The sequence below is a fragment of the Anabrus simplex genome, chromosome 12 (genome assembly GCF_040414725.1).
Source record: "Anabrus simplex isolate iqAnaSimp1 chromosome 12, ASM4041472v1, whole genome shotgun sequence".
NCBI classification, from domain to species: Eukaryota; Metazoa; Arthropoda; class Insecta; order Orthoptera; family Tettigoniidae; genus Anabrus; species Anabrus simplex.
In genome coordinates, this window is record NC_090276.1 from 13,420,199 (window position 1) to 13,531,666 (window position 111,468).

A 111,468-nucleotide genomic window follows, 5' to 3' on the forward strand; every position below is an offset into this window, starting at 1 on the left:
AAACAGCATCATGCAGGTGTACATTCATCACAATATTCAGCCATTCTGATTCTTACAGCTATGTTCCAGATAGGAACAGAGTGCCAGATAAGTGGTTGCGCTGCAGCTAAACCAGAGAATATTCCTCCAGACTGCATATAAACAAAATTCGTAGTACACGTTTTCAATCTAATTTCTGGACAAATGTGCAATTTGCCGCATAAATTTAAACCTCATATTTATCTGGCTGCCGTAGTACATACCCTCAATATATTGTAAGGGATGGCAAGTTGATCATATTTCATTCATGACCCATGTCCACACGGCACTATTTAGGTGCTTTGTTGACTTAGAAAAGAAATTTTAAAATGTTCGCTGGGGTAAACTGTTCTGTATCCTGATTAAAGATCAGAATTAGTGCCAGACAAAGAGTTCTGATACATAAATTGTGTAAGAACCAGCAGGCCATTATTAAAAGTCATTGGAACATGAGAGGTAAAGATCAGGAAAGGTGTTAGATGTCTCCAGAAATATTCAATGCATTCATACAAGCAGCACTGAATCAACTGCGACAAAAAGTCAGTGTAAGGGTGAAGATCCTCCTCCTTTCCTGGCTGTACATGCACCCATAAAAGGGGCACTCCCAAGCTAGCTCAGGGTTGGTTCGTCTGACTCAGAGACAGTATGTCCAACATTCTTGTACTGTACTAGATCTAATGGCACTTAAACAGGCTTCAGGGGCTCTGAACTTGGGAGCATGGTTTAGTGATCACGTGGCCTGTAACTGAGTCCCGGCATTGCTTCCACTTACTTGTGCCAGGCTCCTCACTTTCACCTATCCTATCTGATTTTCCTTTGTCAACTCTTGTTCAGTTCCAACCCCAACTCGAGGCCTAGGGAGTCTCATTTTCATGCCCTTTGTGGCTCTTCTCTTTCTTTGGATGATACCTTCATTTTTCAAAGTGTTGGATCCCTTCCATTTTCTCTCTAATTAGTGTTGTATATAAAAGAAGAGACAAATATCACATCCTACAAATTCCAAAGATGTTTACTGCATGAAGTATCAAAAAATGAAACAATTTGCTCAAGACAAAAATGCATTGGGGATAAGTTGTTAAGAACACTGCATCAAACTAACAACATCCTGTACGAACAGGGATCAAATTGTCAATGTACTTCAGTTGTGAAGAGATTGAGGCACGTGGTCAAAGACATGTGTCTGTGCACTCAGTATTTCTGTTACTGTGTGAATTCGTAGGATAAGGTTCTCCTGTGACGAAATAGGAGCCTCGTACAACCATACCCTTGAGAGTAGGTCCCCCCAAAACAAAAGAAACATTTTTGACCTTGAATGCCAATCACCAACAAAAACTCTGTAATTAGTTTACCATGTCACACAACACACTATGCGTTACTACAAGTGACGAATTTCATAATCAGTTCCATATTGAAATTTTTTTTTTACATTAAAATCTTTCTTTAAAAGAAATTATTTTCATTGGTCCACCTTTTCAATACATCTACACTATCCACTTAATTATAAATGGAAAATATAGTAATATTTTATATGTAGTACATGTTTCGACCCACTTTGGATCAGACTTAGCTACTGTACATTGTAGTAGACATCTTAAAAATAAAATCCTATAAACAGATGGTCACATTAGACATGATAAAATGAGATGAGAAAAATAATAAACACACTTAAAAACTTACAACAACATGCAGTATCTTTCCTTCATCTAAAATATTTCTTATTAATTGCAAAAAAACAGCAGCAAGCGGTGTAGATCTGGAAGTAGTCTTAAATGTTGTAAATAAATACAACTGCTGTTTTAAATATGGACAAACAGGCTGGGTGAATACCTCCTAAACATTGCTGTAATAGGACCTTCTTAATAACAGTGTACTTATTTGTTTTAAAGGTACTTCAAAGCAGAAATTTGAAAACTGAACACATAACTTATTTCCTTTTTTTTTTGTGCTTCAATTTCTTCAACATACTCAATTTGCTTTTGTTTTTTTAGACATCTTTATCTTATCACAGAAGCAATTAACATTCATTTTGCTACTGCCTAATACGAGTTCCAACATTTCTGATTTTAGAAAAGAAGTACTCTTTTATTAAATAAGGTCCAATTACAACATTGTTTAAAGGATGTTCCCCAGTCCATTTGACCACATGCTACTGTTTTTATTTATTTATTTTATGCCTTTGTATGTGGCGAAGTTAGGGCCCATGGCCCTCTCTTACACTTAGACACAACATGCAGTACATAGTCGCATAACTTGGAAAAATAACATTAACAGACTCTAGGAACTACCTAAATTAATGGAGTAATATTATAACAGATTATAGTTATTTTTAATGATTAATATTATCTAGCCTATCTGCATCACCTAACAATAGCTGTAAATCATACTTGCACTCATACACACTAACATTCATACAAGCTGATTACGTATTTAAGAGGAAATCTCAAGAAGACCGTTTAAATGAGACTATTGAAGTGCTATTACATATACTAACAGGGAGTGTGTTCCATAGCCTTGCCCCAGACACTAGGAATGAGTGGCTGTATACAGTTGAGTGATTAACCGGTATCATAAGGGTAGAAGTCAATCTGGTACTATGTCCATGGATAGATGAGAGGAAGTTAAAATGTGAGGATAAATATTCAGGTGTAGATTCGTTCAGAAGTCGAAAAATTAGTGTCGCAGTATGCAAATTTCTTAGTCAATCGATTTTCAGCCAGCATAGCTTCTCATAATAAGGGGAAATGTGTGTCCTAAAGTTCAAAGAAAATATAAATCGTATGCAAGAGTTTTGAAGTTTCATAGTTTGTTCTGCAGTTGCATCGGTTAATACACCACAGTAATAAATTATTGGAAAAATGAGGGTTTGAATAAGTTTTATTTTCATGCTGTGTGGAAGAATGGATTGTTTCATTTTTAGCACGTGAAGAGATGCATAAACCTTTCTGCAGACATTTGTTATATGGTCATTCCAGTTTAATGTGTCATTCATGACAACACCTAGGTTTTTTACAGACTTCTGAAAAGGTATAGCTTCACCACAGAGCATAAGATTAGACTATTGTGTGATGTTTGGCGTGTTTAAAAGCCTAGATTGTCCTATTATGATTGCATTTTCTTCGGGTTAATTAATAGGCAGTTTTCTTTAGCATACGAGCTAATTGAATTTAAATTCGAGTTCATAGGGTGGATTGCTTTGTCAATGTTGGGGACTTTAAAGTGTGAGTATATCTGAAGATCATCAGCATAAAGATGATAGTTGTAGTCATTCAGGTGAGAAGAAATGTCATTAATATAGATTAAGAATAAAAGAGGTCCAAGAATGGACCCTTGGGGAACTCCAGATAGCCTAGTCCTCCAATCTGTAGTCTTCATGTTTAATACAACTCGCTGTATGTTCGGAAGTCAGCTTGAAGCACAGTCAGAAAATTGCTGGGGTTGGTAGCACTGCCAGTGGGAACAGATATGGCTTCCAATTAAGAAGAAACATTTTAGACAAAAGAAAGACAATGCATGTTGTTTTAAATTTTTAAGCTGTTGACAACAACAATCAGTAGTTGATGATGATATAAAGTGGGTCACATGTACTACATATAAAATGACAATAACTTCCATTTATAAATAAGTGGATAATGCAGATTTATTTAAAAGATGGACCATTTAAAGTAACTTCTTTTAAGGAAACATTTGAATGTTAAACAGTAAGCATTGCCTGTATTGTTTTGAATCATTCCATATAAATGTTCATGCTATTAACACAAAAAAACCTTTTCTTAGCACAAATGAGGAAACTGCCATCTACTCATAAGGGAAAATTTATATTGTTCCACCTTTCAATACACTTTAAAAAAAAAATTCCATTACTGATACATAATGGAAATACATTTATTTCACCAGAACATGTTTTGGTTCTCTTGAACCATCAATAGCTGGCTGATAGTTAAATTGACAAGAACATTCTAAAAAATTAGAAGAAAAATGATACACTGCACAAAGGACAGAGCCCGCTCAGAGGGACAGAAAAACGTGGGAACTCGTACAGAATACAAATACAACGATTCAAACTCGATTTGTTCTGGGTGATTTCCGACAAAAGAGTAGCGTTACAAAAATGTTGCAATGTTTGGGTTGGGAAGAATTGAGAGAAAGAAGAAGAGCTGCTCGACTAAGTGGTATGTTCCGAGCTGTCAGCGGAGAGATGGCGTGGAATGACATTAGTAGATGAATAGGTTTGAATGGCGTCTATAAAAGTAGGAAAGATCACAATATGAAGATAAAGTTGGAATTCAAGAGGACAAACTGGGGCAAATATTCATTTATAGGAAGGGGAGTTAGGGATTGGAATAACTTACCAAGGGAGATGTTCAATAAATTTCCAATTTCTTTGAAATCATTTCGGAAAAGGCTAGGAAAGCAACAGATAGGGAATCTGCCACCTGGGCGACTGCCCTAAATGCAGATCAGTATTGATTGATTGATCAGTATTGATTGATCATGATTATACCGTATTTGGCATTCCATATAAAGTCTGTCCTATGTTAAATACCAGTAATAACACAAGGAATTCTCACAGCATAAACTGCATGCTGGTCCACTTTAAGAACAGGGAACCAACAATCTCTCTCTAAAATAATATGACTGCAACAAGACAACTCCAATTTCCTCACATAACAACAGTATGTATTAAAAATAACAATCACAACAAGTCTATTTTTAAATCATCATGTTGCATTTTAATGTACTCTATTTTTCACAACACATCACCCACTTATATAAGATTTTCCTAGTAACTTTTTAGACTGTCTTTTGTTAATTTATCAGCCAAATGATGATGGTTCAAAAGGACCAAAAAATGGTCTGGTGAAATAAATGCCTTTCCATTATATATCAATAATGGAATGATGCTTTTAAAAGTGTACTGAAAGGTGGAACAATAAAAAATTTTATCTTATGAGTATTTTAAGTTAATACAGAAAAATTATGAGGTTTATTATTTGAAATGTGATAATGTCATATTTCTGATCAGAGCCTCTCTTTTTGTAATGCAATAGAAGCCTATGTAAGGGCAGGCATGCAGTGATGTTAAGTTATGTGTCTTAAATGATCATCCAACTGATCACTATATTTGAGTATTGGAACATAATGTTGCAGGAGAATGACTATTACCATTATGGCACCTTGATCCTACTACGTTTCAAGGCAATTTGGTTTAGTCCAGCCAAAATAGTTCTTCTGTCAGTTAAAATTATTTTGGACATGTTAAATCTTTGGAAGGAGAGTATTAATATTTCAAATGAACGTTTCTCTATTTTGGTTGATGGCTGTCACGCAGTCTTGAAATACTGCTTTATGATTTTTCATAATGGATTTACAGGTTCAGACAGAATGCAGATTTACTTATCTAACATAATGTTGTGGTTGAACTGAGACAGGTGAATTCGGAATAGAATCCACAACAAAACCAAGTCGATTGGATTTAATGAATCTCAGAAGCTACCAAAATATATTGAAGCTAATGGGTGCTCCATACATTGATACCATCTTCTCTAGTAAGGACTCTGGAATCGTCTTGTGTATGCTTGTGCTCGACGTCAGAAAGGGGATCTCCACCACGTGCACTTTCTTCTAAATATATAGATTCTACCCTAAACTTCTCCTCTACATCTGAACAATCAGCAACACTCTCATCACTAACTGTGTCTGCTGCTAATGGTTTCTGCTCCTGCTCGCATGCAGATTCTAACGCTATCATAGAACTTGCATGAGAATCGGAACTGTATTCCATATTCACACGAATATGATGTTCACCATACACGTGTGGTTCAGAATTCTTCTGTTCTAGTTCACTAACAACATCTGGAACCACTAGAATATCTGGGCGAGAGTCTGAATCATAATCAGTGCTCTGGCCAGCATAGTGCTCGCCATTGACACATAATGGCATAATATGCTTCTCCACATTTGGCTTGTGAGGACCAAGAACGTTCTCATCAAAAAATCCTGGTTGACCTATCACAATTTCTTCTGTTGCACGAGCGATGATTGGTGGACCAACAAAGTCATCATCCACATTTGTTAGCCAGTCAGGACGGGAATTAATACCTTTACCAGATTTCTTCTCGTGAGTAAGGTAATGTGCATTCAGATTGCAGCGTTGAGCAAATTTCCTGTGACATATATGACACTCGAAATTTCTCTCTCCGGTATGAACCATGAGATGGCGCTTCAAATCACCTGCTCTGAAAAATGTCTTAGAACACGTTGGACATTCATAATTTTTCTCCCCGGAATGAGCCAGTATGTGAGTTTTGAGATTGAAGTTCTGAGTGAAAAACTTATGACAAATAGGACATTCAAATTTTTTCTCTGTTACAGTGTGGGTTCGTAGATGACGTTTGTAATCTCCTTGCCTGGAAAATTTATTGGAGCACACCGGGCACGTATAATTCTTTTCACCTGTATGTACAACTAAGTGGGTATCGAGAGTACTACGCCGCACAAATTTCTTCCCACAGATGTAACATTCGAATTTCTTCTCGCCTGTATGTATAACAAGGTGCGACTTTAAGCTACTTCTCTCTGTGAATTGCTTCGAACAAATCTGACAAGTAAATCGTCTTACTCCTGAGTGAGTGGATTGGTGCCTTCTCAGCGCTCTCTTCCGTCCAAATTCCTTGTTACAGATGGAGCACCTAAACTTTTGTTCTGTATCAACACAGAGGGAAAGAAAGGTACCAGGGTTCAAAACTCCTCGCAGGTCTACTTCACCAACAGGAGGCTCATCTGGAGATTCAGGTTCTCTAGGTAGGCACACGGAATTTGACACTGGAATTATTTGTGCCTGCTGGCTGAAAAAGAAGGAACCACCACTGTGAATATGTTGCCAAGTGCTTTCATAGTTGACATATAAAGAATAAATTCTACTGGTTAAATACCATTCTAGATAAGGCTTCAAAGTCTAGAAAATAATTTTGTATTGACAGGAATTCCCAATACAGCTGAACTTCGACTTAAACTACATCTGGAGTGCCACCTTAAATCTCGGCAACCCCGTAAACTATGGATTCTACTTTAACACTGGTCATTTTCTATTACTTTTACATCAGTAACTTTTTCACATGTTCTCACCCCACCATGCTGATTGGGGTGAACTTGGAACTGAATGTCATGTGGAGTGTCACTGTTCACCAACTCCGAAATCTATGGATTTGACACTTTTTGATTATTTTTATGTGTCAAATCCACTCCACCTCCACCTGTAGGGGTGGCTTACACCTACATTGCTATTTGTTTCCAGAGTTATGTGTGTAGCAGAATCTCTCCTTCGCCTAGCCCACATTTACGCACATGACTACTTTGATAACCAGGCCTACATTCTACTGTAAAATATTTGAGCTGACGTTGCCATGCTTATGGTCGGTTATTTCTTCATGCCATTCCTAGAGCAGGGTGGTGTGATGCCAATGTCTCCATAACGGTTAGTTCTTGGCCCTTCAAACATGGTTTTTGGGGCTCTTAGGGCCTCATCAAATTTTGTTCTTCACATCGTGAGGCTTAAGATGAGCTTTATCTCGTCCTTCTACAACAAATGTGATATTTCACCTATACTGGGCTATGTAAATATGCGAAAAGGCCTAAATCTGGGTAATAAAGAGGGCTGATAAAATTTCTTCTAGATGGTGTTACCCACAGGGTCCTAAAAGGTAGGTATAAAACTTTGAGATTGGTGGAACGGTATGGATTTCTATAAGGAACAGATGACAAACAGACATTCTGTTTTATATAGATAGATGTATTAGTTCAACTTACATACAAATCATGATAAACAATAAATCACCAAGGATAACAAGTCATGTTAAAATGTAGGATATGGTTTTTTCCCTTTTTTGGGACAACTTCAGCTCCATATACTTCAAAAATAAAAAATGTACACACATAAATTAAAAAGTGCACTTTTTGCATTAAAAGTGAAATGGAAAAATTTGTTAAAAATCCATCCATTGTCTCTAAGGTGCACTAAATAAATGCATGTGAATGAAAGTGTCATTGTGAAATAGAACACTGTCACAAGGCACAAAAAATAATGCAAAATGCCTCAATGTTCAACTGTTATCTTGTGGAAATACATGTGTGTATTTCCTCAAGATATCAGTTGAGCATTTACGCCATTAATGCATTTCTGATTATTTTTTTGAGTGTCTTGTGACAGTGTTGTATTTTACAGTGACATCTTTGTTCATGGATATTTATTTAGTGCACCCAAGACAACTGATGAATTTTTTGTCAAATTTTCAACGTCAATGGTACACAGTACACTTTTTAAAATTCATATGTATATATTTTTATTATTGAAGTATATCAACATGGAGATAACCCAAAAGAGGGACAAAACATGTCCTACATTTTAACACAACTTCTTATCTTTGGTGATTTAATGTCTATCACAATTTGTATTGAAGGGTGGAACAAATACATCTCTTATAAAGTTGTCAGTCAATAGCAATACAGAATTTAATATGGAGTTTATTACATGCAATGTGGTATTGATTGATTGGTATCGAAGATGTTCTCCAAACAGGAACAGCACTTCCAGATTAAAATTGGAAGTGGTCAAGGCCATACATCACAAGGGTGTAATGAAGGTCTTCATGAGGCATACAGGGATTTGGTGGCACTTTACAGTGGAGCAAAACCTTCAACGTCGGATAAACAGCATGTGGCCGACAAGCCTCGGCGTTACCTTAACGTGCACCGTACCCCAATGACAGTGAATATGCAGTTTTACGGTTCACTTTTGGAACATCACCTGCGAGCGTCATTGCAAGATGCAACGACTCTTTCCGTAGATGCTCCCATCATTTTGCTGGACAACGCTCAGATGCATGTTGCGCAACTGGTGGCAGCTTCATACGCACGATGCGGCTTGGAAATACTCTATCATCCCCCCCTACTCTCTGGTCTTAAGCCGCTGTGATTTTAATTTGAGACCGAAGATGAAGGAACCGCTTTGCGACATATGCTTCCGAAGAACTGTTCCCAAAAACCTACAGGCAACAGACCGCTCGATTCCACCACCCAGAGAACATATACTGTGACAGGGATATTACACCTTCCATATCACTGGCAAATCGTTTCTACATCTGTTATATATTGCTTGTAATTATCAGTTACTGCTAATAAAGAAACAGCTTTTGTACATCTTACAATAATATATATATTTATTTACCCTCCTGTCCAATACATTATCTCATCTTTTAAGATGAAGTAATAAGTTTATTCAGACATGTTTCGCCTACTTATGAGTAATCTTCAGTAACCTATATTAAATAAAAACATTATTCGATTAAAATGTATGTATACACTGTAAAGTGTACTTGGGATATTTACAGTCCCTTAAGAAAATATAATAGTGTTAATAATACATAACACTGTAAGGCATAGCCTTTTCTGGTAAATCTTGGCTTTACATATATATTGGAGTATGTATAGGGCAATTTTATTTTGTAATCCTTCTAGTGAGTGCAACTGTCAAATAGGTATAATTTGTAACAGAAATAAAAAAAGAAATTACACATGTCAGAAATGAAAGCTAAGGTTTAAGCAATACAGATTGTATTAAGTTACATTTTTGCCCACTTAACTGTCCTGGATCAGTTGTTTTTGGTGTCTGCTTCTCAATTACCATGCTCCTATCGGTGTAATATAGCTACTGCTGTTACAGGGGAAGGGAGATCTTTCGGGAAGGGGTGGAGTGAGTTGCTTGAGCATAGGGGAGGGTGTGTTTCTTGTATGTTGTGCGCAGAACATATCTTTGTTGTAGCACCGTTCACAAATGGCTAGCGTGAAAGTTTCCATTAGTATATTTCTCTTTTCATTTATTTCATTTAAATTATATGAGGCATTCCTCTACTGATCAATTATAATATAGATGCTCTCTAAAATGTTGAGTAAAGGGCCCTTTTGTTTATTATATAGGATTTTTAAGTCTTGATATATTGAGCTGTATTTATGATCGGAATCCTTATGATGGTTACTCATGGCAGAGAAATGATAATACATAATGGCATTATGATTTTCTGTATCTCTTGATATAAATTTTTTACCTGTTTGTCTCCAATGTACATGGATTCACATTCCTGACATGCCAATTTATATATTCCAGATTTAGTGTGTTTATTATTGTTATTAATGGCATGGGTTTAAAGAATAGTTTTGTATTAGATGATTGGTCCTATATGCTATTTATATATATATTTTTTTTTAAACATTAGTGACCTGATAAATATTGCTGTTATTAAATACGGAGGTTCTCCTTTAATATTAACATTATTATGAATATCCAATGGAAATGAACTCTATTTTACAAAGTATTTTAAGGTTACAGTTGAAACATGTAAGTTAAACAAAATGATGGTGATTTACATAACAAGTTTACGAAAGATGCAATGAATGAAAATTAGGATGTTTGTAACAGCATTTCTGTATGAAAATATGGTATAGTGGTTGACAATCAAATATTAAATTATCGAATGTTTGAGGACACCCACAAAAGCAAGAATAGTCACCTATCAAAATAATTTTAAAATGTTCAAAATATGATTTGAAATTTCTATGGCCTGACATAAATTGTGTTAACTCAAAATTTGGCAACAAAAGTTTGCACAGAAGTTAGTTGTAAACTGTGGGGAATATATATTCTTCTAGTAACGGATCCATTTGAAGCAGAAGTCCAAAGGAGGTTCCATGGATTCAAGGTATGTTCTTTGATTTGTCTTCTTGCATAGCATAAGGGAGAACTGTTATATACGACTTCCAGACTTGATTAAGCAGCAGCGTTTTCTAGTTGATCAGCTCTCACATTTCCGATGGATCCAGAATGTCCACGAGTCCAGGAAATGCAGATATGGTGGTTTTGATGAGCTATTGTTCTTATAGCAACTGCCAATGGGTTCATATCACATGTTGTCTATAGACTTCAACGCAGCTTGTGAGTCACTGAGTATTTGGATCCTTTTGTTGTTGTCGTCGACACCACAGCTTTGCACATTTAATAGCTAGTAGTTCTGTCTGAAAGACCGAACAGCAGGAGGATAGTTTATACTGTGCTGTAAAAACTTCGACTACAAAAGCACACCTAACAAGGTCCTTATCGTCGTTGCTTGATGTACGAAAGCCATCAGTATAAATGATGCAGTCATGAGTGTCTATGCATTTGTTATGGAGAATCTTCTTGAACAATCTTGGATGACCAGACTGTAAAAAGTGGCATGGTTGTTCTATAACAGTATTGATGATAGGCTGAGGTGGTGGCCTATTTTTCTAAAGTAATGTCAGTTCAGTTAGTCCAATTCAGTCAAAAAGAAGTGTTCAGTTAAGTGCTGCATTGGTAGAAGTTGTCTGGTAACCTCGGGAGATCCGGAGCGCAAAGCCTCTTTGAATTTGCAATAATTTATTCCAGGTTCATTACTTTCCCAGTGTGTTTCAGAAAGAAGAGGCACAGTACAGAATCAGTGGCACAAATACAATGCAATAAATTATTTTAAGTACTTCTGAATTGAGTCCCCATGATTGTCTGCATGTAACAGTTATTCTCTGTAAAAATTTACTGGCTTTAATTTTTAAGTTGTTGAAGTGAGTTCTGAATGTGAGTTGTTTGTCAAGGGTAATGCCCTAAAATAACTGATCTTCAATTTTTATCTGATGTCCATTCATAATTATTCTTCATTTCCTCAGTTTTCTTCTCCTTGTTAGAAACATCGCTTTGGTCTCCATTGCATTAAATTGCAGTTCATTAGTTTCAACCCAATTAAAAATGCTACACAAGGCAGAATTTGTTCGAACAGTGACATATATCTCATTTTCACCTTCAATTAGAATAGCATCATCAGCGTAGCCAATGATTCAACATCCTGTTGGAAGTATTAGTTGTAAGAAGTTGCCATAAAGGATATTCCAGAAACCAGGTCAACATGTTCATCCTTGCAGACAGCATTTGGAAACATACTGTATTTTGTGGAGAGTGCTGTTCCAATCTGAAGCTTCACTTTTCATTTGCAAAAGTAAGACTGAATTAGTTTATAGAGATTTTTTGGGCATCGTTTCTCCTTTAACTGGGACAAATTTTGGACCTCCAAGCATTCTCAAAAGCACCACTTCTGTCCAAAGAAATTAACACAGCAACTTTCTTCCTTGAAAATATGCCTTGGATCCATTCTACCACATCAAGAACAACATCTTCGGTTGATTTCTGAGAGGTAAAGCCATACTGACTGAAACTTAGAAAACCATAGAAATACATGTGATACATAACTTGATGAATGAATAATTTCTCTAAGATCTTTCCAAGCACAGGTAGAAGACAAATTGGTCTAAATGATTTGTGAGTAAAATTAACTAGAGAACTTCCCTTCAGGATTATTTTAACAATTGCCAATTTCCAAGAAGTTGGAAAATGGTTTAGAGACAGACATTTATTTAATAGAATGACAAATAAGGACAGAAAGCAGTATTGAATGTTTTTGATTATATTAGCAGACAATCCATGCCAGCCAGGAGCTTTTTTGTCATTCTGCAAAAGGATGATACGTTCAACTTCCTGTGGGGAAAATGGTGCACCATCTTCCGCATCAGGAGGAATTCCTGAAAACTTTTTAATTGATGCTTGTTGTTCCGAGTTACCTTTTCCATCTGAAAAGAATGTAGTTATCAGAACTTTGCCAGTATCAGAGAAATTTTTTTGTGTAGCTGTTTTCAGTTTCGATTGAGGTGAGGTTGGTATTTAAATTTTCTGGTTTCCTAGATAATTTCTAAATACACCCCAGGGGTTGTTTTTCATTGAAGCAGAGCAAAATTTCTTCCAACATACTGATTTCTGTTTTAGTATTACTTTTCTGAAGTCTTCCTTATTTTTCAAGTATACTTCAAATTTCTAACGTAAAAGAGGGCAGCGACTGGCCTTATGTGACAAGCCAGTACTTGCTTTCAAAACATAGAAAGTTCTTCATTCCAACAGAATTGTTTACATGGCTTTTGAGAGATCATAGGTAAGTTAACCTCTGAAAGCTTTATTATGGTTTCATTTAAGCAGTTTATTATTTCTTCCAACTTGTTCATGGACTTGCAGGACTCTAATCTTATTTGCCATTTTCCCAAGATTTCTTCTGGCTGCCAAATGAAAGTGGTCCCACTTCCCATTTTTGTTCTATATAATCTTGTCAGTTAATCTGAAGCATTAATAGTAGGCCTAGTTGGCATAGAGGTTAGAGCAGGGTCTGAAAGTGTTGGAAGATCACTTACTTTCCAGTCTAAAATGAAAGGAAAAAATAAAGGATACACAAACTTACTAGTAACAAGCTCTGGGAATTACTTTGGAAGTATGTTGGTTTGTCGCCGTTATTGAGGATAGTTAGGTTATTGGCACTACAAAAGTTGTAAAAGTGTTTTCCCTCGAGAGTCTTCGATAGGGCTGTCCCATAATCCATGTTTGACTGGGCGAGTTGGCCGTGTGCGTAGAGGCGCACGGCTGTGAGCTTGCATCCGGGAGATAGTAGGTTCGAATCCCACTATCGGCAGCCCTGAAGATGGTTTTCCGTGGTTTCCCATTTTCACACCAGGCAAATGCTGGGGCTGTACCTTAATTAGGGCCACAGCCGCTTCCTTCCAACTCCTAGGCCTTTCCTATCCCATAGTCGCCATAAGACCTATCTGTGTCGGTGCGACGTAAAGCCCCTAGTAAAAAAAAAATCCATGTTTGACTTTTATGTCTCCACTGAAAAGAATCGGTTTTCTTTCAAATCATCATATATCCGCTGAAGAGCATTTATGTTGATGTTGTCCCCTGTAGAATCAAGATAAGCATTACATATATAAAGTTCATGCTGATTGAATGTTGTGCAAATTACAACTCTGTCAGCAGAGCTGTATTGTGATAACATTAAAATACCTTTCGATTTTTGTTAAAATAGCTGCACGAATCCATTCTTCAGGTGGATTATTTCTGAATACAAGAATCTGAAATTCTTGACCAAATCCAATCATTATATCTTTCCTCACATTGGGTTCTTATAGGCATTAAAATGTTCCTTCGTCACTTTCTATGTTAAGGAGAATCTCCTGCATAGGCACAAGTGATTTACACAAATTTTGTTGATATATTAATACAATGACCATAACTGATTCTCGATTTAAAGATGTTTAATATTTTCTTATAGAAGTAGCAGGATGCTGGGTGTTTAGTGTGCCATGCTGATTTCTTGAAGTAATTTTCTCATTTTCAGATATACAATTTAAACATTTAACCTTCATTCTGGGACGACTATCGATATTATGAACTTCTGAGCAATGGGAGCATGTCTGTTGCTTTCTGCACTCAGTAGAGAAATGTCTGAAACCACGACACATGAAACAATGGATGACTGGAACATATTCACTGAACATACAGCTTGTGTACCCAATATAAAGTTTGTCACAATTCATAAATGTTTTAAAAATGACAGAACTAACTTCAATGACCACATATTGCGTTCTGCCATCTCACGACTTTCTCCTAAAGCAGAGTCGTATGTCATCCTGGCCTTCGGATAACATTTGTTTCACAACTGGATTCTGTTTCATAATGCACTCAATCACTTCATTCTCAGGGAGGTTAACCTCAATTCCGTGAATGATTATTCTGGGAGTCTTTCATGAAATAATGGGATTTTGTCTGGACCATAGTTTTGCACTCATTTTCATTCCTTTATTTTGTATATTTTTTATTTTAACACCAACTTGCAGTGATTTGATTTGTGTTGAAGTTTCATCTTTAGGAGATACTATAACCACATGCTTAGTTGATGTTACTTCATTTTTAGACTGTACAGCATTAGTATAAGTAGCTCGTTACGTACTAGGTTGTGTAATACTTAACACTCCAGTGTCTAGTTAACTCTTCTTTAAAGTCATGCAACCTCAGCTTTATAACATTAATGGACGAAAGCACTTCACGACACCAGTTTCTATTCATTCTCTTGTTTGATTTCAAAGTACTGTACATTAAATTAAACTCATTTTCTGCAGAGCAATACATTTCTCTAACATTCACAGCCACCACCATCTTGTGAATGCTTTACGACAAGTAATACATACAATGTATAACTTTGTCTTTTCGGTGTGTGAATGCCTATCCTCCTTTAGAGCATCAGATAAATGCGTGCATGAGAAACTTTCCTCACCTGCGTAAAAGAGATGAGCAAATACCTCACAACATTTGATGCATATGATAAGCGTATCTCCTCTATATGCAAATCCTGCTGCGTTCTGTTGTAGTGCTGTAGTCAAGATGTTTCAACGTCCAACAGATCGGCTACGTACCTTTTTGAAGTTAGGAGCCTCCATTTTTATTTATTTTTAGTTTAAAAATCTTCCTCCACTTGGAGGCTGCCAAAGACAAAGAATACACAAACAATTCATTCAAAAATAAAATAATTAAATTATGTCTCAATCTTGCGAGTATAAGTGGTGTCTGAGTATCAAAAGAGAACCCCTGAGCGCTTTCACCCCCAGTCTATGAACTCCTTGGTATTGATGTTAAAGGTCTTCATCAGTTCTATCGTCTTCTTAGGGACTGTCCCTCTCGCACCGATCATGAGACCCCTCACTTTTATGTCGTCCAGTTCGTATTTGTTCTTATAATACGGCACTGTAGGCTGGTAGATAGACTTCTTTTCTTGGTCCACTATATCTGGTATATTCTGTGTACCGATCTAATATCTCCCATGTTTTTTGGGTTTTCCGGTTGTTTTATCCATTGCTTTACTTCCTTGTGATTGAACAGATAGTGTACAAGTATGTATACAGTTTTTAAAATTATTATTATTTACTTTATTAATTAATTCCGAGCCAAAGGCTTACATACAGGAATTATACAATACAGTTTGTTTAGTGTCTAAAACTAATATAATGCATTTACATTGGCTGCAATTAAAGAAGTTTGTTATAATGAAAGTTAACTCTAAATATTCCAATATTTCCTTTACGTTACAATTACACAAAGTCTTCTCAAAAAAAATATTGTCTACTTATTTAGGTGCTTATTCCATAGCACTTTCTTTAATCTCATTTTGAATTATGACAGATTGGAAACTGATTAAAATTTTTTTTTTGCTAGTGGCTTTACATCGCAAAAATACATATAGGTCTTATGGCGACGATAGGATAGGAAAGGCCTAGGAGTTGGAAGTGGCTGTGGAAGTGCCTGGTGTGAAAATGGGAAACCACGGGAAACCATCTTCAGGGCTGCCGACAGTGGGATTCGAACCCACTATCTCCCGGATACAAGCTCTCAGCTGCACGCACCTAACCGCACAGCCAACTTGCCTAGTTTAATTCCTTGAAGATGATTATATGATTGAATGGCTGAGAACTTAAAACTACAGTTGCCATACTATATGAATGTACAGTATTTGAAAGAAAGCTATGTCACCTGTTTTTTGTGTGTTATAATTATGAATTTCTGAATTTAGAGTGTAGTTACTATCCGGCAGGACACAGTTTAGTTTAATTTTGTTAATTAATATTAATGATCTAAGAGCAATGCACATATATAACGGCATAATTTTACTATTAGAATATAAAACTCTGGTGGGTGTGTGAAAAGGAAGAATATAGATGTTTTTGATTGCTCCATTTTGTATTACCATAAGTTCACGAAGGACTATCTTTCTGCAACAAGACCAAATTACGTTGAGGTACTATAAGCGACTGTGAATAAGTGAGTAATATACTGTGAATAGAACTTTTCTACGGACTATATATCTTTATCTTCTCAATAGCCCAGATACTGGAGCTATTTTTTTCCCAATATAATCAACATGCTCTAACCAGCTTAAATGTTTATCTATTATTTAGACCCAAATATTTAAAGTGATCCACCTCACCTATTTCTATGTTATTAATATTGTACCGGGAACGCCGCTACGAGAGAAGTCCGAAGTATGTTTATTGAACTTCGCGCGAGGTGGAAGGTATGCAACCCGCCGAACTCAATGACGTATGCAGTGAGTAACGTGACCTCCTTGAACACGCTATACGTGACCGTATATGGTAATGTCCTAGCTTACCCGCAAAAGTCTATTTTGCGCTAAACTATCGCTATTTCGACACTGCCATCATAAAAACCATTACTATGGACGCAATTTGTCAAGATTTCACGGAAATCCTCTGAATACTTTAGGAGACATAAGGGTAGATAATACACGGGTTCTAGACACTTCCACGCAAACGGGTATAAAAGGAGGACCACCCGACCTACGAATTCAGTATCTGTCGCTTCACCATCTCTGCGACACGGGTGACGGGAGGAGCATTGTGTGTGCCGAACTTATAGTTGAAAAGTCTTCGAAATCGAGTGTTGGAACTTCGTTATTTTCTCAAGGTGTCATGTTGGGACTTTGTCATATTCTTTGAGTGTCACATTGGACTTAGTTATTTTCTTAAAATAACATAGGAACTTTGTCATATTCTTCGAGTGTCACATTGGACTTTGCTATTTTCTTAATGTGCCACGTAGGGACTTCGTCATTTTCTTGACGTGCCGCATTGAGACTTGGTTATTCGACGATGATTGAAAGAACTTAGAATTTTCATGAGTGCTGTGTACCATGTTGGAACTTATGTTTCGAACTTATTCGAACTTGTATTTTCGTGAACATAGAAATTTTCCGAACGTGTAGGTTGAACTTGTATCCTACCAACATAAACTTTCGTGTGAACGATATGACTTTTTTTTCCCAAGTGCCCCTCGAATTTACGTTCTGTGAAGAATTTTGAAACTTAGGGACGTTCAAACATCACGTTTAATTGTAAAAATATTCAATACTTTCCAAGTGCTGCATCGGGACTTGTGTTTAGATTCTTATCCTCATTAAAGACTGTGATAACTCAGAATACGCATGTCACGTTCCCAGAAAGCATAGAACTTTCCAGCATTTTGAGTGAATCCATAATTTATGAAATTAGACTTTTTTTCAAATATCATTATTCGCTTCGCCTACTGACGGAACAGTTTCAGAGTGTTATTTCATTTATTCAGTTCATTGCCAATGTGTCAATGTGTTCTAAATCTTCAGACACTATGCGTTAAGAACTGTGGTGACTGTAATCCTACAGAACATTCTGATTTACTGTAAGCTTTTCAAAATCATCCTGTTCTCCGAGTGATTATTGCAGGACGTTTTCGATTCAATGTTAAGAGTGTAGTAACAATCATTGAAAGGTTGCATCTGTTTAAACAGTGCCATGAATGTGTGGAGTGCCGTGCAGAAAACTCACATATGAATCACATCTCAAATCAAACTCTGAACGTGTGCATCCAGAACATCGGGACATTCCAGAACTTAGAGACGTTCCAGAACTTACAGAAATTCTAGAACTTCTCATCCAAGCAGGCGTGGTCCCTGCCCAGGCCATTGGTTTGTTGATGGCGGTTGAGTGAGGACGTGTGTGAATAGTGCTCCAGTGTAAATGTGTTATTTTTGCTGATTATGCTGGTTTCCTGACTTGGAGGCGTGTCTACCGATGTAGTAAGTTTCAACGAACAGTAATAACACTAAGTTTCACTGGTAGACAGCCGTAATACTGGTTTAATTTGTATTCTTTATAAAGGATATTGTATGTAAACATTAGGCGGTCGGTGATGCAAACCCAACTAATTCAAAACACCGGAGTACGTTCTTCACTGTTTGTTCGAGATATCAACTTTGCCTACGCTTGCGATGAGCACCTGTTTGGAGTGTGGAAAATCCGTATCCAGGATACCGCTGCTAAAATACAGTGTTCTAATTGCAGTAAATGGTTTCATTCGAAATGTGTGAATGTCCAAGGCAGAGACTTGAAGTTACTCTCATCCAGTGATCATAAATGGAGGTGCAAAGCTTGTCATAGTAAAAAAAGATCGAGCACTGCGAGTGATGAAATGTCAGTAGCTGAGATGCCATCTGTTGGTGACATCTATGAACTTCTGGTTACTCTGAAGGAGGATATGACAGCTCTAAGGAAATCAACTACTGATATCGAAAGACAGCTAGGTAATTCAATTAATGTCTGCCACGAGAGATTAGATGAGCATCAGAAACTTCTTGATAATCAGCAAGCAATAATAGCAAGACAGCAAACGATAATTGACAATCTGTTATCCGAAAATCAGCGGCTCCAGAAAACAGTAAATGACCTTTCAATCCGATGTGACGACAGTGAACAATAGACTAGGGTAAATACTCTTGAAATATATGGTGTTCCCGAGGTTCCCAATGAAAACGTTGTTCAGACCGTCATAAATGTCGCTAGGGTCTTAAATGTTGAGCTTAAAGAGGACATGATTGATGCTTGCCATAGATTGAAAAAGGTCAACAATCGTCCAACTGCAGGCATTATTGTGAAGTTCGTTTGCAGATGTCATAAGGAACAGCTCCTTGAGAGGCGAAAAATCAAAAGAAACTTATCCACTTCTCACCTGGGCTTTACAGTTGCTAATCCTGTGTACATTAATCAGTCCTTATCCCCAGGGAGGAGAATTCTGTTTGCTAAGGCAAAACAGCTGCAGCACGACAAAGATTATAAATATCTATGGGTTAATAATAGTGGAAAAATAATGATCAGGAAAGAAGATGGTAGTCCTGTTCATGTCCTTCGTAGTGTCGAAGATTTAGGTAAACTGTAATGCGTTTTGGTTTCCTTTACTAGCCTTAACGTTTGAATATTTTCCAATGATCAGTCATTTCTTAACTTCTACATTTTATTTAACATTTTTATTGCCTTTTAAATGTCTGTGAACAATTTGTCAATTTATTATTATTATTATATTATATTTGCCTTTATTTGTAGTGGCGAAGTTAGGACTCATGGTCCTCTCTTACACTTAACCACACTTCATTAACATAGTACATATGAGAGCAATATTCATAATCTTATCTTAAAACTACCATTACAAACTAGAAACAAAATATGAAACATAATAACATAAACTCTATAAATATTCTTAGTCATGTCTTAAACTATCGTTACAAATTAAAAGTTGATTGACACTAAATACCCTAAGCACAGTAAACGTACATTCATACACACATTCACTCTGCCAGATTCATTCAGCCTGGCGGCACATATCGAGGAGATGCTCACGGCAAGACAACTTGAAGGAATTTAAGGATTGTATGGCTCTAATGTTGTGGGGGAGAGAATTCCATATTCTAGCTCCATTTGCAACAAAGGAACGGCTGAATGCTGCTGACCTGCTGAGACCAAAACGTTAGAGGACTTCGAACCAAGTGTGAGTTATTTCTTCAAAATCTCCTTTGCTGTTCATTTGATGTACTAGTGTTAACTGAAACGTTCTTGGCGAATGATGTATTTGATAGTGAATTATTCGATGATCGATATGTAGTATTTAGAAATGATAGGGACACATCACTAATAGGAAAGTCGCGTGGAGGTGGAGTATTAATAGCTATTAAAAAGGGATACCGTGTAAAGCTATCCTCTGTTTACAATAGTCAACAATGTGAATCTCTCACTCTTAAAATTCTCGCTAACAAGCGAAAGCTATTTATAAATGTTGTCTATATAACTCCTCCTTCTGGCTACTCTGTATATCAGGATTACGTTAACTATGTCGAAAACAATGATCACCTTATAATGTCGGATTGCATCATTATGGGTGATTTTAATTCAGCTGAAATTAATGATGTAAATTATAATTTTGCTGAAGGATCAACGGCCAGTCGTAATCTAGCAAATTTCATGTTGTATTTAGGAATGAAATAATATAACAATGTTCTCAATTTTAACTCTAGAACACTAGATTTGGTTTTGGCCAACATACCAATTAATATAAAACATGAAGAATTCGTACTGGTACCAGAAGTTTTGCATCATCCCACACTCTCTTTATTATCGTTACCAACCAGGAAACCTCCCATTTTTAAGAACATATGCCGTGAATATTATGACTTCAAAAATGCAGATTTTATGAAACTTTACTGTGAAGTGCGTGACTTTGACTGGAACCCGTTGTATTCCTTTGATAACGTTGACCTTGCAGTAGATTTCTTTTACACCTCACTCTACAAATGTTTTGATGTATGCATTCCCAAGAGGAATCTCATTCAAAAATCCAAATATCCGTATGGTTTACACATGATATTATCCAAACTCTAAAGTGAAAAAAGAAATGTGCCAGGAAGAAAAAGTTTTCAAAATGTTATGATGATCGATTTAGGCAGCTTAGAACTGAACTAAAATCTAAAATAAACATTGCATATAAAATATATATTCACAACTTAGAAAATGGAATAAAACACAATATTAATAATTTCTGGACGTTTACTAGTAGTAAAAGAGAAACGCAAATAGGTGATAATGCCTACTTCTATAACGACAACAGGTATGAAACTGGAAATACTGCGCAAGGATTTGCGCAATATTTCTCATCGGTGTATACCATCCCGGACTTTAATTATAATATCGATAACATGGACTTGGATGAGATTCCTATATTACCAACTATGGATGTGCTCAATATTACTTCTATATCAGAAGAGGAGGTAAAACGAGTCATTAATGGAAAACTAAAACCTAAAAAGGCAAGAGGTCCAGATAACATCCCACCTTATATAATTAAAGGATGTGCTGAAATACTGGTCCCACAGATAACCTTCATTTTCAACCTTTCATTAAAAAAGTCTTGCTTCCCTGAAAGGTGGAAAATATCAAAAATTACACCAGTTCCGAAGGCAGGCGTTCATGAAAATATATCTTAACTATCGCCCTGTTTCCATTATTGACGCCTTTGCAAAAGTATACGAACATATACTATATTTTAAGATCTATAATCACATTAAGGCAGGTATTTCAGAATTTCAGCATGGATTTTTGCCTAATAGATCTGTTATTACAAATCTTGTAGGATTTACTCAGACACTGTATGATGTATTGGATAACAACGGAAGAACGGATGTTGTCTATACAGACTTCGAAAAAGCATTCGACAAGGTAGATCATAAAATTCTTATCCAAAAAATGCACCAGTTTGGGTTCTCGAAACCACTACTTCGAATGTTATGTACTTACCTGAAAGATCGACGTCAGTTTGTGTCTTTTAAAGGCGAAATCTCAGACAACTTCATTAGTTACTCCGGTGTTCCTCAAGGATCTAATTTGGGTCCCCTTCTATTTTTAATTTTGAATAACGACTTGCCGAATAATCTTCGTCATGCCAGTTGTTTGCTGTTTGCTGACGATGTAAAACTATTTAAAGTTATACGTCACAAGAAGGATGAGGATGAGCTTCAGCAGGACATCGATCGTGTTGTACAATGGTGCGATATGAATCATATGTCTCTTAATGTAAAGAAATGTAAATCAGTAACTTTTACCAGGAAAAAGAAAGGTACGATTGCGTCGTACAATATAAAAGATACCAAACTAGAAACAGTTTTGGCAATAAGAGACTTAAGAGTAATATTTGATGAAAAATTAACATTCAATGCCCATATTACAAAAATAACGAACGAAGCCAACCGTATGCTCGGGTTTATAATAAGGAGTTCTAAATTATTTACTCAATCATCGATTGTTATTCAGTTATTTACTAGCCTTGTTAGGAGTAAATTAGAATACGCATCTGTAATTTGGGACCCGTGTTCTAACGAACAAATACATACCATTGAAGTTGTTCAAAACAAGTTTTTGCGGTATCTGTATTATAAAACAAATAAGACATTTTGCCCTTTTGATACATCAACACAGTATTTAAGAAGTAACTTTAACCTCAAATCGCTGCGCAACAGAAGAATAATTATTTCTTTAAAAACGTTAAACAAAATCGTAAGAAATAAATTTAATTCCATAGGACTGCTCAATTTTATCTCCTGTCATGTTCCACGAGCTGGAGCTCACATGAACGCAGTATTTCAAGTTCCAAGATCTAGAACATCTCATCACTTGAAGTCGCCATTTATTAAAATGCTACGATTTTACAACACATTTGCTGCAGGAATAGATTTATTTTCCGAATCACACACTGTCATTAATACACATTTAAAGGCCTGTGTTTCTAATTTATAAATTCAGACTCCTTTTCTATATAATAGGTGCTATTTAACTTATTTATTAATATAGTCACTTACTACTTTATATTCTTGTTTCAATTCCAGTATTTTTCATATTGTAGAAATAATCATTGTTGTACTCTGGATTGTCATTTTCTCTGTATATGTGTTTTCCATTAATTCTTCTTCCATGTCTTTATTATCTTCAGCATTATTATTATTATGTATTTATTTTTACTTACATGTATGCTTGTAAGTACTGATGTGTTAAGAAGGTACTGTATTGGGCTTACTGCCTGTGTACTTTCAAAAAGACAAATAAATAAATAAATAAATAAATAAATAAATAAATAAATAAATAAATAAATAAATAAATAAATAAATAAATAAATAAATATCCGGCGCCATCTCAGGACTCGGAGTTGCTAACCAGCCAGAACACTTCCATGCTGCTGTACGAAGGTGATATCAACTTGCTTTCAATAATCAATAAATTCAGATTATTAAAAAAAGAAAAAATCTTTAAGATTGATAACTATACCCCTCTCTGTACCAACTCCAATGATAAAGCCACTCCCTAGATAGAATCCATGCTCATTAATTTAATATCAAGTGCCTCAAAGATATAAACACATTTCCGGGTACAATATATAACTTTGAATGATTAATATTTTTTTATACTTGGCTTAGTTATTGTCATATATTTAGTTTTACTGATGTTCATAGATAATTTATTAATACTGAGCCACTTGTTTATTGCAATTATGTCTTCTTGCACATGGATTACTGAGTCCACTTTGTTACCAGTGTATTATAGCATAAAGCACAATTTTACTCGTTTATCACTTTTATTTGCCGTTTTCCAGGACAGACAAACACACAAATGTTGCTACATCTTTCACTCATTCAAACCTTTTTTTAATATTGGGTTCTTTGGTGTATTATTGGGTTTGTTTTTGTGTTTATTGATAATTTTATTTAAAAATGTTCTGCTGAATCCATTATTCTCAGCTGTTGCTTGAAAGGTTTTTTTTCCTTTTTGTGCATCTTAATACCATTATACCCACATTATTTACAAACAGAAAGCTACAGGGGTTATTTTTCTACTTATTCATGCAACAGTTTTCATTATATCCTGTTATAAAATCTACTGATCCTGATATATCTGAAATAACTTGCATATGTCTCTTTATCCACTGAATTACTGGAAATTTCTGAAACTCTTGAGGCAAACTGTTTATTGCCATGATTCTCACTGCTATCATGCAAATCTTTGAAAATTAAGCACACAGTTTCATAGTTGCCAACAAAGTTAACACCCATGTTGCTTCTCAGCTGGCAGAAATTAGTAAAGTACAGTAATCTGACTTCATCAAAAGCCATAAAACTGCTTGCAAGTCACCACTTGTTTTTCAGAAACTTTCAAAACGAAGGCTAAACAGTCTGCTTCCTCAATAATTTGAAAACGGTGCCATGCAATGAACTGTGGTTTAATTTAGTGTCCGCCTCGCACTTGGTGAATTACCGCAATGTCTTCCAGGAAAATTGTTCATGATTTTAGGGTTAACAGGCCTATATTTGTTTCATTTACATGCTTTATTTGTAGCCACTAACCTTCAAAAGTACTTCTGTAAAAGTTGCTTTACGTCGCTCCCACACAGACAGGTCTCATGGCGACGATGGGACAGGAAATGGCTAGGAGTGGGAAGGAAGCAGCCTGGCCTTAATTAAGGTACAACCCCATCATTTTTCTGGGGTGAAAATGGGAATCCATGGAAAACCATCTTTAGGGGTGCTGACAGTGGGGTTCAAATCCATTATCTCCTGACTACTCATACTCGCCGCACTTAAGCGACTGCAGCTACTGATCTCGGTTTCAAATTACTCTCTTCGTTGTTGTCACGAGGAGTGTAATCAACCCTTCCCAGCTGGTTCCAATGAAAAGGAAAAAAGAGAGAAAGCAGCCTTAACAAAAGAATGAGAACTGCCAGCATGTACAGATTGGCTACGGTAACTGTGCAGCTCGTGAGAGTTGTTGTGTGAGGGAGGCAACTGATGAAAGAAAGAGACAGAGAGATTCTGAGAATGGAATACCCAAGCACCTTTACTACAATTTTTCAGCAAGTCTCAGAAAGATTGCTATGCCGTCCTGCGAGATCGTTCTCATCTCACAGCAGAAATCTATCCCAGAATGAGCAGGTGCTCGCTGACACAGAAACGACTTTACCGTGCCTGGTAACTGTAGCGTTGTTGAAGCCGCTTGTTTCCCAAGGAGGTGAGGAAGTGAAATTTGTTCATCCTGCTTTACTAACATTAATAAATGGTTCATCTATAGCCAAAACAAAAAGAGGTAGGCTGAATTTAGTATTTAAATAAGAATGTTAAGTGCACATATTTATAGCCAACCTGGACAAACTATGAAGTTCTTTTATTACATTATGAAAGTGATAGTGTGAGAAGTGTGGGTTCAGTAAACAGATTTAGTGACTGCAATATTAGTTATATTTACGACAAAGCCACCTGTGAACTCAAAATAAAAAAAACAAGAAGCTATAAGCACAAACAAGGGAGATAATTTATAAAGTGACGAAGTTCATGGAAAAAGAAGGCAAAGGACTCACAATACCACTGGAGTCAGTTCTAAGAAGAATATCAGATGTGACAGGATTGTCTAAGTGCTTCACCAGTAAAATTAAGCGTGAAGGCAATGATGGTGAAAATTAACAGGGCTGATTGTATCTGGCAGTCTTGTTGTTTTTATGTATAATCTTTTTAAAAACTTGTTATAGTAGTGTTTTGGTACAACCATTATTTATTCATTAATGTAATACAGTAAGTAACCTCATGTGCAACTGAAACCACATACCAGGCCTCCTGCCAATTCAAAATTTCTGACAGTGCCAGGAATCGAACCCAGCCCTCAGAGGACAGCAACTAATAGTGCTAACCGTTACAGTACGGAGGTGGACATTAATGAAATAATTTTTGTTAGTAAAATATCCAAAATTACGCCCAACAATCTTAACTTAACATTGCGCGTGACTACATTGAAGGAATGTAATGCAATATTGTACTTGTTAGTTCAATAAATACTGCGTTCTATCAATATTGCTATTATCTTATTTACAGTCCTTGTACAATTTACTGGGCAAGCAGGTTTGAAACTAGTTATTCCTGACAATTTTACGGTTATATATTGCTTGTTATTACCAGTTACTTATAATAAACAAACAGCCTTTGTACATCTTGAAATAATATACATTTATCCTCCTGTCCAATAGCCTCCCATAAGTCCAACCCCTCGTCCATGTTGTGGGAGGTGGGCAACGGCATGACGTAGGGGATTGCCTATAGGGGTGATATACAGCGGGGACTGTGTGTGCCCCAGGACCGCTACGGTAGCTGTGAAGGCCCTTCAGGAACCCTGAAAAGTGACGGCTAACCGGGCTCTGGTGTAGTTCTCAATGGTAGATGGGGGCCGAGAAAGGAGACCTTTGGAATGGCAAATCTGGCAGACGAGGCAACGTTTTTCCCTTGGGGTTGAAGAAATGGGGAAACCACTGCCTTGTGGTGAAGAGGGATCTTCAAAGGCTAAGGGAAACAACCCCTACAGAAAATGGCAGGCTTGGAGGCTCAGGTGGCAGCCCCACCACCAAGCTCAGGTGCAGAGGGCTAACAACTCGCACATCTTAAATCCACTTATTAAAGAAACTGAAGTGAAACGAAACTGGATGGATACCTCGATGACGAACTTTGGCCCAAAAGGGAAAATGAGAATTGGTTCTTGAAGCAGGGAAGACTTGGGAGGAAGTTGAAGCATTGGCAAGTCGACGACCACAATGGAGACGTTTCACGGATGCCCTATGTTCCAGTGGGAACGAGAGGAATTAAGCCAAGTCAAGTAAGTAAGTCCTGTCCAATACATTATCTCATCTCTGAAGATTGCCGCCCACCCTCATCGGAGGGTCTGCCTTACAAGGGCTGCACTCGGCTAGAAATAGCCACACGAAATTATATCTCTGAAGATGAAGTATTAAGTTTATTCAGACATGTTTAGACTACTTATGAGTCACCTTCAGTGACCTATATTAAATAAAAACATCAGATTAAAATTATTTTTTTTTTAGAATAACTTCCTGGAACATACGAGGGGGTACCCAAAAAACTAAATTATTTTTTAAAAGCTACATATTTTCAAATTTTTTACAAAACAACCTTATCTCCTTCAAAATACTTTCCATTACAACTAATACAAAACAACCTTTTCCCCATCCAAATACTCTCAATTACAACTAATACATTTGTCCCACCAGTGCTTCCACAGTTTGAAACATTTTTTTGTAGTCATATTTAGAAATGGCTGACAACTCCTCCCTCGTTTTTTCTTGACCTCTTCAATGTTGTCAAATTGGTGAACTTTCATGTCCCTTTTTAGGTGGTGGAAATAAGAAAAAGTCGCACTGAGCCAGGTCACGCATGGGGCAGCGAAACCATGCCAGTTTTAGCCAAAAACCGTCTAACAGATATGGCTGTGTGTGCAGGTGTGTTATCATGGTGGTCAAACCAGTCTATTGTCTGCCACAAATTGGGTCTTTTTTGACAAACACTGTTGCACAATCTTCTTAAAACTTTCCAATTAAAGGTCTGCTCATTGTTCACTTAAATTTGCCATCATAAAAAACAAAACAGGAACAAAACAGCGCTAGCAAAAACAATCACTGCAGATGAACAGACCAAGCCAGGTCGACAACAAAGGTGACACTGAACTGGTAATGAGTTCCGCTATACACGCCTAGTGATAGAATTGTGTACTACATAAGCTTCGCTCACGGCAATGTTATTCCGGTAATTTTTGTTTACCCCTCGTATGATAGCTAAGACCAACAGGTGAGGGTGATGGGACTTTACCCTCATATACTGTAAATCCTCCCAAATTAGTAGATTCTTTTCAAATCTCTGATAAACTACAATTTACTGGGCAAGCAGGTTTGAAAATAGTTATTCCTGACATTTTTACAGAAATGGACTTCAAAAATGACTTCCTAGAATACAAAGTAGCCAAGACCAACAGGTATGCAAACGATTACATTTTGCGTACAGAACTTTCCACCAATTCCACGGTAAAAGAATTGGACCAGATTATCAGTAGGTGAACTCTGTATATTTTTTGCAGACTTATTCTCCATGCTGCATAAATCTTCTACAAACAACCCAGGTGTGGAGGTTAGCTATAGTTTTGATTGAGGGCTTTTCAACTTAGCTAGACTTTGCTCCCAGAGGCTCAACCAGGTTACAAAGATAACCAGAATAAAGTAAACTCGTGTCCTCATCCTGAAGTGGTGCAGCTCTTTTCAGGCACACCCCCAATGGAGGTGAGGTGCGTGCGCCATTTCGACCACATACCAGCCCTCGTGTCATTCTTAAATTTCTGGCAACACCGGGAATAGAACCGGGCCCCCGAGGACAGCCGCTAATAGCACTAACCGTTACACTACAGAGGCGGACATAACCAAAATGCTGTATGCAGATGATGCTGCATCACCTGCACTCAAACCAGAGCAATTGCAACAGTTAGTTAAATGCTACAAGACTGCATGTGATCATTTTGGTCTAACCACTAATGTCCAGAAGACCAAGGTACAAGCACAAACCTTCCACATGTCGACGTCTCCATTTTGGATTCTCAACTGGAGCAGGTAGACCCCATTTCATACTTGGACAGTATGCTATCTGTGCGCTGTAATTGTGAGCAAGATGTGGAGATGAGAATTGGTGCTGCCCATAGAGCATTTGGATGATTATCACACCGGGTGTTCATGACTAAAGACCTGACCGTGAAGACGAAACTCACGGTGTACCACACTGTTGTCATCGCAACATTACCGTACAGTTGTGAAACTAGGACCCTTTACTGACATGACTTGAATAAGCTTCCACCAAGAAAAACTTTGATTCACCCTTAGGATGAAAAGGGAAAACCATGTCACAAACGTTGCTGATCTTGAGATAGAGCATGCCAAATGAATAGAATTGTCCATCGTTGGTCATCAACTTAGATGGGTTGGGCATGTCCGTCGGATGAGTGATACTAGATTTCCAGGCCAAATCCTGTATGGTGAACTTTGTTCCGGCCCCAGACCTTGTGGAGCGCCCATGAGGTGCTACAAGGACCAGCTTAAGCACACTTTGAAGATGATAGTTCTCAATCCACAAACCTGGGACACGCTTGCTCAAGAACGTTCAGTTTGGTGCTGGACCATCGCTGCTGCTGTCAATCTGTTTGAAGAGGAACAACGCAGATGTAAGAGGCCAGGAGACAAGCTCGAAAACTCTGTGCAAAACAACCACTCCAACTTCCTCCAACAATTCTGTGCAATCTGTGTGGATGCTTGTTTCATCTTAGGATTGGTGTGTTCAATGTGTACATCCGTTGCCTACGATACACAAGGCCGGGAAATAGGAAGCAATTTGCCGCTGAAAAAAGCGGCCCGACCGTGTTCACGGCTTGGCCGCTAGATGTCAGGTTTCCGTTCTGTTCTTGGTGGACTTTTAACATTGTGATGTGCGGACTAATAGTGATGTTGTGTTGATTTTGTGCAATTTATTGTCAGTATTTTTTCTGTCTGTGTGTGTATGTGAGGTTGAGAAGATGGTGAACTGTTGTGTACCTTTTTGTACTTCCGATACTGCTAAAAAGCAAGAAAATGTGAAGTTTCATAGTTTCCCTTCGGAGCACGGTTTAAGAGAGAAGTGGAGGCAAGCTATTTCCAGGCAAGGTGATAAAGTAGGATCTCTTTGGGTACCTAACAATTCTTCTCGAGTGTGTAGCTTGCATTTTAATACGTCAGACTTTAGTGTAAGCACATCAATCAAGCAAATTCTTCCCAACAAAGTTCCTTCTGTTTTTAGTGTGTACCCTGTTCATAAACAGAAAAGTAACAAGCGCAGGAAAGATCCACCTCCCAGAAATGACATACCATCAAAATTTAGTAGAATTTCTGATTCAGATAATGATATATCTTGAGAATGAGAGTGGTTGAGGAGCAGACACACTGTGAAACCTGCCTACAAGGACTATCATCAACCACCTGTGATAGTCCTCTAGCACACTTAATAAGAATGAAAGATCGGCGTGCCCTACGGTATCCATCAAGAAAGTTTGTGTATTTCCTAAGAAACATTTTAAAGTTCACATGTTCTGCTTTATGTTATTTGGGAAAAACAAATCTCGTAAAGAAACTAATTGTCTATGTTGTGCCAAAGTTCCTGGAACGCTTTAACTGTACTAGTTGTTGTGATCAGGAAAGACTAGGTAAAATAATACCGACAAAGTTTCTAAAACCAATTCTGGACAATCAGGCGAAGGAAATTTCCGATCAGGATGATGCGTTCAAGAATTTCAGAAGGAAACCCCTGAACCGCAAAGTGCTGAAATTGTGATAACTTCCTGCATCTCAGGTAAGCTAATCTTATGTATCGGTACGTCATACATTGTAGATAATATTCTATGAGATTAAATGAATCATTCCTTGTGATCATTTGAACATTAATGCTGCTGATATGTATTTATCTTAATTGATCACGAAGTTTTCGTGAATTACTTATTTCGTCTTAACATAGTGTGAGACAAAGGCCTACGTTCTAGAAAATAAGTCATACAATTGCTCTTAAGTCTATTTTTTATCTTATAGCTGTTTGGTGTCCTCTGAAATTACTAGTTTTAATTAAATTTTATAGTTTTTCGCAAACCAACGTGTTGCAATGAGCGGGCGAGACAGAATAGTAAAGAGCTAGCGGCGCTTGTCGGAAGTATCTCGAGGACAAGTTTAGAGTGCTGTATTTCCAGGCCTTGTGTATCTCGTAGGCAACGGTACATCAACAGACAGAAGTGAATTTATTGAAAGAAGTTAATTACTTAGAAACAAATTAAAGCCACCGCCAAAATCTCATGAGTTATTCCACGAGATCTACTATTCAAACTTACTGGACATCTGATGAGATTTTTGCTATGCCTGCCAGCTTTCAGCAAAATTATACGTGCGAACTGGTTTCTATTAGATTCCAAATTCCTACTTTTTACGGACAACAGTACTGCAGTACCTGGAAATAAACATACGAAAATATACAGTTTGTTGTTGATTGTCTGAAACCGAAATCCAAACATCCACAGAAACTCTGGTAAGTCTAGCTTTTATAGTTTTTAAGAAAAATAATTTTATATCAATGTCTGTATTTCTTGTTTATGTGTATGAGTTTCTTAGAACACTGTGGAGAAAGCAAGGCAGTCTGAATAAGTGAAAGAGTTAAGACATAAAATTCTGGATAATAAGGAAGTTTGTTAATCCAAGTGGGTTTTTTTGGTTTAAGAACATTAACTCTCAGTGTAACAGAGAGCGCAAAAGCGTTCCTCGGCGAACGAGTGAAAATTGCCAGGAACACAACAGCGGTCCTTACACAAGCGGTTTTGTATGTGCTTGTAGTTCTCAGTTTTCTGAGAGACAGCAGCACAAAGCAGATAGTCTAGAATCAGCGAAGCCTGTATTTTCTTAATCTACCAGAACTATCACACTAATCACTGTATTTACGGAGATAAGATTTTTTCAAAGCGCCCCATATTTTATACACCGTGCAAAGTTGTGAGTATGAAAATGGCCTCTGCTGCGTAGAATGTATTCCAAAACGATGATGATTTAATAATAATGTTATCGGACTAACTACCTTTTATAGATTTCGGAGACGCCATGGTGCCTGAATTTAGTTCCACAGGAGTTATTTTACGTGCCAGTAAATCTACCGACACACCTTCAAATACCACCGGACTGGACCAGGATCGAACCTGCCAAGTTGAGGTCAGAAGGCTAGTGAATCAACGACCCAAGCCACTCAGCCTAGCAAGATGACGATTTAGTCAAATATATTAAGAGTCTGTGCCGATGATGACTACATTGAGTCTGATGAAAATGTTGCTACATCAGAGTCATGTAATAATGACGTTAGTGATGTTATTTCCAAGACAGGAAGTGAGAGTAGTGATGACATTCCACTGTATCATAAACCTTGCGGTTTTGTCATTAGCGAAAGTGACAATTTTAGTGGCTTGGAGAGAGATGGAAATGAAGACGGCGTAGGGCGTGATGTACGCAGTAATGACAACAATGCATAATACAGGGTTTAGTGAAGTTTCAGTTGGAAATGACACCCGGTTTGAGCCCTGGCCACTATCTCGAAACACCAGGTCCTAACGTATAGTGAAATACAATATTTTATAAACTAGAAATCATAGTACCTAAGATATTGACATTTCCCAAATAGTAAACCAAGAACATGTAGCTGCTGACAATAATATTCATTAATGTATAATTTTAATTTTGATTTAGGTTTCTTTCTGTCAATTTTGACTTTTCAATTTTTATCATCATTAAATTAATACTTTTTGCATGTGCAGTGTTAATGCAACATAGTATATTCCTATGCAAACATGTAAACGAACTCCCTTTCTATCAAAAGTAAACATTTTGGAGGCAAATCTTCAATAATAAGAAAATTATAATGATTTTACTAAAACATTGCCATTTCTTAACAAAAAGCCTGGTATTCTACAAATATACCACCTCTAAACGAGTAATACTAAAAGGATTAAGCAAAGCTTACCTAATTTGTCCTCCAGGGCTAGTGTCTGGAAGAATTTCCGAACATCCCGAGCTGACTCGACTTTCGTCCTCATCCTAGGAACAAATAAACAGTCTTCTGAGTAAAAGCACACAGAGTCAAGTCTTTATTATGTGACATCGTGGTTAGCTGTTTCAGGTCCCGATGGTGGGGGGAAGAAAAAGGTCACCATCAAAATGTTGGCCGACAGGTAGAGATGGGTGAAGTGACACTGCTGACAGTTTTAAAACATTCCATACGGCACAACGGATTGCAAGCAGTGTGTCGACACAGGGTACACTTCTGAAGCAGTGTTTTGTGATGGCATATATTTCTCTGGTAAGACCCCAACTAGAGTACAGTTCCAGTGTATGGGACCCTCACCAGGATTATTTGATTCAAGAACTGGAAAAAATCCAAAGAAAACCGCTTGATTTCTTCTGGGTGATTTCCAATTTAAGAAAATGTTTCAAAGTTTGTGCTGGGAAGACTTGGGAGAAAGGAGACGAGCTGCTCAACTAACAAGGGACACCTTTGACCTCGAACACTCGGAACCATGCTTGGAATAACAAGCAATCATAAACAAAACAGTGGTGTGCCACATTTCCATGCAAAACTCCGCACTTGTCTGCTAGCGCATAGTGTAGCTGCACCAACCAGTGCTCTAGTTGCATGAGTGGTATAGCTACAGTACGGATTTGTCTCTTGGAGTGTTCGCAAGCGAGTTACTGTGTAAACTGTGTACAGTGCAGCGATATCACGAAGAGAATTAATCCTACGCATGTGGTCCAAATATTAGGGACCAAGTTGCGACATGCTGAATATGGAAATGACATCGGGGCCGAGGATATGGAGTTCGCGGATATATTATACGGCATAATAATTCAGAAATATAATGGCGATGACACAGAAATACAGACATTATGCTTGTTAGATGTACGGATTCTGAAGGACAGGAGGAACCTGAACATGAAGGTGGCTCTTCAAGCAGTACACAACATTCATCTCCAGAGCAACAGAAACAGTCAAGTCAAAGCGAGTACGAACTCTCTCCACCCAAAAAGACGAGGTCCAGTGTATTAAAAGATCTTGATGACAGCGTACTATAGAACATTTATGAGGACTATTACAATCGTGGCTTCAATTCCTATGGCAAACTAATGAAGTGCTATAAGTGCATCAAAAGTAAATCAAATTGCTCATTAATTCTAAATTATGTTTCTAGGAAATGGGGAGCAGGTACTCGTTTCCAAGGAAACAGACTGTCGCAATTACAAACGATAAAAGAGTATGTAATATCGCAATTTGATGGTGCAAGGAGGTATGGATCTACAGTTCACTATTAGCATCTGCAGATGTGGGCACTAGAAGGTGATAAAATGGTTGGCTTGGTCAATTTCAAAGCTTCCATTTCCTTTATCGAGACCATCTCAAGACTAAATATGGCATTTCATCCAGGCATATTACTACATTTGTCACACGTAAGAACATAGAAGACGATAATATTATACGTCAGAAGGCACAACAGTTTGCGGAAGAAGTGAACACGTTTATAATAGAGCAGGGTGTGGAGAAAGATAATGTTTGGAACAGTGAGCAGAGTCAATTCCAGTATGAAATATCTTCAGCATCAACACTGTCCTACAGAGGAGAGAAAAGTACAGGTAGTGTGTTGCAGTCTGTACATAGCTCAACCCACAGCTACACAATTGATGTGGCTTTATCAACGGCAGGCAGACTAGCAACCAAGTTGTACATCTGTTTTCAAGAGACACAAGGCACTTTCGGTCCAAATATTTTAAAGAAACTTGCAACAACCTGTCCACGAAACATTCATGTGGAGGCAAGCAAAAGTGGAAAATGACTAAACAACACATGAAACGTTTTCTAACTTCAGTCCTTGGCGAACATGTAACAAATGAAAAGAGCCTATTGTTGTGCGATTCCTGGGTAGGTCATACAGATCATACCCTTCTAGATGCAAATCTTCCAAACAAAGATGATACGCAACAAAATATTGCCAACCCCTTGATGTTTACTTCCTTTGGCAATATAAACTCTATATCAGAAGGATTACTGATTTTGTAAGACTACAAGGTGCCAAACCACAAGTGAAGGTACATGATCATTATTTCATCGTGAAACTTCACTCTGTGATTTACAATCAATTTGCTGCACCTACGTATAAGCCTATGTTGCAATATGCTTGGCGAAAGCCAGGTTATGACATTGACATAATAACATCATCATTTGAAAATGTAATTAGTGTGGCTTTTGATACTGGACTGCGTGAATGGGAAAATGATTTAGAATGTGATAACGTGGCTTTAGTGAGGTGTGCACATTGTTCTCCCCCACTTTGTTTTAACCACTTCATTGAAATCCCACATCTGCTCTTTGAGGACTAATATAAGCACTTTCAGGTGTGTGGTACTGCTGTATATGTGTGTTTTGCGCTATTATAAGTACTTTAAGCAGAGAGTTTTTGGCGCTGCTGATTGAAAATGTAATGATATACTGACGCCATTAAATTACATATAATTTCCTTCCTATGGTATTGGATAGCTTGTTACTTTGTTTCTCTCTATTAAAATGTTACTTGAGGTAGAATGCAACGTTTTGCATGGAAATGACGCACACCACTGTTTTGTTTATGATTGCTTGTTATTCTAAGCATGGTTGCGTGTGGTTCCGAGCTTTCGAGGTCAAGGTGTCTCTTGTAAGTGGTGTGTTCCAAGCTGTTAGTGGAGAGACGATGTGGAATGAAATTGCTGTTGTTTGAGTCACCAGTCCATAGACTGGTTTGATGCAGCCCTCCATGCCACCCTATCCCATGCTAACCTTTTCATTTCTACGTAATTATTGCATTGTACATCTTCTCTAATCTGCTTGTCATATTCATACCTTGGTCTACTCCTACCATTCATACCACCTAAACTTCCTTCAAAAACCAAATGAACAAGTCCTGGGTGTCTTAAGATGTGTCCTATTATTCTATCTCTTCTTCTCATCAAATTTAGCCAATCATTCTTTATGGAGCTTCACGTCCGTATTGATAGAGTACACATATATGGAAAAGAAAGGATTCCACCTGATCAATACCAAAGAAAAGCAGCTAGATTTCTTCTGGGTTATTTTCGATTTAAGAAAATATTTCTAAGTTTGTGCTGGGAAGATTGATCAGGTGGAATCCTTTCTTTTCCAAAAATTTAGCCAAATCAATATCCTGTCACCAATTCGATTCAGTATCTCTTCATTCGTGATTTGATCTATCCATCTCACCTTCAGCATTCTTCCGTAACACCACGAATAAGTTTGAGTGGTGTTTTTCAAAGTAGAGAAGTTCACAATATGAAGATAAAGATGCAATTCAAAAGGACAAACTGGGGCAAATATTCATTTGCACATAGACGAATTAGGGATTGGAATAATTTACAACGAGAGATGTGTGATCAATTTCCAATGTCTTTGCTATTATTTAAGAAAAGACCAGGTAAACAACAGATAGGGAATTTGCCACCTGGGCAATTAAGGGAATTTGCCACCTAAGCAATTACACTAAATGCAGATCAATGGTGAGTGATTGATTGACTGACACCACCTCCTCAGATATGTTTTACTTCCCCAAATGTTCGTGATTTTGATAATACCAGTTCTGGAATCACCAGTTTTATATTATATTTCAGTAATAGTATCAGACCGGAATAGCCACGCGTGTTAACATGCTATGGCTAGGGAGCCAAGCTCTGCAATCAGGAGGCAAGTGGATTCGAACTCCACCATCGGCTGTCCTGAGAATGGCTTTTTTGTGGTTTCCCTTTTTTCACTTCCGGGCAAATGCCGAGACAATTCCTATTCATAAGCAACAGCCGATTCCTTCCACTTCCTTACCCAGTTTCATTCACCATCATTCATTTCATATTCATTACCTTCTCAACTGAGGTTGGCATCACAAATTGCATCTGGGCATAAAAGCATGCTGTAAAATACCACATCACCTCATCCCCAATCCCGTATCTGGATCAGTATCAGTGAAAATTTATCTGTAAAAATGCTTCTTCCTTTAACCTTAGAACTGTCAATGTTAAATCTTGTGGTGGCAGCCATATTTGGCAGCTTTTACTTGCCTAAATAAAATACAAAATATCCATGAGGTATGAAATTAATCTACGAAGCTTTATATGTCTCCATAAAACCGATATACTGAGGATTGTCATGTTGACAAGAAATTGCATAAATATTTTGACTAGAAAAATGTACAGTCTGTCCAAAAAGAGGAATTCCCAAATTCAAAATAATAATACAACTTTTGATCATATATACACAAAACTGAACCAGGTCACAAACAAACAGAAATATATGAATTGACAATAACGTATCTGTAATGCATTAGCAAAAGTTACATCACTCTGAGGGGTATATTCTTCAAAATATTAGGGAAAAGTGTATAGGCATGCCTTGCTCAGGAAGTATGACCTTAGAACATTTGTTGCGATAACTTGCTATATTGCAGGCTCGTCATCACTTTCACTCTCTGATATTTGGTAGGAAGAAATAGCTAATACAAATTCCAAATTCGACTCAGAATCTGTTGGTTCATTCTCTATATCCTTAACGTCAAATCAGTCACTTTCATCTTCCAGCAAAGTTTGCCATACTTCATTACTAATTTTACGTAATAAAGATGCCACATTTAGACACACACTGTACTAAAAATTGATATAACAAATCAAATAACATATACAGAAGTAAATAACTCGCACCAAACAGTAAACTACAAAATAAAAAGAAACAGAATAGCAAAGCAGAGCCTGACGGTTTGTTCACAAACACTACAGCAATGGCGCTCAAACAGATGGTCGGAAAGAAAAACTGCACCAATTTATTTCTATGAATTGTGCCCAAAGAGGTCGCAACTATGAATGAAACTGAACTCACGCCTGTTGCGGACATCAAGAATGACAGAAGTAGACTGTCATGACGTCTGTTGAAGAATTGAGGAAATTATATGATGAAGTATGAACATGTTGAATATTTGACAGTGCCATTACAGCGGAGATCAAAGTGTCGAATATTTGACAGTTGCCAGTTCTAGGGTTAAAATAACCTGGCGCAGAGGTTATTTGGTGGAAAAATATGGCAGTGAAAAAGTTTATTACTGATGGACATTAACAGTAGTGATCTTCAAATACATGGAATGACAGTATCCACTGCCAACGAAAGTTTAAAAAATATGCTAAATTAACAGTGTCTATACAAAGCAACCAAAAACATAACCTGATATTTAGAAAATTACCATTAGAGTAAATCATTACCTGTTGTGGGTAATAAGTTTTAGGAGTACTGGTTGGAGTACTTGGTTATTAATAATCCTGAGAAAAACCATTATCTTGCAAAACAAGACAATACTTACGTCTTCAGCTACAAAAGATCCAGGCGAGAGTGGTTCTATTTTTGGGGCTACCAAGATAATCTCTTCTGGCTTATTTATCCGAGTCAGTTGATGCCTTGCATATAGCTCGCTATGAGGATCCTGCAATGAAGAAAAGGCATATTCTGCATATGGGCAAGACAAAAATCAAGGAATGGCTATCCTTGAAATAGTAAACCTGAGGATAACCATTATCTTGCAAATCAAGAAAATACATCTTCAGGTACAAGAGATCTTAACAAGGTACTAACTAAGAACTGATACCATAAATGTATACAAAAAAACAAGGCATATGTCAGAATTGAAGGGGAGTTATTAGAGCCCTTTAAGATCAGAAAAGGCATCAGATGAGATGTGTTTTCATCACCATTCGTATTCGACATCTATGAGGGAATGATTTATCAGAAAAGGCACAGAGGAACGGAAAGGTCATGTACAGACAGGAGGCAAGACAATCTCCAACCTCTGCTACATACACGATACTGCGCTGCAGGGAAGTTTGCAGGAAGAGCCAGCAGAACTTCTGCAACATGCTAAGAGGTTCACTGAGGAGGAGGCATTAAATTAAACAGAACCAAGTGTTACTTGATGGGAGTGGACAGACAGTGTGCATAATCTCATCCCTTCTAACATATACAGGATACAGATCTCAGGCAAAAAATAGTCTACCTAGAAATACGAATTTCCAGTAAAGAATTGAGAAGGCAAAATTAAATGAAGAATAGGTACTGTTAACCCCTTGACGCCGATTACCGTGTCATACAGACCTCCTTTTCTTCACATGCTGTCAACCTCCATGCATCATATAGAACCCTGTAGGCCTAACTTCATTTTGTTCTGGCTTGTAAAGTTTTGAAGTTGTCGAGATTGAAATAGTATATCTTTGAAGATTATCCCTCCTTTCCTTGTATGTATGAACTGACCCAAAGCAGTGCTTCTTTCTAAAAAGTTTGGAGTAGTCTGACCTCTTTCCGCTTAAGAGCACATAAAGTTAAATGTCTGCTGCAATCTAGCTGATGTATGTACTGTATCATTATACATTCCCTTACGTACACTGATGGTATAAATCACCACCTTTTCACTGATATGCACGTTGATGCTATCCGGTGTGGATTCCTATAATTCTTTCAATGCCTTAAAACCTCTTGCAACTCGTAATTACTTGACTCACTATGAGATACGATATTGTGTAATGCAGAAGCATGGTGCGGTGCAATTTGAATGGAAGAGAAGTAATCAAGTTTTAATAAATCAGATGATAACAGCACTAAATCAGACTGAAGTGAGCGACGTGACAGTACACACATAACATCACGAATGGGAGTGCATGGGGTGCGTGATCAAGTAACAGACGACAAAACATGCCGAAGTATATGAATTCTTTCTCATGAATGAATTGTCCTATTAACCTGGGGGTTGTGCTAAATGAATCTTTGAACTATTGTCCCCGGTTCTTCGCCTCAAACTTTCCAAAGTGATGATTATCCTAGTTTTAAACATTGTGAAGCAACCCATGCAAATACAAGAACGTCACTTTCATTCTGCATAAAATGTGCAAGGTCTCTTCTCCATTATTAGACTATAAGGTAAATCTAAAGTCAATCAATGTAAATTCTTTTGAGTCTCTACTGTAAACGTATGAAAGTAATCTGAGCTAAACTGTTGTAGAAATTAATTTTTAAAGAGATCCCTGGGTTTTCTCAGTGCTCGCACCTGAATCACCACCATTCGCTGGGAAAAGCGGCACTCAAATGTTCCCTATCGTTGAAGGGTTAAGAATGCCCAATCTAATCTAATAAAAATATGGATTATTACTGCGGAAACAAAGAAGTGACTGGTTTGAGTTTTGGTATTTCCCATCACCATATAGGGCTCTGAGCCCTGGACTGTAACTGCTGCATGTTGTAGGAGAACTGAGGCCTTCGAGATGATGTGCTGTCGAAGAATGCTACGAATATAATGGGTAGCAAGAACAACTCCATTCGGAGACTAAAACTTCTTGAACTGTTTTTAATTAGAATTTTAATAGAAGAAATTTTAGTCTCCGACAAGATTATAGTTTCATCATAAGACAGTTTTCCATTAACATCTTTATATATTGTATCACTTTTCACATTTTTATGTTCCGAATTTTAATAACTGACTAAACTTTTAACTTCCACTTTTAATTTAGTTGTATTGTTGATGATTGTGTTTAGGCTGAAGATGCCCTTAATTGAGGGCGAAACATGTCCCATGTAACTAAGAATCTGTTTATGTAACCACTATAAGTGAAAATATTAGTATTGAATAGGTGGAACAAATTAAAACACCTTTATTATTGTTGAACTGTAAAATTTTCAATACGGACCTAAAATGAGGTTTATAACATGTAACCGAGGGGGTGTGCCGGCGCGGCGGTTGTAGAATTTGTTTTTTCGAGATTTTTCTAACGTACATATCATTGAAACATCAATGAACACCATACAATTCAACCAGATATTGAAAGACTGGCATATAAAGAGTGTATGATTCTTACCTGCGAAAGTAACAGGTGATCTGCAGTACATATCTGAGTGGACGTTTAAGGATCATTTCTTTTGTTGAGTACTGAAGTTGCTGCCTTTAGCAGCTTGTAGTTGCTGTTTGGTAAACGTAAACTGGTGACATGCTTTTCCATTTGATATCATGTGCATCCTCTGCACAAACAGAGCACTTAACAGTTCGGTGCTCATATTAGCACAGAACTCAGTCTTGTTCTTCATCACCATACGCAACTGAAAAATCGCGGCTACACACACTACAGAACACGCGTGAATGAGATTTTGAGAAACGCAGTAAACAGGGCCATTCTTTCGAGTATTCGTCCCTAAATTTTTGAACTATTATTATTACTAGTGTCACTAATCATGTAACGTCACCATACGTATTTTCCTGCACAAGAAATCGCTTCATTATTTCAAACCTTTCGTATTTTGTAACACACGATTAGCATATATCCTAGAAGGACAATATATGTAAATGTGGCAACTAAAATCGCAATAAATACTTCTTCAACAGTCACGCACGCAGCATCTACAATGAAACGGAGTTTGTCACCACTTTGTAGCCGAAACAAAGACAAAACAACTTGCATATTTGCATGAAAGTCTGGTCATGTGATGAACAAACACAACAGCTCCGCAAGATATACCACTTTACAGGTGCCTATTTCTCCGGTACTGGAAGCACACATGCGTTCGGTGCGTGAAAACTCGAAATATTCTTAAACGAGGGACGGGAAAGGGGTATAAATGATTACTGAGAAATCCGAAAATAATATTCTGAGAACTCAAGCTGTAGAGGCATTCCCTGTGTATCCTTATGAACACTTCATACATTTAGATTTAAAAATCAATAAAAAATCATAATTTGAGGTGTGCGATTCGTAAAGGCGTAATTGTGATGGGTAATTCGTAATTATTACGATTGAATCGTAATAGGTGGCATCTCTGTGAATGACGTTAATGAGAAACGGACCTTAATTTATTTTATAGAGCAGAGGAAAGCTAAATTTCGTGGACATGTCCTACGACATGACACCTTTCTCCAGAATGTCTTCGAAGGAAAGGTCCTAGGGAAGAAGTCGAGAGGAAGACCACATCTCTCATACCTTAGGAACATAATCATTCAGCTGGGTTTTGCTTCCTATGTCACAATGAAAAGGACTGCTGAAGACTATGGGATGTGGCTGCAGCGACAAGGCTTAGCCTTTAGATAATGGATGGATGGAGTACTATCATCCTTTTACCTTTCAAGCTACTATTACTCAAATGGTGTAGATTGTTCTCTAAAATATGGATTACCAGTCATAATTTTCTGCGTTGTTCATCCTACAAAGGGGGAAGACTGAAATTTAACTTACTCATGTTTCAAGTCTATTTTATTATTATTATTATTATTATTATTATTATTATTATTATTATTAAAGGTTTGGAAATTATCATTTAAAGCTTCAAAAGTATGATCTTCTTGTGATATTCAAGAGTTTTAATACTGTATAAATTGAGTAACTATTCCGTGGTAATTGCTATTGTTTTCTTTTATTGGTGGGTGTAACTTTTGTTTTGATGTTTTGCCGATCATGTGCAACATGTGAGTGCCTTCTAATGTTGGTAAAACTAAAACAGATGATAAGCTGATGATTAGGACATTATCTTGTGAGATGATGACCTACATGGTTATCTTATGTAAGCTGGAGTTTAAAGAATTTAATTAATTCTTCATGAATTGATCTAAAAAAAATTTCATGGTGTTACTGGAAGTTTTAGTTGTGAGTTGAGATTAATCTACTCTGTGAAATGTTAATGTAATGTTTGTTATATTTTAAAACCAGTAAGAATCTGACCAAAAATATGGCTTCCGATTGAGATAGCTAAATAATATTCAGGAACTCACGACTGAGCCCGGGAAGGCATATATAGCAAGTGGAGTAGCAATTCTCCCCTAGTACGTCGTCACTGCATTGTGCTTATCACATGTATAGCTTGCAGTGGTGTCGGTACTAGTGTGCTAGCCGGCCAGTGTCTTGGGAAGGTGCGGTATCCTACTGATGAGCCAATGGCACACTGGGGTGAAACACAGGTAATTTTTGATGATTGAGTTTCCTGAATTTTATTAAGCAAGAATCTGTTTTTATTATATTAATCCATATTGTTTTAGTTTACTTCATATTGGGATAATGATTTAATTTCTCGGCATTTTGTCGTAATGAATGCCTGTTGACTCTTGGACTTCATTTCCTGAGTGGGAGATTTACTAATTTATTAGAAAGTTTTCTAAATAATAATTTTTGTACTTTTAATTTGGAAGTGACTGCTCAATGTAGACATTAAAACTCTGGGTAAAAGGGGAAGACAGTTCATTTAACCAAGATTTTGATGTGAAAGATATAACTTAATTGTTAATTCCGCAATTTTAATTTTATGTTGTCAAGGATAATTTGAAACTACACTTCTTGAAAGGTGTAGATAACTTTATCAATTGAGTTTTTAAGAGGTAAAAACCTTATGCTGTTCGTGTTGACTTTTAAAACATGTGGTTTTTCATTTAATTAAAAATAAGAAACTTTTCATTTAAGAATAAACTTCTCCTGGTAATCCCTAAATATGTGTATACATTTACTTTGATTATAAGCACATTTTGGGAATTTGAGGGATTTACTTGAATTTCTACAAGTTTGGAACACCATGCTATCCAATGCATGCGTTTGAAATTTTTCATTCTTTGAAGTTTCCACATTAACTCAATGTAAGTGATTTTCTTATTTTATTTTCTGTGATTCCTTTGGGTTATATTTTTCATGTTTATTTCTCTTGTATTCTGTAACTTGTAATCCTCCCTCTTGCGTTTGTTCCCTTTATTCTTATCTGACTTGGTCTTGATGATTGTCGATTGATGTTTTGAAATGCTCTACTATAAACTATTTTCTGCAGTCCTTGGGATAGGTGGCATATCCTACCATTTTGGGATTAACACTGATATTATGCAAAGGCGGTGGTTGAAGTTTTAGTATCGTGACGTGATTTCTATTCCCTTGTTTGTACTTACATTACGTAAGTAAATTTCAACAGACTCTTACTGACATGCACTCGCAAGCTGTCGGAACTGTTTGAAATAAGAACAGGCTTGAGGCAGGGAGATTATCTTTCCCCACTCCTGTTTGATTGCGTTTTGGAAAAGGTTATCAAAAAGTGGAGGAAAAAGTTGTCTGAATGTGATCTTCAAAATAGAGTGAGAGTAGGAAGCAAAAACACAGGTATCACTTTTTACGGTTTGGCTTTCACTGGTGATAATGATGATTATGATGTGCTCCTAGCAGACAATCTTCAGACAGCAGTATAACAGGTGGAAATTTTTCAAGAAATATCTGCAAAAACAGAATTACGGATCTCCTTTGGATAGGTCGAGTATATGGATTCGGAAAAGAAAGACTCCACTCACAGCATTGAGATGACTTACAGGATTGTCCAGAAGTCCATGAAATTTAAATACCTTGGCGAGATTATTAGCCTGGATGACAATGAAAAGGAAGCATAGGAGAAGAGAGCAAGGTAGATGGGATTGGCATTTAAAATGAGCCATGATACTTACAGATCCAAATCCATCTCCTACCAGGCTAAACTGCATAGTAGACAGACTGGCATGCATTTACTCTACAAAAACACTAGCAAAAATGGTATATATGTTAAAAACAGTACACTCTTTAGGCTTTTCCAATCGTGAAATTACCAGCGTTTCACCCCAGTGCAGCAGTGGGCTCATTAGTTGGATTCCTACACCTTAATGTTTTTAACATTTGCAATCGACTAAATTAAATTATGGTTTCCTTCTAGGAACCTTATTTTTGGTATATATGTTTGATTGAGAAAAAGGAAAGGAAGCTCCTCAGAAGAATTTTGGGTCCTAAGAAAGTTAAACTAATGTATTATTAAGGTCCACCTTTTCAATACAAAATATACAGAGTTTAAATTACATAAATGATTAGGGACTAGTTTCGACCTAGTATTAGGTCATCATCAGCCTAAAGCAAAATAAAACATAAAACATAAATACCAAAGAAATTATACAATGTAAAGACACAAAAGGTCTCGTAAATGTACATACCATGTAAGATATTGAGAAAAGAATTAGAGAGACATGCAGCAGTAAGTTAATAAATAACACCATGAATGAGATTCATAAAAAGTTCAGTGCGCATTAAAAGATGTTAAAATAGGAATCTTTGAGTTGCTGGATAAGGAGATCAGTATATTGATTTCCTTGACCTACAACTGAAAGATTTCCATCCCTAACAACTTTTTAATGTTGTACAGCGCACTGGACTTTAATCGTAAATAAACGACGTGACTGGCTCAGTTGTTCTTCAATTGGATAACATCATCTTAAAGGAGCCAGCATATACTAATTTCCTTATCCAGCAACTCGAGCATTCCTATCTTTAACATCTTTTTAATGCGCACTGGACTTTTTACGTCTATGAATATCTTGAAAAACGACGTAACTTCGTCCCAGATGTTCTTCGAATGTACAACAGCACATTTAAGGAGCAAGCATATATTGAATTCCTTGACCTACAACTGAAAGATTTCCATCCCTAACAACTTTTTAATGCTGTATGGCGCACTGGACTTTAATCGTAAATAAACGACGTGACTTTGGCTCAGTTGTTCTTCAATTGGATAACAGCATCTTAAAGGAGCCAGCATATACTAATCTCCTTATCCAGCAACTCAAGGATTCCTATCTTTAACATCTTTTTAATGCGCACTGTACTTTTTGTGATTCTCTGTCGTGGAGTTCTTTTAACATAGTGCTGCACGTCTCTATAATTCTTTTCTCAATATCTCACATGGTACGAGTCCTAATGTGTCTTTATACTGTTTGATTTTTTCGGTATTTATGTTTTAATTTTGCTTTAGGCTGATGATGACCTAATACTAGGTCGAAACTAGTCCCTAATCATTTATGTAATTTAAACTCTGTATATTTTGTATTGAAAAGGTGGACCTTATTAATACATTAGTTTAACTCTATTGTAATCACAGTTCAATACGGATCTATCATCATAATAAAAATTTAATTTAATCCTAAGAAAGTGTCCGACGGTTTTGTCTTCCACCTGAGATCAAGCAAGGAACTGTATGTGAGAGTCAAAACGTTCACCACCGCTATGAAGAAATGAAGGTTAACATTTTATGGTCACCTGAAGAGAATGAACCCAGAGAGATTGGCACACAAATTGCTCATTTCACAGGAAAAATGGAAATCTCTCCGCAGGCTGAAAGAGGAGCACAAAAACATGCGGGTAAATGATATAAGACGAAAGGAAATAATGGAGAGGACCATCTTTAAGAAGAAAGTTGCAGGCTTGAGGAATGATCCGGAGAAAGAACCTGATAATCCGCGGAACATCTCTGCGGAAGAATGGCTAAAAAGGAGTGTAAGGTTGGAAATCTCTGATTACAAAGTAAACAAAAAATGTAATGTAGGCCTAAGCCTAAAATAAATAAAAATAAATGAATAAATTAATTAATTAATTCACTTACTTTCACTCAATTACTTCTCAACTGAAACTAACACTAGAAACTGTCAGGAAAAAAACAAAAAAAACAAAAAAAACCAATAAAATTGTACAAAATGAGGATGGAGATGGCTCTGTGATGGTGTGGGCCACAGTTTTATGGTGGTTGACTGATCCTATTCTTACTCTCAAAGGATGAATTATGGTTTTAGATGACCCAAGTGCATCCTATGGTACAGATGCTGTTCTCTTACTAAGAGATAATGCCCCAATTCACACCGCTGGCCCTTGACGAACAAGTGGATGAACTTTAACACCTTCTCTGAACTACTCAATCACCCAATTTGAACATTACTGACCATCTGTGGTCTGTTTAAGAGCAGAGAATCTGGTGCAGATTTCTTCCCCATCCCCATCACTGCTGAAGAAACCAAGTGTTGCACTTCATGATGGTTCATAATTCTTCTGGAAACAATTCAAGAGTAGTTTTCATGTATTCTGCGACAAACGGCAGCTGTATGACAGGCTAACGGGGGTCCAACACGGTACTAATAATGTTTGTTTACATGTTTTTATTATTTTGATAACCATCTGCAGTTCATACAAAAGTACACTGATACTCACCTCAGACAGAACTTCAACCTTCAGATCATCTGGAGAAATTGAGACTACTCTTTCTTGAGAAAGTTGCACATTCTCCACATCTCGAAAGGAATCCTATGAAGAAACAGAAGTGTTATATGAAAGCATTATTTTCAAAAATAACTACTGATCCATTATCACAAAATTTACAAAGAATGTATGGTCTGAAAAATATATATTGTAAAACATTCTTTTATTTTGCATACTTTGGACACTACTTCACAGAGGAACTGAACTAGATTAAGACTGAAAATAAAGTATGACTGCTCATAACTTGTGAAGTGTTTCCTGTGACTTCTATGTTCCAAACTACCACAGAGGCCAAATAAATACACTTCTAACAGCCAGTCCACTTAACCTGGCAAACGGGGATTAAGTCAACTTTGGTTTAATATACATTGTGTTGTAAACAAGGTTGAGTTTACAAAAACACAACTTCTTTATTTGCTTCACATGTAAAATTACAATATTTACACTAACAAAACTGAAAGTTATCTCGAAGCAAAATGAACTATGAATTTGGAGAAAGAGTCTGTCTTTTATACAGTATATACACGTTGGAGTATTCCCATTCACTACTATCTCGGAAAGATAGTCCTTGTGACATGAAAAGTTCTTGATAGTCGAAAACTATCAGAAGCACTGACGTAAATATTTGAGAGAGTCCTTCCTTGTTGAAGTGTCTGAGTTCATTAACGTAAGTTCAATGACTGAAGAGTTCCTACTTAGCGAAACTAAGTTGATAATGGGAGCTTGCATTAGCTAGGGAATGATAGTGGCATATAATGGTACGACTGGACATGGACAGCGGAACAGGCAAGAGGAGCGGTGACCCGAGGTGAGACCTCTTACTGCCAGAAATTCAGTCCACCTGGCCGAAGCACATTTTCAAGAGGAGTAGCCTCCGTGCTCGACGTAGGGTGTATTCTGGAGCTGGACACCGGGGTCAGTGGGCGTCTGGACAGGCTAGGAGCTCCTTTTTATAGCACACACGACGTTCCAGGCACGCGCACTGAGGGCTGCGCGTCGAGGCTCGAAGAATAACACACTGGCACACGTGTAGCTGGCTGGCGGATCGAGAAGGGAGCGACGGACATACAACACATTGAAAAGAGGTTTTGGTCATAGACAGCTCAGTCTTGTCTACCTAATTTCATTGTTCATATGAGGGTTGGAACTTGAATGGTGGCAACTATTTAATTATAACTGATACAAATGAGATACACATTACCAAGTTTCGTTGTCCTTCAAAGTAGTCACCAACATTGTGTACAACCTGCTGCCAGTGATGTGGAAGTTGTAGGATACCTTTAGCAGTGCCTGTTGTATTGATAGTTCGAATGGAGTGGTCTACTGGCTGACAAATCTCCGGAACAGTTCTGAAGCAAATGCCACGGAGTGGTTCCTTCATCTTAGGAATCAGGCCAAAGTCACAAAGGCTTAAGTCCGGGGGTTTGGTGTATGGTACAGCAATTCCCAGCCCCATCAACTGAACAAATCAGCCACAACTCGCGCTGTATGCGACCGAGTGTTGTCATGCAAAATGATGGGTAGGTTCTGCAGAAAGTGTCGCCAATTCTTTCTGAAAGCTGGTCCCAGGTTGTGTTCCGAAAATGTACAGTAACACTGTGCACTGATGGTCTGCTATGGAGGAACGTAATGAGTTAGGATAACACCATCACAGTCGAACATGATACTGACCATAACTTTCACACTGCTAGGGTTCTGATGAACTTTCGACCTTCATGGTGACCTGTAATGACGCCACTAGTTCAACTGGTGTTTCAGTCGCAGCTCGTACGATTTGGTCATGTCTCATTCAGCACAATGATATTGCATAATTGGTAATTTGTTATATAATTCCTGACATAAGTTGCAAGGCCGTAATTTTGATGATAGTTAGACGCTATCAATTTAAAGCCTGGAATTTTCCCCCTACTCTGTAACTGTAGTTCGTCTGCTATGTGTGTTTCTTGAAGCACGATGACATCAACTGCATATTTCAGTGCAATCCTGGAAAGATAGTCACATTTTGCTCGACTAATCACTTCAATATTCAATTGACAAAAGCGCAGCAATGGTCCAATTCTACGAAACTGAGGGTCCTGAAAAGGACCACATATCTCCTTCTTGTTCGCTCTTTGACCGAGAGGTCGTTTCCGACAGTTTGGTCTCATCTTACCACTGTTGCTTTCTTAGCACCACCCGGGGGACACGTGTAGGGCAGTGCAGTGGCTAAACCTAAGGACGTGAAGCAACGTGGTTATCTATTGTGCAAATGGGGGTTGGACTAGCTTTGCAGATTGTGATTGTGGTGCCTCTTCTCAGTCAATCCACCGCATTGTTGCTGTCTGCCCAATTCGAGCTTTCGAAGGGACGCTAATGGACATTCACCGCATATCGGATGAAGCAGTTGACTGGGTCAAAATACTAGACCTTGAGTTGTAGTATTGTACGGACTTGTGACTATGCACATTTTCCTTGAAACTATACATATATAGATACATTTGTCATACAATAAATAATAATAATAATAATAATAATAATAATAATAATAATAATAATAATAATAATATGGCATATGAAAGCCTCTCCTTCACGCTCATAGCACGCCACACAGTTATGAGCAGCGTCATATTGTAACAATTTCTGCGTTTCCATCAAATCAGGTGGAACCCCTCTCGATTCAAATTTTTCTCATGCCCAAGCGTTCCTTCAGAATGTAAAGCACAGCTGTATGTGCTAATCTGGTGTCTGAGACCAGCTAACGAACCATATGGTGTTGAGCAATGTCCAGCAACGCGGCACTGACACTAGGATGACCTGGCCGACGCATATCTGCCACACTTTGGCGACCCTCATTCAAGGCTTTTACCCACCATGCCACTGCAATACAGTTGTTTCTGCAAGCCTCTTGAAGACCTTGATCAACTGTTGTGCTGTGCGACCTGCGGCACATTCAATCTTTCTCCAACTCTGTTGTTCCTGTTTCGAAACATCATGACAACACTACCTTAGACCACCAGCTAAAGAGGCTCTGTTCCTCAGTTTGCAAGCTCTAATATAAAGTAGGTACATAACTAACGTGCGCTATCAGCGACATTATTAGGTTCCGTTGCATGACGTCTCTACAGCAGTGTTGCCACTATTAAAGTTTCAACCTGAGCTGTTGACTTCACTATCCTAACAGATCCTGGCATGGTTGGTTTCCAAATTATAGTTTTATTTTTTATATATTTCAAATTGAGTTTGGTAAAGCATTTTTCATCTTGCAAATCATGGTAGATTCCTCGCGTAATTTTCCCTCCCTGATTTTAAGAAAGAAAATTTGGAAAAAAATTCACATATTTTACCCCCTTTGTATTATCTACGGTTTCCATTAGTTGTGAACCTCAAACCTATCTTATCTCGTCTCCGTGATTCATACCAGCATTCTCAGACTGAAAGACCAGCAACACTATCCTCAGAGTTTGCGAAGAAAACAGCTTCACTTTTGATAACTAAACTCTCTGATAACTGGTATAACAACACAGGAATACCTTGCAAGTATTTCACACACACCCTACTGTAGAACTATGAGTGCCTTATTCTGTTAATTAAGCGTTTAAGTGCGCAGTCTAAAACACAGATTTTTAGCAACAACAGAAAAAGACCTGCTTGTGCGACTATTGTCTATAATGACCATTAATTGACAGTCCTTTCGGACCCATTATAACCATTTGAATGTACATTAAAATATTTAAAAACCTGCCTAGCTAATAAAATTTGTCCTGCTTTTAGATGAGCATCCATGCATCAGCCAAGATCTTCTATCTATTAGTAATATGTTAAACCATTTAAAGTCAAGAATTTCATGTTTGGTCTGTATTGAATAGAGATTAAAAATCAATGAATTAATTAATAGAGAAATGTACACTCAAGTTTGAGCATTAAATCAATGAATTAGATTGTATAAGATCCACCTTTTCAATACAAGATGCATTGTAGGTTAAAATTACAACCTCATTTATTTATAGTACCGGTTTCAACATCCATGGATGTCATCATCAGCCAAGTAGCGTCATTATACAAAGATATTTATTTATTTAAATCTAAGAATTTCATTTTTGTCCATATTGAACTGAGAATGGAAGATAGGAAACTTAAAAGGGTCTACCTTTTCAATACAAAAATGTTATAGTTTATTTACGACATATATTTACACTTGGAACTAGTTTCGACGCTGTTTAGCGTCATCTTCAGCCAAAATGTGGGAAATAGGCTAGCATGTAGACATTTATATTACACAAGGCGTTACATTAAACAATACACATCTTACGAGGAGATAAAAACAGGGACGAATATAGAAACAAATGAATCGTTGAGAAAGCAAAAATTATACATATTAAAAATAACCTTAACCACACATCTTGCAGTGCGAAAATATTCGCCTTGAATGATTCCTGAATACAAAACGCACGCACACACATTTCTGATGAGCCAGCAGGCAGGAAAAAGTAAAGTGAAACCTTAAGAGTTCTTCTGAGAAGAGTTCATAATTTTTTCTATGTTCCGACTAACTAATGAAGTCTCCCTTGAGTTCCTGATAAACATACACAACAGGAAATTCTCCTTCACTATCAACAATAGCTATAAAGACCAACGGTAAATTGCATTTTAAATATTGTGCAGAGACGTGAAAGCATGATCTTGAACATGATATAACTTCTTCATTTAACCACCTTTGAAAGTCTCTCTCTATATTACATAGCTTCATTAACACCACCATTCTGTAGATGCACAAAATAATCTTGTAATCTTCACAGGTCCGGTATTCAGCTCGACAAGAATATAAAATTCTATATCATGTTCAAGATCATGCTTTCACGTCTCTGCACAGTATTTAAAATACAATTTACCGTTGGTCTTTATAGCTATTGTTGAGAGTGAAGGAGAATTTCCTGTTGTGTATGTTTATCAGGAACTCAAGGGAGACTTCATTAGTTAGTCGGAACATAGAAAAAATTATGAACTCTTCTCAGAAGAACTCTTAAGGTTTCACTTTACATTTTCCTGCCTGCTGGCTCATCAGAAATGTGTGCGCGTGCGTTTTGTATTCAGGAATCATTCAAGGCGAATATTTTCGCACTGCAAGATGTGTGGTTAAGGTTATTTTTAATATGTATAACTTTTGCTTTCTCAAAGATTCATTTGTTTCTATATTCGTCCCTGTTTTTATCTCCTCGTAAGATGTGTATTGTTTAATGTAACGCCTTGTGTAATATAAATGTCTACATGCTAGCCTATTTCCCACATTTTGGCTGAAGATGACGCCAAACAGCGTCAAAACTAGTTCCAAGTGTAAATATATGTTGTAAATAAACTATAACATTTTTGTATTGAAAAGGTGGACCCTTTTAAGTTTCCTATCTTCCATTATACAAAGATATATAGTAAAGTTAAAACGCACAAGATTGACCCTCATAATTAAAATTGTCTATAACAAGTTAAAATACAAAGCATATTAATGCTAACCATCCAGATTTAAATATACAATTTGTACAAGTTTGACAACTTGTTAGTCACAAATAAAGAGCTAAAGCTGAGGAGCCTCGCAGAAAAACAAGTTCAAAGTTTTTGACACTCTTGAAAATTTATTATAGATTTGAGTCCTTTGTGCGGCATTGGTAGCCACAACACTTGCAGAAAACTGTGTACCGAGTACAATGCGATAATAGGTTAAAAGAGTATGGTGTTCCTCTGTGAGCATTAAAAAACGACACTAAGTCATTTGGTTATATGAAAACTATCTTCATAAAATACGATGTTATGTCGTATTATATTGGAACAAGTGGATCTTGTGGCCGAAGCTATGTGTTGAAGATGTTAAAAGCAAAGATTCTCGATCCAATGCGGGACCTGCAGTATGAAAGATAAACACGAGTTAAACTCGGATAGTGGAAATGGGGCAAGAAAGTAAATCTTTATGAAGAGACTCTGCTCGGTTGGCTGGTTGCGTACGCTGCGGAGTTGAAGAGGAACTGGCTTGGAAGTTGCGTGGATTGGCTAGGGAAGGAAGGGGAGAGGGAAGGAGTGTGTTAGGGGGGAGGGGCGATGAAAGAGCGGGATCAGGGGGTTTTGGAGGTAAGAGGGGATATCGCGTCAAAGTGTTACGTCCTATCTGAAAGACTGAGCTGTTTTCTGGAATTTTGAACATATTAAACACTGCAATGAGAACACCAAACAGGATTTTCTGTTTCTCAGAGATGTAATTTAAATTTAAGTTTGAATTAAAAAATTGGTCTAAGTAAATGTAGCAGTTTTCGGTAGTATCTAAAAGGGGGCCTTTGAAAAGCATGTCAAGGATTTCAATATCCTGGTCTATTCTGCAAAATTTGTGCTTAAAGTCGTGTATATGCTGGTCTACCGTGGAAGATCATTGCATCAAAATCTGAATACACCTGATTTTGAGAAAGGGTTAGATCTACTGATAAGGTTGGAATTGTGTAGAACGTCCGTATTTCTATTGTTAGTTCTGAAAGATATGTTAATATGATGTTTCTTTAATATACTGATGATGTTATATATGGTTTTATCAAAAGTGAAAGTCGAAAACAATTTTGATATTAATTTATCCTTTATTATATTTATTAAAGCAAGCAAGTGGGTGTAAATCATATTCTTTAGTGGCCATATATGTACCCTTAAAACAGGCATTCCGACCTCACTCAGGGTTGACTCGTTTAACTTGGAGAGAGTATCTGACATTCTTGCAACAGATCTACCAGCACTTCAATTTTCCTTGAGGCAGCCTCAGCAACTTGTTTCCATGTTACCTTAGGACATTCTCTTCCTCTCTTCGATGGCAAGAGCTTTCTGTAGTAGACGGTGTTCATCTCTTCTTCTGACGTAGCCACACCAGTGGAGATGTTCTTCCTCCATCTTGTCGCTGATGGGCAGAACTTTGAAAGATCCTCGCACATGCTTTTTGCGCACTTCATCATACAGAGTGACCAGCGCTATTACAAGTAAAGAACACTGACATATGTAACATCCGCATCACTGTGCCATGCCCAACATTTGGAGCTGTACATGAGGGCAGGCCAAACAGTGTTTTTTTTACACTTTGCCCTTTAATTTGAGTGGCATCTGCTTATCACACACAACACCAGTAAGAGACTGCCATTTCATCCAACCAACACTGAGGTATTGCTTGACAACTGCATCAATATTACATCAGTTGTGATGACTGATCCAAGATATTTGAACTTGTCAGTCATCATCAGTGGTTCTCCAGTGTTGTGTGCGCCTGCCTGCCCTGGCTGTGCAAAAGTTGAAGAACATAATTATACTCTCTCTTCTTGTGACGTATTCTTAATCCATTTGCCTCTAGTAATACTTGCTTTTGTTCCAAGGCTACCTCAACCTCCTGACATGACTTACCAACCGAAACAATATCATCTGCGTAAAATTTGGTCCACGGGAGGTTTGTCATCAGCTGCTCCGTCAGGTAGTTGATGACAATGTTGAATAGTGTCGACCCCTGATGTGCATGCACATCGACATCAACATGAAAATTGCCTGAAACACCTGCAGTGGTTTTCACCATAGTACAAGGATGTAGGTACATATCTTTGATCATCTTCACACACACCTCAGGAAATTTTTGATGTTGTAGCGCTGCCCAGACTAGGGACATAATAGAAGTTTGTGTAAATAAATAAAAAAACAACAACCATCACAACAGAGTGCAGAATTTTCAACACAGTCTGCTGTTCAATAAGGTCACCAGTATATGCCACTGTGCACAACACTTCAGTGTAATACTTTTCCAATTGTCTCACGTTGCACTGACTTAGTCGACAGAGCTGGGAAGGAAGCGATCGTGGGTTAATTAACTCTTATAGTGCCAGGCAGCCAATTTATCAGCCATGCAAGCTGCTGTTAAAAATGCCGGGGGCCGATCTGTCAGCCACGTTTTTCTTTCGCCTGTATTTTCAATTCCTGCTGCACGATGGCAGCATAAGTAATACCACTGAAAAGGTTGAAGCTTTTACTCTATGAAAATATGGATAACATGCAATATTGATATCAGTGAAGTTTTTATAAAAGCTTTCTTTTGACGCATTGCAAGTTTCACATGTGGTAGCCCTGCACTCTGCCACTTCGTGTCACTTGCTTGTTATCCCGTTTGTTTATTACCTCCAATAGCGTAAAAGATGGATAAGTATAGGAAAGATAATTAAAATATGCTATGTTTTAATATTAAGTGATTCATTAGACAATAATTTATTAACTGACAAGTGTTCCAAGTAAAGAAGAGGTTATTGTGTACTTAACCTGCGTGTGCGTAATTCTGTAAAAATTCGTAATTCACAAAAAGTACTATCAAGAATTGCACAAAACATCAGGCTTTTATTCAAAATTAGCTTAATATTCTCACAAAGGTATCATTATCATACCCATAATACAAATACATTGAAAATGAAAACCTACAACCTGTTTTCCAGTCTTAGACTGGGTCAGGGATGTAATGAATGAAGCAGATATAAGGCTATTAGTACAATGGGGTCGCCACTCCTAAAGTGATTGGTAATGACTGATAAATGCTATGAAATGATAATGGAGACTGTTGCTGGAATGAATGATGACAGGGAAAACCGGAGTACCCGGAGAAAAACCTGTCCCGCCTCTGCTTTGTCCAGCACAAATCAGGGCCGATGACCTTCGATGTTAGGCCCCTTTAAACAACAAGCATCATTATCATCATCATCATCATCATCAGCACAAATCCCACCATGGAGTGACCGGGATTTGAACCATGGTATCAAGCGGTGAGAGGCCGACGTGCTGCCGTCTGACCCACGGAGGTTCCCAATAAAAATACATTATAAATGTAAAAATTAGGTCAAATTTTGTTTAATTATTTCAAAAAATTAAAAAATTTTACACATTTAAATGAAGAAAACTAAGCTCTATTGCAATTACATGCACACTCACATGTTCTCTATTCCCCTGTGTGAAATAGAAAAAATGTAGGCCTAAGCAGGAGAATATATTTCCTTAGTGTGTGCATTTTCATTAAAATTGTCTTGGCATTCTTAGCGCAACCACTACATTACAGCCTGGCATCAAAAGGGTTCAGATCACGCACCCACATTTTCTTGGTGTGAAAATGAGAAACCATGGAAAACCATCATCAGAGATGCTGACACTGGGACTTGAACTCATCATCACCCAAATGCAAGCTCACAGCCATACAGCCCAAACTGTGCAGCCAACTCGCTTGCTTTCAATACGACTGAACACCACCCTGTCTGTAAATGCTTTTCGGCAAAATGACTAAATACAGGATACAAAAGAACACACAGGAATATAAACAAACACAGTGGACTTTGCAACTCACCTGTAGCGCGACTTGTTTAATATCATCGTCCTGTTCCATAGCTGGCAGCACCCCCAGTCCTTAAAAAAGAATTAAGAAAGAATGTAAACAACTTCACAAAAATGCAATTTAAAATATTCAAGGCATTATTGACTTTTTTATTTATTTTTTTTGAGAGAAAGTTGCAGGGTACTAAAGGAAAAGGTCCTTTTCTAATGTCATTTTAACCTTTTAACTGCAATTCTCAGATGAAGCCATGCAACCCCCCAGTGTGCAATTTTTTGGCTTACCCTCAACTTCCTGCTTATAAAATCTGTTAAGATTTTCATCAACATTTGATAAAACTGTTCACAAGAAGTTCAAAATACTCTAGCTCTAAGAATTATCATCATCTCGAACAGTTTCCAGCCTTTGGCTGAGTTGGCGGTTGGTTCTGGGCCAAAGTTTCAGGACCATATGCCCTTGCTGATGCCAACCCTCCATGGGATATACAAGGCAGCTCCTAACATGGAGAATGGATTCCCCTAACCTGGGATACACATGCTACTGGATGGGTTTCAGAGGCATTTCTTCCTCAAAAGGCCTCCTCTGTCCAAAGCTGTTGGCCCTCTCAGGGTGTCAAGTTATGTTCCGCCGCCTAACACTTGGGGTTGAGTCAATGGCTGTATGGTATACTCCATTATCACGGCAGAATCACCTGGCCAGACAAGTAGTTCTCCAGATACTGGAGTCAGAATAGAATTTGACATACTTGGGTTCGACTTCAAGAATGAATGTATTACAGAACTATGTAAAATAGTTTTACTTCAATCCGCCTTGTCAATACACCTTCATTCCCTTCATCAGTGGATGACTTCCCAAAACATGTATGAATAAATAAATAGTTTTCTATCATTAAAAGGTGTATTGACAAGGCGGATTCAAGTAAAACTATTTTGAATAGTTCTGTAATACATTCAGACTAGTCAATATGGATCAAACCACCATATTAACCTATCATGGTTAAGTTTATCAACATTCAAGAATGAAGTCGCTGTCAGATGATGAGAAAGGGACAAAGACTTCACATATACAGGGTAATTTGGCTGAGTTGTCCACCTCAAATATCTTCTGATTCATTAAAGATAGAGGCATTCCGATTTCAAATTCACCAGGCGAGTTGGCCGTGCGGTTAGGGGTGCGTGGCTGTGAGCTTACATCCAGGAGATAGTGGGTTCGAATCCCACCGTTGGCAGCCCTGAAGGTGGTTTTCCGTAGTTTCCCATTTTCACATCAGGCAAATGCTGGAGCTGTACCTTAATTAAGGTCACGGACACTTCCTTCCAACTCCTAGGCCTTTCCTATCCCATCGTTGCCATAAGACCTATCTGGGTCGGTGCAATGTAAAGCCAATAGCTAGATTTCAAATTCTTAAATTCTATTAAGAGGCTCATAAAACACTGTCCAATTTGTCTCAATCACATGTATAATTACTGAGAAACTGATAGCAACTTTGTTTTTTAAAATGCAAATATACTAATTTCACCCAATAGAACAACTAAGAATCTAGCAATAAGGTCAGTATGATAATTTTGTGTGGCTATTTCTAGCCGAGTGCAGCCCATGGAAGGCAGACCCTCCAATGAGGGTGGACGGCATCTGCCATGTGTAGGTAACTGCGTGTTATTGTGGTGGAGGACAGTGTTATGTGTGGTGTGTGAGTTGCAGGGATGTTGGGGACAGCACAAACACTCAGCCCCCAAGCCATTGGAATTAACAAATGAAGGTTAAAATCCCCAACCCGGCTGGGAATCGAACCCGGGACCCTATGAACCGAAGGCCAGTACGCTGACCATTCAGCCAACGAGTCGGACAATAAAGTCGGTGATGTGCTTATTCTGCAAATCTGACAAGTAATTTCAGAGAGAGCAAAGGGTTTCGTATGTGATATTGTTATTTTATCTCAGACTGCAGAAGATCTGGAGAAATTGCTGAATGGTATAGATGGGAGTCTTAAATAAATAAATAAATAAATAAATAAATAAATAAATAAACAAACAAATAAACAAACAAACAAACAAATAAATCCAAAACAAAAGTAATGGAGTGCAGCCGAATGAAGTCAGGTGATGCAGGAAATATTAGATTAGGAAATGAAGTCTTAAAAGAAGTGGATGAATATTGTTACTTGATAGTAAAATAACTAAAGATTGCAGAATATAAAATGCAGACTAGCAAAAGCAAGGAAGGCCTTCCTCAAGAAAAGAAATTTGCTCACTTCAAACACTGACATAGGAATTAGAAAGACGTTTTTGAAGACTTTCGTCTGGAACGTGGCAATGCATGGAAGCAAAACATGGACAATAACTAGTTCAGAAAGAAAGTGAATAGAATAGAAGCTTTTGAAATGTGGTGTTAGAGAAGAATGCTGAAGGTGAGATGGATAGCTCAAGTCACGAATGAAGAGATACTGAATCGAATTGGTGAGAGGAGATTGATTTGCCTCAATTAGACTAGAAGAAGAGATAGAATGATAGGACACATCTTAAGACACTCAGGGCTTGTTCAGTTGATTTTCGAAGAAAGTCTAGGCGGGAAGGACAGTAGAGGTAGACCAAGGTATGAATATAACTAGCAGAATAGAGCAGATTTAGGATGCAGCAGTTACGTAGAAATTAAAAGGTTAGCACAGGATAGGGTGGCATGTGAAGCGCTGCATCAAGCCAGTCTATGCACTATGACTCCAACAACAACAGCGTGCAGGCATTAGATAGAAAGTGATGTGCCTCTCGCTCTGATGTAGAGGGCATGCTGCGTGACTCACACCTTGCTGATAAACACACGTTCCTCAACAGTTTATGGGCAACTATAATTTCCCTGTGTGACAGAAGTAGTTGAAAAGAGGGAGAATGAAACAATGCTCCTAAAAATAAAACTATCTGAATCATATTATCTAAACAGTGGTGTATGATAGCATACCAGCGCAATTTATTCTCAGCTCGACCACTGCCTGGTGTAAGTAAATCCATCTTACATATTGGCTTTAAGGAGTACAAAAGGGCTTTACAATAACGTTCCCCATAAATTTTTCCCAATAACCTTGTTTTCATTGGATTTTGATGTTGTTGATTTCATTTCATGTACCTACTGTGTACTCATGAGAAGGACAAAACAGCAATCAAGTATTACAATTTCACTGTGTTATCTCATCTTTTTACAATTCAACATCAACGAAACAAAAGTTTTGTAACTCCAAAATGCTGTACATCATACTGTTGTTTCTCGGGACCCGCTCGAGATAAGGGTGAGGTACGTGTGTTTATTACCAAGGTGCGTCAGGCGGCATCACAGCGAGTGGCGCATCACTTTCAGTCTAATGCCTATGTATGTGCATCTGAAATGCTATTCTCAACAGGAAATTGGCTGAAGATAAATGTCACCCCACTGAAGAACATCAATACATTTAAATACTTAGGGATAACTCTGCAGACACAGAGCAGGTGTCACTGTACATGTAAAACAAAGGATAATTCAATCAAAGCATTGCAGAATTTACAGCTTACAAACAAGCTATCTCTCATCTCTCCAATATAACTACAGTCGAAAACATTTCTTACATATTGAATACAACGGCAAAATCTAATGGTAATACCAATATAAATGGTCCGTTATCACTCGCTGTGATGCCGCCTGACGCACCTTGGTAATAAACACACGTACCTCACCCTTATCTCGAGCGGGTCCCGAGAAACAACAGTATGATGTACAGCATTTTGGAGTTACAAAACTTTTGTTTCGTTGATGTTGAATTGTAAAAAGATGAGATAACACAGTGAAATTGTACCAACTGATGAGCCCAGCCTAGCACACGGGGGCGAAACGCTGGCAACCAGGAATGAGTTAGCTGGAAAATTTATAATGTCCAATAACGGACCATTTATATTGGTATTATAAATTTACTCATTCGGAACAATTATTTCTGATTCCCTATGGGAATCAACATCTACATCAAAATCTAATGGTCCCGTCTAAATCCTATATAAACAATGTACTTAAAAAATAACTTCATACAACATTGCTTATAATGGCATATTATATAAAACTATGTATTTTTATCACATTCTTGGGTAAATGTATTCATTATAACCAGTGGCAGCTGGTGCACAAAATCAGTGGTGTGCTGTAACCAATCCCCACTCCAAAAAATAAAAATATTTAGAAACATACCGGTATGCAGTTTTTAAGAGACACTCCACTGAGATTTCCACACTAACAAACACACAAACAACCCCAACACATACATACATTCATCATAAAAAACTATAAAACTATATAATTAAACACACAATAACACCTGCAATGGCAAAATATTCACGAACTCAAAATCTCGGTGTGAGCGCGCAAAAACAGATCTTCCCAATGTTACCAAAACCATTGAAATAAAACCAGCAACGTCTAAATGCAAAAATTTCATGTTATGTTTTTATAGTGACATTTATAAACTAGATATTTTTAATTAAATAAATTCACAGTATCATGTCCTCATTTTGACAACATCAAAAGTACCTACAATTTTTATAGTTCGATTCCAAATATGGCTATGGAATAGGTAAGTTGGGAGTATTCTATCCTCTTTGGTATTAAAAGACCTGACGGGAACAAGCTCTACAGTATTTTGTTTTCTCGTTTGCTCTAAGCGATCCCCTCTTAAATGCTACCACTGAGTCAAGAGGGTACCACGTGCCACGTTCTCATTTCGGTCGTAATGCAAGTGTAACAAGTGATGAATCTCTGTGGTCGAACGAAGAATCGCTGTGAAGTGATGTCTTGCCGGTCTTGGCTGTTATTTCCACAGCCTATCAGAAAAGTTGGGCACGCATGCGCAGAAGGCAGAGTTCTTGCTTTCTGGCAAAAAGCTTAGAAATTCTCGCTGAGCTGTATTCGCACAGCCCAGCACAGCCACCCGGCGTGGAGAACACGACTAGCTAGCTACCTAGTTATGAGGGGAGTTGAATAATTTCCTATTCTTTGGCTGACGTCTTATTCAGTGCACTGTATATTATTGCGGATTATATATTTAAAGTAATTTAATTTCCAAATAGGCAATGTGCTGCAGCACTTCAGCACATAAGGTACAGCTGCCCCTGATTATAACTGTTACAGAAGTTTAAACAGAAAAGGACAAAAGCCATCATCTTCATTTGGTTTGGTAAAATCTGTTTATTTTGTTTTGCCTTGAAAAATTGACTGAATGTAATACAGGGTCTTTATTTTTTTCTTGGCAAGGACTTTCTTGCTCGAACTTGGCCGCCAGTGACGGTTCAGTTGCCGGCTACCGTGCATGCATATGTACAGCAGAATACAGTGCTCAAAATCATTATCATGCATTTTACTCACAATTTTTACTGTTTATGCTGAAAATGTTCCCCATGCGCTCCCAAATATAATCGGCATCTACCTAACGAAGTTTTCGGTTACTCTACCAAGTTCTTCAACACTGATGGATGCAATTGCAGCTCTTAAAGTTCATCTACTGTATGAGAGTTGTTCCCATAAACTACATTTTATAACATTCCCCACAAATAAAAATCACATGCCGTTATATCTGGGCTATGAGGGGGCCACAGATGATCCTCGTATCAAACACGCTTCAGTAAGGAGATAACGAACTTTACGTCTATTTTTATTGTTTACTGAACCTGTACGTTTGAATCTCTTGGCCAGTTGTTTTATTGTCCGATTGATAGGAATGGATCTCCCTGGAAATTTCGCTCGAAACTTTTGTCTTGAATAGCGCATGATTTTCTGCACTTAATGTAAGTATTGTGCAGATATACATGTTCACGTAACGAATATTTCACATACATTACAGCACTATACACAATCACAATAAAACACTATACAATACGACATATAGTACACAGTAGCTTCATTGAACACCCTACTACCTTGGAACTCAGCTCTCAGCAACTGCAGAAGTGCCGGAAACCGCGTGCGCCAGCGGCCGGTAGCGGCCTGTCATTGGCGGCCAAGGTCGAGCGAGAAAGTCCTTGCCAAGCATAAATAAAGACCCTGTATTTAAAATTATCATTTTGGGCGAGGATTAAATGAAGAACTTTTGGAATTTTGTTTTGTGCAATATAAAAATATTATTATAATCATTTTATTTTCTGTATGTCAAAGACAGTGTTATTTAATTTTAGAAATGTGAACTCTATAAATTATTTATGTAACTTGAAGAAATTATGCGTATAAGATGGACATCGGACTTAATCTTTACCATGCTGTTTAAAATATTATTTTGGATTTATTGTAGAAAACAAATACATATGGACAGTTTAAAATTGAAAATCTATTAACTGTGTAAGATTTTGATTATGGAAATTGTGAAGAAATTCTGTGTGTTGTACTGTGTAATCGTGTGTTTTAATGCTTGAAGGACAAACTTTTGAGGCAGCTTGTACTGCCACGTGTCAATTTTTAGTAAGAAAATTTCTATGTGTCACAATCGAAACATCCAGAACCTTGCTGGTGTAATGAGATTTATTCTGATTGGTCAGTATATCGAGGTTTTTAATTGGTGAATACTACGGTCTGGGGAAATTCAGTGTCCTCATTGGTCTACTCGTGATCGGATGATTTCCGGTTTCTGGGCTCATCCATGAGAGCGTAGCTTGCTTGTCGTCTATTGCTATTGAGCAACTAAGTAAGCGGACATGCATCGGGTTCGTTCCACCATGTGGACAGTGACCTCATGGTAAGCGCTATTCATTTTGGTGTTTTGGCCTTTGTTTTATTTCAGTAACTTTCCGTGGTAATGTAATTTGTAATTTTGCGTATCGGAGATTCCCCCTAGATTTTCATATTCACCAATTATGGTTTTCTGAGTCACGTTAACATTTTATTTTTATCTAAATTTTTTTAAAGATGTTCATGTTTATGGCCCATGGCCTACTGTAGTAGGGCTCCTTCCACGTTCCACGTCCTCCTGTAGTAGTCGTTTTTTGCATCTCAAACATGGTGTTAATTTTGTTTTAATTCCATACATTTCTATTTTCATTATTTGCTTATTATTTTTATTATTATGATGCATATGCACAAAAGTGCTACATTGTTAGCAGAGCATGGGTTGTGGAAGAAAGAGAGGCCCACAGCAATTATTCTCAGCTAAATTTTAAAACTCTATTCAAATCCTTCTAATCTTGTAATATTTTTTCACTACATTTCAAGCTGTTTGTCACGTCACTGTAACTACAAGAGAAGTTTAATTGATGACATGTTTCTTTTATAGGTTGTAATTATTATGAGTGCATTCCTAATTCCGGTTTATTTGCAGTTTTTTTCATGATGTTTGCTCGAGGTTGATTTTCTCATCCCGGGGGAGCTGCCTATTATTTCCGGATTAGGCAGTTGAATGTGTTATTCTTTCTGATGTGGAGTCTGTATTGCTGTGTTTCACCCTGTAATTAACGGTTGGAGGAAACGGTAAGTCACTGTCCGTAATTTCCTTTTCTTCCTCAGTTTTGTGGTCAATTTTCATTAAAAGTTTCGTTGGTGATAAGCCTTTAGATAACCACGTGTTTTTTTGAAAAAAGTTATACTACCACATTGTGTGCTGTGTTTGAGTTCTGTAAGTCTTCTCTAATAAGTTTCAGGTTTGTGTTTGATCATTTTAGGTTTTTCGATCCGTGTATTTCTATCGTAACGCATGTGTGATCATCTGTTGCTTGGAACTACGTCATTAAATTATGTTAGGGGCTGTACTTCCTTGTCTGACTTCTCGTTTATCTCTCGAAAAGCTGAAATATGTATCTGTGTTGACTGCGAATGCTTGAGCCACTGCGAGATGTGCCCATCATAACTCCTAGTTATCTCGTGTCGTGTTCTGTTTGCTCTTCTTCGGACTTTGTAAATTGTAGTGTTGATCATTGTACTGGTCATTGTGTATGGGTTAATAAGTTTTAGCGTGAAGTCTTATATGAGTTTTTTTAAATATCTGTCTTCGTAAATTTTCAGCAACAAATTTTGTGGTTAATGTTCGTAATTTTTTTGTCAATCTTTTTTGAGTGTTTATTCTGTTTAAAAAATTTGGTGTTTTGGCAAATTATTTTCAAATTTCGTTTCTTGTTGCCTGCTGTGTTTTGTTTGGCATTATTCTTTGTGTGTGATTATTTTGAAATTATTTGTTCGTCGTGTTTTCACTCATTGTATATCTAAATTTCTGGTCATGTGCTGTGTGGTGTTTTGGTCTTCTGCTGTACCTGGGTTCATTTCCAAGTAGGTAGGGGACTACTTGGGGCAGTTCCCAGCCAGTTACTAACGTCTTAAATCAGATAAGAGATTATGGGGTCTCTTAATTTGTTTGAAAATATTCCTAGATCATCTGTTGAGCTTTTCGATCGAGTTATATTGTTTCCTTCTTGCTTATTCTTATTTACCCGTTTATTCCTATACTTGCTAGGGAGGGTTCTATGATGACTGGCATAGTCTCATAGGGTGACACGTGTTCACCATATCTTTAAACCACGTAATGCTGAGGCCGTTATGGCAAATTTGACAGGTTATAGATGTGCACTTGTGCTCATGACATATCCGAAATCTGGCGTGCATCTGATATGAGATTCTTCTGTAATCTTTGAGCGGGTATTAGGTGGCTAGGTGGAGAATAGTGTCCATGGTTTATTGTAAATTATCTACTGGGAAGGTTTTCTCCAAATGTTTATTTCGGTATCATTATTATGAGCTATTAATTTCAGTTAAATCTGTTGTTGCTTTGCAGATCATCAAGATTTGTGTTTCAGGTACTCTAAATTCATCATTAAAATTTGTAGTGAAATTTTGCACATGTTACGATTTAGTTAAAAGATCTTTCATTAATTTTTTAAATTACTCCTTCATTTAAATTGCTCTGGATTTATTTTCATCTGTTTCTGGTTGGTGTCTTCTAAATTTATTTACCCAGTTCACTCGACTATGGGGTCCTGTGAGCTGAGTAAGATTTCTAAATTTGGTAGTCTTGTCATATCTGTCCATCCATATTTGTATATATTGTAAATATGAGGGGATGTCATTTGTGTGTGTCTTTGGTGCCTTGGGAGCCATTGGTACGTAATGACACTTAGGACATAAGGTGCTGAGAGGCAGTTCCTCTTCTGGGAGTACAACACTGGTTCTAATATAGTCTCATTGTTGTGTGATGGAATCAAGAGTACTGAGGTCATGTTTTCCCCTTTTCTTTTGTTGGTACTCCATCCCACTTCCATGGCGATGTTTGTCAATTCTTAAACAGGAGATTGCCAAACTGATGGATCGATCATGGTGGAGTTGATGATCAGCATTTTATGTCATGGCCAAATTGCGTGGGGTTACATAAAGACTCAGTGTTTACACCTCCTCTCCCAACAAGCCTGCCAGAACTGAGAGTTCGCATCAACCATATTTTCAAATCCATTGATAGGGACATGCTGCGCTGAGTGTGGGATGAACTTGATTACAGGCTTGATGTCCGCATAATCTCTAAAGGGGCACATATCGAACAGTTGTAAATGTCAAAAAAACTTTTTGAGTTTTTCTATATGTGTGCAAAACCTTGTGACAATATGTCAAATAAAAATGTTATTGTAGAGCTTTGGAATTGCTTAAATAGTTTGTAATAACCCTGTATTTAAGTCCGAGGGTAACCGAGTGGTGCCTTTATTTCTCCACAATGCAGTACATTCTCGTGGCCTAGTACGGTTCCTTCCACCTTCCATGTCCTCCTGTAGTTGTTGTTTGGTAGACCTGTAAGTTAAAGTTTTCGCATCTCGAACATGGTGTTTTGTTTTAATTTCATACATTTCTATTTTCTTTATTTCCTTATTATTAAAAGTGCTATAAACTTATGTACTTATTATCGCATATTATATAAAATGATGTATTTTTATCACAATCTTGGATAAATGTATTGATTATAACATCCAATTGAAATCAATATTCACTGACATGGCCCACAATGGGTGACTTGCACACACTCTACAGTGTGATGGCAGTAGTGCTTAGATCCTTTCCAACAGAACAAATATGATCTAGGTCACCATTTCTCAATTGGTACAGCAACTGATGTGAAATCAGGAGGTTGTGGGTTTGGATCCCACTGGTATACAGTTGGCCATTTTTGTTCTGTACTCAACATCTCTTCAATAAGCTATATATGTACGTAACACGACCTGATAGGTTGAAAGTTGATTTTCATTACAATGCGGTTGTGAAAATTCAATGTTCATATAACGACCAAATTTTTACTTTGGTTTGTTACGTGTTTGGGGAATGTCGACAACAATGTAAAGCTTATTTTTAAACTCTTGTTTTCAGCAGAGTGTAGATTACAAATAAGTCATTCTGTGGAATAGCCAAGGCAAGAATCACTGTGAAGATGTCGCAAAAGAAAGGTGAAGTGTTTAATATCGAAGAAAAGTCGCACATAATACGGCGAAACAAATGTCCATCGTGAAGGAATTGTGCGTATCACTCTCAGCAATTTCTACAATTTGGAAGGACAGAGAGAACATATCATTTTTATTATCCAAAACAGTGTGCGACAATATTGATCAATTTACATACTACTATTATTTTACTTTCTGCTGACATATTATTTTCTGGACGTAGGCAAAGGAAAAAAATCATCTCAGTCCCACTCCACAGCACTTATTTCACTGATGTTTTAACTTTAATCTGTTAATTAACCCTGTCCTAACTTGCAAAACCAGGAGAAATCCAACCCTGGCTCTCTCTTGTTCAAAGAACTTTATTTATCTGCATTCCTATCCTCCTTAGCTGAGGAACTTGGACACTTTTTCTTCCTATGCCTCATTTAATCGATACTTCCTTAACATAACCTAGCTCATTTCCTTCATATTCCTTTTCTCTCTTCTCATGTGCCTTTATTGTACATATGTAATATTTCCTTATTTTTTACTGTACTATACCGTTACTCATGTGTCATACGTGTATTTATCTTACTGTGCCAAACTGTAAGTTCTTCTCTTCGTTTTATTTTCAATCTTTAACTTTCCTCATTTTTTTCTTTTGCCTTTATGTTTTATTGTTAATTGTTGTGTGTCTAAAATTATTTTGTCAGTTTTTTTTTAATTTTCTTCTGCTACTTTTATCCTTAATGATTTTTTTTTATTGTTCTTTCACTTTTTTTTGTATTGCGCTACTCCATTGTAAATATATTTTTCATTGCGGAACTCTGTAATTTGTCTTCTTTCAGTTTTGGTTTCCCAAATAAATAAAGAACTAAATAAATAAATCCAAAACGTACAGATATGACATTTTTAGGAATTAAAAAAAAAACAGTTTGTGCGTCTATCACCTATGTATGTCCAACCTTACTCTCGTTTCTCTACAGGGTGAGGTATGACGCGAGATGAATCTTCATAACGTGTTTTTACGACCAGATGCCCACCTGACGTCAAACTCATCGGAGGAGTTAATGAATTGAAATGAATGACGTGATATATGATAGTAGGAACAGAGAAGGAGAAACCCGGTGCGAGCACATAGCCTACTCCTGTCGAATAGCACCAAGGGGTGTGCTCAAGGCTTAACGTTTCCATACAACAGACAAATCACCATCAACAGTGGCATACGCCTTCACTCCATATGAGCACCGAAGAGAGGTTTGGAATTTAATCCAGGCTGTTAGCACGCAACTTAGCGACTATAAATGATATACCACCACCTCTCCTACCCTGCTGCCAACATTCTGATGGTGGATTTTTTTGATCAACGGGACTCAAATCAGCTAGCCATGGTGTCAGACCATTTATAGTCTTCACGCCTTAACGATCATGACCACCAGGCGGTGTTGCGACTATCGCCTATAATGACCATTAATTGGCAGTACCGTTGGAGTCGTTATAACAGTTTTTGACTGTATTTACATTAAAAATCAGTCCTTTTATGTCATACTGTCTACAAATCGTCTTGTATTATATCCATTAAAAAAAACTAAACTACAAAGGCATATCAGGAGTTAAAGCAAATATTTGGGAGTGAATATTGAGAGTATTATCACATTCAACTCTCAAACTTCAATGACTGGTCTAAGAAACGTGCTAGAATCTCTGCCACCCTGACATCTTTTGCAGACTAATAAAAAATTCTGTATTTCCAATACCTCAATTTGTACCTGTTCCAAACAATTCCCTCCGAGCAAAATTATGTAAACTTCCTTGAAAATTCAGATAAAATGATCAGATACACATTGAAAGAAATCTTACTAGTTCCAGCTGGTATGCCAGGCAGCATGTTATATCCTAGGAAATTCAAAGGACTGGGACTATTCTGTTCGTGATGAGAGGCAGTTCTTCACCGCCACTAATGCCCTTAGAATACTATTTAATTCCCGAGATCCTTACATACCAAATAAAAGGGAACCAAAAGAAGAAAGCCTTAAGTGTCTGAATAGGCTTCATCTAATGATAGACGATGGTGTGTTGAGTAAAAAGGACAGTCTTTTAGATTCTCAGAAAATAAGAACCAAGCTGAGAGAAGTTGGATTTAATAACTAGCGTAACCTCCACACAGAAAGGGAAGGGAGCTAACCTTTTCTGTCAACACCCTCCAGCCAATCTGTAGATTATTTTGTAGCGAATGGCATGATTCCTTGAAAATGACAGGCAACGTAGCGGTCGTACGAGCTATTCGACGCAGGACCACGTCGGCGCTGCCACTTCGAGGTAGAAATGCTAGCTCACGTTCTCGCTTAATACTCTCATGGTGAAGCTCTACGAAATACAAGGCATCATAAAATACAATCTGCCATTGTTCAAGCGTTGAGGAACTCTGGCTTTATCTTGGAGGACATTCGTGGTCTCTCTGTTACAGGCAGCAGCACTCATAGAATTGATATGATAGCCAATAACGTAGTTCAACCTATTCAATACAGGTAAATAAGAAATGTGGTGTTACATTCCTATTTAATTATAAGTGGGAGTGGTACCAGTTTCGACCCCAATCTGGGTCATAATCAGCCGAATAAAATGCAAGAACAATGCATAGGTAAATATGAAATTAAAGACTGAGTCTTTAACAAAAACAGTTAAAGAAGCAATATAAGATAATGGGGATAGGCACTGCACGATTTTAAATCGTAAAATCTAGAAGAAGTAGAAGGTTAGTCACTTAAGGCACAATCTTCTGAATAGCAGCACAACACACGCAAAGTTCAGCACTGTCTAAAAATGTTTACGAAAAGCGGGGAACGGTTAAGTGAGCCAGCCTGCATATACTATCAGGCGTGAAGTCACAATACAATTTAGTAAATATGAAGTCCCAGAATTGTGCAGAAGTCAAAGACGAGTCGCTTGATTGAAACAATATGCTTAAACTGTTTTTGTTAAAGACTCATTCTCTAATTTCTTATTTACCTATGCATTGTTTTTGCATTTTATTCACCTGATGATGACCCAGATTGGGGTCGAAATCGGTACCGCTCCCACTTATAATTAAATAGGAATGTAACACCACATTTCTTATTTACTTGTATTGAATAGGTTGAACTACGTTATTTGTTATTTCAATTTAATTGTGATACAGTTCAGTATGGAACATCATGAAATTTTTAACTTTAAATTATATGATAGCCTTCAAAGATTTTTTTTTTTTTTTTTTTTTTTTTTTTTTTTTTACAATTTGTTTTACGGCACACCAACACAGATAGATTTTTATGGCGACGATGGGATAGGAAAGGCCTAGAAGTGGAAAGGAAACAGCCATGGCCTTAATTAAGGAACAGCCCCAGAATTTGCCTGATGTGAAAACGGGAAACCACAGAAAGCCATCTTCAGGGCTGCAAGGCCAACTCGCTCGGTAGAATTCCAATAAGACTGGGTCCTATTCTCAGAACAAAGGTTTTGAAACTTGTCTACTAAAGCCTTTTTTTTAAATTTAGATTTAGGAGCAATAGATAGGGGATTTCCTTTTTGTTAGTGGTTCAACACTGCATTAACATATCAACAGCTGATGTGGATGCAAAGAAGGGAAAGGGCTATGACTGGGATGGCAGCGGCTGTGGCCTTACTTAAGGTACAGTCCCAGCATTTGTCTAATGAGAAAAAGGTAAACCATGGAAAACAATCTTCCGGGCTGCCGACAGTCTCCCAAATGCAAGCTCACAGTGAGCCCTAACAGTGCAACCAACTCACTTGGTAAAAATAAATAAGTAGAAACAAAGATGAATTTTCTGGAAATAATAATCTATATATATAAAAAGCTAACGTGCATGTTTCACAAAATTCGAGTTCTTAAACCAGAGGTAGTTAAAAGGTGTGGTTTGTACCAAAATCTTCCAAATCGTCTTGGCAGTACAGAAAAAAAATCTTGCTTTTCTTGAAAAGTCAACAGAAATATATTTATTTTTAAGATAAAATCTTTAAATGATCACTCCAATAATTGCAGGCGAAGGCCGCCATACATTCTGTACTTAGCATGTTGCTAAATGACTAACAATTTCATGGCAAAACATTCCTAATAACTTACATGATGACGATGCTTGTTGTTTAAAGGGTCTAACATCTAGGTCATCAGCCCTTAATGGTATGAAATGAGCCAAAATGCAATGACAATTTAGAAGTACAAAATTCATCCACTGACCAGAAAAAAATGTGATGATGAAGAATGAATGGATGAATATGAATTTAAAACAATCAATGAATCTGGCCTGCAATGCCTCACCTTCCCAGAAACAATATTACTGACCAAGGGACTGCTTCCGGAGCACAGTCCTGAATCAATGATGCTTGTTATCTAAAGGGGTTCAATATCTAGGTCAACATTTTCTCATAATGGAACTTATCGCTAATAAAGTAGAACCATGGTATTTCTCAAGCTGTGATACTAATCAAAGGTAGCGTAAACTCACCGTGTTCCAAACATTATGGTACTACTCACAAGTATTGTATGTCGTACATGAAACGCAGACCTATGGTGTTTCTCGCATGATGGCGCCACTTGTAGGCAATGCAAACCCATGGTGCACCTCACATAGGTGTACTAATCACAGGGACTCATACTATCCCGTGGTGTTCCTCACATAGTGGGTACAAATCACAGGCAACGCAGACCAACAGTGTCTCTCATATAGTGGTACTTATCACAGGCACTGGAAACCCACAGTGAACCTCTCTCTGCCGCTACTAATCACAAACCTATTGTGTACCTAACATAGTGGTACTAGTTGTAAGTAAAGGCGACCAATGGTTTTCCCCGCATGATGCTACTAATGATACAGATGCTGATTCCCATTGGGAACCTGAAATATTTGTCCCGAATGAGTAAATTTATAAGACCAATATAAATGGTCTGTTATTGGACATTATAAATTTTCCAGCTAACTCATTCCTGGTCGCCAGTGTTTCGCCCCAGTGTGCCAAGTTGGGCTCATCAGCTGGCAAATAACACACTCACCAAGACGCATGGCTAGTGCATACAGTGGAGGCCAATGCATAGGTTATTTGGAGCCACCGGCAGTGCCAATGCACTATGAGAGACTTTGTCTCATAAGCAAAAATTGATGACTGCCTGGCCATCAGATAATATAGATGTTGATTCCCATAGAGAACCTGAAATATTTGTCCCGAATGAGTAAATTTATAATACCAATATAAATGGTCCGTTATTGAATATTATTATAAATTTTCCAGCTAACTCATTCCTGGTTGCCAGCGTTTCACCCCAGTGTGCTAAGTTGGGCTCATCAGTTGGCAAATAGCACACTCACCAAGAGGCATGGCTAGTGCATACCGTGGAGGCCACTGCGTAGGCTATTTGGAGCCACTGGCAGTTTCAGGCAGGCATCAATTTTTGGTTACGAGACGAAGTCTCCTTCCAGTGCACTCGACATACCTGGCCTCGCAGCTGTTACACTTCATACGATACACTCCTGAATGGTTGCATTTATTGTTGTTGTTGATAGATTTCGTGTTGTGTAAAATGTTGGCATTTTTATATACGGTATAGTTCTGTAGACTATTTTCAGATTTTGTTTCTTGAAAATGTTGGTTATATGATATATGTGGGTGTTATTAAAAGTAAAAGGTACATAATCTTTCTTGTGCTCAAAATGTTTTATTCAATTTAGCTATAAGTTTTAATGTGGAACAGTGAACGTTTATAATCTAAGAACAATGTATTTTAAACATTATCATCCATGTACATAACAGTAGTGTTTAAGTTTTAATTCTTATATCATTTAACGTAGACGATTGCTTAAGTTAGGACGAAGAATATTGTAAACTGACAACGTTTTACCTATACTATATGACATTCATATTGCATCAGTGCTGTTTTAATTACATGTTATGTTAGTCAGCTGAGGATGACCTTCATAAGGTTGAAACCGGTACTGTAAAATAATAATACACAAATAAAGTATTGATTAGGTGGAAGCTTCAAAACTTCATATCTGTGAACTGTCAGGTTTGGAAAAGACCAAGGAAGGTCGGATAGGATAGATGGTAGTGAGTAACCTGGCACAAGTATCTAGGCGCGGTATGACTGCCGTTTGTTTATTTTTTGCAGGCAACATGACAGTGCAGTACGCAAGGCTGCCAACTTAGGAGCTATAGACAAGACAATTGATCTACATTGTTAGGTGCAGCTAGTGACAAAACCATTCGTCTGGATTGGTCAGGTCTGGCGAGCGACAAAACCATTGGACTTGGGTCAAACAAAAGGGCTGCAAAGCGATCGTTAGGCCTCTAGGCATTCCATAGGGAGACAGCATCGCATTCTATGTCTGATAGTGATAAAGAGCTGAATTAATTAAATGCGCTGGAGAATAAAAAAGTGTAGATTGGTTAGGTCCGGCTAGTGACAAAACCATTGGACTGGGGTCAATCATAGGGCGTCTGGGGGGGCATAAGCCCCCCAGAATAATGCTGTGAAGTCTAGCATGTGCTCTACTCTCCTCTACATTACAGTAAGCGTCACAGGATAATATTGTTGTTCAGTGTTTTACATTGTTTCCTTAACAGGTTGCATTTACTTTTTTTTTTTTTTTTTTTTTTTACAATGTACTCTGCATCACACCGACAAAGGTAGGTCTTATGGCAACTATCTCCCCAATACAAGTTCATAGATGCACACCCTAACCACACGGCCAACTCGCTCGGTCTGAATTAATTGAATGTGCACTGAACTCGATAGCTGCAGTCCATTAAATGCAGCCAGTATACTATCAAAGATTCACACCCTAACCACATGGCCAACTCGCTCGGTCTGAATTAATTAAATATGCACTGAACTCGATAGCTGCAGTCCCTTAAATGCGGCCAGTATACTATATTCGCAAGACAGTGGGTTCAAACCCGCTGAAGATGGTTTTCTGTGGTTTCCCACTTTCACACCAGGCAGATGCTGGGGCTGTACCTTAATTAAGGCGATGGCCATTTCCTTCCGTCTCCTAGCCCTTTCCTGCCTCATCGTCGCCATAAGACCTATCTGTGTTGGTGCAACGTAAAACAACTTGAAAGAAAAATGAAAAATTAAATATGCCAGAGAGTGACAAAGCCATTGGTCTGGATTGTTTAGGTCCAGCTAGTGACAATTTGTTTTACATTACGCTGACACAGGTAGGTCTTATGGTGACAATGGGATAGGAAGGCCTAGGAGTAGGAGTGAAGTGGCCATGGTCTAAATGTACAGCTCCAGCATTTGCCTGGTGTGAAAATGGGAAACCACAGAAAACCATCTTCAGGGCTGCCAACAGTGGAGTTTGAACCCACTATTTCCCGGATGCAAGCTCACAGCTACGTGCTCCTAACTGCACTGTGACAAAAACATTGGACTGCAGTCAATCATAGGGGGTCCGGGGTCATAAGGCCCCAGGATAGCGCCGCAATGTCTCGCACATGCTATACCCTCCACTACATTAAGGTAGGTTCCATAGGAAAATACTGTTGTTCTCTATTTTACATTCAGACATAGCTTTTGGATATTAATTAATTCCCAGTCTCAATAACACCCTATAACGTTAGGTATAATGGCGTCCCCCTCAAGTCACCCAGTATACATTGTCATGTGCTCTCCTAGTCATATAACACTACTCCATGTTGTATATGTCAGGTAATTGTACAGCAGTTTTTTCACACCTTCACTCGTTCCTCGCACCTTAATGAATATATCTATACTCCGCACTGCTTTACTTCTGAACTGACATTTCGTAAAACATATGAGCATCACCATACCTCTGCTGCCAGTGTGCTACTGCCGCAAGAACAGCTGATGCAATATGACGGCAGTAAATAGCCGTCGTAAAATGTAATACCGTACTCATAAAACCTAATGAATCAGGACTGGAAACAAATTCACAAAAACTACACTTACTAACAACTTCCGACACTAAAAAGAGAACACATTATTTAAGAACAGAAGAGAATGAGGAAATAACACATCACTCACCGCTAATGGCTGGCACAGGAAGGAGGTTATTGCCTGCAAAGGGAACACTCTACTGATTTCAGAGTCACTTTCTTGCTACATGTCTTTCCTGAACTACACTGAGACATGCTAAACATGCACAAACTCAGTACACTAACCAATACATGGATGTAAATAAAACTACAGCTATTTTTAGACACTGAACTATTAAACCTGTAATATACTAACCCTTTGCTGGTGGGACCTAGTGTTTACAGTGCACTATGTCTTCTGGTATAGGCTAGAGCAATTTTGTTACTTTCATTGATCTGTGTCTGTCTTATACTTGGCTTTGACAATATGAAAGTGACTGAAGTATGAGCGATGCTAGTAATGCCATTCCTTTTGCAGCCAGTCCCTGCTATGAATGGTGTGAAACTGTTGCTCATAGGGTCAGTTGGTGCATGCATTTCAGTGGGCTTGGCAGACTGACATGTAATAGCAACTTCTGGCCTGATGAGGAAAGCAACGGGAAACTACCTCACTCCTCATTTTCCTAGTACGCCTCTTCAGTGATGCTTAGGCCATCTATGACAGCTGATGGCAGATCTGTTGAGGATCCAACCAGCCTTCAGGCTGAGGACTAAACATACACACATACATGCTATGCTAAACTGTAAACTATGGCATACTGTACACGGTTCAACCAGTATCTGCACCACTTTCCACCAAGCTACTTCTAAGTAATTATACTACAGAAATAAAGACTAATATGAAAAGCACTAATTATTGAAGAAAAATGCAAAAGATCGCAAACTGTATTGAATATCATACACGCTGAGCGAGATAGGTTAACCATGTGGTGAATGTACATATCAGAGTTGACAACTAGGTTTTGAGATCGCACTCTGCCGATGTAAGTCAATATGAATGGCAGCTTGGGATTGGTTGGATGTCTATGTTTCACCGCATAACCACCAGACAGAGCCAAAATTGGCCTAAACATCAATTTAGAAGTACAGCAGTGCGGAGTATAACAGCATTTAAGAGCACCTACAAGTGAAATGGCAATTGTCAGCTTCTTTACTGTAACATTTCACCAGCACTGTGGCCTCATCTCCCTCCCCCTGTGGGTGGTGGTGGTAAAATAACACCCAAGGTAATCCCTCCATCATAAGAGGTGACTAAAAGGCATCCCAGGGGCTCTTGACTTGAGAGTGTGGGTTGGTGACCACAGGGCCCTTAGTTGAGTCCTGGCATTGCTTCCACTTGCTTGTGCCAGGCTCCTCATTTTGTGTATTATATCTAACCACGCTTGGTCAACTCTTGTTCTTTTCCAAGCCCGACAGTAATAGGTTTGTGAATTCTAGAGAGTTCTTCATTTTCACCGCCTTTGTGGCCCTTGTTTTTCTTTGGTCAATACCTTCACTTTTCGAAGTGTCAGACCCATTCAAATTTTCTTCTCTCTGATAACAATTTGTGGATGGTTGCGTACAACTAAGAAGCATGAACAGGTTCTACATGGTATGGAGATGAAAATGTTATGATGGTCACTGTGTCTAACAAGACCCAGACAGAAATTAAGATGTCCAACGGCGATTGGGAGTCGCACCTATCCCCGAGAAGATGCGAGAAGCACAACTTATTTGGTATGCTCATGTCGTCTGAAGCCCTGCAGACTCAGTGATCCATAAAGTCCTCCAATTTAACCCAGGAAGTTCTCGATCCCGAGATCATCCCAAGAAGCAATGGTTCGACTGCATCAAGGAAGACATGCGTCTTGTAGACATCCCTGAAGCTGACACCCTTGATCGCAAGAAGAGGAGGATGGCATGTTTACAAGCGGATGCTGCACCAATGCGAGACAATGCTAGGAAAGAAGAAGAAGAATGTTGCCTAGTTGTACTGCCTCTTAAAACAATAATCACCATCACCTGTGGCCAAATCTAGATCTACATGCCTGAAACTATTGTTAAACTGAGTTTAACCTTCGTCACCTTACTTCTTTAACCATTCATAGATGAGGCCATCAGTCTCCTACGCAACCTATGCACCTTTGTTTGCTTCGCACGACCCCACCACCAAAGGAAATTCAAATGCAGGCTTCAGTTGGTAAGTTTCTTTCTAACTTTGTATCTTATTGCAAATGTCTCCTGCCCACCTGTTAGTACCAGTAATCATTCTCACTATTTTCAAGTCTGTTACCTCCAGCTTAAGGATAAGATATCCTGAATCCACCCAGCTTTCACTCCCGTACAGCAAAGTCAGCCTGAAAGCAGAATGACATGAGAATAGTGTATTAGAATAAAACTGCATTCTTCCCAATCACTTAAAAACACTTTTGCAAATTACAGCAGGTCTACTGACTGAAGTCTTTGGAGTTCAATTCTGAATCAAAATGCACAGTTTTTACACAACATTTGAATTATGAAATACAAGTGATGTTCACAGTAATTCATTGGCACCTGTCGACATCGGAACACTGACACTGCACGACCTTCTATCTCTCTCACTCTGCTGTTCTCAGTCTATTGCACTGGTGGACAATGATTTTACATGGCTGCAAATAAAACAAATGCACTGTGCACTAACCATGGTGTGAACAAAGGTTGCTGTCGGTCAACAGGCACCCCTAATGATTACTGTAGGTGACTGGTTAGATTTGGGCTTACTGGAAAACACTGTTAGAGATAAGGTCTTGAGAGTACAGTTAGGCTGCATAGATGGTTTACTTTTTGCTTCCTGTCGAGTTTGTAATTTACACCATATGGGTGGAAGGCATAAGGATATATTCACCAGACTGTCAATCATCTCCTGACTTTATGGGACCTGATAATCCCGAAATCTAATATCCAGAACATCCAGGGGCGTAACAAATGTGACACGGGCTCGCCTGGCAAAATAAAAATTCAAACCCCTCCCCCTCAAATGAAATGTAAAAGTCTATGAATAACTAATACATACGTACATATCCCACCTCGTTCCATCTTAAGCGATGGGTTGGCGAACGAGGCTTCTCCACCAGTTCCGGTCTTTGAAGTTCTCCCCTTCTTCGATGCTTTCCAAATTATCTCCTCGCTCTTCAATGTCAATCTTCACCATGTCCTTGTACCTGAGTCTTGGTCACCCTCAAGTTTTAAATCATACATTTGTTTCGGTGATCTGTTATCTCCCATGCGTCGCATATGTCCACACCATCTCAGTCGCTGTGCTGTTATTCTGTCCTGCAGTCTTACAACTTGAGCCTGCTTGCAGATTTCCTCATTACGGACTCTGTCCCCTCCGTGCTTTACCGATCATACTATGGACAAATCTCATTTTTGCTGCCTGGATTCTACTAACATCTTTATTTCTCATGGTCCATGTTTCGCAACCATAGGTCAGGATTGGTACGTAACAGGTTTCATATATGACTCTTACATTTTGTTGGTATTTTCTTGTTCCATATTATGTCTTTAACTATTTTGTAGAAGTTGCTACCTATCTGAATTCTGTGGGAGATTTCCTTGTCTATAGAACTAGGTTTTTTTTTTTTGTTTCTTTTTTTTTGCTAGGGGCTTTACGTCGCACTGACACAGATAGGTCTTATGGCGACGATGGGATAGGAAAGGCCTAGGAGTTGGAAGGAAGCGGCCGTGGCCTTAATTAAGGTACAGCCCCAGCATTTGCCTGGTGTGAAAATGGGAAACCACGGAAAACCATCTTCAGGGCTGCCGATAGTGGGATTCGAACCCACTATCTCCCGGATGCAAGCTCACAGCCGCGCGCCTCTACGTGCACGGCCAACTCGCCTGGTTATAGAACTAGTATCAGAGATAACATTTCATCTGTAGCTGTTTCCCCTCCATTTCAATGTGTCATGAATAACTACTATAAATTTAATTTGCAGCAGATAGAAGTAATGAAATATATTGTTAATTTATATAAACAAAGGGGTTATTCATTATTGTACAATTATTAAAGAGTAATGTTTAATAGGTTTTATTTGTCTGCCTCCGTTGTTTAACTGCTGAGCTGCCAACTATGCACCACTTAGATGTTCGTATTTAAGTTTAATTGGTTTCATTTTTCAGTAACTACAGAACTATACTCTGTAATCAATACAGAAGTCTCGGTTATATCAATTTAAAAAAAAAAAACCTGTTCAAATAAAGTTTCAAAAACATCAAACTGCACAGCTGATAAGCCTAGTCTAATATTAACTTTGCGTAGAGAGAGAATATTCGAAACTGAGTAGACTGATTGCTACTACACCAACTTCTTACTGGCATTTTACATTGTCTAATAAATGTGTAACAAACAGTTAAATGTTCGGCAAATTTTGTACATAATTGTATCTCAGGTGCACTACACACCAACAAAGTATCATTTTCTATCTAAAATATGATATTTTGGTATCAATTTTCACTGGTGTAATTATTTTTCAATAATTTGCTGCAGGGCTTTTGTGAGGAGCGTGTCGCGGTGTTGCGAGAGATAGCAAGATAGAGAGATACAACTCTGCCGTGTTACACTCAACACAATATACTGCTGCTAGAGGCAACCAAGTGGCAATTCCTCTACGTACAAATTGTAAAAAAAAAAAAAAAAAAATAATAATTTTAAAATCAACTAAAAAACCGCCCTGATCATTTCTGTGCAGAGTAACATAAGGCTTGTTTTTTTTTTTTTTACGAGGAGTCTGCGGGGCCCCTTGAATACCTGGGCCTGCCTGCATTACAGGATCTGCAGGCCCTAACGTTATGTCTCTGAGAACATCAAGAGGAAAACCGATGTTGAGAAAGAGGGATGGGAGGGGATATATTTATATTTTTTGAGTTCCTGTATGTCCAGATGTAGCTCAACTCTGATTCAAAACATCCAAGGAAATCATGTTGATTTTCCTTTCATGAAGTCGCAAGTGTGTGTCTGGGGTATGACGGGGTGACGATACAATCTAAGCATGCTGTGTTATGTTAGTGGTGAAGCAGGCAGCAACAGACAGCAGTGAGGTGAGGTGAGATGAGTGAGTGGAGCTACCACTGTCCCCAAGTTTCATCCGGGCCCCATCCAGGCACTACGGCTAATGCAGGAAATATCAACACTTGCTGACAGTCCTAACAGAGCTTTATGCCATAGGATGCCTTGGAGAAGGAGTGCGAGCAGCGTGAAACGTCAATTCTCTTATGACACTTATTACTACATGCAGACATAAATTACAAGCATGGAAAACTGCAAACCACTTCCAAAATATATATACATGTATTACATCCCAAAACAACAACACACTCAACAAACAGACCGAATTCAAATTACTGTACATTCATTATATGACCACATCATACAATACTGCCTTCAAGGATTCCGAACCTGGAATTTGATTCCTGAGGATATGAGCCCAGCAAGCAGTAGAATGTATTTCATGAAGTTAATTTAATGTTCACAAAATATAGAAGTACATGGCATGTTTCTACATTATATCACCTCTGTCCTCTTCTGAACATATAAATGCAGTGAAGATGTCATGCAATCTCACCGCCGTCAGATCAGTTCCCGGTAGGTCATTCAGCACAACCCGTTGCTGCGAAAATGGCTGCAACCAGATAGAAACCCTTGGACATATGCTGGGATTCTGCCAGAGCACTGAGCTAATGTGCAACCATCACCACCATCATGTATGAACGTCGATTGCTCAATCCATGAGACAGTGTGGCTGCGGGGTGCACGAGAAAGTTCACTGAATCTCTACCGATGATGCTAATCGGAGAGCTGACATCATAGCCATCAACAGAAAGGACAGTAAAGCAATGGTCTAAGATCCCACCATTCGCTTCGAAAGAGACTCAAATCAGGCTCGGGATGTGGACCTAGAAAAGCAAGCTACTGTATTTATGTTCCGTGCTTGCCTTACGTGTCAGCAAAATATAAAATACCTATCGATCGGGGGACTGTCAGAGGCCTACCGTTCGGAGCAAGAAGCACTGTCCCTAGTTAGACATCGACGTTGCTACAACATTTGAAAGTTCCATTCTGCAAGTTAGAAAAAATAGTAATACAGATACTGAGGACCTCTCTGCAAATCATTCATTTCCATCTATACATAGAACACGGTTAATATTCCTTCCTCACTCCCCCTGGAAAAAAGGAAGATGATAACAGCATTAACAATTAAATTTCCACTTCCTGATGTTTTTTTAAACTCTATTGAAATTGTAACCTGACTATATTCTGGATCTGAATGACCACCCTTATTGGAGGACGGATGCTTTATTTCTTTAATAAATCTCTCCCCCTCTGGCTTCCTGTCTTAACCCACATCCCTCTACCACATCTTTGTAAGTGCAGTGCTCTTACTCGAGAATATAAGATACTTCATAACTTGAGAATATAAGATACTTCACAACTGACAACCACCCGTCCATGAAGATCTCGATGGCACGCATCTTAGCAGACTATGTTTAAGGCACCTTCCACTTTGAAAGGCTGGAAACCTCATTGCCAGCAATTTCAACCCCAAACAAAGAACGACAAATATTCTCTTCTTCAGAACTCTGTGATGTACCTTGCATACAGAATGTGTTCCAGGTTTTGATCTACTTCAGATAACCAGGTCAACACTTCACTGCATATGAACTAAACAAGGAGTGTGTGATGATCTCCTATTCAAAAGGAAGAAAATTTCTTCTCCACAGTACAAATGTGAGGCTGACAGACAGACTGTTCAGCACATTACTCAGGAGTGTTTTATATATGCTTATCCTGGAGATCCAAAATACTTCCTCTTTTCAACACCTCAGGCAACTGAATACATCCAAAGTTTAAGTTTTAAACTGTTGTTTTATATTATTATTCATGCAATGATATGAAAATTCACATCCTTAATAGGCTAATAACAATACACATACAAACATAACTAATAAGTCTTAATTGCTTATGCCTTAAAGAAGGCAAATAATTTGATATTCCACATAAATTCACCATCAGAGTTTTGATGACTACGTTACCCATTCACATTTCTCGAAAAGTTTTTTCTTACCAAGTATTATCAATATACCCCTTTTCAATGTTCCAAGGCATAGGAGTGTTTCAGATCTGTTATTCATAAGTAACAAAACAAAGAAGGGGAGGACGGAGGGGGAGAGAAAAACCTTATAGGATTCTACTACAAAGTCTTGTGGGTAAATATTAACCTCTGCAAGCATATCAAAGTAGCATGTGCACTAGTAAAAACCAACTCAGATACGCCTACTGCCCCACTCGAACAGCTACCAGAGCACATTTTACAATACGACCACTTAAACAGGGAACTCGACTCCAAACTTTACTTTTCGTTTGCATGTTACTGCTTTTTCTAAACAAAATAAACATATCTTCAATATTTACGGCATGCAAACTCGGCATATTATCTGACATCTGTAAATTCAAGGAATATTATGCTATCACTACAGCACTGGCAATTACCGTACGTTATGTAGCAATTACATTCAAACAGTAAAATCTTGATGGGTGGAGGAAATGTACACAATACACTTTTACCTGAATGATAGATTATCCCGAATTGACATGATTTGTAATTTTGCCGAATGATTGTTATCTACAACCTAGACTGCATATATACTTAAAGACAATGCGTACCATTCTACTGTCACATTTCGGAGACAATTAGTAGTTCATTTGAAGTTAATCGTGACTTAAGATTATCATTATAACCTCAATGTTAACGATCTGTTATGAAATGCTGTACAACGTGTTGTAATGTCAAATGTGATGTGATTGTCCTATTACGGAACAAGATGCTCAAATGTTTTCGTATAGTTCCCATCACTGCCACCGCCACATAGGGTTTCTCGTTGCCTGGCTATGGGGTTTCTAGTAGAGGTGGGGACGGAGCGAGTAATACCGATGAGTAATCTGGTTGTAGCGGTAGAGGGCTCCACCGATCCCCTCCGCTTACAACTGCGAGTACTCACGGAGGACCTGAGCGCAGTCACGGTTACTAGACTAGACCACGGTAACTAGACTAGACGGTAGGGGTCACGCGCAGGCCGGCTTTGGCTGATGACGTCATCGGGTCTCCTCTGGCCGGCTAGCAGTGAACGCGACCTATTGTATTTGTGCGTTTCTGTTAATGATTTACTTGTTTTTATTTAACCATTTGCTTAATATTTTTCAATTTTGTCAAATGTAATTGCCGGTTGATATGTGTAGATAATTATGTTGTAATTTATTTGAGTATTTTTCAGGAGATTACAAGTAATATAATGACCCTGTGCTTAACGAACTATTCCAGTAGCTTTCTCAGTATTAAATTATCTTTCGCCTCGTAAATAAAGTATTTACGGTTCGGTTTTCGTATTTTCTATCCATCCAGTGATTTTAGAACGATTTTATACATAGATTCATTTCTAAAACTCGTTACTAAAATTAAAAAACATGACCAATCGCACGGGATGTTGTTTACCGTTGTTTTGGCGGATTGTTGGTGTTAAGTAGTGTTGTAAACACCTAATATTATATTGATGTATAAGTAGCTATTTATAAATGTGTATTGGCCGATTGAATGTTGGTAAAAAGCCCCTGAAGAAACGTCAACCTCTTCCACCATATCAGGGGTCACTCTTTTTCTGAGGGAAAGAGGCTTCCACAGGCTTAGGCCATATAGACCTGTGGTACGGAGAAAACCCTCACAGTCAGAAAATGGGATCAAAATTTCAATATTTAAAAGCACCTAAAAAGTACACCCAATTTTTATGATGGTGCTAAAACTGCATACATATTTACATTATATAGGTACCACACAAAATATTTACATCTAGATGTTACTTCGTTGTTTTACATTATTTAAAATCAGTCTATCCAACAACTTTCTTAACTTTTTTCACACTTTTCCTCTTTTCATTACGAGTTCGTTTACACCTCTTGTAAGAATTCATGTGCCTACGTTTGTTTATGTTTTTCATCCTTATGAAGGTTCTGGTTCTAAGAAAACATGAAACAACAAAATCTTCAGGATATTTTTCTTAATTTTTTAATTTAACAATCTAAAGACTCCTGGACATTTCATAATGTAGTTTCCATGGAAGGCACTAAATTCATTTTCCATTTTAATAATAGAATTAATGCACTCATCCGTGGGTTTCATTCAGTACCCTCTCGAAATGGTTTCTAGCCAATTCCGAGGTGAAGGAGAAATGTTCACGGTTTGGATCCCGTACATATTATCTTTCTGGGGGTACTTTTTCTTTACCCTATAAGCTACATAGCCAGCAATCATTTCTAGTAGCTCGTTCTTCTCTCTAACTACTTCGACAGACACGTTTGCATTATTTTCATCTTGAAAATGTTCCAGAAGTCCATTGACAGCTGAAGTGAAATCATCATCCTCATCCTCAACATTACAATTTTTGTCGCAAGCTTCTCGATTTTGGTTGGACACTGCTTGGCAATGTTCGTCATTATCAAGTATGAAGTATTGAGGCACCTCATTTTGCCCAGACAAAACGTCTGCGCTCAGAGATTGGACACTTTTTTTTCATCTGGACAGTTTTTGCTGTTTATCACTTCACCTGCATTCCGGCTTAAAATCAATGATTTAATTCGCTGCGATACAATGGTAGGGAGAGGATGATCATAAAAGCGACCAAGTCCTCGGATCTGGTAAAAGTAGCTCTCAATTATGTCCTGGTTACATTTGGCCGCCATTACGTAAGTAAGTATAGCCTTCTTATATAGACCACGAAGGCTACTTATAGACATTAGAAAACCTTCTTGAAAAGGAAGGAGTTTGTTTTTGCCAATTATTCTCATGGTGAAAATTACAGTAATTCGAATAATTTGTCAAGAGCATGATTTTGTTGCTCTGTACAATTCCCATAGGCACTTTTAAAGCTGTTTGTTCCACACACGTCGACACGGGAGTTTAGGACGTCAAATCCATTATTAATCGTGATTACAATCTCTCCTACATAGCTGAGCTCTGGGAAGTTATGGCATATTTCTTTCCCCACAGTCAGTGATAACAGTTCAGCGGCTTACCGTATATTTCGCTTCTCCGTTCCAGTCACAAGCATATGCTTCATTGAAAGCTTGTGAGCATATTGTAGGTCTTCGCCCTCACTTTGCATTTCAATTAATTTTGTAAATGCTTCTTTTATGAAACATTTCCCACTTTTCAGTTTATATCCTTCATCAAGAAGGTGATTCCGCAGTAATTTAAGTACATGAGGCACATCACAAAAAAACCATATGTTACGTTCTTTACTTGATGGGTTTTCCAGCGACGGTTTTTGCCACGAAATATTCAGATCTGTCATACATTTCCTATTTGAAGGTCCCACGTCACATACAACTGCCCTAACTTTAAATCCGGTGCTTTCTACGACATGAATTACTTCTATTAACAGTTCTCTTTACATCGCTGTATCAAAGTTGTAGTAGATAGGTTGCATCCACTTTTGAACTAAACTTCTTATTACAATGACTTGGACATTATCATGAGGTCCTCTAATCATTTCTTCATTTTGATCAAAGCACAAGTCATTGTTAACCTTCATTTCATCAAAGCTAAGAACAGCATCTCTTTCAAAATTTGTAAAAAGACTTGATTGTGTTTTTAAGATATTAATGCTCAACTCCATGAATACAGGAGAAATAGAAAACTGTCTTAGCCGTCGTTTGATTGTAACTTCGCTAGGAAGAGGGTAATTAATCACGTCTCTAACAAAACACAATGCTTTATATGATATAGACCGTAAGGTTACCGCCTTAGCAATGTCCTCAGATGACCAACTTGAGCATCTGCCTTTTACTAAAGCAACCCTCAAAAACTTGAACATTATTTTTTCATTTTATTATCTCGGTATTAGCTGCACTAAGACGGTCCTGAAGATCCTTATTTTGCTGTTTTAAGTCACAATTTTCTAGTCTAATTAACTCCAATTCTGCAGTCAGTTCAGCAATTTTCTCATTACAGAAACACTGATGTTTACTTCTGTCATCTAATTCCTTCCTCAAGATTGCATTATTAATATTTTTTGCTTCAATTGGCGCCTGCGATTGTAAAATTTGCCGTATCTCCTTACGATGATTTCGCTTTTGTGCCCTTATTTCACGATCTTTACAGGACTGACTCGCTAAATTATTACTACTCAGTGGTAAATTTAAATGTGGTACTGCGTCAGTCCTTAAATTACGTTTAATTGGAAGGTTTAACAAATCACCCTTCAAGTCCCTTCTGTAGTCCGAATTGTCGAAGTGTACAGAGCATACACGAGCATTCTCAATAGTAAAGGAATCAGCCCGTTTACAGGCACTAATCCACTTTAATTTAATGTCACTGTTCTTTGGAAAACGATGAAATTTAATGTATAAATCCTTCTGGTGTCTATCGTGGTTAGAGCAACCGGCGACAGCACACACCATGGCACAGCACAGCACATAAAAATTAAATTCTTACTCTGTTGACAAGGCAAACACCATCACTAGACTAATAGCACTCTGCTTCGCTTAGCGAACAAGGGTGCCTTGTGACGTCAGGAGGCGTGGCTTGCTATTGCGCACCCAACTGATGACCCCTACCATCTAGTCTAGACAATCAAGTCTTTTTACAAATTTTGAAAGAGATGCTGTTCTTAGCTTTGATGAAATGAAGGTTAACAATGACTTGTGCTTTGATCAAAATGAAGAAATGATTAGAGGACCTCATGATAATGTCCAAGTCATTGTAATAAGAAGTTTAGTTCAAAAGTGGATGCAACCTATCTACTACAACTTTGATACAGCGATGTAAAGAGAACTGTTAATAGAAGTAATTCATGTCGTAGAAAGCACCGGATTTAAAGTTAGGGCAGTTGTATGTGACGTGGGACCTTCAAATAGGAAATGTATGACAGATCTGAATATTTCGTGGCAAAAACCGTCGCTGGAAAACCCATCAAGTAAAGAACGTAACATATGGTTTTTTTGTGATGTGCCTCATGTACTTAAATTACTGCGGAATCACCTTCTTGATGAAGGATATAAACTGAAAAGTGGGAAATGTTTCATAAAAGAAGCATTTACAAAATTAATTGAAATGCAAAGTGAGGGCGAAGACCTACAATATGCTCACAAGCTTTCAATGAAGCATATGCTTGTGACTGGAACGGAGAAGCGAAATATACGGTAAGCCGCTGAACTGTTATCACTGACTGTGGGGAAAGAAATATGCCATAACTTCCCAGAGCTCAGCTATGTAGGAGAGATTGTAATCACGATTAATAATGGATTTGACGTCCTAAACTCCCGTGTCGACGTGTGTGGAACAAACAGCTTTAAAAGTGCCTATGGGAATTGTACAGAGCAACAAAATCATGCTCTTGACAAATTATTCGAATTACTGTAATTTTCACCATGAGAATAATTGGCAAAAACAAACTCCTTCCTTTTCAAGAAGGTTTTCTAATGTCTATAAGTAGCCTTCGTGGTCTATATAAGAAGGCTATACTTACTTACGTAATGGCGGCCAAATGTAACCAGGACATAATTGAGAGCTACTTTTACCAGATCCGAGGACTTGGTCGCTTTTATGATCATCCTCTCCCTACCATTGTATCGCAGCGAATTAAATCATTGATTTTAAGCCGGAATGCAGGTGAAGTGATAAACAGCAAAAACTGTCCAGATGAAAAAAAAGTGTCCAATCTCTGAGCGCAGACGTTTTGTCTGGGCAAAATGAGGTGCCTCAATACTTCATACTTGATAATGACGAACATTGCCAAGCAGTGTCCAACCAAAATCGAGAAGCTTGCGACAAAAATTGTAATGTTGAGGATGAGGATGATGATTTCACTTCAGCTGTCAATGGACTTCTGGAACATTTTCAAGATGAAAATAATGCAAACGTGTCTGTCGAAGTAGTTAGAGAGAAGAACGAGCTACTAGAAATGATTGCTGGCTATGTAGCTTATAGGGTAAAGAAAAAGTACCCCCAGAAAGATAATATGTACGGGATCCAAACCGTGAACATTTCTCCTTCACCTCGGAATTGGCTAGAAACCATTTCGAGAGGGTACTGAATGAAACCCACGGATGAGTGCATTAATTCTATTATTAAAATGGAAAATGAATTTAGTGCCTTCCATGGAAACTACATTATGAAATGTCCAGGAGTCTTTAGATTGTTAAATTAAAAAATTAAGAAAAATATCCTGAAGATTTTGTTGTTTCATGTTTTCTTAGAACCAGAACCTTCATAAGGATGAAAAACATAAACAAACGTAGGCACATGAATTCTTACAAGAGGTGTAAACGAACTCGTAATGAAAAGAGGAAAAGTGTGAAAAAAGTTAAGAAAGTTGTTGGATAGACTGATTTTAAATAATGTAAAACAACGAAGTAACATCTAGATGTAAATATTTTGTGTGGTACCTATATAATGTAAATATGTATGCAGTTTTAGCACCATCATAAAAATTGGGTGTACTTTTTAGGTGCTTTTAAATATTGAAATTTTGATCCCATTTTCTGACTGTGAGGGTTTTCTCCGTACCACAGGTCTATATGGCCTAAGCCTGTGGAAGCCTCTTTCCCTCAGAAAAAGAGTGACCCCTGATATGGTGGAAGAGGTTGACGTTTCTTCAGGGGCTTTTTACCAACATTCAATCGGCCAATACACATTTATAAATAGCTACTTATACATCAATATAATATTAGGTGTTTACAACACTACTTAACACCAACAATCCGCCAAAACAACGGTAAACAACATCCCGTGCGATTGGTCATGTTTTTTAATTTTAGTAACGAGTTTTAGAAATGAATCTATGTATAAAATCGTTCTAAAATCACTGGATGGATAGAAAATACGAAAACCGAACCGTAAATACTTTATTTACGAGGCGAAAGATAATTTAATACTGAGAAAGCTACTGGAATAGTTCGTTAAGCACAGGGTCATTATATTACTTGTAATCTCCTGAAAAATACTCAAATAAATTACAACATAATTATCTACACATATCAACCGGCAATTACATTTGACAAAATTGAAAAATATTAAGTAAATGGTTAAATAAAAACAAGTAAATCATTAACAGAAACGCACAAATACAATAGGTCGCGTTCACTGCTAGCCGGCCAGAGGAGACCCGATGACGTCATCAGCCAAAGCCGGCCTGCGCGTGACCCCTACCGTCTAGTCTAGTTACCGTGAGCGCAGTGGAGCGCACAAACACGTACGAAAGTACGTGTATTCAATCTGTGTGTTTCGAATGTACGTATATATTTCCTACGCTTGTTATGTTTTGTAGATAATGTAAAGTCTGTTAGATTATATTTGTGGTGTTAGTGTGATATTTAAACATATTCGTAGATAGTAGTTATATATTTAGAACATTTAAAGGAATTTAAAGAAATTTTTACAGAACGTTGTTCCACAAATGCCACGAAAACCGTCGGATGCCTGGCAGTTTTTTGACATCACTGATAATAGGAAACACGCAAAATGCAAATTTTGTGGCCGCACATAGGCGACGGGTGGTGGCACATCAAATATAATATAATATAATATAATATAATATAATATAATATAATATAATATAATATACTATAATATAATATAATATAATATAATATAATATAATATAATATAATATAATATAATATAATATAATAATAACTGTATTTATAGAAGCATTCTACTGATAGCTGTTTGGCATTGGGACGTGTAGTAGTATGTTGTCAGATATGTTTTGTAATCACATTTGCAAAGAAGGACATTCCAGTCAACGTCCATTTACGTAATTACTTTTGTCATCCTGTAGATGAAATTATGTCAGTGTTTTTCATTATATTCTGATAAGATCTTTATATTCAGGTTATTCTTCTCATTAACAGTGTACCGTATCACATGAACTTACGAAATAATTGTTAATACATTACTTTTCTGTTAACTTCCAATTCCCTTGTACCCTTCCGGTAGGTATGCGCCATACTTTGTTTCACTATTCGAATGAGTTAACTATACGAGTTACTGACATTTATTTCACATACTACCTCCTACTCTCTAGCAGTTACGTATATAACAATTATAGTGAATATATATGCAGTTATTTACAGTTGGTACGTTGTGAGAGAAGGGTATTAATAGGGGGATGCAATACCTTCGCAGTGCCATAACTATAACGTGTTTAAACGTCCCGCGTCAGGACATTCACTCGGTAGTTCACTCGGTACTACCGGGTGATGACGTCACGACAACTGCTCCGCTCCGTCCCCAGCACTAGTTTCTAGTCTTATGTGCCGACGTTGTCTTCCCTTATATTTTCTCCTGTCATGCATTCAGCCAAGGATCATATAAGAGAAATTCAGCGGAACCTTTGACAATGGATCTTGTAGCAAAAATATATTCTTGGTACTGAATTACTCCCGTAACATTCTCTTCACAAGTCTAGACAGACAGAAGTGTGGATCCAATCTTTTCTTTTTATGGTACAATGAGATTAACCACTGTCGGAGCCTGTAACCAGATTTATTTTTCAAGAACAAATAATAATAATAATAATAATAACAACTTCTAAAGTGAAATTCATGGGCGAAATCTCCGAATCATTTGAGATAAGAACAGGCGTGAGGCAGGGTGATGGATTATCTCCACTGCTGTTCAATCTTGTACTAGACAAGATCGTTAGAACATGGGAGAAAGAAGTACACGGGATAAATATGGGAACGAGAGATAAGCGAATCAATATTAAGTGCCTTGCCTTTGCTGACGACCTAGCAATAATCACCCGCACTCCGGAGGAAGCCAGATCCGCTCTTGAGAATCTGCATGAGATTGCTATTAAGACTGGCCTCCAAATATCATATGAGAAAACACAATACATGGACTCCAAGAACACCAGTGTGGATTCACTTGGGACCAAATATGGCAATATCACACGAGTTAAACATTTCAAGTACTTAGGTGAAATCATCGGAAGCACTGGTAACGACAGGATAGCCAACAAAACCCGTGCCGAAAAATTACGTAAAGCCTACACAGTCACCTGGAATATCTACAATAAGAAATCCCTTTCCATCCAAGCCAAGCTGCGTCACTACCATACAGTAGTTCTTCCTGAAGCACTCTACGCGATTGAAACATCAACACTGACCATCAATATCAATGGCATCGAGAAAATGGAACGGCAAATACTTAGGAAAATATTTGGACCAAAGTTCCAAGATGGAATATGGATGCGAAAAAGCTCGGAAGAACTCTACTCGCTGACCGAAAAATTCACTTCAATCGCCCGGAAAAGACGTATGCAATTCTATGGACATCTAGCACGAATGGACGACTCGCGACTGACCAAGAAAATCTTCCTCATTATCAGCGGAACCCGACAAAATAAAGTACGGTGGCTTGCTGACACCCAAAAAGATCTCGCAGAAGTCGGCGTTGACCCACTGACAACTACACGGGCTACATTTAGACACAAAATTAACTTGCACAGCTTTGAAGCCAGACAATGTACAAGAAACTTGAAACTCCAGGAGGCATGGACTCAAGAAAGACGACAGACTCACAGTGCGAGGATGAAGAAGTTTTGGGAGGACAAGAGAAACAAGAAGAAGAATGCTAACTAATGGTTCTACGTGCTCCTTAGAGGGCCTAACGCATATATATATATATATAATAATAATAGCTTTACGTCCCACTAACTACTTTTACGGTTTTTCGGAGACGCCGAGGTGCCGGAAGTAGTCCCGCATGAGTTCTTTTACGTGCCAGTAAATCTTGCGACAAGAGGATGACGTATTTGAGCACCTTCATATACCATCGGACTAAGCCAGGATCGAACCTGCCAAGTTCGGATCAGAAGGCCAGCACCTCAACCGTCTGAGCCACTCAGCCCTGCAAAAGGAACAGATTAGATTTCTTTAGTCTGGCGATTTGGCTGAATAGTCGGGGTGTACTGGTCTTCGGTTTGCGGCCGGGCAGGAGATTTTTTAATCGCATCTGGTTAATTCGTCTAGTTTGGGGGCCGGGTGTTTGCGTACGTTTAAATACACATCACATCGTTAATGCACGGGTGATTGATTGATTGATTGATTGATTGATTGATTTGAATTGAATGCTCTCAGCTCACATCTATGGAACTCCAGCACGTAAGGTGAGAGGAGGGAGGTCAACTGAGTAAAAGGGCAGGGGGGTTCGATTCCCACCTCAGCCACCTTCGAAGTGGTTTTCCATTTCCCACTCTCCTCCAGGCCTCTATTTCTCTGATACAATGACCTAGCAAAAATACCAGAAAATCTAGCAAAATATTACATGGGACAGTTTATTCTTATTCTGTGGCAGTTTGTGACATTTTACTCTGACAGGGCTGCCACCCCCGGAGGCCCGGGTTCGATTCCTGCTCTGCCACGAAATTTAAAAAGTGGCATGAGGGCTGGAACGGGGTCCACTCAGCCTCAGGAGGTCAATTGAGTAGAGAAGGGTTCGACTCCCACCTCAGCCACCCTCAAAATGGTGCAGAAAAGGCATCCGCCAAAAAACTAAGCTAATGATCAGTGTTCTGGCCTTCGGTTCCCGGCCAGTCCGGGGATCTTAATCGTGTCTGGCCAAGAGAAAGAGAAACAAAATGTCAAGAAAGAAAATGCCTCTGTGCCTCTATTTCACCGATACAATGATCAAGCAAAAATACCAGAAAATCTAGCAAAATATTACATGGGTCAATTACAGTTAGAAGAGGTGTTCTTATTCCATAGCAGTTCGTGATATTTTATGCTGGCAGGGCTATGCTGCCATCTCTTCCCCCTCCCCAACCGTCCAGTTTTCACTGACAAGCACCACGATATTTTTAGCTGAAATATATTAATAATAATAATAATAATAATAATAATAGTAGTAGTAATGTCTGACTTTGTGGCGTAGTGGTTAGTGTGATTAGCTGTCACCCCTGGAGGCTCGGGTTCGATTCCTGCTCTGCCATGAAATTTAAAAAGTGGTACGAAGCTGGAATGGGGTTTACTCAGCCTCGGGAGGTCAAATGAGTAGAAGGGTGTTTGATTTCCACCTTAGCCACCCTCGAAGTGGTTTTCCGTGGTTTCTCAGTTTCCTCTAGGCAAATGCCAGGATGGTACCTAAAATAAGGCCATGGAGACTTCCTTCCCTCTTCCTTGTCTATCTCTGATCTTCCCATTCCCCCACAAGGCTCCTGTTCAGCACAGCAGGTGAGCCCCCCCTCCCCCGGGCAATGTACTGATCCTCCTTCCCATTTGTATCCCCTCAACCCAAAGTCTCAAGCTCCAGGACACTGCTCTTGAGGTGGTAGAGGTGGAATCCCTCCCTGAGTCTGAGGGATAAACCAACCCTGGAGGATAAACGGATTAAGAAAGAAGAAAGATAATAAGAACGCTAGCTGAATAGAAGTTTGCTTCTGAGATAGAACGACCACATAGCAAAAGTCAGATAATATCCCAAAAAATACCTGGAATGTCAGATGTATTTAGAATAGAATACTCCCATCCCTGTAGTTCCAGGAACTGGGGAGGTAATGTAAGGGTGTATTCTGCCCGAAGGCAGGTCTGAAACTCCGCAGAGGTGTGCCTGAGCCAGAGTTTACGTACGGTAGAGTGGCCAGCTCCTTTCCGCTCCTCTATTCCCTTACCCCCCACCAACAGCGCGTAACAACCCATCCAAATCTTGACTACCCCCATTGTTGCTTAACTTCGGAGATCTCACGGGATCCGGTGTTTCAACATGGCTACGGCGGTTGGCGAACTGGGGAGAGAGTAATCATTTATTGCAATCCAAATTATTTTGATACTTGCATGATTTTGTTATAATTTATCTATCACTAACTTAAATATACAATTACGCCTATTCACTAATTACACCTGATCTCTAAATTGTAGTTTCTAAGATTTTTATTTTTGTCCTAGACGTTAACATTGTTATACAGTCTATGACAATACGAGGGGCATTTGAAAAGTCCTTGCAAAAATAAAAACCAATTACGTGTTTGGGGTAAACTTTTTTTAAATTTTCGACATAGTCTCCTTTTAGGCTTATACACTTTGTCCAACAATGTTCTAGTTTGTTGATCCCTTCCGAATAATAGGATTTGTCCAAGTCTGCAAAATATCCATTAGTGTTTGCAATCACCTCCTCATTTGAATAAAATCTTTGTCCTGCCAGCCATTTCTTCAAATTGGGGAACAAATAGTAGTCTGAGGGAGCCAAGTCTGCAGAATAGGGGGGATGTGAAACGAGTTGGAATCCTATTTCCATTAATTTTGTGACCACAACTGCTGAGGTGTGTGCTGGTGCGTTGTCGTGATGGAAAAGGACTTTCTTGTGGGCCAATTGCGGGCGTTTTTCTTGCAGCTTGGTTTTCAAACAGTCCAATAATGATAAATAATATGCACCTGTATTAGTTTTACCCTTTTCCAGATAGTTGATGAGAATTGGCCTTTGTGAATCCCAAAAGACAGTCGCCATAAACTTTCCGGCCTAAGGAACGGTTTTCGCCTTTTTTGGTGCAGACTTCCCCTTGGTAACCCATTGCTTAGATTGTTGTTTGGTCTCAGGAGTATAGTCATGTATCCATGTTTCATCCACAGTGATGAAACGATGCTTAAAGTCCTCCGGATTCTTCTGAAATAGCTGCAAACCATCCTTGCAACACTTCACATGATTCCGTTTTTGGTCAAGCGTGAGCAATCGCGGCACCCATCTTGCAGATAGCTTTCTCATGTCCAAATGTTTATGCAAAATATTATGTACCCGTTCAGTCGAGATGCCCATAGCACTAGCAATCTCACATACCTTAACTCTTCTGTCATAAATCACCATATCATGGATTTGATCAATGATTTCTGGATTCGTAACCTCCACAGGCCGTCCAGAATGTTCAGCGTCACTTGTGCCCATATGGCAAGATCGAAAATTTTGAAACCACTTATAAACTGTTCTAATCAAAGGTGCAGAGTCACCATAATGTTTATCAAGCTTCTCTTTAGTCTCCAGAGGCGTTTTGCCTTTCATAAAGTAATGTTTAATCACCACACTAAATTCTTTTTCGTCCATTTCTTGAAAATCACTCGGGTCACACGAATGCCAAACACAAAGAAATAGACCAATATGGCTGAAACTTGGTGTGCGTTCATTCAAGAGATGCTACTAACTAAACATGACCTCGATACGCGCCGGTGGTGCCATCTGTCGGACTTTGCACAGACTTTTCAAACCACCTTCATATGTACCTTACTTTCTGTCATGAGTCTGAATAGTGTTATCCTTAGCTTACAATAGGTTATATGAATTAACTGTATGAATGAATCAATGAATGAATGGCATGATTGTATTGTATTCACGAATGAATGAAAACTCCTCTCTTCAACTGGGTAGAGAGTATTCATTAATGAATGGGTGAGAACATTTCATGTGGATGAATGCATTTACAGATGTATCTCAGTCGCACCGAATTTTGTCGGACAAGGCGTTTTCTGCCATCCCCAAAGTGATCTTAGGGGAAAGAGTGTCCTTTTGCCCTCGTCCCCCAAATTCTCCTCCTAGATGTTAAATCCCTTTACAATGAAACGTGGAGTTTCGAATAGATACAAGGAGGCTGCTAATGCTCAGATCTGGAGAAGGGGGAATATAGTTTTCTATCAAGAAATGAGATTAGAAAGCAGACATTCCTTCAGAGAACTATATGTTGTAATGGAGACTGCTAAGACACTACATCTAATGGTAGAGCTTTTCACATTTCATACCATGAAATGAACAATAAACAGTAATAGGATATTTATTCAAAAAATGTATTTGTGCATGTTCTACATTTTCTGTTTACTTGTGGTTATTTTTTATAACTTCGTACATAAGACATTCCATCAAAATATGTATTAATTACTCAATTCTATTTTTGTTGTTTATCTGTGAATATCATTGAAAACTTCATACATACGAGTCATTCAGAAAATGTATTTGAGAAACAAGTTCTATTATTGTTCTGTTTTACTGTTTGGTGGTGAATATTGTTAATATATAGGATTGTTTGCATTAATAATTGTTAATCATTCCACATGCCCTTACTCGTGTTAATCAAGCCCCCCGCACCAAATAATTACCCAAAGTGTGTCTCATCGTGACTCCTGAACGCTAGTTCAAACTGCCCGCAGAACTTAACAGCATAGATAACTTACTAAGAATGCATCAATTCTTCAAAACCTGTTCATTTGTTTTATTTTATATCTGTGTGCACTGTCTAATTGTCATCAGATATCTACTCTACCAAGCGTAGCAAATTCAATACCAGCGTTTATGTGTTTCTCGCTCATTTTATGCTTTTTTACCAAAGTGCTTTATGTCTGAAGTCACGATTGATGAATAATATCCATGCAGCAGTGGCGTGCGGTGCCTTCTGCAACAGGGTAGGCTCTTCATCTCTGCATGCTACTTAGCAACCATTCAAGTATCACTTAAGCATATCTGTAGTATTTCATATAAACACCACTCCTCCTCGTCCTGTAAGCAAGAATAAGCATTTGTTCCCATGAACCTTCCGTGCTTACGTAAGATTTCTCTAAATTTTTACGTTACATCACTGGCCAAAATAATTTCAATGTTTAAATTCATAGTCTATTCTGAGTAGAAGTGTATAGGTATAAAAATAATAACAGTAAACACCATTGAAAAATAAATGAAAACAACAAATATTATATAAAAGTGTTGAAAAATTTTCCATTCTTTGTTTAATAATTGGACATTTTCAGTTCTGTCTGTCTTTAATAAGCTTTGCTCTGTTCTTTCCTCCCACTTGCCAACAGAATAAGCTAAGTTTGATCAGTAAAAATGTATCTAATACTTCATCGGTCCTTTACAGTATCTTGAAAACTTTGGTAATTTAATATAATTTATGGCTTCTGACATCAAACCAGCACCATGCCGATTTTGATAGTAAATGAGTAAAATAAACAATTACCTTCTTTACTTGAAAGAGAACTCCATTCTGTGTTCTTGTTTGGAAAACCCTTCAATGGCATCACTGTGGAATGTTGGTGATTTTTGGATTTCTCTCAACTTCTTCTTTCTAATGGACATCAGTGCAAGGCTGCTCAATTTTTGTTTCTAAGTGCAGAAAATGATCTTTCAGCTGATGCAGATGTGCTTGGCATGATCAAAGCAAATAATGTCTGTACCGGGAGGTACACATCAACTCCACACTCTCAAAATAAGTGCCTTAATGAACTCCTCTATCGACCAAAATGTGAAATTGCTACTACATAAAGTTGAGACTTTAATCAGAAGATGTCACTACTGAAACATTAAGTAATTGTGTTATTGTTAAGTTTCCTAAACTGATTGGATTTCTCTTGGTTTTGTTTTTGCTGTACATCAAGAAGTTTGGACATTTTTCCACAGATGTCACTACCAAAAAACTATGGTCATGCACTCTGGTGCAAGGTAAAGGAAGTTGTTATTGAAATACATTTTGTGTTTATAGGTTTTCTCAACTTTCATTTGTTTTTTTAATCTAATTCTAGGTTTACAACACTTCTGTCTCATTCCGCCAGTTTTGAATCTGGCCAATGAAAATTTTCTATAATTAATTTTCAGCCTATCACAGGCTTCTTGTTCGGTTTTGAGTGTAACTTTTGGGTTCAGCCAATAAAAATGAGAGGGTGTGTCCGGATTAGCCCAGAATCCTCTCGAACCTTCCCTGAGGGTATATAAGTTGCGGCTTTTCAAGTTTCCTTGTCTCTTGATCGTCATCTTTCTGAGTGTGTGTTTTAAGGCAGGAGGCGGGACCCCTCATTCTTCGGCAGGCAGTACATGAGCCAGGTAATGGCCACTTAAATTATCTTTTCTGTAGATACCTCCACAGACTTGTCCGAGGGGAAGGTCCAAATTTTCAACTATGTAACAAAACTTTTCTAAAGTGTAAATTTTCTTTCGGCTAAAGTAAAACTACATAAAGTCTTTAACTGTAAATCGGGGATAGAGAGTGAGTTACCCTCTCGAGCTCCCCTTCATCTTGGTTTGAGGTGACTACGATTTTGTAACTGTTTCCTTACTGTAATGTATTAAATTTATTTGCATGTGAGTCACCTCAGTAGTTTAGGACTAGCCCCTGTTCATCGGGCCCAGAGCCTGTTAGGGTGTTAATATTTCATTATCGAGGAGCGCAAGTGTACGCCTCCATTCAGTTTGTGTTCGGGCCATTTATTTAACCCGTTCTTTTTCCGCGAAGGCCCAGTAGGTTGGGTACTAGATACCCCTGTGTAAAACTATTTCCATTTGTAAATCATGCGTCGTGAGGCCAGAGAATGTAAGATTTTGACGTAATGTTGCCTTGAGTGGGCTGTAAGGAATTGAGAGCATGTAAGTTCTTTCATAAGTTTTGGCAATAGTGAGGGATGCCTCTGGAAGGCTAGAGATTGTAATTTTTGGAGCAAGTGCTCTTGAATTGGGGGATTTCTGCCCTTGACTAAATTATTCCTCATTTTGAGTTGTAAATTTTGTAAACTTAAGCTTGTAGCTGAGAACTTGCAAATCGAGGGTTTGAAGCCCGAAACTGTTAAATGCTGAATTCTCTTTTTTAATCCACAAAATTGTTATTGTTCACTCAGTGAAGAAATTTGTTAAGTTTGAAATTCTAAAAGGAATATAACCTGTATTTAAACTTTTAATTCAATTCTTGATGTTGTAGTTAGACCCATTCATCCCAGCACCTTCTTTCACCTCTTTTTGCTCCACGGATATCTCCGTAACAATGTCAATTTATACAATTCAGCAAATAATGTGTGGAGTTGTTTCAATTTCAAATGTGTTGCCAGTTTGTGAGAGTATTTGCCACAAAATTCCCCCATGGAATATAAGACTGTCAGTTTGTTTTTAAGTCGAACAATATCAAGCATTGAATTGTGTTTCATTTTCAGTGCATCTAGACTGGAATTAGGAAAATTTAAGTTGTACACTTCAAATTTGGTTGGATCAAGTAGTGAAAAAAATTCCAGTTGTGGCAAGTTTCCAAATCTGTCTGCAATGAGACTTGTCACATTATCTATTATTTCAAAATATATTCTCCTATATTTCACAATATCGCTGTCCAGGCATTTTCTCTTTCGTAGCACTTCTTCATATTCAACACCATCACAAACATCATTCCACTCTGCTTCAAATTTCTCTCTTTCATTGTGAATAACACACTTTGTTTAGTTCACCTTTTCTGCACAATACAGTATGTCCAAACGCTTTATCTAAAGAATGTTATATAGACTGTCAGTACATGAATAGATGTTTGATAAAACATAAAGAAGGTATTTGGTCTCAAATTCTGAAAGCAACGACAAATATCCATGTGTAAGGGCTACAGTTTCATTTTCCCAGTCTGATGAGTTGTCTAGTATACTTTGAAAGTAGTCCACCAGCAATTCACAGTTCTCTTTGACATCATTTACAACTCTGGAAGAAAATTTCCATCTTCTTGGTGCATTTTGTGAAATTTTCTTGTTGGAATAATCAGTAAGAGCATGAGTACATTTTGTAGACTTAGAGAAGAAGCTACTTAGTCCACTGAGCATTTGGAAAAAGACATGGCACTTCTTAACACTCATAGCTGACTGAGATAAGACTAGATTTTGAACGTGATTGAAACAGTGAACAAAGAGAGCTCTAGGGTATATTTCTTGAACTTTGCTTTTTAGTCCATTTAGTTCACCAGCCATCACTGCAGCACCATCGCATGTCTGGGCAACCAATTTTTCTGTGATATCTTAGGAAGTCACTATGTCCACTACATGACTAAGTAAGCCATTAGCGGATCTATCTGCACTCATGCCAATGAAGGAAATAAATGTTCCTTGATCCTGTGCTGTTTGGTGATGAACATATCTGAGGGTGGTGGACAGTTGTGATTTGTTGCTAATATCGGAAGTTTTATCTAAAATAAAATCTAAAATAATTGCTATATACTGGGCCATGGAAATATCATTCCTTATGGTTTCCATAAACACGCTACTGATAGCAGCAATCAAGTCATTTTTAATTCTGATCGATGTGCCCTTAAAAGTTGAAGACGATTCTAGATGTTCTCTAAGAGCAGTGTCATAGCTGCTCAACAAATTTAAAAGTCCTACATAATTACCTTTGTTGAATGAACCGTCACTCTCGTCGTGTCCTCTGAACGGCAATTCTTCCATGGATAAAAGGCATGTTGCATCAATTAGGTGCTTTAATATTTTCTGTTCTTGATCATTTCATTGTGACACACCACACCACCTTTCAATTGCTGATCCAGTTCCCAATGTGAAACACGTAAGCTGAACAAATAAACATAAAGGACTTTGCAATAATTCGTGTATGGCAACGGCATTACTGAGATTATTTCTATTACCATAACCCTCCTTGTTCCAAACAGATTGTTCATTACAAAGTAATAAGCATGGCCAGCAAAATAATTGATTAAAATGACAACTTCCAGCTAGCCAATTAGTTTTCTCATACTGATTCACATTAAAATGCCATAAATATTCTCTATCCCTTTTCCTATGAGGAAATATTAATTTTGGAAATGCTGCCTTGGGTCTTCCCACTGTTATAATGTCACTCTTTTCGCTAAAAGATCGAGAACCAAATGGCTTTTTTAAAATGTCTTCAGTTATACAACGATTTTCTGCCATAATGCAGTAATATCGCCCTAATTTTCTTCACCCATTTGAAATAAACACTATAACCACAGCGGCTTCACCACCAAAGACGCTTCTAATATCACCTGCCAAAGAATGTTCCATGGCAAGCTGCTATGTACACAAATCATGGTGTATTCACCAGCCTATGTAATAGACTGGCCATGAAGAGGGAACTCTATGCTGTACAATGTCACTTTTTTCACTAAAGGAACGAGAGCTGAAATATTTGTAAAAAGATTCATCAGTGATATGCTACAATGATATTCTGTCATAATCCAGCAATATCGACCTAATTATTCTTCAATCTGTTGAAATAAATGCTATAACCACAGCCAGTTTACCATGAAAAGCGCTTCCAATAGCACCTACCTGGGAATTTCTTACAGCAAGCTGCTACGTACACAAATCACAGCACATGCGCCAGCCTATGTAGTGTACTGGCTATGAATGGGAACGTTATGCTCATTGCGGCGCCTGCATGCAGCGCCTACAACACCAAAGAGGAAGGATCACAGCTCACAACTTCATAGATGAGTGGGAGGGGCTGTGTGACTCCACCGACTGCTTATCCTACGGACCACGCAGTTGAAAAGACCCATGTGAAATTGGCACATAACAATGGCCAAAAGGAAATGAAAATTAAGATTTCAACGTCCATTGAAACTGGCAAATATATATTTGAGGATTTTATCAAGTAATGTTAATTTTCATTAGGTTCAATGTATTCCTTTGCTGGGTAGGCACCGAATACTTGGCCTAGCCGCAATGCTCGCCACTGCCCTACAGGATCAATGACATTCATTGCCAAACAACAGTAACAAAAGAACGCATAACGCATTCCTTACTTCAGATCCGCACAGCCAGTCAGCGTGCTTATAATGTGATGGACTGTATTTCTTAGTGTACCGGTATGCATTCTGTTCTTGCATAATATTTAAATTCGTCCAAGGAGGCCCTAACTTCTTTAATTCTACTCTGTGTTCAAAAATTAAATTCCACCACTACTTAAAATGCAATTTAACATTTAGTTTTCAACTAGGCAGATAAACACCAAGTACTGTATTGTTTTACACTTTATTTGTTGTAAGTCCGGGTATGGTTCACATTTCACTTTTGAATGTGGTGACATGTAACTAGTGTTTTGTTCCACCGTTTGGTAGCAGCACACGCACAGGGGCCAACGAATGCTCTCGTCATAGTCATTTCGTAACAACACCGTCAGCGTAGGAGCAGACAATATGGAAAGCAACAGTCAAGGACAGTGCTATACGACTTGGTTTCTATGAACAGGAGGCATGACCACTGCAGAAATTCATCGGCACTTTGTGGCAGTCTGTGGAGAACATGTGTTGTCACGGAAAACAGTTTACAACTGGGTGGAAGGTTGGAAAACAGGGCGCACATCGGTGGACAAGGGAACTAGTTCTGGAAGGAATGTGACAGTGTCAACACCAGCCAACATTGTCTGGGTCGAACAGGCCATCCAAGGAAACAAATGCATCACATTTAAAGCGGGCTTCCTTCAAATTTAGGTTATCTCCTGTCACTTGTCACGTTGTCAGCTTATCGGGGTATTGCTGACAGAGAAGCATACAGTGCACAGCTTCTATTATCACAATACAATCCATGCATAGAATAATTAAATGTAGTGTACCGGTATATCCATAATCATTCTGTATCATTTCTATATATCGATAGGATATTGATGATGCCATTGGCTAATGTAAAATACTTGTGAAAACAAAGTAGTAAAATGGATTACCCCAAAATAACGGGATTCACAAAAAAAAAGGACATTTTGGGTTTTTTAAATAATCCACCCAGACCCTGTACTTTGGTCCAGATAAAATAGGATGCCTGGTCACCCCAAGCACACCACCATAAGTTTGACTTTGCTACATTTGTCCATCTCTGTATGTAATCAGTAACAGAGTTATGTGTTTTGAAAAGGGGATGGAATGGCACCCACAAGCCCTTCATGCACCAACCGCCACTGTTCTTACTAGAAAAGGAGTTCTTCTAACACTGAGCAGAGCAGGCTTTGGCTCTGCACCTCTACACTTGGGTGGCAGTGGGCTGGTCCCAATGTCAGCTGTCCTAAAAATGGTTTTCCGTGATTTTCCATTCTCCTTACTAAGCCAGCAACAATTCTGAATGGTGCCTGGCGAGGCTGGTATCAATAAGGGATTTTAGCCCTATTATCATGATTAAAGCAGCAGGGGTCCAGCGTTTACAGTGGCTACACAGAGTGCTCAATGCAGTTTGGAAAGATGGCAAGATACCTACTGATTGGAGCAAGGATGTCATTATCCCCCTGTTTAAGAAAGGAAATCGCCGAAAATGCTCCAACTACTGGGGAATAACACTCCTTTCTCATGGGGTTAAGATTCTTGAGAAAATCTTAGAGAGCAGATTGCGAGTCATCTTAGACCCACAGTTTGAAAAGGAACAATATGGCTTCAGGCCTAACAGGTCCACAACAGACCTAATCTTCAGTGTCCATATGTTAATGGAAAAATATTGGGTAAAAGACAAAGATGTGTTTATGCTTTTCCTTGATATTGAGAAGGCATATGGCAGGATTGCAAAAGCGAAGATATGGGAATGCCTGAGAAAAAGGAATGTGGCAGAGGGACTGGTGAGGAAAGTTCAAATGCCGTATGAGAACTGTACCAGCTGTGTGCGATTGGGTGACGGACATTCATACTGGTTCAAGACCGAAAGTGGAGTCCAGCAAGGCAGTGCACTATCCCCATTATTGTTTATTACCATTTTGGATGACATAATGAAGAACATCAAGAAAACCTCTGGTGAACTAAATGCAATGGCTTTCGCTGGTGATGTTATGATCTGGGGAAAAACTGAGGAACAAGTACAGTTGAGACTCGATGAATGGAAGGTTAAGTTCTAGGAGTTCAATCTCAAGATAAGCAAACTCAAAACAGTAGTGATGGCAATAAACAGAGAGGGATGACCAGCTAGGAAACCATCCACTAGAAAGTGTGGAAAGCTTTACATACCTCGGCAGTGTAATATCTCGAGATACACTAGCCACAAAGGAGGTGGCAAATAGAGTACAGAAGAGCTCTCACTTTCACCAGCAAGTTCAAACACTCCTCTGGGATCCCAAAGTACCAACAAAATCAAAGCTGGTGATGTTCAATCAGTACTTCATACCACTCTTAACCTATGGTATTTAAACCTGCACCCTCACTAAGAAAGACTTCTCAAGGTTGCAGGCATCCGAGCTGAAGTTCCTTAGGTCCACAATTCAAAAAAACAAACTGGACAAGTTAAGGAATGATGTGATTAGGAAGGAAGCTGGGATTGTTACATCTTTGTTAGATCAGGTCAGCATGTCCACACCGAGGTGGTTTGGGCATGTAATGAGGATGGAACCAACAAGGACAGCATATGTTAACTTGGAGAGACATGTGGCAGGGAAATGGATGGTGGGAAGACCATGAACCCACTGGATGGACATCGTAAAGCTGGACATTGCAGATCGGGGAAAGACACTGGAGGACATCGTTAACAACAGAGTGTATCTCAATAAGACAGAATGGAAGATGCTCGCCAACAGTACCCGGGAAACTGGAACTTTAAAATGATGATGGTGATGATGATATTGAACCTATTGAGGCTCTGAGTGTTATTTCCTAATGATATTTCTAACTATGCCTGTAACATTAAATGAAGCATTTTGACAGATAGGGCTGGAGGGAGGAGCATTGCCACATTCCTGCATTCCTTTCTCCTTCCCTTTGCTTGTGGCTCACTTGTTTGTTCATTCAGACTGCTGTGTTCTGTTTCCCATAACTCACAAGTGAGAGCTTTGGCAACTCCAAACAACACGAGCTGACCGGCAGGCTTATCTCCATGGCAACCATACCCGCTACTCCCTTCTCCCCATCCAGGCAGACATTAAACCGACCTCCCTCTAAGAATTGTCAGAACGCAATCAATCAATCAATCAATCAATCAATCAATCAATCAATCAATCCTGATCTGCATTTAGGGCAGTCGCCCAGGTGACAGATTGCCTATCTGTTGTTTTCCTACCCTTTTCTTAAATGATTGCAAAGAAATTGGAAATTTATTGAACATCTCCCTTGGTAAGTTATTCCAATCCCTAACTCCCCTTCCTATAAATGAATATTTTCCCCAATTTGTCCTCTTGAATTCCAACTTTATCTTCATATTGTGATCTTTCCTAATTTTAAAGACACCACTCAACTTATTCGTCTACTGATGTCATTCCACGCCATTCTCCACTGACAGCTCGGAACATACCACTTATCTCACTAAGTTTACAAAAGAAGTATTTTTCTTGCCCCATCTATTCAATACAATTAATTCCACGGTTAACCATTAATTAGTGAGATAGCTGTTATCAATACGGAACAAAGATGAGAGTTATGGTTTGTAACATACCACTTAGTCAAGCAGCTCATCTCCTTTCTCCCAAGTCTTCCCATACCAAACTTTGCAACATTTTTGTTACGCTACTTTTTTGTCAGAAATCACCCAGAATATACCTATATATATATATATATATATATATATAGAGAGAGAGAGAGAGAGAGAGAGAGCACTATACTTTTACATTAAGACATATTATGATGGAGAAAAGATGGGAGTTTGAAAAAGGCATAGTGATAACATTTATTGATATTGAGAAAGCTTATGACAGTGTGCCCATACAGTTGGCATGGGACACATTAAGGAGTTTCTTCAGTCACTGTGGACATTTACAATGTGTTATTCAAGAGGATCCGCTCTGGACATGAAGAGGAGTTCAGCAAGGAACATTTCCACTGCCATTACAGGCTAAATGATAGCATGGCCATGGTCTAGAGGTAGAGTATTTGGAGGGCTATACTAAGGACCACGATAGTTAGAGTCTGATGTTTAGAGCCACCAGTGAAAAAAGTTGACTAACGCTGCTCGAAAATGGTCTGTTGCTATGGCAACGATAACAGAGATGCCACATTTAAGGAAGCTCTCGCCACATGGTTTGGCTTCCTCTCAGTCACTTTTTTTATGTTATTTGGAGTGGCACCATGTTAGCTGTGTTAGTTATTGCTGCTTTATATACTTACAGGTTTGTAAACTGAATATTATTTTAATTGTTAGCGGTGGCGTATACTGCTGGCTACCAAGGCTATCAGTGAAGCCCAAACCTCAAATGCGAACAATGGATATCTAAAGCACATTATAATGTAAGCATCTGACACATTGTTCCATTTACAAACCTTGAAATCAATGAGAAAAACGCAGCATGTATTTCTGAGAACAAGGCTTCGGAGACTGATATTGCAGCCCAGACTCTCGTCCCTTCCCCTCCACTCGCGAACGCGGCTTGCTGCTGTATATGCCTGATGGTGCGGGGACCGCGGAGGATAGGTGTGCTAGGCTTCGGTCCGTCAGATCGCCACTACTAACTATCAACTATGTGTTACTCATCGTATATACTTCTCACCTCATTCTTCTGACTTAATTATATAGATAAGAGTGCTGGTATTTCACTCCCTTTTTACTTCTACATCCTTGTAGGAAGACATTGCAAGGCTGCTGTTATAGGAGTAATCTAGTCTGTAAAAATAGGTAGATCTTCTAAAATGAAATGTAGTCTTTCAGGTTTAGTGTTCTCTTTTGTTGGTTGGAATCAAACCCATGATCATGGGTCGGACACCACCACTGATCTCCTGAGGGAGCCAATTAACCAGTGAATGGTGGGTACGACCACTGTAAAATTCAACAGTTTTATTTAATAATAATAATAATAATAATGGTGCATGACATCTGTATATACTTGGTGGTGACCTAATGGGGATAAAATGAATGGCGAAGACATCATAAACACCCAGTCCCCAAGCCAGAAGAATTAACAGTATGAGGGGGTTGATTCTGAAAATTGAACCAGGGCTATCAGACCAAAGGCAAGCATTCTATCCATTTAGACACAAAGCCGGATTTCAATTTGCTAAATCTCAGGCTACCATCTCCACTGATCAGGTGTTGAGTATTGGCAGTGGCAGAGGCCAGCGCAGTAGCTTGTGAAGCAGCTTTGACAACAGAGCAGGCTTCTTCGTTGGCTATTGGCTGCAGCTCAAAACACTTAAGGCTCAGTCTAGCCAACTCCATATATCAGTGTCTAGCTCCGGGTAGCTACCCAGTGCTTGCGCGGAGGTGGTTGCACGCAAGGCAAAGTACCAGCTGATTTACACCCCCAAGTAGTTCAGAAACTGATGATTTTGCTGGTGATTAAGAAATTTCATGTTTATCGGCAATGATGTGTTCTGTCTTAGATGCTGGAATTATTAGTACGAACTTAAGGACGGGTTGGGCCAATGGCCTAGCTGTTTGGCCCTTTTAAACAACAAAGAAGAACAGGTCAATGTTTATTCAATTGCATTAGGCCTACACATTTTATTAACACTCAGCCTGTATGAAATGGTGATATGCCAGAAGTGAAGGTAACTATGACAGTGCAGCGTACTTGTTAGATATAGCTTTCGCTGCTCAAATGTGATTCCAAGTCTCGTAGGCCCAGCTATAGACTACAACTCCAGGAGATCAACGATCATCAACAAATTGAGCACACATTTTTAGCTTTACCTAGCAATCTTTCATAGAATATAGTTACGATCTTTTTCTCGGTCGTGGTATTTTTTTTGGGTAATATTTCAAGGCCGATATGATATTAATGTATTTTCTCTAAATCCACAGCACTGAAGTTGTAATCTATCCAACTTTTCTAGGAACTCATGTATTACAGCTTAACACTGTTCAGTGTAGAAAACGTTGAGGTTACATGTACACATTTTTGTTGATAAATATTTACTTTAATTTGAGCGCCTGCTGCCTTCCTTGGATGTGGTAGCTGTTTCTCAGGCTCCCTCTCCGAAATCGAACCCTGATTCCCCGTTACCCGTTACAACCACGGAAGGCGCAGAACCTACCATCAACAGTTGATAAGGCAGACGTTTGAATGATGTGTCGCCGGTACGAGGACCGTGCGATCAGCCCAAAGTTATTCAGAGTCACCAAGGCAAACAGACCGGATGAGCCGACCGATTGATTTTGATCTAATAAAAGCGTCCCTTCCACTTCTGGTCGGGACTCTGTTTGCATGTATTAGCTCTAGAATTACCACAGTTATCCAAGTAAAGTGGTACGATCTAAGGAACCATAACTGATTTAATGAGCCATTCACGGTTTCACCTTAATTTGGCTTGCACTGAGACATGCATGGCTTAATCTTTGAGATATGCATATGACTACTGGCAGGATCAACCAGGGAGCTGGCTGGCTCGAGAGCTAAACCGAACGTCGTAGCCCGCCGCCGATGAGTGCGGCCTGTGGGACACAGACTTGCTTTGCTCCGTTGGCCGGCCGAGTGGCCGCCAACTAAAATTTCATAGGCCGCCGGGCACGGGCTCTCACCCGGCTGGCGTGCCTTCCATGGGGATCGGGTTCCTTCACCATCCATCGTCACATCTCCACTTCGTCCGCTGCCGAGGCCGGCAGGACCGTACGAGAAGCGTACGACACAGCATTCTCACGCCCGAGTAATGGCGAGCGGTTACCAACATTACTGAGCGCCGCATATAAGCATGAACACTGGATGTGCAGAGGCTCGCAGCCTTGCAGTCGTGGGCATATTTACTTACGCCTCCATACACAATACTGTTAATGTAAGGAACTGTCTCATAACACTATCATATTGCATAGAAACACAAAATTTCTGCAATTTACTTCCACAATTCAAAATCAACTAGCAATAACACCACAAGTTCACATGTGCTAACCGGCTTTGTACTGCCAGTCCTCGTACTGGCTTAGTCACGTTGACACTACTGGGCCATGGTTTGTCTTTCTTGTAGGTCTACGCAATATTTAGTACATGGTACATTTATATTATGATGGATATAAGAACAAGTGTGAGGACTCATCGAGTTCAAGCATGCCCTGCCAGGCAGTGCTGGAATGGGCTATGTCCACAGTACCGATCAGCTGGTCTTAGAAATGATGCCAGAGGAAACGTATTACTCCGTAACTGATGAGTATATACACTTGCTCTTAAAAACAGTGAGAGATTACAATTGCAATACCATGGCAGGGTACAATGGAAAAAATTGTACACGGAAATAAGAGCTACAACCTTCATCACATGTTGCGAAAAGCACAGGTTACTCGAATGTACATATACAGATAAACAACACATAACTCTCAGCATAACATAACAAACACCCACGATCTATTTAAAGGTAATACTCTACTTACCAACTCAGTTTGTCGGTTACTGAACTTTTGAAAAATTGTGTGGAGATTTGGCAATGTTTGAGATTGTAAATCTCGCCGGATTTCTTTCATTCTGAAGAAAAATTGGCATTTCAGATAATGATATACAAGTCTGTGGATTATATCCACAACATGTTGAAGACAACAGCCAGCTCCTGAATGATCACCTGAAATTTTGTCTGTGGAATCGATACAATAAAAAATTATTTTGCCCCACATTGATTTTGTGTTCAGTTTTCCACTTATTACTTTCTTGCCTGGAAAAGAATGTCACATATACTTTGCGAAGGGCGTGTTAAAAACACTTCATCATTGTTTGAACCGTAGTCTTTTATTTTGGTGAGAATTGAAAATGTACTTTGATTATTGTCACTAAGAGAATGGGCACAGGGCGAACACTTTATAAATTTAGAAGAGCGATTAACAATGTACGCAGCCAAATGGTACACTGCTCCTGGACGTAATTTCTATCTCACACGAGACATAGCCACTTTTTCACCATTCACTATAAAATTATCTGATTTTACTATCAAAGCGTAGGAGAAATGAACTTGACAAATTCTACTATTACACGTTAACTCAGTATCCTTTCATGAAATAGCTCTGGCCCATTTTCCAAATTTATTTCTATACTTCGGTGGTGAAAAGAATTGCATATCATTAACTACTCTACCATAGCCTGACTTACAGCCAGGCACAAAACAGTATGGCATATTAATTTAGTCAAGCCACATAAGATACATGCTTTAAGTACACAACACACAATGAACTGAGTTTAGGAACTGAAAGTAAAGAAAATTCAACTTATTGACTGAAATATTTCGCACAGTAACGTCTCCCGCACTTTCCTACACCTGGCTTCCCAGAACTACTGGAGCACGTGTTGGACAGAATCGCTTGCAATGCTTGCAGTGGCAGGGCCAGAAACTACCATGTATAACGGCTGAGTCCTCACACTTGGTTCTTCTATTCGTCATGTTTATATGGTAGATTTGAGTATGAATGGGGAGTGGATTCTATTTGATTATGTGAATCGTGATCTTTTCTGTGAAATTTCAAACAACGTTGATGCTTAAAAATCAATTCACTAATAATCAGTCACCCACAGGATAACATGTAAACTTAATGAATCAGATTTTTACTCATGTGAATGTGATATTTTATTGAATTATAAGTAGAATAAAACTTGTCATCTCATTTTTCCTGCGTCGAGTCATTATTTCAAGTTTTCATTTCTGTACTTGAATGTGGCTGGGTTGTAAGATGATGATAATGATGATGATGATAATAATAATAATAATAATAATAATAATAATAATAATAATAATAATAATAATAATAATAATTTAATAATTAATGCCAACTGTATGATTAACTTACTGAAATAAACAAGGTAGTTAGCAGGTGTCAAGTGTTAATTAGATTGATATTTTGATAATATTGTTGGAAGATGCAAAGTTCTGCTCAGTTTATAGTCTGATTGCTGGTGAAACGGTAGGCTTGCAAGCCCATATTTATGAATATTTAAAGCACATGCTTCGATTGTGCATCTATGAGTTAGAAATTTAAAGAGCACATTCTGCCGTTGTGGAAGCCAACAAATTATTAGAGATAATAATAATAATAATAATAATAATAATAATAATAATAATAATAATAATAATAATAATAATAATAATAATAATAATAATAATAATAATAATAATTCCAAGATACTTATCACACCTTTAAGTGATATATTATTAGCAATGTGAAAGCCCATGTCATGTGCATAGGGACGATTATTGTCAGATAGAATTTGCTTAGCATTCTTCATTTTAATTTCATGACTGATGTAGACAATGTTGTTTAAATTATAGTGCTACTGAGTGGTTTTTATATTATTCAATCATGGACTTCACATTCAGAAGATGTATTTAAGGCTTGCTAGTGAAGTGAAGGTTGTATGTGTATGTTCAGTACTCAGCCCTAAGGCTGGTTGGATCCTCAACAGTTCTGCCATCAGCTGTCATAGATGGCCTAGGCATCACTGAAGAGGCATACTAGGGAAATGAGGAGTGATGTAGTTTCCCGTTGCTTTCCTCACATGCCAGAAGTTGCTATTACATATCAGTCTGCCAAGCCTACTGAAATGCATGTACCAACCGACCCTATGAGCAACATTTTCACACCATTCATAGCAGGGACTGGCTGCATAAGGAATGACATTACTAATATTGCTCATACCTCAGTCATTTTCATATTGTCAAAGCCAACAATAAGACAGAGGGTTATCGATTTGATATTGCCAATCACTGATCACAATATCTTAAAAATCACTGATAAAAATAAATACCCTAAGGGTTAGGAACATGTAAATAACGTTGTAAATACCGTGTACCTTGTGTGTTTGTGGGCATGGTTGTGTACGGGCTATTATGTGATTTTTTTATAAGACTATCTTACCATATGGCATTTATGTCTTTGTGGGTTGTGAGTTTTCCCATGTTCTGTCAAGGAGGAGGATCATTGCACTGTTGGAAGTTAAATTTACTCTTGTGTTGTGATAATTTAAATCAGAATAGCTTTCATGATAATTAGGATACATTTTTAAATGTCGGAAGTAAAGTAAACCAATGAGATAAGATAAAATAAGATAGAACAAAATAATGTAAGATATAACAAGTGATGGAATGGGAATAATTCCATTGTAGAGATTTATCTCCCGTATGCAGTTGTCAGACTGTGCCTCTTATAAAGGCTTCTGATAAGTTCACCTGCATACACCCCAGCATCAGTGGGTAGGGTCTGACACATCCCACTCTGATGAGTTTAGTGTCAGACCTAGGACAAAACGCTGGTTAATAGAGCAAAACGCCTGAAAAGCCTTACATCTGATCTGTTTTGACGTTCATAACAAGTGATGACTTGATAATTT

General features: G+C 38.2%; 1 protein-coding gene across 2 annotated transcripts; it reads right to left on the reverse strand.

Annotated features, from left to right (window-relative positions):
• Window positions 1-5,087: 5,087 nt before the first annotated feature.
• On the reverse strand, window positions 5,088-82,352 carry LOC136884504 (uncharacterized). Of its 2 annotated transcripts, XM_067156717.2 has the most exons (7): window positions 82,218-82,352; window positions 76,809-76,872; window positions 56,244-56,302; window positions 46,841-46,933; window positions 38,158-38,277; window positions 32,748-32,821; window positions 5,088-6,863 (listed from the first exon to the last, which is right to left on the reverse strand). In XM_067156717.2, exons 3-7 carry the CDS (start codon window positions 56,280-56,282, stop codon window positions 5,528-5,530), a joined length of 1,662 nt encoding a protein of 553 aa, XP_067012818.2. In that variant the 5' UTR covers window positions 56,283-56,302; window positions 76,809-76,872; window positions 82,218-82,352; the 3' UTR covers window positions 5,088-5,527. The 2 variants fall into 2 exon arrangements, with proteins under 2 accessions (XP_067012818.2, XP_067012820.2); XM_067156719.2 differs by lacking the exon at window positions 76,809-76,872.
• Between the last annotated feature and the right edge of the window lie 29,116 nt (window positions 82,353-111,468).

Coding starts and splice junctions, on each gene's coding strand:
- LOC136884504 (XM_067156719.2), bottom strand. CDS start 56,282: ATGGAACAGGACGATGATATTAAACAAGTCGCGCTACAG. Junction 46,934..56,243: donor TTAAACAAGTCGCGCTACAG/GTGAGTTGCAAA, acceptor GTTTCTTCATAG/GATTCCTTTCGAGATGTGGA. Junction 32,822..38,157: donor GATCTTTTGTAGCTGAAGAC/GTAAGTATTGTC, acceptor ATTTGTTCCTAG/GATGAGGACGAAAGTCGAGT.